At 39.3% G+C, this 139,852-nt stretch overlaps 4 protein-coding genes across 9 annotated transcripts; 1 reads left to right on the top strand and 3 right to left on the bottom strand.

Moving 5' to 3' along the window:
• Positions 1–505: 505 nt before the first annotated feature.
• pum3 (pumilio RNA-binding family member 3) lies at positions 506–16,398 on the top strand. Its single transcript, XM_017700238.2, has 18 exons — positions 506–586; positions 1,001–1,083; positions 3,913–4,092; positions 4,226–4,364; positions 6,218–6,293; positions 6,589–6,682; positions 6,775–6,841; positions 7,927–8,101; positions 8,234–8,337; positions 8,666–8,744; positions 9,125–9,223; positions 10,155–10,208; positions 10,302–10,382; positions 10,659–10,801; positions 11,777–11,999; positions 12,979–13,063; positions 14,711–14,801; positions 15,994–16,398. The coding sequence occupies exons 2-18, from the start codon at positions 1,014–1,016 to the stop codon at positions 16,118–16,120; spliced, it is 1,887 nt and encodes a 628-aa protein (XP_017555727.1). The 5' UTR covers positions 506–586; positions 1,001–1,013; the 3' UTR covers positions 16,121–16,398.
• Positions 16,399–19,900: 3,502 nt separating this feature from the next.
• On the bottom strand, positions 19,901–23,438 carry kcnv2a (potassium channel, subfamily V, member 2a). Its single transcript, XM_017700202.2, has 2 exons — positions 21,967–23,438; positions 19,901–20,568 (listed from the first exon to the last, which is right to left on the bottom strand). The coding sequence occupies exons 1-2, from the start codon at positions 23,281–23,283 to the stop codon at positions 20,284–20,286; spliced, it is 1,602 nt and encodes a 533-aa protein (XP_017555691.1). The 5' UTR covers positions 23,284–23,438; the 3' UTR covers positions 19,901–20,283.
• A 3,399-nt stretch (positions 23,439–26,837) lies between these two features.
• On the bottom strand, positions 26,838–55,718 carry vldlr (very low density lipoprotein receptor). Of its 2 annotated transcripts, XM_017700235.2 has the most exons (20): positions 55,348–55,718; positions 49,253–49,372; positions 46,094–46,216; positions 41,745–41,867; positions 40,819–41,190; positions 39,831–39,953; positions 39,412–39,534; positions 37,876–37,995; positions 37,487–37,612; positions 36,429–36,600; positions 35,943–36,167; positions 34,986–35,104; positions 34,776–34,915; positions 34,186–34,327; positions 33,379–33,528; positions 31,314–31,376; positions 30,759–30,806; positions 29,286–29,363; positions 28,330–28,499; positions 26,838–27,670 (listed from the first exon to the last, which is right to left on the bottom strand). In XM_017700235.2, the coding sequence occupies exons 1-20, from the start codon at positions 55,415–55,417 to the stop codon at positions 27,635–27,637; spliced, it is 2,643 nt and encodes an 880-aa protein (XP_017555724.1). In that variant the 5' UTR covers positions 55,418–55,718; the 3' UTR covers positions 26,838–27,634. The 2 variants fall into 2 exon arrangements, with proteins under 2 accessions (XP_017555724.1, XP_017555725.1); XM_017700236.2 differs by lacking the exons at positions 30,759–30,806; positions 31,314–31,376 and having other exon boundaries at positions 55,348–55,717.
• A 4,384-nt stretch (positions 55,719–60,102) lies between these two features.
• sh3bp2 (SH3-domain binding protein 2) lies at positions 60,103–99,591 on the bottom strand. Of its 5 annotated transcripts, none has more exons than XM_017700233.2 (13): positions 99,438–99,591; positions 73,645–73,784; positions 73,377–73,479; positions 71,786–71,903; positions 70,982–71,049; positions 69,876–69,961; positions 69,001–69,063; positions 68,308–68,908; positions 67,372–67,486; positions 66,936–66,991; positions 66,034–66,109; positions 65,869–65,928; positions 60,103–62,176 (listed from the first exon to the last, which is right to left on the bottom strand). In XM_017700233.2, the coding sequence occupies exons 2-13, from the start codon at positions 73,778–73,780 to the stop codon at positions 62,039–62,041; spliced, it is 1,620 nt and encodes a 539-aa protein (XP_017555722.1). In that variant the 5' UTR covers positions 73,781–73,784; positions 99,438–99,591; the 3' UTR covers positions 60,103–62,038. The 5 variants fall into 5 exon arrangements, with proteins under 5 accessions (XP_017555722.1, XP_017555723.1, XP_017555721.1 ...); XM_017700234.2 differs by lacking the exon at positions 99,438–99,591 and adding an exon at positions 83,762–83,828; XM_017700232.2 differs by lacking the exon at positions 99,438–99,591 and adding an exon at positions 82,035–82,250.
• Positions 99,592–139,852: the final 40,261 nt, after the last annotated feature.

The raw sequence follows: 139,852 nt of genomic DNA on the forward strand, positions 1-139,852 counted from the left end.
TTTCTGTTAAATATGTGTTTTCTGCTTTTTTCCTGATGCAGAAAATTTTATTTTATATATTTATTTTAAAGAAATGAAGTTAAATATCCTGAAATTAAATTAGATTATGATGTGTTTCGACTAATACATGAAGTAATACAATCTGTATCTATGTTTACACACTCATTGGCCACTTCATTAGGGGCATCTACCTTCTATCTTGTCTTCTATCTGGTTTTTATTTTATCAGGTCCAGTTGCCCTAGAGATACAGCACTTTGTAGCTCTACTGTTGCAGATTGCAGTTCATCTATTTAAGTTATGTGGTTAGATAAATGTATATTTAAAAAATGCACACACACACACACACACACACACACACACACACACACACACACACACACATTAATATATATATATATATATATATATATATATATATATATATATATATATATATATATATATAAAGTATGTAAAGAACATAATAAAAGACTACACGACGAAAACTACATGTAAGCCGTAAATCCTCTCAGTGTCGCAGCGCCGTATCTGTTTTACGACAGATGGAACGGTGGGTGCCGTCAAGTGTTTTCCTGCACACATGGGTGAGTGAACGTGTCTCAGTTCTGTAAGAGAAATAGTGAGTAAACTGTGCGTTAAACGGCGTTTAGATCCTCGTCTCTCATCAGTGCTTTACAGTACATATATGTGTCATCTTGGGAAGAAACATCTCAAGCTTTAATTCAGCCGCTTTTGTTAGTGAAGTTGGTAAATGTGTCGCAGAGAGAGAGCAGTTAGCTCCGGAGCTAAAGCGTTAGAGCTCAGTTAAAGAAGTGGAGACTCTTAATACGTCTCCTTTGTTTTACACACATCAGCTAAACTGTTCAGTTAAAAACGTACAGAGACCGCGTTACGTGTCGTCTTGCTGAGAAACAGAAGCTTTAATAACTTTTAAACGCTGCTGTAGAAGCTTAGTAATCTCAGGACGTTTGTCTTGCTTTGCTGGTTCTGTTGTGCAGTACACAGTTCGCCATGGAGGCCAGATCAAGAAAGAAATCATTCTCTGTTAAAGATGGGAAGAAACCTGCATTCAAAGGGAAAGGTAACTGTTTAAAACACTTGTCATAATGCTGAAAGTATACATGCATACATACATATCTACATATATATATATATAGTATAATGTATGTATACGTGTACACACAGATACACACACACACACACACACGTGTGTTTGCGCACTGAAAAGACTGGGTTTGTTTGTTACTTATTCGTTTAAACCTCACAGCTAACTGTAAATGTGTGAATACAAATGGCGTTATTTGTGTGAAGATGGATTTAAACTTTTACGCTCTAAAAAGTGATTTGTTAAATAACAGTTATTTGTATTACCTGATTTAACCCATGTTGTGTCATATTAGTTCTGATTTAATACATTCTGTGTTAAAAATAACTTAAAATGTGTTGTGTTCAACTGAACACACTGGACACTGGTGTAAATGTTTTTTTTTTTTTTATAAACACATCTGTTTTTAGAGTGTAGTATTTTGAGTGTAGTATCTTTTGATAGTTTTTCATGAATACATGTACATTTTATCTTTTTTGGGGGCAAGTAGTGACCAATGAAAGCTATAGTCTAAATGCAGAATAGAATGACAGGGGTGTGATCTTTACTCTAGATGTAAAAGTCGACAATAGGGAGATGTCTTCTTCATCTCACATTTACTCTTTTAAAACATGGATGCCACGTTTTTGCAGGTCGCACTGTCAGTAAAATATTTTCGAGGCTGAACACTGAATCTCAGCTCCAAAACGTGCAGCATAGCGCCAAAACCCTGGTTCTCCCTGACTTAGAAGCAGACTGCAGGTCACATAGCAATGAAGTCTTGCCCTGCCAGTAGCGCTTGGAATGACGAACATTTAGAGACGAATGGACTTATTCACATTTATAAGTGCAGTTAGTTTCCTGGTATGTTAAACGGCAAAGATGAAGTCGCTTCTCTTTCAAATTTTCCCGTTCTACCTTAAATGGTGCTGCAGTTACTTTCAGCGCCTCAGACAGAATCTAAGGTGGAATGGCTGGCGATTGAGAAACGACTTCAGCCTTGTAAATCAGTCAAACGTTGAGAGACGTTTTACAAGAAACATCTAGTTTTCAGATGGAGATGGAAGAAAAACTATAGCTCAGCTAAAGGTTAAAGCAGAGCAAAGTAAGTCTGCGCTTTCATTTATATTTTAGCAGATACTAGAACATCAGCACATACTGAGACATACTGGACATTAAATGTTGTGGCTCCCGAGGTGCTTTGATTTTTGTTAAAAGGACAAAACATCTATTCTTAACATTTGGGTTGTGACTCCTGATCTAACCTGGCTTTTAATGCAGAGGGAGCCGGAGGGATTTCTCATCCATGTGTGTTTTTGTTATGTGCCCCCAGAGTCTGTCCGGGCGCTGCACTTACCCAAGTTCCACCTTTTACGTTCTGTCAACGTTACATTATAAATCAAACATTTAGAAAATCTACTTTTGTCATTTATGGATCGATTCAGAATTGTTCACGTCTGCATCGTGATGCATCTAAGAATAGAGTTTTTCCCACACCCCTAACTTACATTTATGGCATTTAGCAGACGCTCTTATCCAGAGCGACTTACAAAAGTGCTTGTCATTACTTCAGAATATCTCATGTTAATAAAGGTCGACATAATTTTAAAGAGCTTTGCTCTAAATTGCTACCTGAAGTTATCTATGCATTGAGACCTAAAACAAATACAACAAGTAGAAAAATACCTACAACTCAACACAGAGTCTACACAACACTAAACCTGCTGAAAAAAAAAGTTTGTAATAAAATACAGTGAACAATAAAAGAGGTGAAGATCTTTAATAGACAGTGTTAGTGATTAGATAAGTGTAGTGTAAAGAGATGGGTCTTCAGACGTCGTTTAAAGACAGCAAGTGATTCTGCTGTTCGGACACTTAGGGGAAGTTCATTCCACCACCTTGGTGCCAGGACAGAGAACAGTCTGGAACTTAGTATCTTGGGGTCATTATCAACTATAATTTGGTTTGACAAGCAAGGCCAATATACCACAGATTTAAACTAGCGTTACAGATTCCTGAATCTGACTTTTTTGTGTTTAGATAGTAGATTGACAGAGGTGTTAAATAGGGCTGGAAAATAAACCAAAATTTAAAATGATCTTGATAAATTGTCACGATAAGTCACAGTGTATTTCTTTGAGCATATTGTGAATGTAATCCATTCTAAAACACTTTTGAACTGCATGTTTGACTGCAAAGACAGCATCATTTTTACTGTTTAATTGAATTTAGTGCAGTGCAGTATGTGAAATGTTGTACAAATATGTAAAAAATAGTGCAAATTGGTGTATTCATAGATTTTGTAGCATTTGCCTTGTCTTTTCCAACTTCCCAAATGTCAGAAAAAATATTTAATGCCTTATTTTGTATATTTGAAAACGTCTTGGACTTTTAAAAAAGTTTCATGATATTACATTTCTGCCATATCACCCACCTGTAGTGTTGAGCATGGAATGGGCAGTTAAAGTAGCAGGACTCTTAAAAGCAACTGTAACTTTTTTTTTCTTTTTTTTTACAGAATAGTTAAACAATGATTAACAATAGACCTAAATGACAAAACAAAGTGAGTTTCACATAGGTGTCCTCTGCACAACACAGGCTTGGGCAAAACATGTATGTCTTTGTACAAATCATATATATATTTATAGTATTAGATTGTTATAGGGTAAATGCTGCAAAGAATAGCAAATATTTTTTCTTGCCATTAATGCGATAAAGCTTGGATTCCCTTCAGAGCAATTAACTAAAAATGACACATTCCTTACTGTGTATCAGCTGTTCCACTGCTACTATCTAAATTTGCAGTTGTTTGTGTGAAACTTCTAGGCAAGCCTGAGGGAAAGTCTCCTGGTAAACATCCATTCAAGCCTCACAACTCTGACAGAAAGAAGACTTTTGGAAAATCTGGAGGAAGTGGGGGACCACAGAAATTCATGAAACAACTTCCTGCAGATAGAAAGAATGCCAAAAGAAAACTATCTGAAGGGGATATAAAAGAGGTTGAGGGTATGTTTTATTGGTGTTTTATCGCAATGACTTTAATGGTATAGTTTTTAATAGGTTTGTGAAAGTTAGCCCAAACATAATTTTAAACTTTAAAGAATAAACTTAAACTTTATTCTTATTTTGAATCATGCAGAAAGTGAGCCAAAGAAACCGAAGTGGAATGAGTTGAAGCAAAAGAAGAAAGAGCTAAAACAGAACCGACAACAGAATGATAAGAAGGGGACGTACCCCATTGTGATGAGAGCCAAACAAGTGTGGGAGATAGTTAGACGGTAAGTAACTCTGTTTGCTTCATTTAGACAGACATGCATGTATTAAAGGTATCAAATATCTTTACTGATTTTGTGTCAGTAGCAAATCTATGCATTTTTATCAGTGGTAGCAAAGGGATGGCAGGATGGCATGTTTATGCAGCACCTGGTTCTGTTTAGGCCAGATTTGTTTCTTGAACTATCCATAAAGAAGTTCTTAAGAGTGAAATCTAACTGAAGTGTATTCTCCTTTATAATTTGTGTTTTTTAAAGTTCACCTGAACGATTAGGAACATTTAAGTGGTCAGCCATGTCTTCACTGGGGAATATTTAAGATATGAAACACAGACCGGATTCCCTCAGCCATCCATCACTATGAGAAAGACCAATGGGGAAAAAAAAGTGATATATGACAAAAGGATGTTGCTCTGCACAATTCAGGAAATGACTACAAGAAACAATCAACTCAAGCACCTACAGTTTGCCAGATGTTACTGTTTCAGTGGGATCATGTTCTATATTCAAATGAGTCAAAGATAGAGATTTTTGGCAACAAACACCCAGAGGTGGACACAAAGATAGCCATGCAGAAAAGTTTCCCATGCCCACTGTAAAGTATGGTGGTGGATCTCTAATACTGTGGGGCTGTTTTTCTTCCAAAGGCCCTGGATAGTTTATTCAGAAACATGGTATCATAAACTTCAAGTACAAGCAGAAATAACATCAAAACCTGTCTCATCAAGGAAGCTTAAACTAGGCAATGGTTTGAATTTTCCAGCACAACTAAAATGCCTCAAAATCAACACAAAAATGGTTCAAAAATATAATTTAGGTTTTGCCTAAAGGCTTGGTTCTTTGCCCTCTGTTCTCCAGACTCATTAAGCATCACAACAGAAGACTAACAGCTTTAGTTATCTTTACAAAGGAAGGCTGCACAAAGTATTAAATGAAGGGGTGCCAATAATAATTTATTTAATAAAAACATTTTTTTCAGTCATTGTACTTAAGAAAAATCTTAACTTTATTTTAATATTTTGAAAAAGATCAAAAGGATAAGCAAAGTTTTTACAGCCTGTTTTGCTCATGTGTGCTGGGGTGCTGATATGTGTGGAGAGCACCGTATTTAAAAACATTTTTTTCCTAAGATCATTGAATATTTAAGCCTAATCCCTTTTCTTATTTTTACCCCTACCCCTTGTTTTTGACTGTCACCTTGCCCTTTGGAACCTGGCTAAAAGGTGTAGTGGTTAAAATCTTGCCTATGAAATGGGACCCTCAAATAAAAAGAAGATTACTTCATTAATAGGCTACTAGCGCTGCTCTGTAGGCGACCCTTCCAGTCTGCAGCAGTTCAGCAATATCACTGCTGAGCTTTAGTTAAATATAGGGCATCATGTGCCTTCAGAGAGGGCAATTATTTATTATCACCCACCCTTAATTATTCAGTGATATGAAGCTGAAAGCAGCTACTTGCCAGCTTCTTTTTAGGATATTCCTGTTCCACCTGAAATGGTGCAGCAGTTCAGAATGAGAAATTTAGCTAGCTAGCTAAGTAGATATCAGCATACTACAAGCAATGTTTTAATGCTTGTTATGAAGAAAAGGACCACAATAAATTTAAACATTACATTAAAATAGTACAATAGCTATCAGAATTTTTTTAAATGGAGGAAATACATTTGGGGGTTCCGTTGGTTGCTCATGTTTTCTTTTATTTATTATTTTTTCCCCCCTCATAACACACTATTTGGAATGTAGGGCTAAGTGGTAGGGGCGAGAGGTGAAATGGATTTGGACCAAATTATCTGTGCATTTATGTTTGTAGAAACTTGTCTGTAAATTTGTAATCTGTTGTGTGTCTGGTTTTTATACAGGAAGGACTGTGATAAAGAAAAGAGAGCAAAGCTGTTGAAAGAACTCCAAATCCTTGTACGAGGCAAAATTAAAACGGTAAGTTCTCTTGTTACTTTGTTCTATCAGTGGTAGGATCAGAAGTGCTCATCTGTGTACACAGAATGTCAATAAGTACTAGAGTACTTTAAAACCAATAAGACCTTGGTTGACCTTGACCTCCGATATCGGACTTCTGTGTGTAATGTGACAGATGCTTTGTTGGCATTATCCTGAGAATAGTGCATTATATTAAAATTTTAGCTTGCACTGTACAACTAATTTTGAATTAGACTTTGTTTCAAAATTTTGTGTACTTTGGCAATGGCAATAATATTTGATGCTTTCCTTCTAGATTGCGTTTGCCCATGACTCGACTCGAGTACTTCAGTGCTTATTTCAGTTTGGAAATGATAAGCAAAGACAAGAAATCTTTGATGAGCTCAAAGGTTGGCGTTCACTTCATCAGTGTTTTAAGTCTGTATTTGACCATGTATTTGGTTTAAGTTGTTGAATCTAAATGCTGTCATTATTTTCCCAGATCACATGGTGGAAATGAGCAAATCCAAATATGCTAAAAACATTGTAAAGAAATTTTTAATGTATGGGTAAGTCATCTTAATGTTTTTCTGAATGAGTTTTATGTAAAGCTCACTGAAGTTTATTAAAGGGGATTTGTACTTGTTACATCACAGCTGGTACTGTAGTAGTGTATATGTTCTTATATTAGCTTAGAGGATGAGCTTATGGCTAATTCACTAAAGTAGACTGCATGACTTAATCTTTATATACGATAGGAAAACTAATAAAGAAGTATTATCTCTGTAAATTAAAGTGTGCCCAAATGTGCCCTTGTTGCATGATATTGCTTTCTCAAAGCACACAGTGCTCTGTCTATCTCACGTTCCATCTTTCAAATTTCCTTATCGGCTTGATAGGCCTTGGCCCACTGTGCAGTCTTCATTAATCATGAGAGCGTTTGTTAGATAAAGCTGAGTGTTTTTAGTGAATTTACTGTTCACCCACTATAACTCCAGCCTTGCTCTAAACTGTTTTGAGCAGATTAAATCAGTTTTTGAAGCATGATGCATATGGCAGTGGCTTTAAGCGAGAGCTGCCAAGAGTCACAAACCAGAAGTCACATAGCAACAAAATCAGTAAGATGGAAATGGAATGAAATCTTACAGATTTGACGCTTTAATTGGTCAAAATTCAGTCATTTAGAGTGGTTTAATGTGAATTGGTTCATTGTAGAGAAACTTGCAGACTCTTTCTGGACAGTTGTGATGGGAAACAGGCATTTTATTATTGTCTTTAATTTTGTTTTAAATTGATAGGTTCACTTTTCATCATCAATGTTTCTATGTGTGTGTTCTGATAATGGTAAAATGGTCCTAAATCATTGTTTACAGTTGTATGTAGTGCACTTCAACTGTATATTTTAATGCATAGTTACTGTTTATTCGCTGAGTTTTAAGTACTTTCAACATGGACCATTATATTTTATTTTTTTCTGTGCACTAAAACGTGCACTAAACCCTGCAGAAATGCCATGTTTACATGTGTTCTCTGTAGAGGATGTTAACAAACTACTCACATTTTGCATCTTGCCGACTGAATTACGTTGCAGTTTTGAAAAAAAAATCTGTGGAATTGCCTTTTAATTCTATATTACCTCTCTGTGCTCTATCAGGAACAAGCAGCAGGTCGGGGAGGTGATGCTGGCCTTTAAGGGTAATGTCAGACAGATGTTGAGGCATTCAGAGGCTTCATCTGTGGTGGAGTATGCTTACAATGACAAAGCCATCCTCTCACAGAGACTCATGCTTACAGAGGAGCTCTATGGCAACACATTTCAAGTCTGCAAGGTACATAAGCATCTTCCCGTATCTGTTGGCCTTGCATGGTCTGAGTAATTGCTGTTTGCATGCTGTTTTTTCTGCTTTAGTAAAGTTAAATTAACTTAAAGGTAAGACACTAATTGTTGGCTTTGTTTTTAGTCTTCAGTATGTTCTACGTTAGATAAGGTTCTGGAGAGCAATCTAGAGAAACATGAGAGCGTCATGGAAGAAATGCAGCAGATACTCACCCCAATGGCACAGAAGTAAGGTTTACCCAGAGCAGGCTGCAGCTATGTACTTTTACTAGTATTTTAAATAGGGATGTACTAAAACAGAATTTTTTAAATTTTATTTTAATCCTTGGAAGGCAGTTTTGGTGTGTTATTCTTCACTTAACCTTTTTTTTTGTTGTTATTCATTACACAGTTACTTAAAATAATTAATCAGATTACTGGATCGTTAATAGAATTTATAGTAACAGTAAACAGTAGTTCTTTCTAGTTTACCGGCAAATAATGTAAGAAACTTGTGCACTAATAGTTTAAATTTCTGTGTACATTTTCTAAAACATTTCTGTTTTGTCTTTTACAGAGAAGCGGTCATTAAACATTCACTCGTCCACAAAGTGTTCCTAGACTTCTTCCTCTATGCACCAGCCAAACAGAGAACAGTAAGTGACCTGTCTTGTGAAGTCCATGAACATGAAGAGTGGTTTTGTTTGAGCCGCTGCGCTCATGAGATCTGCATGTCGTTAGCGTCCGAAAAAAACATTTCCATTTGTTCTGATTTTTACTTTTCTTCATCATGTGAGTACAGCAGCCGCCCTTTACATTATCTGAAAATTCCATTGTGAATGGACAGTGTTCCAGAATTGCTTGGAATAAAATCTCCTTACTTTGACTTGAATTGAAAGTAAAGAACATTTTTGCCCTCTTCTGTAAAGTTAATATTTTCAAGAGACTTGTATTTCTATTATGCAACACATGAAGAACTGTGTTATATCTGTTTTGCTTGTATTTCCCAATCCTTTCCCTCATTGTGTCCTTGCAGGAGATGATCGAGTCAATAAGGGAATCAGTTGTATACATGGCACACACTCACGATGGAGCTCGTGTAGCCATGCATTGCCTGTGGCACGGCACATCCAAGGTGAACGCGCAAGGCTTTTTGAAATTTCACTTAAGAGACTGATGGGATATTTAAAGGGACATTCCAGCCTAAAACTTTTGTTTTGATGTTGATAAATGTTCTCTCACTACTACGGAGCCCTGCTGGTGACATTCTGTATAAATTAAAATAATTAATGGCCATGACTTGGTAAGGCATGGGAACGAGACACTAATGTGTAGCCATGACTTAGTAAGGCATAAGAATGAGATACTAATGTGTGGCCATGACTTAGTAAGGCATGGGAACAAGATAACAAGATACTAATGCGTGGTCATGACTAAGCCGTGGGAACGAGATACTAATGCGTGGCCGAGACCAAGTAAGGCATGGGAACGAGATACAAATGTGTGGCCACGACTTGGTAAGGCATGGGAATGAGATACTAATGCGTGGCCACAACTTGGTAAGGCATGGGAACGAGACACTAATATGTGGCCACATTAAATACAAAAATGTTAGCGTTAGTGTAACTCTTGCCTCATTTAGAAAATCATATAGAAAACAGGAGCTGTACCTTTATGCAGTACAAATTGCGTGCCAAGGAATTTTTTTAGAAAATGGGGCAAACTGATGTAAGAAATCGAAATAGCCAGATCACCTCGATAATTGTTGTTTTCCGCTTCTTGACGCTTATTGAGTCATTTCTGTCATTCAATTAATCCATTCTTTCCATTGTAATAATTTATTTAAAGACAGTTTCTCTTACTACAGTTGCAATAAGACATGTTTAGCTTCCTAACAGTGATGTAAGCTTTGCGCCATTCTTCTACATTATCCAGCTAATGAGGGGAAAAAACATTTAAAAACTTCATGTCTCCAAAATCCTACACCAAAGCAGGTTTAGTTTCTATTTTGTCTTTAAACCCTTTGTGTGCTTCTAAATACTAAATGTATGCAATCTGTATTTCAGGACAGGAAGGTTATTGTGAAAACACTGAAGACCTACATGGCACAGTTTGCAATGGTAAGCTGCAAATTTTGGGTGGTACTTCTGCGTTTCTACCATAACTTTCTGTTTAGAGTGAGTAGTTCAAGCATATAATAATGTCTTTCACAGGGAGAATATGCACACCTAGTTCTCCTTGCAGCCTTTGACTGCATCGATGACACCAAACTGGTCAAACAAGCCATCATATCAGTAAGTAATTTAATGTTTAAAAAAGCCAGAGGTGTAAGATGGAATGAATGACCATCTTCTCTCTCAGATTGTTTTCAGTCCCGGTCTAATGCACCTGCCTCTGGTATTGAGATGTTATTGATGTTGATTAGAGGGATTAGATATGCTGGATTAAACTGTGAACTGTGCAGGCCTGTTTTAAGACACTATAAGATCAAGTTGGCTTTCAGAGCAGTCTGTCATTTTGTAACATTGTATTGGATTTAAGAAATTCACTACAGAACGTTTAATTCACAGGAGCTGTTGAGTTCACTGTCAGAGATCATCAGCAATAAATATGGCAAGAAGGTGCTGCTCTATCTTCTCAGCCCTCGGGACCCAGCTCACCTATTACCAGAAATCATTCAAGTTCTGGAGAAGGGTGATGGCAATGTTCACAGGTTAGTTCCAGTTACGCACTTTGAATGAATCCATCAACAGTTTACTTAATTGACTGTCTAATCCAGTATTTCTTCTGGTCTTCACAGCATATTTCAAAGTACTGTTTATATACATTGCACTTTCGTAGATGAAATACAACCCAAAATTCAAGACAGCAAGAGAGTATAAATGGTTAGGGTTGGAGTTGTGATGCTATTAAAGATGGAACTACAGCTCCAACCATTCAGTGTGAAACTTAGTGAAGCTGCTTGATATTGTCCAAGGTTTCAGAAACGGTCTGGAGTGAAATGTGTAGAGCAAACTAACAACTTTGAATTAAAGTTGTACAGAATACTGTTAAACATGTGGAAGCTGAAGTCGGCTCTCTATTCGACAGCTTGTTTTGCTGGTTTCCACCTTAACTGGTACCGCGGTTACATTCCAGTACCTGTGTAAGTGTAACATTTAAGGTGGACCGGAACATTGGATTAAAAAGCTGGCGAATAGGAAGTCATCTTCAGCATTGTTTAAAATGAACATTAGCCATGCTCATTGACAGTTTAGTTCCTCAGGAGGGTATGAAAAGTGCCAGCATCCATTCAAAGCTTGGAACGGTACAATTTCTCAAATATTCTGTCATTTCCATTGCTGTTGCTCCATTGTTCTTTTATTCTGATGGGCTAGAATGTGGGCTGGTGTATGTAAATTCTGGAGGTGTAAATATTAATAAGACAGTTATGTAACAGTTCATTTTTTGATTTTGGAATCAGCCCTCTTTTGCAAATGTGAGATTTGTTTTTGAAGGAGGACTGTACTGTTTGAGGTTCAAAGTACATCATGTCACCCTGCTTATTCAATTCAGCAAATATAAATACTGTTTTCTATAACTGCTTTAAACTGAAGCTTTTGGTTTAAGTAAACAATTTGTTTTCAGTTATACATCTGTTAATTATGCATTTTAATGCTTTTACATATGTTGCGTGTGTCCTATGCAGTAAAAAGGATGTGGCTCTGAGGCGGCAGGAGCTGTTGGAGGCGGTGTCCCCTCCATTACTGAAGTACCTGTGTGAGAATGCACGCTCCATGGTGATGGATAAGGCCTGCAGCGTGGTGGTCAGTGACATCCTGGGAGCAGCAGTCGGAGACACCCGACCTGCCATGGAGGCTGTGGCTGAGCTGGCTGCTGAAGACTTTATGGCCGGTGGTGTAGAAGGCCAGGTGAGGACAGTTTTCTCATCAGTGTTTAGATCTCTGTATATTGTTCTACTTTTGCACTTTGCCTTTTGAGACTGCCTCTTGTCTCTTTTAGCAAACAAACTAAATTTTAATAGAGCTCTTTGGGCCAGACTCCTAAAACTACGCCATGTAAAATATATGGCATGGTAAATAAGACTTAAAGTGACTTTCTCACAATTTAAATTACTATGGCAAGCTTTTATGTTCTCTTTTTCTTGATATCAGGAATTCAGTTTGCACATGTTAATTAAAATTCCACTAGTAAATATTATAGTTTTCAGAAATTCAGTGTTTACTTGTAATGTGTAAATTGAATTCCTTTGATGCTAGAACAGGCTGTTCTAAGTACAGTGCCAGTTAGATCTGCCAATCTGAAATTCTGCTCGAGCAAGTCTTCTACTTTTTATAACAGTTAGATTTACTGGGGAAAATTACCAACAGAGCAGTTTAGGTGTTATTTTTTGTGGGATTGGGTTGTGTTAAGAATCACTACTACCATGTTTAAATGACCTGAGTGTGGCTGTGGCTCACATGGCACAAGTTGTAAAACATATCACTGTTCCTTGATTACAAATGAGTTAATATGTTGCCACCATGCTTGTTTCTCTTAACGTCATGGTAAATCTGGTGGCACATTTATAAATCTGTTTCTTTGTGTTTTAACTGAAAAAAAAGCCCACAGTTATTTATTGCAGCCAAGTAAATATTCATGAAACTACAGTTCATTGGCCTGTTGTGGTTTTCACTTGATCAGTTTAGTCCAGTTATTGTGTTTTGGATATGAGCACTCAAGTTGAGGTGCACTGTGAATTGGAAGGTACAACCTGCCACCAGTTCAGAGCCTTTACCTCTTTCAAAACCATGGAAATTATTAACTGTATAATTTGAAATGGAGTGAATGTCTGTTTGTCTTTAAGCTTTGTGGGCATTGTCTTACTTGTTTTTCCTCCTCATGTGCTAGTTGCACATGGCTGAGCACCCTGCTGGACATCTTGTGCTGAAATGGTTGATTGAGCAGGACACCAAGATGAAGGCAGCAGGACAAGGTAAGCACTATACCACTGATCGAGTCCTCTGTTTACAGGTGTGAACACTTTAACTGGCTTTTTTCTTTGTGACAAAGAGAAAAAAAATGCTGTCACAATTTAAATTCTAGATCTTCATCTCTTTTTAAGAAGAATTTTAAGATTTTTCTTTTTCTTCTTTTCTCTTTATATTTGCTAATATGATCTGGAATTATTCCATAAATAATCAAAATCATTGCATTACTGTGTAATGCAGGCCTGATACCGACGTGTCTGCGAGAAAAGAAAAAAAAAGGTTCGCCTAGTGCAGGGGTCGGCAACCTTTTTGACTCAAAGAGCCATAAAAGCAAAATAATTGGAAATGTATTTCAGTGAGAGCCACATATGTTAAAACGACGACGACATCTCACTCTAGCGAACGGGGGGTAGGGGGGGGGTGGGGGTTGACAACGCCGACATGTCAGTCAAGCGAATCGAAACTAAATACCGGACGTTTGTGATATTCCGCCCGAATAAGTCTCAAAAATAATATACGTTAATTAAATTAATTATCTTCAAAAGCTGAGCCGCATCAGAGGGATCAAAGAGCCGCATGCGGGTTGCCAACCCCTGGCCTAGTGATCTGACCATAGGATCCGACACTCCTCTTGATCTGACATGCGCTGACATGCGCAGGTTTCACTGTAACCAACACCAAGGCCGAGCCTACTAGCCATTAAGCCATTCAGAAACAGGCCGGTGCGGGACTTGCTTTGACCAAACAAATGGATAGATTCAGTAGGAAATCCTGGGAAATACACGTGCAAATTTTTTTCCACTGTCAACGCGAAACGTATAAACTCAGCCATGGAACACAACTATATTAAGCCTGGGGAAAACGGAACTGAATAGTAATTTTAGGGCTGTAGTATTATTTATGAGTTTGTTGCACTGTAACTGTTTCAAAATATTTAAAATAAATGGTGCATAGTTTGCTATTATATTTTTAAAAGAAATTAATGTGTCCTTGTTCATGTCATTTAGTCAATGGTTAGGCTACTAATCAATTCCTAGTTTACTTTGGAGTATTGTTATTGCCACCTGCTGACCGTTCTTGGTATGGCTGTAGTATCTGTAGTCTCCTATGCTATAGAAGCAATAAGGTATGTGACTAGTTAAAAACAGGTATGGATTCCTGAACAGGCCTGCTAGTCCCAAGAGTTCTGATAATCTGCACAAGCTTCTGAAATATAGGCTTATATTGGGTTTGTTTATCTCATGTCTGAATGTTGAATGTTGTTCATGTATTTCAACAAAATTCAACACAATCTATCATTGAAGGGACTAATTCAAAAGCAAAAACTCTTTGACAGTAATGAAGATCAGGGTTATACATAGACATATATCTGTGCCCAGGGGCCAACAAGTTATGTGTTAAGTGTGTCGCATACATAGCACCCCCACTCTGCTCACCTCCCGAGCAGAGAAAAAAAGTTCAGGCTCAGGAATTTTTCCCACTATCACCCCTGGTAATGGCCCTAAAATGAAATTCGGGGCACTTTGAAGGACACATTAGTGGAAAAAAGATTTTTTTAAAAGTTGACTCTTCCTTTTGAAATAAAGAATTAGAATTTTTACCCTCTCAGTCTGCAATTGACATCTGTTTATTTGTGCTGTTTGTGTCTACAGAATGTTTCTCCAGAGTTTTACTGGAGAAGGTGGGGTTAGAAAAGCTAAAGACGTGGGCTTCAGTCAACCGTGGGGCCATTGTTCTCTCCTGGTGAGTGAGACTGCTTGTATTGTTTGTATCTTTTAAAATTACTTTTTTTTAAAAAGAATTTCATACATAGTTTACACATCTAAACCTTACATTGTGAACATTACACTCATTGCACAACAACTATCTAGTGGTGAAGAATGTGTGCTAGTGAAATGCTGCTACTAAAATATCCAAGTGCAGAAAGGAATGCTCATTCATGTTCAGCTCAAATGCTGTAATTTATATAAAAAGAACATCTCAAAGACTCTTTCACAGAAGATTTCTTGCTTCTCCATCAAGCGTGCTATTTCACAAAGTGTTTTTATTGTAAAGAGGAATTCCTCTGCTTTCGGCCCTGGTTGTAAGTCTGTCGTACAGCAGCGCTGTCACATTATGCGCTCCTTATGTTGGTATGCTAATAAAGGCCTATACAGTGGCTCCCTTCTCTCATTCATGCTAGGAAGCCCTCCAGTAGGCAGCAGGCTGTGGATTACTCCCCCACCCCTCCGCACCCCCCCCCCCCCCCCTTCCATAACTCTCCCTCATCTGTAGGTCTTTGGTTCGTTCCACTCCCCCTCTCCTCCCCAGTCTTTGTGCCTGACCTCCTCTAATCTCTCTAAGACTTTAAGCAGTGAGAGATTTGTCTGTTTCCCTTCTGTACTCTCAGGCCTGCACAATGCAGTTGTGTTTTCATAGGTCAAAGCTTGTGGAATGTAACATTTGAATTTACTTCATGTTGAAACGTTTTATAGTAAATAAAGTAAGAAATTGAGCTTTTAAAGGGCCCATATCTTAGATGGTTCTAGTTTTAATTTTTTTTTCCTGACATCCACAAATGACATTTGTGTGTGTTTATGACAAGTGTGTGTGATTACATACCAAAGATATTTGTAATTCATTTTTACATCATTTTCTGACCTGTCTCTATGTATTAGAATGAAACAGGCTGTTTTTTCTTGTTCAGAATGTGGTTTGGGCTGAAATGTTCTTGGTTTTATGAAAAACAGTGAATCCAAAATGGGCAGTATTTGCAGCTTATACTGTACATATATACTAGAGAGTATGAAATGTTTACATCTTTAACAATGTTTACACCCCCCCAGTGATAAAGGCCTTTTCACGTGCATATAAAATCGCTGCAGGGTGTCTGAATTAACATAAGATTGCTTGTTAGCATTTGTTTTTATTGATCTACTGTTTGTATGCCCCCCAGCCTCCTTCAGAGTGCAGACGAAGAAGTTGCAGAAGAAGTAAAGAAAGCTTTTCAGCCCATTATTCCTAAACTACAAAAAATAGAGAACTCAAAAGGAGTGGAAGCTCTGCTCGAGAAACTGGCCTAAAAAAAGAAAGAATATTGGTATTGATCAACGGCTCACATTTTCACACTGTATCCTGACAGTGCTGGAGTGCAAGACCAAGGTCGTAACTCATTTAAAGGCAGCCAGGCTTGCTTTTCCCACAGCCTTGTCTTAGTGTAATTTACAGGGGGGGATTCTCAGTTGAAAATCCTGTCTCCTTCTTTAGGACTTGGCTTAAGCAGTCTTTAGTTTGTAATTATGTGAGACAACCCCAGTCGAGTTGTGCAAAGGATTTTCTACTTTCTTTTTCCCTTTTTTTTTTTTTTTTTTAAATTGTTACCTAAAATTTGTATGTATTTAAATACAAAATAAATGACTACACTCGTATGCAAGCTCTTGCGTTTTTCATGCTAGGGAGGGAAAAAAAAATCCATGCTCTGTGCAACTTATGAATTAAACATTTTCAGCTGTCTCTTAATCTTAGCCTCTACATACCACGTCAAATATATTTTTTCCATAAATAGACCTGAAGAGAAATGCTTGCCCATGCAAATAGAAAACCTGAGGCAGTGGAAGTGTAATGTCTGAGTTAAAGGATTGTTTCAGAAAGCGTAGAATCATTTTGACTGCGTCACAATGCAACAAAAGGGTGTTTAAGCACCATTACTCAAAAGAATTTTGACTGCAAAGAGGGGTCCTAAACTCTCAGCCCCGCTAAATTCCAACCCCACGGGCTCATGTTGAAGACGTGTGCTCAATGAAGAAGTGGAAACGTGCACTCTCACTAGAAAATTCTGCTGTCTAGTTCTGCTTCCATCTGTCTACTTGGTGAGATGAGAAGAGGCTTATTCACCACAGCACGGCTTCCTTATGATCTCTAAGAATTAATCCTGTAAGGATGGTCTGTTCTTTAGGAGTTTTAACTACACATATTGCATTGGATCGTTCTGTACACAGAGGTATTGAAGAGTATGTTCAAAAGACTGGAGCAAATGAAGTACTCTTAATACTGATTATATTGTATGAAGCCTGTTGGTGTTTATTAGCTCTAATATATTCACTTGTGGCACATTTATAAAATATCGTATTTAAATAATGTTAAATGGTCTAATAAACTGAAAATTATTTTGTGGATTTATGTAGTGGGTTTTCCAATAGTATCCCTTAGAATAAAAGTGTGTTTTGATATTGTGCCTTTAAGACTGATATACACTATATTGCCAAAAATGTTCACTCACCCATCCACGTAATTGAATGCAGGTGTTCCAATCACTTCCATGGCCACAGGTGTATAAAACCAAGCCCCTAGGCATGCAGACTGCTTCTACAAACATTCGTGAAAGGAAGTGTCCCTCTCAGCTCAGTGAATTCCAGCATGGTACCGTGATAGGACGCCACCTGTACAACAAGTCCAGTCGTGAAATTTCCTTGCTACTAAATATTCCACAGTCAACTGTCAGTGGTGTTATAACAAAGTGGAAGCAATTGGGAACGACAGCAACTCAGCCACAAAGTGGTCGGCCACATAAAATGACAGAGCGGGGTCAGTGGATGCTTTAGATCAAAATGCGCAGAGGTTGCCAACTTTCTGCAGAGTCAATCACTACAGACCTACAAACTTGATGTAGCCTTCAGATCAGCTCAAGAACTGCGAGTTAGAGAGCTTCATGTAATGGGTTTCCATGGCCGAGCAGTTGCATCCAAGCCTTTCATCACCAAGTTCAATGCAAAGCATCGAATGTAGTGATGTAAAGTGCCGACACTGGACTCTAGAGTAGTGGAGACGTGTTCTCTGGAGTGACGAATCGCGCTTCTCTGTCTGGCAATCCGATGGACAAGTCTGGGTTTGGCGCTTGCCAAGTGTAAGGTTTGGTGGAGGGGGGATTATGGTGTGGGGTTGTTTTTTCAGGAGTTGGCCTTGGCCACTTAATTTCAGTGAAAGAACTCTTAATGCTTCAGCAGACCAAGAGATTTTGGACAATTTCATGCTCCTGACTTTGTGGGAACGCTTTGGGGATGGCCCCTTCCTGTTCCAACATGACTGTGCATCAAGGCACAAAGCAAGGTCCATAAAGACATGGATGAGCAAGTTTGGTGCGGAAGAACTTGACTGGCTTGAGTCCTGACCACAACCCAGTAGAACACCTTTGGGATGTATTAGAGCAGAGACTACTTTTGGCAATACAGTGTGACGTCTGTTCTGATTTGGCTGCACTGTACTATGTCTAGTACACTCCTCACAACTTCAAGGGCAAATGGCTGGCGCTAAACTGCTTTAGGCTGAATAGGTGGACTTAGTTTTCATTTATGGACCACAAGGACTGAGGAGTGAACATGCATTTTGAAACTTGTTTACATACATCAACCTTTTATTTTAAAAAGTGAGAAATTCAGTTTAATATGATATGTGATATGGGACCTTTAACATGTGCACTCCTTATTTTTGCTTAATTAAAAAAAATGTATAAATTTGAGACGCCACCGAATCAAATCAAGTCAAATTTATAAACGTTGTGAATCATTACGCCCTTACTGTTCTGGTCTGAACAGACTTTGAAAATTAAATGCTTTTTAGTTGGTCTGCATCTGGACTCTAGTTAGGGGCAAATGAGGCAGGTTCTTGTGTTTGAATAAACTGCACACACTATTAAGACCTTTAGGTTTCTGAGTTTGAGATCAGTTTGTATTACTTTTTTTAGTAGTAGGGGATTCAGGGCCTCTTCTAATCTGTCCGGCACAGAAACCTTGTAGCTTGAGGAAAGCTGTTATGTGAACTGTAAATCGGCTTTTGCGGACTGAATCTTACACAGATGTCTATAAAAGGGCAGGGAAAAGTATTGAACTATTCATGGCCAGATGTTAGACCTTGAACTCATTATTTCAATCCCTTTACTATTTCTGCCCTGGATTAGTTCTTTGTGCTCTAATGTTACGTTAGACTTTGCCGTCTCAATTGAAAAGCTCTTTAGAGTTTTTTTTTTAAAACCTGTTTTACAACATATATTTAGACAGTAAAAGACAGTGACTGCCTTTCTTCTCATTCGTTTGAAATATGATCTTTGCTGATGTCAAAATTTGGGTGTCCACAAACCTTTGGACATACAGCGCATGTGTATATATATTTTTTTATTTGTGAATTCCGCTGCATTAAGGTGCACTCACGCTCTGGGTCAGCCACACACGAGCCCAAGGTCACCATGTCCACTGCCAAGTGTAGGTTAGAGGTGTATGAAACCCCCCAGTACTGAGCTGTGGAGCAGTGGAACTGTTGGAGAAGGAATCAATACCTTTGGGATGAGCTGGAATGGTGTTTGTGATCCAGAATCAATACCTGATCTCACTGGTGCTCCTGCTGCTGAATGCAATCAAATCCTCACAGCAAGTTTCAACATTTAGCACATATATAACTTACAAAGCCTTCCCCAAATGAGTAGTCAGTTACTGCAGCACGTGGAGGAAAAAGTCCTTTTTAATACTCTTGATTTTGGAAGAAATAAACATTTGCAAACCAGGGAACACACTTCTGCACATTTTAATGCACAATTGCTGTTTATTTGCTGAACTGCTGAACATATTGGTTAAAAAATAAAATAAAATAAAAAAATCTGTCATGTACAAATGTAACATATTAAATGTGTCAACATTTGTTTCCTAAATATGTAAAATTCAACAAGTAAATAGATATTGTGCACTAAAAATAGCCATATTTGTTTGTTTACTGTAGAAGATTTAACCTTTCACATGGACAATCAACATTTCTTTTGATCAGGTATCCATACAGATTACATTTTTTTTATATAAAAAACATTGCATACAAAAGCGTTTTACAAAAATACAGATTTTATTGAAAATATCTCAGTCTAGCAAAATTGCCCAAGTGTACAAATAGGTGCATTAGAAGCATATGTTAGAAAACAGCCTTAGTCTGAAGCATTCTAAAGAAATAAAAGAGCTGTTGAATACTAAAAAAGTAGTTTCAAAGCAAATTCTAATATGTAGGACCTGCAAGTGACAGAGTGAAATAAGGAATTATAAAGGAGTTCCTGCATCTTTTGAGTTACCATTTAGCCACTTTCAGATCATGCCCTTTCAATATTTTATTCACCTCCCTGTGGGATCAATGCTTTTCATCTTTCCAAAAGTATAGGTTTATGTGGGGTTGACGTTTTAGGAGAAGACCTCCAGTACATATCACAGGTCAAACATTATTCACAGTGGAGGGGTTCTGGAACGGTAGTGTATGGCTTCTCGCAGCACTCTGCAAGCTTCTTGGCAGCTCTTTTGGCAAACCTCACTTTGCCACGAGCCTTCAAGCTGGAGGTGTACTCATGGGATTTCAGCTTGGAATAATAGTCGGAGAACTTGTTGTATAAGATGGAGATGGGCATGCCGTTCAGAATGATCCCAAATGAGATGCAGGCGAATGCAAAAATCCTGCCCAAGTGAGTCTCTGGGAACATGTCCCCATAACCCACAGTGGAGATACTCACCTGTAGAAGAAAGAAATAAACAACATTTCAACTGACTTGCACACATTTATATGATCATTTTAAGGCGCTCGTTGGCCATTTAAGGAAAGAGTATACTGGGGTTTTTTTGGATGGAAAAACCTGACTTGCAGCCAAGTGGGTGCACTTGTGAAAATGTCAGTGGGGGATTACATTAGAAAAAGGAACGTGATGCATAGATGGTAAAGGCTATATTTGCACTCCACCTTAATACCCTCAAGAAGGCCATGTTTAATAGCATTACAGTATAAAGTCCCTGCGTGGGCACAGTTCAGCTGTAAGGTACGGTTCCAAGTTGGCACAGCCACTACTGTAAATTTCAAAGATGCTGATGCCAGGGAAGCCTTATTTGTAAACTACATCTAATTAAACTAGTAATTTAACTACACCTCACAGTAGCTGGTAGTAACTACATTTATATGTCCCTAGTCATTCCTTGCACTTTTCTGGTTTTGTACTATGGCCTGTAAAAAAAGTGGGTACTTTTTGCAATAGTGACATTTTTTTTTGTGACTTTTTTAAAATTATTTATATATTTTTGTTCTAATTTCATATCACATTTTTTTTACAAAGTAGTTTGAACCATTTAAGTAGCTAACCAAACTAAAATTCTTCCTACACACATAAAATTGGTTTCTCAAGAATTCTTTAATAAAAAAATTGTTCTATATAGAACCATGAACATTCAAAGAACCCATTGCATGATTGAAGGGTTCTTTGCATCATGAAGGGATTCTTCATACTGATGGGAAATGTGCTGTAAATGGACAATATAGAACCTATTTGCAAAGGTTTTTTTCTGTTGTTACAAGCTTGACATCACAGTAGAAGAACTCTTTTTCAGTGATACATGTAACCATCTACAACACAATATCAATCTGAAAAACGCTTTCACCATGCAAAGAACCTTTTAATCATACACAGGGTTCTTTGAGTCTTCATGGTTATATGCAGAACCGTTTTCATTACTAAAGAAGGTTCTATATTTCAAAAAGGTTCTATATAAAACCATCTACAGCACATTCTCCATCAATCTGAAGAACCCTTTCACCATGCAAAAGACCCTTTAATTATACAAAGGGTTCTTTTTTTATACTAAAGAACCCTTAAAGAGCTAGCTTTAAAAATGTATGCTTTCAAAGTAGTAAGTTGCATTATTTGCATCCTAACAATGTAACAGTGGTTCAGCCTTCATTAGCTGTGTATATTACTGCAAATTTAGAACAAGCCAAAGCATTTGTATCCTGGATAGGGGGGGCAGTTGCAGGAGCACCATCTTAGACTACTAGAGGGGCTGAGAGGTTGCAAGGACCTCTCTGGGTATCCTGAATATGCTTAGTTGTTCCTTTAAATGGACAGGAATACAGAAAAACTACTCACAGCTGCCCACCACCACGCGTGAGGTATGCTGGTGAAGTTAGTTTTTTGGACATCATGCTCTACTGTGTAAACCATAGCAGAAAAGGTGAAAATTCCCATTGCAATGAAGAGGAAAAGGCATCCAACTTGCTGGTAGCACTGGCGGAGCGTGAAGCCGAAGGCTCGCAGTCCTGTGGAGTGCCGGGCCAGCTTCAGGATGCGGAAGATCCTCATTAGACGCATGATCCGCAGCACCTGTCCCACTTTGCCCACCCTTCCCACCGTCTCAATGTCGCTGTGGTGCCTCTGATAGTCCTCATCCTCAAAGCACTCCAAAATCATTTGCAGGTAGAGGGGGAGGATAGCGATCAAGTCCACTCCGTTCAGCACGCTCCTCCCAAAGCTCTTGAGGTCCGGTGTGGACACAAGCCGAAGCAGGTACTCCATGGTAAAGAACGCAATGCAGAAGGTCTCCACATGCTCTGCATAGGTCTTTCCACTAAGCTGTCCGGTAGGAGTTTTGTACTGCATCTCCTCTACTGTGTTGAGTGTCATGGCCACCAGTGAGACCAGCACAAAGAGGCTGGAAGCCACAGCCATGAGTTTGGCTGTAATTGAGGAGAAAGGTTTCTCCATGAGGTTCCAGATCTTGCGCCGGATATATCCAAAAGCCATCCCTCTGAAGAGCTCCTCATTTTCCTCCACCTCAATCTCGGCCTGCAGCTCTCGCTGAACCTTAAGCTGCTCATTCAGCTCATCCTGCCGCTCCTCAAAGGAGATACGGCAGCACCGGTGGGTGTTCTTAATTCGGACGCCCCAGTAGTTGATCTCCTCCAAGAAGTTGCGAGGACACAGCTCGTCTTTTATCCAGAGAACCCCGGTCCGGTAGAAATTGAAGATGTTGTGGAAGATGTCTGGATCCCGGTCAAAGAAGAACTCGTTGTTCTGGACAATGTAGTCGTCGCAGAGGTCAAGCTTTCTGTTGTGGTCCGTGTATGTCGCAAGACGGCCTATTCTAGTCTTGGGGTATTTCGCTGCCACCCTGTAAGAGATTTGGTAAACTTTGCCGCCCACATTAATATTCAACATGTAGTTCTTAAGCGGAGACAAAAGCTTTTGCGGTGTGGACATCATTCGGTCATCTTCGTCATTTTCGTATTCTTCGTAGATGTCATAGATGTCCCTGCTGAGTTCCTGCATGGAATTCCAAGGCTTCAGCCAGTTTTGCTGGGCGAAAGGAAGCTCATCCTCCACTATAGGATCACTGGCACAGAGGTTTGTGCCCCCAAGTTTGTAATTTGGGAAGAGGCTTCGCCTCCTTCCCTTAAACTTGAACATTCTGGCAGTGTCCTCTCAGCCAAGTCCGCTCACAGTTTACTGAGGGTGCGAGAGTGATACATGTCTCTAATAACTCTGTATGAGGTGCTTCATAGCACACCAGCAGGAAGCAGCACTGACCGCCCAATGTTGCTGACCGAGAGGATCTGCGTGCTTAACGGTTTAAACACTATTATCCTCTCTTCCAGACTCCCTCTCCCCGCCCTAATGTCTTTCATTTGCCTTACATTCACAAATCTCTTCTACAACAGACCTTGGGTTTTATCCTATATGCTATGCAGAAACTCTAATGGGGGCTTTCCTGTTCCTAAATTATACATTGTGACAAATCCTTTTCATCAAATGAATTTCTGGATTACAAATCACATTTTCATAGTTAAGAAGCAGAGGAAGCAGCAGTAGACAACTGGCCATCTGCTTTACACAACTGTAGTCTATCTGACCTATACAGGACCTTGTAATAGATAGACTGCCCTAACAGCGTTTTGGATGCAATAAGATGGGTGGGGAACTGAAGGCCAAAGTCCAGCACAGTTGGTGATCTCTCTGCTCTAGCACACCATCTAAACTTGCTAAATAGCTATTAAGTTGAATCAACTTGGGTTGTTAAGTTGAAAGTCTGCTTGAGAAGGTAAATCATCAAACTGTAGTAATCTGGCTCTCGAGGACCAGAGTAGCTCACCCCTGCAATAAAGGGTGCAACTAGGCCCTTTGCATCGTCTGCCAAATCTGGAATACAAAATCTGGGTGTAACTTCAGCTGCTTTGTTGTGCCTTGCACATCAATGATAATGTCTTTTAGCACATAAATATTATATCTTAGTTTGGGCCTTTTCCATCAAAAAATGATGTCTATGCATTTGATACCATCAGAATGGATGACACTAAATACATATTTTAAAACGGATAGTTACAGTCCTAAAACCTCACTGGCTAAACTGTGTTTGAAGCTGTGGTAAAAGCCACAATATATCCTCCTGAGACCCAGACAAATTAAAGGTTGGGAATTTCAGTACTTTTAAGATGAAATAAATGTAGTGTCAAAGTGACTTTTTTCACTTAATGGTGGACAACAGGATGTTGCAGAGTATTTATACTGAGGTTGTGCATTGTTCATCAGACCAAAACCCTGATGCAACATCAGCAACAACTTCAAAAACCTTAAAATCAATGTACTGCTCAGAATAACTTGCATGCATTCAGTGGGAAGAGAATTAATTTATTTTGAATGTTTTCATTTTTACATGTACAACCGTGTAAAAGGAGATTTTCTAATAAATTAGGAGATTAAATAAGGTTCAGATCCTGAGCTTAAATGTGTGCACACACTCATCCTGGCTGTCTATTTACTAGTAAGAGCAAAATTAAAAATACTAGAAGTACAAAATAGGAGGAGCAAAAAGAATAAAAAAAACAGTAATATTACAGTGATGTATTTAACTGCTAAGCTTACATGCTGTTGCTTCTAACCCAAACTGGACCACAAGAGCTTTGATCATCCTTTAATTTCCTCTGTTTCAATTTCCTGGCATCTAGGACACCATGAATAGCATAACGGATTTAGTAAGATCCAATGTCCACCATCCAAAAAAAAAAAAAAAAAAAAAAAAAAAAAAAAAAAAAAAATGGTCTACTGTTAAACTTTTATGGACATCAACTACATGCTTCTAAAGCCTAAGTAATGCATATTTTTCAACCTTTTATCTCTCTTCCTCCAATAAAATGTGGTTGCTGAGCAGCCATCTTGAAAAGGCAAAACGCCTGTTACAAAAGACACCCCCCAACAAATGATATACCACTGGAAAGGCCCGGGTGTCCTCTACATGGCACACCAGGTTTCAGCATTGCAGCTTAAACAGTTTTTGAAATATCCTTTGGGAACTCCTGTCCCCCAATGAGGACAAAAATTAGAGTCTTATGAGGATAAGCACACATATGACTGCCTGACAACAGCTGAATTCTGTTCTACTGAAAAAAAGAAGAAAAACCCTTGTGCTGTTAATAGAACAATCTTTGACTCCCACACTGCTTGCGTGGGCCACCGAGTGAACTGATAAAGTAAGAACTTGTTTTTGTTTAAACTTAGGGGCTGGCGTCTAATTTTCCTAACTATAACTAAGCTGGTTAGTTAGCTAACAGCCTAAACAATGCTATTATTAATATTGCAGGCTTGAATGAAAGTACTCATGATTAAAACAGCGGTGTAAAAGTCTGAAGAATGTCAAATACCTTAAAAGCTTCAAATGTCCATGCACTACGTAGGGAGCAAGGATTCACCCCAGCAAGGGAAGAGGGGCACCACTGGATTGGTGCTAAATTAAACTCGTGCCAGAAACTTGCTGACCAAAAAGCACTTACATAGACAAATGTTTTGCATTACCATGCTGCGTTATATGTTCAGTTATACAACAGAAACTTTAAAAGATCATGAAATGACCGCAATACACAGTGATGGGTGACCGAATGTTCTCTTCCATCAGCGATCCATGGTTGGTCAATGATGCCACACTCTAAAAGGAACTACCTTCTTGGTGGAATGCTTTTTATTAATAATAAATTACTTTCTGAAAAATTGTGTATATCATTTTATACTGGCCGCCACATGATAAACTCAATAAGCCATTTGAGACTGTCTGTTACTGCGATTTTATCACAGGGGTGTTCTCCATGATAAAAATCACAGTAATGCACAGCATCTGGAGGCTTACTGCTTTAACAAAATGGATCTAAAACTCAGTGCACGAACCTTTGTAAAAGAACTACTGGTTACCTCTAGCCACACTTAAGAATTTAAAAATTTTACTTTAAAATATCTGCTTGTATTTAAGGCTCCAAGTAGCTTTTTCAAACATTCTTCTTCTGCAGTTATTGGCCTTCTGCAAATAACCACATTAAGCAATACAATAAGTGGAGATGGGTCTCATTTTTTAAGTGTGCAACTTAACACAACCCTTTATTAGACATACAGTGAAAATCTTTTTAATTTACTTTTAAAGTTATACCTCTTTCTGTATTGTTTTAATTTTATACATAACATCTTCATTAACTCCACCCCCCACCCCCTAAGTGGATCAATAAATTCTCTTTAATGTCCGAACAGGCCCACAATGGATCAGCAATAGCTAGCGAAATGGACAGGGTTCTGGTAAGACTCAGCCCTCACTGTTAAGTAAACGTAGGTAATTACTTACGCTGGCGGGGGACGACTTGGATTAAAAAAAAAAGCAGCATTAGATTGAATAGTTTTCCGCATTAATCCTGGTTGAAGCAAACGAGCAGGGATGTAAATTCCATTATTCTAACCTGCAGGCCCAATTAACCTGAGCCTTTTACACAATCTCGTCATCTGCACCTCCCAGCAGACCATGTGGATTACACTCCACTTGTTTTCTCTGTGTTTGTGAAACGCGTCAGTCCCCTGCTGATATTGACCACACTTTTCAAAAGGCCAGAAAACATTCCACCAATCTTCAATTTACAAATAATTTCATATCAGCCATTTACCAAGAACACTTTACTCTTGCTTTTCTGGGAAATTGATTACTTTCAGAGTGATCCGATTTAACTGACCATTTCATTTTATTTTAAGTCTTCGCAAATGTTTCTTTTTAACAATACAGAGCATTTAGTCCCCCTGTACAATGCTATAAAAAGGTCACAGGAACAGCACACAAACATACAAAATAGTTTAACAAACTTTTTTCGCAATACATTTTCTACCCTGGTACTATGACCCACCATAGCAAAACTGATTCAGTCAAATGTATACAATCTTATTTACACAGGACCATTTGATCAAAGTGCGTGAAGAATCCTGATTATGTTTAAAGACAGGGTTATGTACAGTGTTTTACAAATGTTCCAACAGCACTCCTCTTAAAGAACTTGGAGTTTTTCACCCCTGGACAGACACGAGAAGCTTCATAAGAATGTGCTTCTGGATGTAAATGCTCCTAAGCTTAAACCAAATAGGAAACTTGCATCTTAAAGACATCACTGCCTAAAAATATGCATTTCAATTTTAAATATTCTCTCACTCACACACAAAAAAGTCTGGAGTCTCCGAATTCTAGACTCTCAATGCCTCAGAGCCAAGAGCTGTTTGATGCTGAATCAATTTAAGAGGGCAAGAGAAGGGCAGAATCAGTGAAGGGCCATATCCTTGATTCTGTAACGCTTTAGGCAGAGGAAGTAATCCATCATATTCCCACACAAGAGCACGCACACCACCCCCAAGAAATACAACTGCAAAATGCATGTCGGAAGGCATCTGTCAGTCTGCTGCAAAAGCAGCGGTTGGCAAGAAGGTCCCAAGTGGACAGTTCATGAACGGGAGAGGTGTACAGGCCTGGTTATGACAAGTCATCCTCAGTATTTACCACAGAAATCTGGGGGGGGGGGGAGAAAAAAAAAAAAAAACCCTCAGTTTAGTAATGCAACAGGTAATCAGTCAAAAATAAATACTCCGTTACCAATTACTCATTACTTCTCTCAAACTGTAATAAGATCATTTTCTGGAGAATGCAGTCTCATATCCCATTACTTGCCTGAACTGTTACTTTGTAAAACCCAAAACTCTGTGCTTAACTAAAAAATAAATAAATTAAAAAAAATTAGATCAGTGGTTTGATCAGCAAGAGTGTCACTGTATGGGACTGTATTAGTGGACTGTTTCCACATCTGAGGGCACCATTAATGTTAAAATATATATACACATTTTGGAGCATCATATTCTGCCTTTTAGTCTGTTATATATATATATATATATATATATATATATATATATATATATATATATATATATATATATATATATATATATATATATATATATATGGTTGTGCAGCTGAAGACTTGGATAAGGACAGATGGTCAAAATATTTACTCTTGAAAGTGAAATCAACTGACGTCTTCAGCCACCAGATGATTTAATGTTGTTCAAAGGAAAGGTGATGTTTACCACTTTTACATGTCCCAATGTTCTGAATGTGTTGTACGCATCAAAATGGAATAATTAAATTGAGGTCAAATAAATGCATTAACTTACAGCAGGATACGTGTGACCAACAGACGCAGAATGTCTGCTGATGTCAATGTTCAGATCCTCTTCTGTAGTTTTCAGATACACTGGATTGTCAAAGTTCATGCTCTTTTTGTTCTTCAGCTGCCAGTTCCGCCACATTAAATATCCTCCTGTTGCAGCCATGGCCAGGAGCACTAAAGGACCAGAGAACATTGACCTTATCTTCAAATCAGCCCTGAAGTATAGTATCCATTCCAAAGTAGTTGCAGTTTCTCAAAAGCTCCTTCCACCCTACCTTCAGGATACATCAGAATGAGTTTTTCCTAGACTTAAAACCAAAAAACCTCCCTGTAGAGATTGTGACCTCTGTAGAAGGCCAGTAGGCATGGTTATAAAACATTTAGTGATTTTTCATATTGCTTTAAAATGTGTCCCTCCCCCCCAATAACCATCTTTTCTGGCAAGTGTTTTGTGTGATCACATGGAAATTTTGGGAAAACAGCTCATTTATTTGGTGTGCCATTTTTTAGAAACACGTCACCTTGATTTAGCCATCTTAACGTGCATCAGGGAGAACATCCTCTGAGGCATATGCTATAACCTGGCAAGTCCTCATCCAAATACACCGCTTTGTGTTTAGAGGCTCATACAAAACACTTCTGAAATCTAAAATTAACATTTAGGATGAACAACGCACGCACAATAACATTAAGTATACTGCCAGAATTTTAAAAAAAAAAAGAAAAAAGAAAAAGGGTTGATTAGTGTAGTGGTTAACACCTCTGCTTTCTACACTGTAGACTGGGGTTCAATCCCCACCTGGGCAAACACCCTACACTACACCAATAAGAGTCCTTGGGCAAGACTCCTAACACCACCTTCGCCTCCCTGTGTAAAATGATCAAATTGTAAGTCGCTCTGGATAAGAGTGTCAGCCAAATGCCATAAATGTAAATGGACAGAACAGAAAAGCTACTCACACACAGGCAAAATCGCCCAGGCAGCAGCTGATCCTTTGGCCGATTTCACCTCATGTATGGAGGTACTGATATTTCCTTCTATAAGGACATGGAGGAAAATAAAGTATTAGCCTGAATAAAGAGCTCATTGGAATAAATAAATAAAAGGTCATACAGGACAGTGAGGGTTCACTTAGGTAAGGACATTCTATAGTTGTATGAAGAACTTTAGATACCCTTGATCAAATTTTGTTTCGTTGATTTTTCTGCATGTGAAAATGAATTAACACCTACTATCCAGCAAAGGTTCCCCCAACCCTGGTCCTGGAGTACCCTCTATCCTATGCGTCTGTGTTTCTGTATTAATGCACACTCACTCCAATTCTTAGTATCCTGTAAATCGAAGCACCAAGATACGCAGGGCAGGGAGTACACTCTTGGACTAGGATTGGAAACCACTGCTATACAGAACATGTCTAAAACTGATCAAATACATAGGAATTGCAGAGAAAAATGCCACATTTAATATTACTCCCCATAGTGGATATGTTAGGGTAGAATTCCACCAATCTCTCAAAATGTCTGAATTACATGGTAAAGATGTAAAAGTTAGACACAATATTCAGTGATTTGATGTGAAATGCTCCATTTTAGAGAAATTTACCAAGCCAAAATTGCTCAGATGTCTGAAGGAGTTTGTCTCAAAGTTCCTCACAGAATGTTATAACATGAAATGGTTATGAATATGCTGCCTGATGTCTGAAGTTGAGGTTTTCACCTAAAACATTTTTAAAGTACATTTAAGATGGAGAGGTATGTGCAGGGCATTGTGAGGTAAACCAGACAAAGAAAACATTTCATATTTATTACCATTTTACAAAACATTGCCTCTTATAACTAACAAGACGCGCAAAATGGCTATATTTGCGTTGTACACATCACAACCCCTGGCTCCTCATCACCACCACTCAAGAAACGGGTTTAAGTCTACAATGAAACATTTCACATGTAAACACCCTGAATGACTTTACAGCTCAACCACTATATTATGCACACATTGAGAAGTGGGGGGTTCCCATTTTTCTTCCATTCACTGGGGGGGGGGGGGGTTAATAAACAAAAAACATTACATAAGGGGTGCTCAAACTTTTGCTCAACCATATGCAGGATGTCCAGCAAAACCTAGAGTTGTAAAGGAAAGTAAACTGACATTGTAAAAAAATTAAAACTAAAATGGACACTAAAAAGATGATCAAATGCACAGAGATGGGATGAGCAGTATGAGAAAAAAAAAAAAAAAAAAATTAAAGCAGCACATGAGTGTCTGACAGGCAGCCAGTTGTCCTTTTACCAAACCACAAATATTGCAACACTTGGTAGTAAAACTAACACCAGCTTTTTTTGAGGCTGAAAAGTCCGATGAAGCACATGGTGCCCTAATAAGTGGTGTTAGGAGTGTTTAGAGTTGGCATTGAGCAATGTGGTGAGGCTTACCAATGGGCTTTGTCTGTGGGGCAACCTTGGGTTTTGGAGAAGCTTTGACTGGAAAAATAATTCATTTGAGACACATCATCCAATTTGTCAGACAAGTCATCATGCTAAAAATAAGTAGCTACACAGTATATTAGCTGGCAGTTGCTTCAATGTTTCTTCACAGCCCGAGTGAACACTGCACCTGATGAACTAGGTTATAGTCCAGTTGCTCTAGATCTCCAACAGGTCTATTTTCTGCAAAGTGACCACTACTGTCCCTTCATTAATCAGGACATTAAACAGATGGTAGCAATAAGGCGAGTTAGGCCATTTCTAGCTAAAGTGATGCAACATTAGAACCTACACACCACAGGTACTTACTGACACTACAACTCTCAAACTTCTATGTCATAGCAAGGTCAACGAACATACAGTAGCTTCTTAAATGGCAGCTGGACTGACTAGTCTACAGTTTGTTGAAAAGCAAATGCCTACACTACAGACTATGAAGCCAGCTATGAGGCATGGTTTCCATGCACATGCAGTCTAGAGGCTTGCAGAGGGAGACTGCATTACCTTGAGGATGTGTGGTGTGTATGAGCACCCGCCCTTCATCTTGTGGGGTGTCTGTAGGAGCCACTGTTACAAGAGAGCACAGTGATAACACTATGGCCAAAACTATCTGCACTGCTACATACTTTGAAGAGGAAAAAAAAGGCAGCCCTGTTTTAAATGTATAAATCTAGTGTGTTAGTAGAAATAAAAGTAGCAAATAGAAAGGCAGGGGACAAATGAGATGCAATACAGGTTCACACAGAAAGCAGCAAGCAGTCTGAGGATGTTCAGTTAGAATGCAGCCACAAGTCTGAACAGCTAACATTCTGATGGCCTTGTTCTGATTAGTTGTACTCCTTTTGGAGATCAAGCAGTAATGTCAAAATTTGAGCTAGTTTCTATGCCACTCTGTGCCAAGTCTTTAATGAGATATGAAATGGCTGCAGTCAGAACAATGGCTCATGTGGATGGGATTTAAAAAAAAAAAAAAAAAAAAAAAAAAAAAACACACAAAACAGCCAAGTTTCCATCCATGTATTTGTATGTATATATCAAATGAAAATGGCAAAATTTTAATGAAATCAAACAAATTGCATAAAAAGTGAGGAATGCTTTTTTGGGAAGTTACAAAGGAAAAAAACTGCTGAATAAATTATATGAATAGAATAAATGCATATGACTGCTCATATGCTACTATTCTTGAGCCTGGATGAAGCTACAAAAAAAAAAGTGATGTGGTATTACACAAACAAGGGGTGTTCTGTCTGTTTGCTCATACAACGTAAAATATAGTACTGTAGGAGCAAAACAGAAAATGCAATTTAACATTAACAACAAGACGTTTCTCAACATTAAAGGCTTTCTGGAAACTACTTCATTTTATTTATTTATTTTTTTAAAAGAGAAGTTTTAGTCTCTCGCACCAGGCCATGGAGACAGAGCCCAATTTACCAACTTTTTTTTTTTTTAATATAAGTTTACTTCAACAGCTGGAAGGAAATCTGATTAATAAAGAAAACAAGTGGCCAGTCAATAAAAACACTTATTTATCTGGAGATATTCACTGTAGTTTGAACTTAACTTACCTGATAACCACTGCTCACACCTCAAGCATATAGACATTTGCACCTCATCTTTACCAAACACAGTAATCTGAAGGTTATTCATAACTTTGGTATTTCTACTTTCTTCTATGCCACTGCTTGCTTGGGTTTAAATATGCCCATGGAATAAGCGTTCTTTACCAAAAAAAAGGGGGGGGGGGGGCAACCCAAAACACAAGTAAAAACATGCAAGTAATTTCAGTTTTAGTCTGATCATGGCTGTGAACAAAAGGCCCTGGACCATTCAGACATAATGGAGTTTGGGTTCTTTATCTTCATCTACAGAAGGCATCCATGTCTTAGAGAACCCTTTACTGCTCTTGCATTCTTCATGGAGGTAATTAGAGTGCTCTCCTGCTGCCTCCCCATTGCCATCAATGTGTGGCATAGTAAAGAAAACCCTTTTGTTTAAGAGCCATAACAGTATTCAAACGGCGCAGACAGTCCCAAAAACGCCCCCCCCCCCCAAAGTTCCGAGCTCCCTTTAGTGTTGTGCTCGTGCTTTTGCTTTTCAATGGGAAGTACCATCTGTATATTACTCAACATGGCATGCTCTCTGTGTGAAAGAAGCATTGAGAGCAAGACAGCTTAAAAGAGATGGTGGTTGGGGGTGGAGGGCATGCAGATGGACAGGCAGAAAAGGTGAAAACAATGACGGAGAGCCAGAACAGAAACATTGGGCTTGTATGTACAAGCTGCCCCACACAAAGAGGATAAAAATGTTAGAATGCTACTGCAAAATGAGTATTCTGATTAAAGCATGTTGGAATTTTTAACCAATTTTGTGTCATTCGAAACTCATGGGTGGGGTTACAATTTGAGTTTAACGAAAAACTTTGCTCTTCTGACCTTTCTGTTCAGATGTAATGTAAATACAAATGTACAAAGTCATAGAGAATATAGGCAAATATGTATGACTACCAATTAAAAAAAAATAAAATAAAATAAACAAAGCACATTGTGTCAAACTTCCAGATACTTACCTGGTCTACACCGCAGGCCGTCTGAGGAAAGCTCCTGACCTTCTGGACACACACACGTGTACTTTGGGGAGTGCTTGTTGATCTGAGGTGCTGGCAGGCACATGTATGAGCAGCCACCATTGAGTATCTTCTCATTGCACCAGTTAGTCCCTGCAGAGAGGCACAAACAGCCTTCAGCCACTGCTTCAGCTCAACTCTATTCTGCCTGCACAATGCACCACTTATTAAACCATTACTGTGATAATGACCTATAATACCAACATCACACAAGGCTGAAATATGCAAGCAAGCTCTCTGAACAATATTTATTTACTGTGCAGAGTGAGCATTTTGACCATAGTTCCAGATGTGTCCAAAATAACAGCCCATTCTTGACACTTCAACCAATACATTTAAATATATCCATCCGTTTTCTAAGCCGCTTCTCCGTCAGGGTCGCAGGGGGGATGCTGGACCCTATCCCAGCAGTCATCGGGCGGAAGGCAGGATACACCCTGGACAGGTCGCCAGTCCATCGCAGGGCAGACAGACAGACACAGACAGTCACTCACACACTCACACCTAGGGGCAATGTAACATGTCCAATTGACCGGAGTACCCGGAGGAAACCCACACAGACATGGGGAGAACACATTTAAATATAGTACATGGTTATTCTTTAGCTATATTTGTAATGCCAGTATTCTGAACATTCAGTTACAATAGCTTGTATCTGCAGCTTTAGACAGAAGGGGCACTAGATTTCTCACGGCATGCAACTCTCCTGACTTAATAATGAAACAGTGTCCACAGTGCTACTGCACATACCTGACAGCTGGATGAGCTCATGGTAGACAATAATGTCCTGTGGTTCATTCAGGTTGTTGGCCAGCATAGTCACATCTGATCCTGTGAACTTGTTTGCCCCATAGATAGCCTCGCTCTCACCATCTGTCCAGAACACTCGATCCTGTCAAAGACAAACAGAAGGTGGATGTTAAAAAGATACTACTCACTAAAATCTCAGCTGTGTTTGGACAACTGAGGCTCTTAGACACCCTTTTACACAGTTCATCTGCTTGAGTTATAACCTGGGGCACATTGCTAAGACTTGTAATTTTTCCACTAAATTTGTGACTCAAGTCCGAAGGGTGAATTGCGTTTTATAGAACTAATAATGAAAGACTTAACACAGTTAGGAGAAGGAGGAGGAGGAGAAGGAGAAGAAGGAGAAACCACAAACACCACTGTGACCTTTTAAACTTGTGAGAAACAGATGAGGGATGCCCTGACTACTGTAAAAGGCTGAAAGAAAAATATAATCTAGGATATTCAAGGCACTGCCATGTGACATAGCAGTAAAGGTCTGCTCCAACTGTATTACAGAACATGCTGAAATATATAGCAGCATATTTTACCTCAAAAACAGTGAGGGCAAATGGGTGGGCCAGGTAATCCTGGGACTGCAGCACTTTTCGTCGGTTATCTCCATTGAAGTCGACACTGCAAAGCGTGTGCAGCTTGGAGTCCACCCAGTAGAGTCTGCTTTTGATCAGGTCTGTCAAAAGACGGCAAATGTCAACATTTCCACTCCAAATACCAAAGGCGGCGTTCTACTGGTAACTCACCAAGGGTGATTCCATTCGGCCACTGAATGTCTGTCTCAACCAGGACCTGCCTGTCTATCCCATTCATGCCAGACTTCTCAATCTTGGCAGGCTCTCCCCAGTCAGACCAGTAAAGGAACCTACAGAGGCAAGAAAGTCTGTCAGGTCAGCTTCTCATGTCTGTGTTTATTTAAAAAACAAAAAAAAACAAAAAAAAAAAACCCAATGTTGTGCTTGGTTTTAATGTAACTTTATTCTTTCATGAGTTATTTACAAGTTTCTGACCACTTATAAAAATGTGTTGAGTGCTGCCCATGGTGTTGGATTGGGAGAAGAGGTAGCAACACCGCAGAAGAAATGCTAGCACAGGCTTCCAGTATCCGTAGTTTCAGGTGCTGCACATCTCGTATCTTCACAGCATAGACAACTGCCTTCAGATGAGACCTTGGGGGCCATTCAACTGGCCCATGACGACCAATCCACTTTGGCAGCTGGCACGTTCCCCGAGTTTTTCCAGCAAGATTGTGCACCACCACATTATGGGCGTCAGGTCCGAGCATTCCTAGATGAACAGTTTCCCGGAAAGTGGATTGGTTGTCGTGTGCCAGTTGCATGGCCCCCAAAGTCTCCCGATCCGAAGCCTGTGGTAGCACACCATTGTTTTTCTTGTGAAATTCTCAATAAGTTTGATGCGTCACTCGACCCTTTTCCCATTGAAAAAACTAAAGTTGGATCCAAAGTGGCCGACTTCAAAATGGCCACCACCCATCTTGAAAAGTTTTCCCCCCCCTCCCATATACTAATGTGCCACAAACAGGAAGTTAATATCACCAGCCATTCCCATTTTATTTGGGTGTATCCATATAAATGGCCCACCCTGTACACACACACACACACACACACACACACACACACACACACACACACACACACACTCCAATTTGATTCCAAATTCAAAAAACAGAATGTAGAAAATACCCAGAGAGAGGATCAACTGCTATGGAAGCTGGCTCTTTCAAGTCACCGGCAAACAGCACTTTCCGCTTTGTGCCGTTGAAATTGGCCACTGCTATCGTCTTACTGCCCAAGTCTGACCAGTAGATGTTCTTGTAGATCCAGTCCACTGCTATCCCCACAGGCATTTGAACATTATCAATCACTTTAGTGTAGGTGCCTATATCATCACGTTTGTCCAGGACTGTGCTGTGGAAACCAAATCAATAAGCAAATCCAAGACACAGATCAACTCCATGATTCATTACAATTCGGTAATTAGTGCTGTAAATTGGATTTGGCGTATTTGAAGACATTCGCAATATCAAGGTTATATTTTTGCCATATCGTTAACCTTTCATTTCAATCTGTCAAAACTCACCTCAAACACAATCACAGCCTGTGAGACTAATTTATATATTACCCTAAAACAGTTGACAGGTTAAAGCATGTCAGAAAGCCACATTTTACCTGAAGATGGCTTTCTGTCCCAAATCTGCCCAGAAGATTCTCTGCTGGGTGAAGTCTGCATCCAGGGCCACCGTGTTGCGTAACTGTTCCACTATCTGTGTGTACTCACGGCGCTCGAGCCCCAACTTCCTAATGTCCCTCCGGTTAGTAAAGATCAGACATGGTTCTTTACCTAGAGTACAAGTGACCGGGAGAGCAATGATGGAAGGTTTGGCATGATCGCATAAGCTCCTATGGCTTAACAATGTACATAACATCAATTTTTATTATTCAGGGTGTCCACTTGCCTTTATTTCACCTATTTATTTCAGGAGACTTGCCTTTGAGTTTTCAAAGAAATCTGCAGAGGGAATTTTTTCCACACCTCTGAAGTTCAGTCTTAGAAGTTGGGTGCATTTTCTGCTTCTCATGATTCTCAAAATAATCCCAAACACATTCAAATGATATGGTCTGGACTCTAGTGTGGTCAATTTATTTTTCGTAGAACACCAGCAGCATTTCCATGTCCTCTCTGTTTTACTTTAAACAAAAACTATAGCTTTGATAGGCATTTATTAGCAATGTTGGCCTAGCATCTCCCACTAAACTAGAGAAGCAGATGCCAGCCAAAAAAAAAAAAAAAAAAAAAAAAAAAAAAACCCCAACATGTTAATTTGACAGCCGAACTATTTCGTCAAGTGCTGTTTATCTGATGGGGACAGTTTAGGTGGTCTACCGGGTATTTAAATGGTTGTTAGGAGTCCCATTCAGTCCCAATTTAGTAATATTGTTGCTCAAGACATGCACAAGCACAGATAAGCAATTAGTTACTAGGTTTAGTAAAATAGTAGGAAAATCATTAAACTTCATAGGACCTCATGACTCAATCCCTCCAGGACTGAAATTGGACAACCCTGCTTTACACAACTGACTACAGCAAATGAATAAGCACTGCTGATACACTGGCTCAAATCCAAGGCCTTCAGGCATGCCAAGCCAAGGGAACTCCCACACACTATTCAGAGCGACCTTGAGAATTCAGTTTAACAATGACTCAACTCTGTTACATTCACACCTACCTACTGCCTTACATACTCCTGTGGTGGGATCCATCTGATAGCCGCTGTGACACTCGCACTTGTAGCCTCCTTTGAGATTGATACAAATCTGACTGCAGATGCCAGGGTTTAAACACTCATTGATATCTGCAGGGGAGATATCAAAAGTACAGCAATGGCATTAACGGCCTTTTAATAGAAAATCTTAGGTTTAAAAGTCACACAGGAACTTTATTTCATGCAAGAGAAACCAGTGCAAAGTTTTTAAATGAGAAAAAGTACTGTAGCATAACTATGAGACACAAAAACTCCTCCAAACCCATTTTCAGCTCCACTGGGAAAAAAATAATCACAGCTAAATCTGTTCTCTCAATCATTAGTCCGAATAACTTCTATGGCCTAGCACACACCTCCACAGGTTTTCCGATCAATAAGCTGGAGCCCTGGGGTGCAGCCGCACTCGTAGCCAATCACCATGTCGCGACAGAGATGCGAGCAGCCGCCGTTATTGAGCAGGCACTCATTCAAATCTGAAATGAAAAGCAGACAGGTGTCTCACGTGAGCAGAATATCAATACTAGCACCTGGCAGGAGGTGGACCAAGCCACAGAACAGGAAACACACACAGATCGATATTCTAGAGGTGTGGGTGATGAGAGAAACAGGCCAACTGGAGGAACGCTAGTATGTCCTTGAACTGGTCAACAAAAATGAGTCATACGGCAAGTCAATATATTTTCACAGCTCACTCGTGCAGCCACGATGTCAGGATGACTAATGCAACAGATTAATTCTTAAAGTAGGGTCTGTTCCTGGAGAGCCAGTGTCCAGCACAGGTTGAGATTCTCACTCAAACACTTTCCAAACCTGGCAATTAACAGAGAATTTTAACACTGTCTCCTCCGAGCAGGCAAACAGGCACATTGAGCTGGACGCCAGCCCTCCAGGGCCAGAATCAAAACAGCCATGTCCTAAAACGACAGTCATCAAGATAGTAAAAAAATGCAGTCCTCAGAAAGAGGGAATCAGCTTGTCAGTGACTGAACACAAGAATAATTATAATTAGGGCTGTCAGACAATTACAATCAATTCTGATTATTTTTAAAGCATTCATTTGTCTTATTTGACCCTTTAAGATTTTTTTCTATTTGAGAGGCAGCACATAATGTTTATAGCTATCTCAGTGGATAAAAAAATAAGCCCTGAATGTAATGGTCAAACTGGGAACATCTGATGCTAGTCAATCACCACATTAACGTTGCCACCCCCAACAAGAAAACATTTTCCGGGGGAAGGTGAAAATCATTGTATTCATTAAATTTTAAAATCAGCACAAAATAGGGCTGCACGACAGAAAACGACCAAGACAGCAACCTGCAGATTTTTGCATAAAACGTGCTGTTGGCAATCTCCTAATTTTTTAAATTCTGTTTTTCGCCGATGTGTTGCAATGATTACATTAATAACTTGAGGCAAATAAGTGCATTTGTACTGCATGTGTGATGCTACCTCTGCACCAAAATGACAAAGCATAATTAAAACACGACTCACCGTCCTAAATATCCAGTTGTCTCTCTCAATACTGCACTTTATTTCACTGATGTCGTTTAAATATGCTGAAAAATGATTTTTCTAAATGCTAGACTGGCCCTTTCAAGAGCAAATGAAAGTTATTTACAGTGTGACTTTGCCTAATAGAAAGTTCTGGAAATGTGCTAGTGTTTCACTCATGTTCTCATTTAAAAAAAAAAAAAAAAAAAGAAAATCGGCCAATGGGCAATTTGGCTGTAAAGAAATCTGAAGCCTTCATAAAAATTCATAATTAGTTTATCACTAGTATGCAATGCCTCAGAATGCTTATCTAGGATTAGCTTTATGCTTGCTCAGAGTTCCCCTCATTTCTCCGTTATCACAGTCCTGCAAAGCAGTAACCCAGTAACACTCACTGCATTCTTTGATGGGTTCATCGCTCCAGTCAGGACAATCCCGGGCCTTGTTGCACACTTTGCTCATTTCGATACACTCTCCACTCCGACACTTGAACTTATCAGGGCCGTTACACTGAGTCACTGCACAAATTGAAAAGAGAAAATGAAAAATTCCATGACATCATACATAAAGAATGATCATATGATTATGCCGAGCCTACTGAAAGCTTTTAGGCATTTGAAAAATTCTCATTAGTGAGGGTCTGAAATAACCTGGGTGAAGTGTTGATTCTAGGTTTGACCCAGTTCCCCCACCAAGACAGATTTCACAGAGATTTGGCCTCATTCAATTCAAAATTTCCTGCCATACTAACTGCTATAAAAAGCTTCAGGAAGAGCATTTAAAGAGGAGATGATTTGTGGTTCAGTAGGCTCACAGTTTTTGCAGTTGACTTCATCTGTGCCGTCGGCGCAGTCTCGGATGCCGTTGCACTGCCGGCTGCCATGGATACAGCTGCCGTCGTCACACTTGAACTGGTCAGGCCGGCAGGCGCGAGCAGCTGGAGAGGGAATGGAAAAATAAAGACCTAAGAATGACCTTACAGGCCAAACACAGAGGAGAGCTGACCTCTAACAGCAGGCCCCACACACACGGCGAGCCACAATCAAGCCACTATCTTGGCATCTAGTCAAACTGCTACTAAAAAGGCCAATTTGTAGTTTTGCCTTGTAGTAGAAGCTCATATGCACATACCTCTACACATACAGGCCCAGCTTTTATTTGCCAGTTTCTTAAAGATTACTTTCTTAAAGACGCTGAGTTAGAGGTTTTTAGTCACTTTACTGTTGGATGTGCATTCAGAGAATGCTAACATGGCCAGTTGAACGAATGAACCAACGATATACAGACCACACACAGACAGACACATAGACTGCTAGCGCAATATCCTTGCTAGCTATGCTTTATGACTCAACTATGTAGGTGGGAAACCTCACATCTGTCTGATGATTGATAAGGATACTGCTTATGTACACATGACCCAGGATTAGGACTGCAAAGTTTAGACTGAAAGAGATTATTCATTTATTTATTTCTCATTTACACTTGGGCCCCCATTCACACCAGGCATTAAGATGCACTGAAGGTGATTTAACCACAACAACTTAGTATTGGTCTTGAGTGGTCTGTACTAAGTATGAACAAGGCCTCATTGCAGTGGCTATATAGCCATAAGAACATGAAGCAGCTAGATCCTCTAGAGTTTTAATTATTCTCACTCAAATTTACCTATAAAGTGAACTAGCTTTAACATGTCAATTTATCAATACTTGGGATTGGCCACTATAAGGGTCAAGTTGTTAGTGCTTATTATTTGCCTATAAACATTTCACCATACATGTGCATTCCACACACAAGCCACTCACGGCAGTTCTTCTCGTCGCTGCCATCTTTGCAGTCAGCATCTCCGTCACATCGCCACTTGCGATGAATACACTCTCCAGATGCGCACTGGATCTCGCTGGATGAACACTTAGCAGGTGGTGTGGGGTTCCGCCCACAGCGCTGCGGTGACTCATCCGATTGGTCCTGGCAGTCCACATCGTCATCGCACACCCAGCCTCCAGGAATACATGTGGCATTGCCACACTGGAACTCAGTTGGGCCACAGGAAGAGGGAGCACAGTCCTGTTCGTCACTGCCATCACCACAGTCATCTTCACTGTTGCACACAAAGTTCCGCGATATGCAGCGACCACTGGAGCATGTGAATTCCAAAGGAGCACAGGTGATATTACCTAAATGGAAAGCAGGGAAACAAGGGTGAGACTCTCCACAGACCAAGGCCAAGCCCAGGCAAAGCCTTAGCTTCGACAGAAATTAGCTGATCTTGTAGCCAGGCAAGCTTGCTGGTAACCTAATATTAGCTTTTGCTGAAAGTTGTTTTAATAAAATTACATGAAGCTGGATAATTTCCTTTGGTGACCATTAACAGAGATGGAGCTCCTATATTTTAAAAGAGGCACTTTATGCATTGACTATGCAGAGGTCATACATCCGATATAGTCAGCCAGCAGGGCTGCAACTGGATACTACTGGAGATTCCCAGGCTACATAAGTGGCATGCATTATCCCACTTTCACAGAAAGATTTGACCCATATACAGAATGAAGAAACTTCCTAAAAGCTGTGGAACGTTCACAATCTGCTTCTAGGATCCTTGGCCTTGGGTGACTCATTGGCATCACATGACAAACACCCTGAGGCTACCAGTGCAAGCAGAAATGTCCTCGAAACAATTATGGGAAGTTCATTCATCGCAAGTGTCATGCAAAGTCAGGCTCTGACTCACCACAGTTGATTTCGTCCTCTCCATTGTCACAGTCCTTCTCGCCATCGCACTTCCAGAAGACAGGAATACACTGTGTGGAACCCACACCACAGCTGAACTCATTCATACGACAAGTTCGGGTGTCTGAAGAAAAAAAAAACAGGATGTTAAGACAAGATTTTATTTCTTTCTTTCTTTAAAATACCTTAGGTTTAAAACAAAAAATAAAGTTTGAGAACTCCATTCAATTACTGAAAAATGTAAATCACTAACAAATAAAATCTCAAATTTAATGAATTGCCATTTTTCTAGAAAAAGCCAGAACAAAGAACAAGTTATAAAAGCTGAATGAACACTTCAACAAGAACACAAAGCGCAATGCCCATCAGTTCAAGAAGAATCCGTGCTCAGCCTAAAGCAAACGTTCTACAGCATACCCAATAAACTACTTCTGCAGCAATGTAAATCACTGTTTCTGACCACAATTCAGTAGCTGCATTGTCTAAATTCAAGTCCATTTTTCAACACATATCAAAGTGGAACAGAGGCACATGAGCAAGCAGGTGCACAAGGTACAGTGTCACTTATTATTGAGTAACTTTCCAACAGCTGGTCAAACAAGAACTGATATGGAGGCCTGCCACACGGAGCTGCACATACAGCATATAAAAATACTCCACTGACATTGTCAGGCTGTGTGAAACACGTCCCCTCAGTCTAACGCAAACGGACCATGACACGAACTCAAAGAGTAAATTTTACAGAACATCTAGTAGCATTCATGCTGAAGTTCTTAAAAGCTAGCTTAATGTATGTTGATCATACCCCAAAATTTATACTCCCTTATATTCTACCAAAATGTACCACAGAAAGTCATCCTTACCTGTGGCCATCAAACTAAATCCTCCCTCAACGTGTGATATGGCTCATCTGTGCAAAACTCAATACCAAATTATACAGTTCATATGTACAATAAATAAAAAATAAAAATAAATAAATAATAATAATAATAATAATAATAATAATAATAACAACAATAACAATAATAATTATTATTATTATGTGCAATAACTCAGGTGCAATAATTGAACTGCTTTATACAGTATGTTTCATATCACAGCCACTTCACTGTCTTTATTCTTTACATAAAATGGTTGCAACTGTAATAACTGCAGTTTCCCACTGGGATCAAAAGTATTTTGATCCTGATCTTAAATGTACTAAAGCAGTCAAGGAATTTTTAGTGTGAAATTTGCTTCTTTAGTATTGTAACAGAACTATGAGGCCAAGTAATAGAAACTTAACCTTTAGCACTGCCTCGCCTCAAGCCACAATGAGGTGTTAAGTAATCTCAATGACTTGGTAATGTGGTTTGACACTGTGACGCACTAGAGTAGCAAAAGTAAGTGCTTTAATGTGCCAAAGACATAACTCAGAAGCCTGTAGTAGTGGAGAGGGACACAGGAAGGCGTTAAGTTAAGGGTGCTGAAATCTTAAGCAGGAAAAAAAAAAAAAAAAAAAAAAAAAAAAAAAAACCCACACCCCACACCAAACCCAGGCTTGGAGCTCAGAACTAGCCCACAACCATGTAAACTTTCTACCTTTGCACCTCAATCTGTGCGACACAAATACAAGCAGCCAGCTGTACAGTTCACTGTAATGAAGATAGGGCGTTTACATGAACATTGCATGAATACTTAAGATTTTGAAAATGACCACATGGATCTTAACTTAAGTTCTAAAGTGTAGTAAAGCATGCTTTATGAATATTATAAACAGTGGGAATCCTGAAACCAAGGTGTTGCAGCACACAGCACCCCTAGTTCCTGCGTCCCTGGTAGCGTGGCTACAATAACTATGACCGCTGTAATTACAAAAATCTCTCCCTTTTCTTTACTGTTCTACTGAATTGGTTTAATAAAAGCAAGTGTAAAGTCTTGTTCATCTTTCATTTCAATAAATGACAAATGTTACAGCAATTCTTAAACTACAAAATTTGTTTCCATAGTGCAAGGCCTCTCTTCAGTCTAGCTAAGCAACATTTGTCTAGAACATTAAACAGGCAAAGTTTCATACTTTCATACTAATCTTAAGATTAGCCGTGTATCAGCTATAACATTAAAACCACATTGTTTCTTGCCTCATTGTCCACAGGTCTGCTTACCATACAGGAGCACTTTGTAGTTCTACATATTGCTCAACATACTTGGTTAGCCGTCTTTCGACCCTGTACTTCAATTGTCAGGAACTGCACACAACCACAGTGCAAGTATAGCTTGGGATCACTCAGCATTTTAGTGACACTGAAGTGATGGTGGCATTAGTGTGTTGCGCTGGTAGGAGTGGATCAGTCAGCAGTGCTGCTGGAGTTTTTAAAAACACTGTCCACTTTATTAGATACTCCTGCCTTGTTGGTCCACCTTGTAGATGTCAAGTCAGAGACAATGGCTAAGCTGTTGCTGTATAGATTGTGTGACTCATATCCTCCAGTTCTTCATCATTCATCACAGAACACTGCTGGCTAGACATTTTTGCTTGGTGGACTTCAGTCCTGCAGTGACCCTGAGGTGTTTAAAAACTCCAGGTCCACGACCCAAATACCACATGCCCTGTGGTGGCCCTTGGGGATTCCTGACTATTGACAAATGGGGTAAAAAGGGGGCTAACAAAGTATGGACAGCAGTATGTAGAACTACAAAGTTGTCTTGAATCAGAGCTGATAAGGACAAGTGTAGAAACAGAGAATGTTATTGCTGATTGGTGTATGAGAGATGCACATGAGCAAACATGCTCATGAGAGTTTAAGCTTATGGCATCAACAATGGGCAGTGGGCCTCTCATCCTAGTACTCTCCATGCCTTACAAAAAAAAAGGCTCCTGGCATTTCTAAGTAGGCACGCATCGAGTGGCTTGCAGAGTGGGTCTAAAGGACGATATGCACAGGGGGCTCCAGAAAGGAGCTGAAAGTAACTGTACCTGATGTACTGATTGATCTGCAGACATCTCCATAAATGACACAACTGCCACATTTGAAGGGACATCTGCACCATGACGCATTTGGAAGTGGTAGCCATCAAATGTACTGACAGCAGATGAGTGACTCAAGGGAGACAGAGCTATGCAAAAACATGCACTGTTCTACACAGCCTACATGCCACATTTGTCCTGATTTTTTTTTTACCCCTCTCTCTCATACATTAAAAAAAAAAAAAAAAAGATTTATATATATATATATATATATATATATATATATATATATATATATATACACACATATACACACACACACACACACACACACACACACACACAGTAATTAAGGCATAAAACGGAAGTTTCCCTGTTATACACTAACCTGCTGGCTTTGACAGCATCTATACCACAGGATAGCGAGTAAAATGGCTGCAGTGGCCATGAGCAAGTCAACTGGGACAACACTGAAATGTAACTCTACGGCAAACAACGATATATGAAGATGAGCTGGAACAGACAAAATGCACCAGCCCACTAACATTCATCAACACCACAACAGCCAATATCTAATCAGATGCTTGTTACTATGCACCTTCTTTAGATACCAGGGATACATCGATACTGGAGTTGGGTTGATGCAAATAGCGCCACTCTTTTGATGTGCTGGTGCAGATACCGATGAAGGGCCATAAATACACTATATAGACAAGTGTACTGGGACAACTCTTACTGAATTTAGGTGCTTTTGGGCCCATTGCCCAAAAGGGCTAATGCTATGGGGTTGGTTTTCAGGGGCTGGCCTAGACCCCTTAGTTCCAGTGAAGAGAAATCTTAACGCTTCAGCAACACGTCAGATTTTGGACAAATTGTATGCTTTTATCTTTGTGGCAACAGCTTTGGGAAGGTCCTTTCTGTTCCAGTGTGACCATTCATCTTCATATTAATCCCAATGGATTTAGAGTAGGAAGGCTAAAGCACCCGTAGGTGTAATGTGTAGATGTCCCAATACTTGTTAAAAGGGGCCAAATTCAGCTGAATCAGCATTTGAGAAATGTTTCTGTAGAGCTGCAAAGGAAATTTTTAGTGGAGCAGCCCAGCGTTAGCTCAGTAGTCTCCTCTTCCAGAATACAATATCAATTTAAATTAAATTAACATCGTTAATAGTTAACAGCTTTTATTGCTTCATGGCACCGTGTGTCCTTATTTAATTATACATGTAGTGGTTCAGTGTTTTCGAAGCACTGATAACAATAGCATATTGTGGCATAATTCATCACAAAAATAAAATATTGCCCACAACCAGCAGAAATATATATTGAAACTACATGGTATTTTTTTAAATGAATAAATGAATTGAAGAAGTGAGAAAAAAAAAAAAAAGGAATACTTTTACTTACGGCACACCTCCGTGCTCTCGTCCGAGCCGTCTTCACAGTCTGGCTCCCCATCACAATGCCATCTCTTGGGGATGCACTGGCCATTGCGGCACACAAAGTCTGCCTCTGCACACGTCTTCCTCACTGCAATAGCAACATTCAGTTAAGGTAGGTTACGGAGGGGCGAGACCATAAGTCTCAAGAGAATCTACCCTCGAGCCAGTCCCCCCCCCCCCATTTTTCTGGGAGTGGGGGGGTGGAGGGGAGAGGAAAAAAAAACCAAAAAAAAAAACCACCCCCCCCCAGATGTCCCAGAATGTGTCCTCAGCACCGACCTCTACACTGCCCTAAAAGACTTAAAGTGAAGGCTGTTTGGAACTTCGAATTCTCGTCTCTTTTTTTATGACACATTTAAACAGACATACAGCAGCCCAACTTCATCACCTTTATGCTTTTCTACTTTAAGTAAAGAATCTCAAATGAAGTGGCCAATACAAATGGTGCTGGGAAGTAGGTTGAATATATACATACACCCCCACCCCACACACAGTGGCTACTGACATGTTTTGATCATAGTCGTCCCCCCCCCCCCCCCCCCCCTTCTTTCCCCCCACACACCATTGAAACTTCTCAATATTGTGCAGCTCTAATACAGAACTGCTCTGTGAGTACTTCTACACAACAAAGCAGTTAAAAATAAGTTTTTGTATTCAAGCCTTAAATGCATACTTTAACCACTTACCCACCCTTTATCTTTGGAGGCCAACAGAATGCCCGTCCACAAAAAAAAAAAAAAAAAAAAAAAAAAAAAAACCCACACAAAATCCTATTGTAAATGCATAAATTGTAGAATTGTTCAACTCATTTTAGCAGTTGTATAAAACGGAACAAAATTAGTCAAAAAATTACCCAGGAAATGTCGTCATGATAATTGTTTAATATGTCCCATTACAAAGATAAACAGTAGGCAATGTGTCCTGCAGAAACAAGTTAGGAAGTAAAGTGTACCCCTCAACACTGAGCCAAGCCCAGCCCTATTTTCAGTCACTTCATGTCCACTCAGTGTACAAGTGCATACTCCAGGGCAATAGCCTCCTGCGGCTGGAATGGCAAGAAGTGGCAGGAGGGCTCCTAACTAATAACGTATATTAGCATTCTCCCCACAGGACAAAGTTTACACTCGCTCAGTTCACTCAGACTGCGGAGGAGAGCGTACTTGAAATGGAAGCGCACACACAGCGGACACTGCAAGGAAGAACACAGCTGAAAGCTGGGCTGGAATCTCCATGACTTCAATGTAACAGTTACACTAACAAATCACAGCTGCCGTTTCATATCTGTGCCAACTCCTCCCTCTCTCTCTTCCTTTTCCCTACATGACTATGACCCAGTTACCATAGATACAAGGGGGAGTTGGATCATTCAAAAGGGGATCTGATGTAGTCATGTTGATCTTCTCTTGATCCCTCATACAGTAGTATGCAGACACAGCTTTAACAAATCAGCGGTCAATTTGGTCAATAATTCTTAAGTAACCGCAGCGCAGTGCAATCTGTCAATATGGTGTAAAGTCGAACGTTTTGTGCAACGTACGCACATCATGGCCGAGCCTCTGGAGAACTGCATCTAAGCTTTAAACTAGCATGAGACTCAAGAAACTGCATTCCAAGCCTTACATTTGCACCAGCAGGATTAAATGCAGGGCCACTGTTCCAGGGCCTTGGCAGCGTTGTCGTAGAAAACTAGGAAAAACGCACCCATGCATAGGATGAGAAGGTTACTGACAGTTAACCTCGGGAATAAAAATTCTTGGTTGAAAACCAACTAAAAATATTCAGGACACAGGACTGAGAAACAAAATTCATTTTTTTTTAAACACAGTGAAAAGGTACTAATATTTTAACAGGCTACAGTATGCATCACAAACAATATCTTCAAAAGCAGTGAATGATCCAAAGCAATGAACTCCATTTTTGAGTTATACTATGGCAATATCTATGGTTTAAAAATATTTGTAATTTCAAAAACAGTGGCTATAGACTGCATCTGTGTGCTTGCAGGAACTTTCAATGTTTGTTCCAAGTGGAATCAAACCAGTCATGAATGTTTTTGGGCGTTTCCTTGTTTTTCTTCAACAACCAGTGATTACAAATCTCTTGTCCAAGTTGTGTGAATTAGTGTCACATGAATAATGTTGTTCTGCTACCGCTTAAACAGTTTGAAAGCATCAGCAGTGACGGGTACATGAAAGCACGAAAGCAAAGAAGTGCTTTTATTCACTGTCATTTTCATCAACATAAAAATTACAAAGATTTTTTTTTAGCAAATGTTAGTGTATCTAATTGCCGGTTACCATTGGGTTTTCTGCGTCATGCTATTTCAAAAACTGAATAAGTGATCATGGCTGTAACAGAGTACTCTTATTTGGGAAACTGTGTGGGAAAACTACAGCAAATGGTAAAACCAGATTTGGCTGTACTTTTTCCTTAACTTCACCATTTTTCTTATTTAACTTTCCAACAGTCCTTCACACTGAAGTAGATACAGGAGAAAATCAAAGATACAATAAGAGAAGCCCTATTCTTTATTAAATAAAAGATAGAAGCACATTTTATATTGTAATCTTTAGTTTAGCCACAAAACTAATTTACTATGAAAGAATGGAACCGCGACACAACCTGACTGTCTAAAACGACACAACTCTCCTGATAAACAAGAGCTGAAACATTCATATGCGCTTTTCCTGAGCTTTTCAGTTTGAAACCTGCCGTTGTGGTGTGAGGATGTCCTAAAATGTACACTGCACCATTGAGGCATCAATTTGTACAGGCATGATGTTAGGTACAATAAATGCCATTAATGTAGGATATCAATACATTTAAAGAATCAGTTACGTTTACATACGGGATCACTGCTGCCTTGCTGTGATTTGCATGAAATCAATAAAGAAACTATCATATTGGCAGTGAATACGTTTTTACCATCACTGTTGAACATCAATGGACCAAGGCCTATTATGTAGTATATAGGATAAGAGGTTAAGTGATTACATTGTGTATTTATACCTTTTATGTTAAACGTTTAAAACAAGCATTTCAACAATACAGAAACATGCTGGGCACTGACTAGTACATTTTCTTAGTACATTCTCTGTCTTTTCCTGCTCATAAAAAGACTCACCGCAAGTGCTCTCGTCACTCCCGTCTGAACAGTCCTCATCCCCGTCGCACTGCCACACAGACGGGATGCAGCGGCCATTCCCACACTGGAACTGAGAAGGTTCACATTCCGTCCGCGAGCCTGAGATGACAAGGGTGAAAGGAGCAGAGATGATACACTGACATTACTGTTACTTACCGTGAAGGGGCAAAATACACTGCTCAAAAAAATAAAAGGGAACACTTAAACAACACAATATAACTCCAAGTAAATCAAACTTCTGTGAAATCAAACTGTCCACTTAGGAAGCAACACTGATTGACAATTTCACATGCTGTTGTGCAAATGGAACAGACAACAGGTGGAAATTATTGGCAATTAGCAAGACACACTCAAAGGAGTGGTTCTGCAGGTGGGGACCACAGACCACTTCAGTACCTTTCTGGCTCATGTTGGTCACTTTTGAATGTTGGTGGTGCTTTCACACTCGTGGTAGCATGAGACAGACTCTACAACCCACACAAGTGGCTCAGGTAGTGCAGCTCATCCAGGATGGCACATCAATGCGAGCTGTGGCAAGAAGGTTTGCCGTGTCTGTCAGCGTAGCGTCCATAGGCTGGAGGCGCTACCAGGAGACGGGCCAGTACACCAGGAGATGTGGAGGAGGGCAACAACCCAGCAGCAGGACCACTACCTCTGCCTTTGTGCAAGGAGGAAGAGGAGGAGCACTGCCAGAGCCCTGCACAATGACCTCCAGCAGGCCACAAATGTGCATGTGTCTGCACAAACGGCTAGAAACTGACTCCATGAGGATGGTATGAGGGCCCGACATCCACAGACGGCGGTTGTGCTCACAGCTGAACACCGTGCAGGACACTTGGCATTTGCCAGAGAACACCAGGATCGGCAAATTTGCCACCGGCGCCCTCTGCCCTTTACAGATGAAAGCAGGTTCACACTGAGCACATGTGACAGAGTCTGGAGACGCCGTGGAGAGCGATCTGCTGCCTGCAACATCCTTCAGCATGACCGGTTTGGCAGTGGGTCAGTAATGGTGTGGGGTGGTATTTCTTTGGAGGGCCGCACAGCCCTCCATGTGCTCGCCAGAGGTAGCCTGACTGCCATTAGGTACCGAGAGGAGATCCTCAGACCCCTTGTGAGACCATATGCTGGTGCGGTTGGCACTGGGTTCCTCCTAATGCAGGACAATGCTAGACCTCATGTGGCTGGAGTGTGTCAGCAGTTCCTTCAAGATGAAGGCATTGCAGCTATGGACTGGCGCGCCTGTTCCCCAGACCTGAATCCGATTAAGCACATCTGCGACATCATGTCTCGCTCCATCCACCAACGCCACATTGCACCACAGACTGTCCAGGAGTTGGCAGATGCTGTAGTCCAGGTCTGGGAGGAGATCCCTCAGGAGACCATCCGCCACCTCACCAGGAGCATGCCCAGGCGTTGTAGGGAGGTCATAAAGGCATGTGGAGGCCACACACACACACACACACACACACACACACACACACACACACACACAATACTGAGCCTCATTTTGACTTGTTTTAAGGACATCAAAGTTGGATCAGTCTGTAGAGTGTTTTTCCATTTTAGTTGTCTGTGACTCCAAATCGAGGCCTCCACTGGTTAATAAATTTGATTTCCATTGATTGTGATTTTGTTGTCAGCACATTGAACTTTGTACAGAACATTGTACAGTATTCAATGAGTGTATTTCATTCATTCAGATCTAGGATGTGTTAGTGTTCCCTTTATTTTTTTGAGCAGTGTAGTTGCATGTGTAGCATTCCTCTTCTAAAGGGTCTAATGTTTTAAAATTCCAAAACTGTACACAACTTAGTCCCCTGGTAACAGACATCCTGCACAATAAATTTTGTTTACTTGGTGTGACATGCCACATTTATGCAGTCACAGTAAACTAAGGAAGCAGGGGTCAAGAGATGATTTAAAGCAGGGACACCCAACCCTGCTACTGAAGGCCTACCGAAACAACCCTTTTTGCCAAATAGGTCTGCAACGATTAGTTGAGTTAATTTGTTGCTGACAATGTCAATTGTGGAAAAAGCTGACAAGGCATTTAAATAAAAGTCAGTGTTCAAATAACTTTATTCTGCACTTTACAACTTGAACGGCATTCACTGTTTCACACACCTAAAAATACTGCCACTAGTGTCACTAGCAACGTTCCGATTCAAAAGACTTAAGGGGGAGTGGTGGTGGTTGATAAGCTATGGAAATGTAATAAGAAAATGTAATAATTTTTCATATCAGTAGGTAATGGAGAAGTAATGAAAGCCAAAGCATACACACATTGCATACATTAAAAAAGATGTGCAATCAATTTACAGGAATAATTGTTAACTGCAGCCGTGATCTTAGAACCCACAACCCTGAACCAAGTGTTCATATTGAGTCAGTTTGGATCTCCAAGAGTATGGCAACCAGGGCTGCAACAGATTTTCAATAATATTTAATAAATTCAATAGTAAAATATTTGAAAACTGAACAGCCAGTCAAATAACTGATATGTTTACCACTCTTATGAGCCGTGGCACTTTGTGGAAGGAGCTTTCAAGTCACATAGTAAATTCTCACCAACAGGACACAGTCACAAGCCCTGCACCAGACTCAATGCAGACTCCTTAAGATTCAGCATAGCTTGTGAGAATCTTGCAATTTTTGGCTACAGCAAGTTAACAGGTGAAGTTCAAATAAGCTTTCTGCTTCCCTGGACTCCTAACAAGGTAGCACACTCTCAGGTGCATTTGTTACTGAGAATAAGTAATAACTTTCCGGCTAGCTAACCACTCAGAGCTGTAAGAAAATTATTTAGAAGCATGGGCCGCTACAGCCGAACAGTCGGAGTTCAACCACAACTTACTGCTGTTTAGATTCAGACAAGGGTTGCCAAACGGAGCAGAATCAGCATGAAACAATTAAATATGAAATAATTACTTAAGTCATGTTTATTTCCACATCCTTGAAGTACCTTCAATTTTATAAAAAGATAAATAAAATGGTGACATAATAAATTAAGCCTTCTATTCAGTTTTTGGAATCAACCAAGTCTTTTCATATCATCACAGAATGAGACAATATTTGATTGCGGACTTAACAGCAAGCAGCACTAATTGAAAAATGCCCTGGAGCTTAGCAGCACCCAAGGTGTATTCCTGAGAAGATCCATCAAGACCCCTGATTAAAGGGAGCCAATAGTGCACTTGGATAAGACAGGAAGAGGGCGTTGCTCAGGTGACAAGCATATTAACAGGGTCATGTTTCAGTCACTCAGACTGACTCACCGATTCTCCTAATTATCTACAGACCATTACACCTCTACTAACATTTGTGACATTTACTTATGTCAGGTCAAAAGCAAATTCTAGGATAAGACTGTCACCACTAGTTGTCACACGCCACCCGCAAGGTCAAGTTATCTGGGATTGAACACATGTTCAAGAAAAAGTCTAAAGTATGAAAACATGACAAGTGAAAATAAAAACCAAGACAAATCCAGAACGAAGAGGCCAAAAAAAAACATGATTGAGTTTCATTTAGAATGTGCAGTCCCAACCCAAATTATTCAGAGTATTAAAAAAAAAAACAAAAACAAAAAAACAAAACAAAAAAAACAAAACAAAACAGAAGTCCACAGCTGGCCAGACAACATGGCCTGCATTCATCTGCACTCGTGACCCTGCGTCCGCTCTTTCGGAACAATGCAGTCCCTGCGCGAGCGCCCACTTCAGAAGCACTCCTTATGACATGTGATGTGCTGTTCAGGCCAATCAGGCTGTGCAGAGGGCAACGCAAGATCACACTCCGGTAGAGAGCTGCCGCTGCCACTGCCAATCAAAGCCAACCCTCTCATGCACCCCTTCCAAAAGACAGACAGAAGGTACAGATTGTCTACTGTAAAACTAGAGTGTGTAGGATTTACTTTGGGAATGAGGGGTGTGTACAGTGTTTGAAAATGAGTGCATTTAAGGAAGTCTTGCAGACATTCTAAAATCATATCAAAGCTTTCTGTTGCATTTCTTTAGTAGTAGATTCATGTTAAAATAATTAAGATTAAAAAGCAAATGCCCACAGGAATGTTGTACAATTGCAGGTTCTTAGTCATGATCCATAGGGAGGGAGTTCACCACAGAGTGTAAATTATAAGGGCTTACAAGTTTGATGTAGTATGAAAAGTTTCAAATTTACTGTTTAAACCACAACACTGAGCCAATAAAAAGAGGTAATTTACATACATCAGTCTTTTGTACATAGATCACAAATGTCTCACACGGACGTAATATAAAAATGCAAGGACAACATAGGATATGGGCCCTTTAAAGCTTTCCCCCAGAAAACAGCAGCGGAAACATTGCCTATACGTAGCCAAACATACACAAGAAATACAGCACCCAAGGTCTCCTGACATCCTCTTTATAGTGAAACAAAGTATTCCCAGTACTGAGACATCACCAGTACACATCTCAGTACCTTCCTTATTCCAAACACACTTGCTGCAACATAGCAAGTGTTTGATAATTAGCCGATAACTGGAACCAGATGTTGGGAGCAGTGCAACTCCTGGGAGAGAACACCACTCAAAGCACACAAAAGCAGTTTGACTCAACCTTCTATTATGATACCACAATATCAAACAGTTTAATGGCTTTAAGAACCTACTGAACAGTATAGCAGCAGAACAGGGATGAACCAAAACATTTGTGTACAAATTAGGTCAGCTGTGCTGCAACTAACTTGCATAACGCACTCTCGTGTTAAATATGAACAATTCTAATATGGATCAGCACAAAAGCAAGTTGCTCACCATCAGTAATGCATTTTCAAAGGCAGATTCACAGTTCTAGTTAAGAGGCATGGGGCTCTAGGTAGGGGTGGCAAATATGACAATACTAATCATCATAAAGACATGCTTTTCTGAGCAATATACTAGAGGAAGAATAAGGGGCAATATGGACACTTATGGAATTATGAAAGAATCACTTAATCACCAACTGCATTAAAAAAGGTAGCATAATCAAGTCTACTGAACTGGATTTTTTCAATGCCATGAGTTTCATTCATTGGCTCTCAAACTCTGTTTTTGATAGCATTTTTAAAAGTGATGCTTTGTCTGTTCCAGTGTAACAAACATTAGAAAAATGAAATGCGATGCATATACTGCGTAGTGATGTTAGCATCCTCCCTTATTCAGCACACCTGATTCAGCTTAGCAGCTCACTCCCAAAAGGCCCATCATGAGCTGAACTAGGTGTGTTAGAGGGGTAAACACAAACCCCTAACGGCCTGTGCCCCCCTAGGACCTGAATGGGACCACCCTTTGCTAAAACCTGCAACTGAAAGCACCTGAAATCACACTCCACACCCATCCTCAGGCACAGGGCTGCACTGTTGCATAGCGCAATGACCATCTCTAAGAACAAATGCATCAACAAGCAGCCAGCCTGACCAGTACACGCATACAATGACGTTTGACCGCATCACTCAAAATAACCAAATAAAATCAATGAGGACAAAACCACACACACACACACAATACAGCAAATCCTTCAGGATGTATATAAATAAGATGGATGCAAAACAGAACTGCACGTCTTAATGCACGCTACTACCAACCCCCCCCCCCCCCCCCCCCCCCGGCAGACCTAGCAAAGGCCTACGCTTTAACTAACGCCTTATACACGGCGCAATAAAGGAGGCAGTCAGTTACACACGCTGTAGCACAGGTCACATCTACGGTTTAAAGGTACAGAATACAAATAGCAGCAGCGTTTCATCAGACTGCAACGCAAACACGATACGAAAGCAATGAATCAACGCCATTTAAATCACAAAGCTAAAGTCTGCTTCCTATTCACCACCAGCTTCTTGTTCGAATTTCCCGTTCCACCTTAAATGGTGCAGGAGTTCCATTCTAGCGCCTGGGGGGTTAAAATAAGGTGCTGCACCATTTAAGGTGGAACGGGAAAATCGAACAAGAAGCAATTTAAATCGGCGCCAGCAGCTCCCGTGCCAAACGCCGTGCAGCTCCACAGACGGAGCCTAGCGTCTGTAGCGCCTCCGCCGCCTTCGCCTCCACCCACCTCCCGCAAAGCTGCCCTGCTGGAGCCAAACGGGGAGGAGAAGAAGAAGCCTCAGCACGGACGGGAGCATGGCTCGCTCTTTCAGCACGCTTCTCTGCTCTGCTCTGTGGCCTCGCTCGTCCTCCTCCTCGCCGCTAAAGCAGGACGGTCCGCTTGGTGGACAAACAGAAAGCAGAAGCGTTTGGGTGTCTCCTTTTAATACTCTAATTCACACCCGGTCGGTGGCGAGCGCCTCGCGGAACTGCCGCCCATGTCCTCGTTCCTGTCGCTCGTCTTCTTTCTTTTCTTTTTTAATACTGAAGGATGGCGCGAACGAGCGAACGTGCAGCTAATCACCGCGCCAGCCGTGCGCGCGCGCCTGCGTGTGCGTGTGCGCGCGTGTTTTCTCTCTCGCTCTCTCCTTCAACATGTCATTTACGCGGTGTTAACCCTTTGTCCGCCACAGCGTTCGCTTCGTGCTGAATGCGTGCAGCCAGCTTTGTTATAGAAACTTGGTTGTTAAAGCAGCTTAAATATACACTCATTATAAGGAACGCCTTGTTTCTACACTCCTTGTCCATTTTATCAGCTCCACTCACCATATAGGTGCATTTTGTAGTCCTACAATTACAGACTGTAGTCCATCTGTTTCTCTGCTTTTTTTTTTTTTACCCCGACCTTTACCCTGTTCTTCAATGGTCAGCACCCCGACAGAGCAGGTATTATTCGGCTTTCTCAGCACTGCAGTGACACTGATGCGATGGTGGTGCATTAGTGTGTGTTGTACTGGTACGAATGCATCAGACACAGCAATGCTGCCGGGGTTTTTAGACAGTGTCCGGTCCCTGTCCACTCTGTTACTGAGCTTTTAGAATGGGGTGGCCAGATAAGACCCAGAGGTTTTATTAGGGTGGCACACTGCTAAGAAAATAATGTTAGTGTGTTAAATTTGCATATAAACTGATGTTATGTACTGAGAAAAGGCAACACTAGATCTGTCCGTTGTTGCCACATGAATAAAATATTACGTCAGCACAACTATTGCCAAAAGGAAACTGAAAGACAAAACCAGGGTGATGTAACAAGTTTTCAGTCATTCATGAGGAACTGATGTGTTTCAAGTAAATTGAGTGCATCACTTTTTTCAGCACAAGTTAACATTAAGAAAACATTTCCTAAAGAACAGGCCATAGAAGTTATTCACTCAGGCTATATTCACTACAAATTATAGAGTCTAAACAAAGTCTATAATTAGAAATCTAGCCAGACAGCACTGTACAAGGGAACCTACAACACAAGCATGCATTCTGTAAAAAAGTGATTAGCTAGCATGAGAAGCAATTATAACTGATTGGTATTTGATAGTTAATACATCTTACCATCAAATAGCCTACTTCATGTACTTCATGTACTTCATTTAAGCAGATGAGACCCAGTGCACATCCACTCACCTGTTTACTGACTAAATTAGCCTATCACAGCAAGCAAGATATGCTAATTAATAAATGCAGCATCAGACTCTCGTGACTGATTGGTAATTATCTTGATGGCAGAGTTTCACCATAAAGTGTTTTTGATGCATTATTGATGATGGTTGATTGATGATGAATGACTCACTTTCCGAAACTGGGGTTGCTGTGCTTTATTTCAGGATGGCACTGGCCACCCCTGGCCACTTCTTCGCTACGCCTCTGCTTTATTAGATGCTCCTGCCTTGTTGGCCCTCCTTGTAGATGCAAAGTCAAAGACAATAACTCGCATGTTACTGCACAATTTGTGTAGCTCACCCTCTAGTCTTTCATCAGTGGCCGCAGGACATTTTTGGTTGTTGGAATATTCTCCACCAGCACTGCTGTGTCTCATCCACTCGAACCAGCGTAACACACACTAACACACCACCACGCCAGTGTCACTGCAGTACTGAGAATGATCCACCACCCAAATAATCCCTGCAATGTAGTGTTCCTGTGGGTTCCTGATCTTGGAAGAACAGGGTGAAATAATTTTCTAAAAGAATTCCTGCATAATTCATTGGTTAAAATGTTAACCATTCAGAGTTACTTGATGTGAAATGCCCAGTTCTAGAGTAATGTACTTAATCAGAATTGTTCCCAGTGGAAGCATCAAGTACATGTTGAGATTAAACTAGCTAGCTTACTTCTTTTTAAGTTTACAATTATTTTGTTTCTATATAATCATTGTGGTTCATTCAGTAGGCTGTTGTTAGGCTGTGGTTCATTCAGTAGGCTGTTGTTAGGCTGTGGTTCATTCAGTAGGCTGTCAACTTATCAGGCTAAATGCTGTATCCCAGCTAGCAGGGAATGTTCCCATAACTTTGGCTAACGTTACCTACAAGTTCTAAAGATATTTTCAAGAAAACATTTTATTCTAACGTTCAAAGAATGTTCCTATAAGGTTAAATGTTTCTCAACTTTGGTCCTGGAGGCCCACTGTCCTTGAAGTTTTAGTGTTTTCCTTGTTTCAGTACACCCACCGGGACTCTTTAAGGGTTTATGAGCTGATTAGGTGTGTTGGGAGCAGGGAAAAGTCTAAAATGTTCAGGGTGGAGGGCCTCCAGGGTCAGGGTTAAGAAACACTAAAATAACACATAACATTTGTAACATTCAGAGGAACTGCAACATTCAGAGGATGTTTTGAGGACTTTGTTAGGGTCACAAATTTTGCTATATGATAATGTTTTTAGACAATGTTCCCAGATGGACACAAAAAAAATAAAAATAAAATAATAATAACTACCCACTGAAAACATTAATAGGACATGTGGTTCAACAAAATCCAAATAATCCCATCCCAAAAAATCAATTACAGACTGCCTGCAGTAACAACACTGCATCACTTTAGCATAAACAGATGGGCTTAATTGCTATAGGCTGAATGGGGGGGTCATGTGTCAATGTGGTTATAAATATGACATCAGAACCAAAATGCTAACATTTTTGCAGCTTAGATTCTACATGGATATGACCTAATGATACATTTTGAAAGTTTAGCAATGTTTACATACTACATCAAACTTTCTAAATCATAAAATTGGAAATAATCAACAACTACTAAACAGTGACTATCAACTTGAAGAGGGAAGAGCACTGACATAACTAGTCAGTGGGGCTAGTGCTCAGGGGCCTCTGCCTGCAAGGCCAAAGCTGGCTTTAAGATTGGGGAACAGTCCATAGTGCATATAAATAAATACATCTGCTGTACGTCAGACTGTGTGGGCCTCCAAAGCCGGTTGTGCCCAAGAGCCCTGAGAGACCAGGGACCATCCCTGCACAGCACACAAAAATGGCATGTTGACCTCCAGTACGTCGTGGTGCCGATAGGACGCAGCCCCATGGGTCCTTTGCTGAGAAAACAGCTGAGATTAACAGAGGTTATGTCAAGTAATCATCACAAATTTGCTCCTAACCAGGGACTCAATAAATGACTGATTGAATAAATGGATGGTTAGATGGATGGAGGCTCATCTGTTTCAAAATCATTTCATTAGTAAGATAATGAACGGGACATCCATAAACAACCAAACGTAAATTTGGTGCAGTATGAGGCCTAGGTGAGTAATTATTGTAACCAAAATATCAGAAAGAAACAGATTTAAATGACCTACACTTAATCTGTCATTCATTCTCTATGGTACTAGATGATTTTGTTTATTGATTTTTTTCCTCATCTGTAAAACAAATTCTTAGTTGTTCTTGAATGCCTTCTAAAAGGCTGAATGTGATTGGGAGGCTGTTGGCAGTTAAGCCTGCAGACACCCAGTATGCTCTGTTAATTAATTCACAAGTCTGGTGTCTCTCTCATATAGTCTCATCTGCAATACTTCATATTTACCATCTCAGATTTGATTAAGGCTTTGAAGAGCTCCACACTAATATCCTGTGCACCTAATATTATGATAGAAGTACGATAGCAAAGGCGTTAACCAGAACGCAAATATTGCGATAAAAGGCCGGATATTTTTGGATCCTTTTCAGGGCCTTGGGAGGATGTTACATCGTATATAGCTGATTTTCCCTCACTCAACAACATGTCCAATCCCTGAATGATGAAAGATGTTACACAGTGTATGGCAGATTTTCCCTCACTCAACGACATGTCCAAGCCCAGAATATTTATGAACCTCCATTATAATGACTTATTTAGTAGCCAAGCTCTACCAGACTTAATCTGCTGCATGGGTTTTGTTCAAACCTTGATGCAAAGAGGCTGTGACAGTGAGATCAGGGGAGTGATTTTATCTCAAAATAGCCATAGGAGGTTGCAACAAAAACTGCTGTTTTGGATACGTAAGCTTATGTGTCCCTGATTCAGTTGTTCATTAATGTACACTGAACACTTTCAAGGAGGCTATAATGTCGAGGGAATTTTATGATCAAATCTACATTGTGAATAATTTGATATTTAATCACCATTGGATTTCCACTGTGTATAGATATCACTGTCGTTGGCTAAGAACCGCTCAAAAGCATGTGATGTTTCTCCCAGGAGTTTTGGTTAAGCAGTTATAAATAAGATGACCCCTCTGCTGAGGTCCCAGGAAGGTCCACACAATCACATTTCCCCAGTCATTTATAGTATTTAGTGAGCTGATATTGTATAAAACATAAACACTGGATTTTATATGTGTTGAGAACAAACACATTTCTAGTGTTTAGCAAACATCTCCTCCAGGATAAACATCTAACTGGTTTTTGCAGCATACAGTAAAGTCCTTTACAGCACTTTTACTCTTTCAGAATAAAAGCATCATTCAGCTACAATACAAAGAGAGGTTTTATTTACATTTGTGCATTTTCACCATTAAGGCTTTAAAAAAAGGTACAAACCAATATATAGTTATAAAATGCAAAATTGTACTAAATTAACAGAATGTTTACAGTATTTACATAGAATATGATCCAATGATTGACTATGTAACAAATGTACAACGTTGCTGACAGCTTTTGGAGTTTGTGTTTTATAAGAATGGTCTTGTTTGGATTTCATGATATAATCTTAAAGTAGGAAATGTGCAAACTAATTCTGATTTAAAATATAATAGTCCACAGGAAAAACTTTAAATCCATACAAAGTGTACACTGTGTAACATTGACACTACTGTCAAAAGTTTGGAATCACTGTTTTCAATAATATAAAGCCAACTTTGTTGAAGCAATGTGATTCTGATATGATACTACAACTCTACAGTTTTATAGGTTACAACTACCTTGTAGAACAATTCATATACTTTAGATCCTGTACATGTTTCTAGAATAACTGAGAGACAATGAAAACGAAGTTTTAATAAAACGAATGCCTTCAGTGTGAAAATGCAGAAATCTTAGGTGCAAAAGGTGCAAAAACAAAACAAAAAAAGACTATAAATAGATAATTCAAGTATATTATTTACAATTAAATACATTTTGATGTTCATGCCAAACAGCAAGAAGGGCCTGGGTTTGATTCCCTGGCCAGGCAACCAGGGTCCTTTCTGAATGGAGTTTGCATATTCTATCCGTGTCTGTGTGTCGTGCAGTCAGGCAAACTGGAGATGCTAAACTGCCCCTAGGTATGAGTGTTTATGTATATGTCTACCCTGTGATGGACTGGCGACCTCTCCAGGGTGTTTCCTGCCTTCCGCCCAATGAGCCCTGGCTACACCAATCCCTGTGACCCAGGAGGATAAGTGGCTTAGAACGTGCGTGCATGTGTGTGTTTGTGTTCCAAAACACTTTTCTTTGACTGTATTAAATAAAACATCCTAAAATACTGTATACTAAAATACTATAATAAAAAAGTCTGTACTTCAAACTACAATCTATAAGTTTTTATTAAATAAAATGACAGCAACTTTAATGTGATTCCAAACTTTTGTACAGCAATGTAGTTCAAACATGTTCTCAGATGAGACCTATACGGACCTCCTTAAGACATTATATGGGAAATGTTACAGTGTTTTACCCTGAACTATGAGTGAGCAAAATAGCAATGAAATCATGATACTTGATCCAGTGCACCACTAGTGCAAAATATTATTAAAAGCAAAACTGTTCCAATATTTCACAAACAGCAAACGCTACATCACATTAAGCAGGGCTTCTTAATCTGGACTCCCAGCATCATTAGCATTTAAACTTGCAATCTTCATAGCATTAAACAGCTGCACCTCTTGGGAGCCTCTTCCAAACTTCTCTGCACACTTGGATGTAACTTTTTCATGATGACAACATGATATTGTCATACCCTGAACAATATCTCACCACATGTTTATTTTATTAAGATGAATGATAAATATTCCTGACCATTTATTCCCTTATTAAAGTGGTGTGTTTCAGCAGGAACGACAGCAGGTTTGTCTCTGTGCAAAAGATGGAATGGTTACCTAACCGTTAGCAACCAGGCTCTAGCTGCTGAATTCAGATCTCCACCAAGTTCACTTTGAAGGAAGTTCAGACTGATCTCTGTAGCTGCTATGTTTCTTCTTTACGCCTATGAAAACTTCTTTTTGTCTGAGAGGTGCTCACATAAATCCATATGCGTCCATCTGTATTCCCAAGCTCATTGGCAAATCTAGTTTGTCCATAGAACTGAAGCACTGTAATTGTAGTGAGATGCTGCAGCCAGCAGGGGGAGCAGTTGTGTCTGCACTGCAGGGCTGAAGCCATAGAGCTGTGGATAAAGAGTCCATGATGCTGGCGGATGGAGGATGCTGTCACCTGGGCGGCGTGTAACCATAAGGCTGCTGTAAGCACAGGGAACCGTGGTTGGGCAGGGGGTGGCTGTAATAGTGCTCCACCAAAGCTGCCAAAGATGGGAATGTCATGTCTGCCTCCAGGAACACTGTTGAGTCCTGTAGATTGGGGCGAGAGAGAGAGAGAGAGAGAGAGAGAGAGAGAGAGAGAGAGAAAAATCCATGAGTGTGGAAAATTACATGGCTGAGTCTGAAGTCTGTTTGGGTTTATAAAGGAACTGTGTCATTTCTCTTTCTTCTGTTCTTTTTTCCTTTTCTTTTCTTTTCTTTTCTTTTCGGTATTTACAAGCATTCTGCACATATTTCTTAACACTAACACTAGCATTGAATTTGTTCAAATTATTATTACACCAACGAACAGATAAATTACAGAAATTACTTGGAGAGAAAAACAACTTTTACATGACCGTACATAAGTAGCTTTCAAAAAGACCTACTTTAAGCAGCTCTGTCCTCTATGTATCTTGCATTCCACTTTATTTTAAAAGAACACAGTAATTTTCATGGATGATGTGCAAGGTATTTGTTAAAGGGCCTATGTCAGTTTTCTTGTATGTTACTTTTACGCTTGAGGTCCAAATGGGCTCTTTTTGTATTACAGTTTCTGTATATAGACTGTAGGGACTGCCTAGTGACAAGGTTCACATATTACTTTACACCACATTATTTAAAAAAATGCAAGAGAAATTCTATTTAACCTATGGGCCTTATAATTTATTTTTTAGTTTGCTTGTTTTTCAGATTTTCACACTATTTTCTTCTGAGTTTTGTTGTGGCCAATTCTCACCCAATAAAAGCTTTTGTAGGATTTAATTGCATGTGTTTGTCTTAACTGTCTGAGCTGGGACCTTAAATCGGTCTTAAAGTCAATGTGAATCAGAAATCAGAACACATTTTTCTTCCTCAATGATGAATTTTCCGAGAGGAACAGGCTACTCAAGCAGGAAATAATTGTGGGCAGGACATAATTGTTAAAGCACACAATTGGACCTTTCTGGATCGGGGCCTTGTCATGGTGGAAGGGCTTTTGTAGTCTAGGGATCTTCAGAGCTAAGTCGTGATGAGCAATATGCTCCTGGTCGGGTCTCCCAGGGCGAACAGGTCTGGAGTGAAGACCCAGACTAACGCGATCCAAAACCCCACCATGCACAACACACAAAAAATCGTGTACCCTGCCCAGGAGAGGGTCACTGGGATCTACCCTTGGAACCAGGTCTGGGAGTAGTGTTCCTCGGTGAGTGCCTGGTGGCCGGGCAGCCCACGTAACATGACCTAGAGAGGCATGATTGGGAAGAATGGCCTGCCCGATCTAAACCTGAATGGTGAATTGTTATTGGACTTCTGTGCCAGGCATGGACTGTCCATAATGAACACCAAGTTCGAACACAAGGATGTTCATAAGTGTACATGGTACCAGAGCTCCTTGGGTCAAAGGTTAATGATCGACTTTGTTATCGTTTCATCTGACTTGGGACCATATGTTCTGGACACTCGGGTGAAGAGAGTATTCGGCAAGGGTGTAGAAACTCTGACTTCAAATGAGGATATTGTTGGTCGGTGGAAGGAGCACTGTGAGGAACTCCTTAATCCAGGAGACGTGCCTCCCTCATGGGAGTCAGGGCCAGAGGCTTCTTGTGTGTCAAGTTCCATTTCCCTGGTGGAAGGAACTATTCACTGAGGTAGTTGGTAAGATCCTCAGTGGCAAAGCACCAGGGGTGGATGAGATTTGTCCAGAGATGCTTATGGCTCTGGATATTGTGGGGCTGTCGTGGCTAACACGCCTCTGCAATATTGCATGGACCTGGGGAACAGTACCCTTGGACTGGCAGAACGGGATGGTGGTCCCTATTTTTAAAAAGGGGGATCAGAGAGTGTGTGCCAACTATCAGGGCATCACACTGCTCAGCCTACCTTGGAAATTCTATGCCAAGGTGCTGGAAAAGAGACTCCGACCGATAGTTGAAGCTTAGATTGAGGAGGAACATTGTGGATTCCGTCCCGGCCGTGGAACAATGGACCAGCTTTTCACCCTGTCACAGATTGTTGAGGGGGCATGGGAGTTGGCCAGCCCAGTCTACATGTGTTTTGTGGACTTGGAGAAGGCTTATGACCGTGTTCCTCGAGATATTTTGTGGGAGGTATGGGGTGCCTGGGGCTACTACTCCAGGCCATCCAATCTCTGTACTCCCGGAGTGAGAGCTGTGTTCATATACTCGGCATTAAGTCAGACTCTTTCAGTGTTAGCGTTGAACTCCGCCAGTGTTGTGCCCTGTCTCTACTCCTGTCTGTGATAGTCCATGGTCTTAGCTTGGAAAAGGATGGAACTACCCCAGGTGGAGGAGTTTAAGTATCTTAGGGTCTTGTTCACGAGTGATGGGAAGAGGGATTGTGAGATCGGTTGCAGGCTGGGACAGGCTGCAGCAGTAATGCAGTCACTGTACCGTACTGTATTGGTGAAGAGGGAGCTGAGCCAAAAGGCGAAGGTCTCTGTTTACCAGTCAGTCTACATCCCGACCCTCACCTATGGTCATGAGCTGTGGGTAATGACCGAAAGGACGAGATCGCGAATACAAGCGGCGGAAATTAGCTTTCTTCGTAGGGTGGCGGGCTACACTCTATTTAATAGAGTGAGGAGCTTGGTAATCCGGGAGGAGCTCAGAGTAGAGCCTCTACTCCTCCGCATTGAGAGGAGCCAGTTGAGGTGGTTCAGGCATCTGATTCGGATGCCCCCTGGACACTTCCCGGTGGGGGTGTACCAGGCATGGCCTGTCGGGACAAGTCCCGGGGTTGTCCTAGGACCCACTGGAGGTATTATATCTCCAAGTTGGCCTGGGAGCGGCTTGGCGTCCCCGGGAATGAGCTGGAGGAAGTTGCGGGGGACAGGGTCATCTGGGATTCTCTGCACTCTCACCTGCTACCGCGACCCTATCTGGACTAGCGGTTAACGATGATGATGATGATAATGATGATGACGACGACACAATTGTGTTCTTCATGATTTAAAGGACTGTGAAAAATGTGCATGCCGGAACGAACACAGAATCACCGACTGTCCGATTGTCAGTAGGATCCAACTGTTTTCCAGAAAAGCAAGAAAAATAATACATAAAATAACCTGATTTTGTCAGCAAATTAAGTACTTCAATATTTACTTCTGTAGTTTTTGAAACACAATTAATTAGTTGTTGAAACCTTGATTTTATTGTGTCTTTTTTATTTTATTTTCTAAGACACAGACGAGGCAAACCTGAGATTAGCATCCGTCTTGTACCCATTTGCTTTCTGACAGCCAGGAGCAGCATGACATTTGATTGTTTTCCCACAATTTCCACTACAATAACTGCAGACTGTCTGCAGTAACAACACTCCACTTCACCATAAATAGACAGGGTCAATTGCTAAAGCCTAAACGTATTAATTGTATTAAAAGTTATGACATCACATCCATGATAAATTTAAAATAAGCTGTTTTTGCTTCTTCGTTTCAGTGTAAGGTTTTAGTAAGAATGACCCAACTGGGGAGAGGAGTGAGTTCTGAAAGTAACAATTTATATGAACAATGAAACAGAGAGTAAAGCGAGAAGAAGAAAGGAGGTCATGCCAACACAATGTTCATAAAGCACAGAACAGAGTTGCTGAAGGTGTTTTCATTCCTAGGTTAGAGAAGTGTGTAATAAATCTTTGGGCTCTGGCCATTTAAAGGGATAATGTGACCAAAGACACAAATTAGCATGGTAAAAAAGTCAGTTTTGATTTCAGGTTCACTTAACACATATATCCATGACAGTTACCTCCTCAAAGACTCTGTAGTTTCTGGCCTTGTTCAGACTCACGTCCCATACCACGAGCACCTTCAGCAGAACAAAATGAGCAAAGTTAAAACACACACATGAATTTGCTCATTTCAAACTGCATAACATCCTGCTTATCTGTATATACATCACGCTGTGCTGTACCTTTGATGTCTTTGTTCCTGAGTTTCGGATGCAGTAGAGGCCGTCCTGTGGGGAGCTGGCTGCCTCTTTAAATAATCTGAAGTGAAAGAAAAAAGAAAGGATTAATGAGGGGGAGAGAGAGAGAACGGGAGAGAAAGATTTGAAGGGGAACTCCACCAGTATTTCAAATTTTCTGCATAATTAAATGGTTAATGTGTCAACAAGTCATTAAGAGTGGTTTCCCGTAAGATTCCTAAATCCCGAAAAAGTTATTTGTTCATAGTGGTGGTAATAGGAACCAGATATCTGAAGAGTTTAACACCTCACAAGTTACCTCAAAGAAAGTTAGTACATGGAATGGTTATGAATACACTGTCTGATGTCTAGCTTTGTGATCAAATTAGTTCTAAAACATATTTTAATAAGTTTATTTTAATCAATGTATGGTGGAATGATAAAAGAATTGTGTTGTAAGGCAAAACAGTCCCCAAAGTAACCGTATTAAACTTTCACATCAGGACATCTGGTTCCTATCATCACTACTGTAAACAAATCGAAGTTTCTCCAGAAATGAATTATTACACATCCTCACATCAAACATTTCAATGTTTATATTTCAACCAGAAATTTTGGTTGAAAATTTACAGTGGAATTCCCCTTCAACTGTACACACTTTACTACATAATTGCGGCCGTATTCCACTAGAGGGGGGTATTGAATAACTTTAGTGTTGTTAGACTTTGAAGAAGAGTCCGAATTGAGCTTGGACGTCACTGTGATGTAAACTACACTAGACTCGGTTAAGACTTGACAGTTAATTATTTTTGTTTTTACAGTGTACATATATGATGCTTAATGTGGATTTTACTATCACATACAGCAATCAGAAATAATAATAATAAGCCATGAAAAACAAGTCTTACTTTTCAACCATGGTGGTCTCTGTTGTGTCCACAAAGACAGAGTCAGGCAACTGCACCTGAAAATGTCAGACAGACAATGATCATGAATGAGTTATTCATGCTTATTCATTTAAACTTATTACATATGTCTCTGTGTCCACTGTGTCTTTGTTTATACTGAAGAATCCTAACATCTTCCTCACTTAAGTTACTGCCTAATGTTGGAAAAATGAGTAACTGAGCTTCAGGGCAGCAAAAAACAAACTAAAAAAGATTAATGAGTTCATGCAGCAACAGCAAACCATAACATAAGACAGCTATAAAGAGAGCATGATGTAAATCCTACAAAAAACTGAATCTATTTTTGGCGCAAGTTTTAAGGAAGTGACTCAAGGCCCAGCCTTATTGTAATGCTTGTCTCCATAAGCAGTGGGTGGTGTGCATAAAGTTCACTCACATTTTCATAGTCATCGTCATCAGAGTCTTCATTGCCGTTCTGTAATTTGACTCTCCTTTTCAAGGGGTTCTCCTCCACGGAGGATCGAAAACTTTGGCCATCAGGGGATGATCTTCTGAGAGGAAAGTGATGTGAAAATGTACACCTTCATGTGTTTGCTTACAAACGTCTAAAGCTTCATTAGCTTCTGCTATTCTGCTATTGGCTCTCTCAATTAACCAATTACTCATCATTTTCACAAACAGTGAAAGAGATAAAGCAGCATAATAAAGTATTCAATCTACTAATAAATCTTCTTACCACAGTATTGACAATGTAAGAACAAAGCATCTATGACAATGCTCAAGATATAAAGTCAATATTTTGGATTTATCTTGCTTGTTATTTTTTTCCAAGCACCTTATGTGTGTGTGCTTTTATCAGAAGAGTCATAGTTCATTTGGACATTACTATTTTCCAACTTCTGTTTGTCTGGAATCAAACAGGTTGTTTTATTATTGTGCCTTTAAAGCTAATATCTGTAAATGATCTGTTAAAATTGGCAGCCGGACAAACATACAAACTGTACCATTTGCTTCCTGACAGCCAGGAACAGTATGACATTTGATTGTGTTCCAACAAATTCCACTACAATAACTACAGACTATCTGCATTAACAACACTCCACTTCAGCATGAATAGACATTTGCTAAAAGCCTGAATGTGTGCTCATATGTAAATGTATTCAAAGTTATGACATCACAACCATGATAAAATTAAAATAAGCTTTTTTTTGCTGCTTCATTTCAATGTACAGTTTGAGTGAGAATGACCCAACTGGGGAGAGGAGTGAGTTTTGAAAGTAACAATTTATACATAACACAACCTTTCATCTAAAAACAGCAAGGAAAAATCTTCTAGCTCAAACTAAAAAGATGAATGGAAGAGGACACCTACTGGAGAGATGGCCGAATGGATTTGGGCTTGATCCCTGGTGGAGGAGGTTTGGGTATCATGAGAGGAGACTTATTGGCTGTCGTTGTGGAAGAGTTGGGCTTTCTTTCCTCTGCTGACTTGCTCCCTTGGGAGAGGTTGTGCATGCTGAGCAGCCTTGGTTTTTCTCCAGTGTTCAAAACTACTTTCTTTTCCAGGTCATGACAGATGGGAAGAGTAGACGGAACTTTGATGACCACAGAGGAAGCAGGTTTCTTGTCACATGCGGGAAGGGTTGATATGGACTTTTTGAGGATTGCAGGTGGGGGTGCTGGCAGAGAGGGATTCAGTGAGCCTCCTGTGGCCCTGTTCAGGAATTGTTTGGGAGAGTGGGATGGATTTGGTGGCAGTGGGGGTGGGCCTTTGTTTATAGAGTCTAAGTGCATAGAAGGGCCTGGCACTATGACTGGGAATTTCTTGGGGTATGGGCATGGGGGGGTCTTGTTGGGTGGAGGGGGCAGTGGAGGTGGAGGTCCTTTACGGTGGGAGTTGGGAGTGCAGACATCTCTATCCTGGTGTGGGACAGGCGGCGGAGGGTAAGATGGAGGTGGTACTGTCGACCGGCCTGGAAAAGCCAGATTAATTACATTTAGTAATTTAATGTGAGGATAACCATACATAAAGAGGGTATTGGCATAGGTAATATACAACTGCTACCTGGTGAGCCATCAGGTTTAAGATAATCCTCATCATCACTGTCTTCATCTTGTGATATTTCATCTAAAAGGTAAAAACATAAGTTCAGGTATTAATACAAGATCCATAGAGGTCATTGCCATTAAAGGATGACAACTTTAGGCTGCAATTTCGAACTTTCTACCAAGTACAGTACTGTCAGAGACTTTTGTTTATTCGAAATATGATTTCACCACCCTTTCTCTTTATAATATCTTCTATTCTTTTCAGGAGATTTGCTGGGTATATTTACAGGGATATTTTTCCACTCCTCTAAAGTTCAGCTTTAGAAGCTGGCTGTACTTTCTGCCTCTCAAGATCCAAATAATCCCAAACACATTGAACAATGTTGAGATCTGGACTCTGGGGTGGTTCTTTGTTTGATTTGCACATTTTCCTCTTTTTGGCTATTTCCTTTTCTCAGTAAGGGCTTCTTGATAGCTACACTTCCTTCCAGACTCATAGTGTTGAGTTTCTCCTCACAGTGGAAGGATGGACAGAAATAACTGTGAATTTTTTCATATCGGAAGTAAGAGTGGAGTATGTTTTTTCTGATGGTGACAATGTTGGTGATCCAACAGGTCTTGCATGGTTGTTAAGAATCCCATTTTCTCTGTATTTTTAATTCATCTTTTAAACTCCAGTTTTAGAAAGTCCAGTGTTTTCACTTATTTTTCTCTTCTTTATACAAGTGGATTACCTCATATCTTAACCTCTTGAACAATGAATAACTTGTACTTAACTACGGCCATTTTTACTGTAAAACTAAGTAAATACATGGTGGCCTCTGGCCATTGCACAGTACTGTGTAATTTTATGCATCTAATGGGAAATGGCAGCTGTAAGACACACCCTACCGTCTTCATGGTGATCTGGGACACTGGTGACTTCCAGAGGGCTCTCAATTGGTCCATAGAAACTCTCAGCATCAGACTCAGATTCACTAGAATTAAAAAGAATTTTGTATTAATCTATTGATTACTATTTCCACTCTATTTCCACTTCCACTCAATCAAAACCACCATGGAACATAGACAGACTGGGAATGGCTCAGTAACATGCTCAAGGCCTGTTTATCTGAAAAGGGAAGTGGTCACAGCTGATGGTATGAGAAACTCCAAGAAAAAAGAGAATACATCTCTACTTCTGTAAAAAGAGTAATTAAAAGCAAGCTTGACATTTTCTTTTTATAAATGTAGAGCTACAACTAAGAAAGTCCCAGGATTTACAAAACCCAACAAGATGTATTGCAACACTGTACACTGAAGAAAATGAACCAATGCACTGAAGATAGTTGAAATTACATGCTTCAAATATGGGTCCGCACAAATAAAATGTTACATTAACTTAAATGAATTAAGGACGTACACAGTAATCATGCTAATATTACATACATTTAAAAGTACATTTAAAGCAACCGTCGAATAACCTTTTTTCAGTGGGGGTTGTTTGACTTACTGAAAATATGCTGACATTAAATAAATTAACTGTGTTGTCTTTAAGTAGCTGGTTTGTGTAAATTAAACAGAAGTTAATGAAGGTGCACTTGAATGATTGAAAGAAAATAGCAAATGTTGATCTAAAGAGAATTCCATTCCAATAAGATCCAAATAAATTGTGATTAAATATTTCAATTTTGCTCATTTTGGGTGAATTCAGAGTCATTCAGAGTGACCAAAACTAAAGCCATGCAATTGATTTCACATTAAAAGAGAGCAGCAATTTTTTATTCAAATAAAAAAGTAACAGAAAATGAATGTAAAATGTGTTTTATGTCAAGCACAAACAGGTTAAAAGCCTAGATCAATCTAATATCTGAAAGTCTTTCTTAACAGTTCAGGTCTTAATCGTAGTCAATATCTTGCTTTTGCTCACATGACCAGTCACGTGATTAGGTGTATTATACATGAAAGTAAAACAGCAGAAGCTCTAATCCACCCTTTAAAGAAGGAAGAAGAGTTACCTGGCATCAAGGTAGTCTTTCTTGTCATTATAGTGGTCAATCTCTTTCCTCAGATGACGCATCCATTTCTGTTGAAGGTGAGAGATGCAGGTTTTTGTACACTTATGGGACATGCAAATACAACATACAGTCATATGCAAATGTTTGAACACCCTGGGTCAAATCATATGTTTTGATTTTGATTTTCTAAGTGGAAGTATATTAACACCCTCCACAGGGAACAAACTTAAATATGACATTTTTCCACAAAAACATAAAATACACATGCCTGTGCAACAGTTATGACATATTTTACATATTATATGTTAATATTTTCCCATATTTAAATGTCACAAACACCAAATGGGCAATAAATCCCTGTAGAGGATGTGTATTAATTTTCACTTAGAAAATCAACCAAACCAACATTATGCAAACATTTGACCAAATGTTACTGTTCATGCAAAGAAGCTCATTTATGACTTTCTTAAAGGAGCCCAAAAAATTGAGTATAGCAATTTTTCTATACAATTATCCGTCACTGTCATATTAAAACCTTCTAATTCCATTTTTTCTACAATTATTTATTTTTAACAGAAGTCACTCTTTACGATGTTGACATTTCATGCCAAATAGATGGATTAAAATGCTTTTTTTCCTCCTATAAAGTCACCATTTCGTCAATATGCGGTTCTGCGATACAACAATATGGACAACAATATGTAACATTACTGTCAACATGTGTTCCATGACAGATCTACCAGAAAGTCCTCCTCCTGTCTAGACAGCCCTGATGATGTGTGTAATATTTAGTAAGAGTTTCACCCTTCTCTCGTCCTCGCTGGCTGCTGAGAAATACCACGTGCGGTGTCTCTTACTGAAGTGCACAATCTTGAATGGGAATACGTTGCTGGACGTGGTCTCCTCTGCTGCCCGCATCACCCTATCAACCAAACATGACATTATTGAAAAGCTGCATGAAGTGGCTGTAACTGCATGAAGTTTATCTGCAACTGTATCAGTCAAAATGTCCACTGAGTGCAAATTACTTTTCAGTGTCAAAAAACAAACAAATAAAAAAAAGAAAACATACATTTAACAAAAAAATCTGATAAAAGCCACTTTCAATCTTTTTGGGTCTTCTTTCAGTTTTTAAAATAAATTGTCAGGGATATTCCTCCACATGTCCAAAGTTCAGTCTTAGAAGTTGGCTGCATTTTCTGCCTCTGTATCCAGCATAATGCCAAACACATTCAGTGATGTTGAGATCAGGACTCTGGGGTGATCCGTACATTGCACTATTGCTTGATTAACAAATTTCCTTCTTTTTTTTATTTATTTTCATTTTCTCAGTAAGAGTTTCTTGACATCTACACATCCTTTCAGACCCATAGTGCTGAGTTCTCTCAGTGGAAGAATGGACAGAAAAAACAGATCTGAAGTAAGAGTGGAGACTGATTATCTCCTCTCTCTCAAAGATGAAAGCTTTAAATGCTGCTTATCTGATGGGGACAGTGTTGGTGGTCTACCAGCGCTCACATCACTTAGGAAGTTGTTATCTAAACTCTTCAGAAAAAAATGCATACATTGTACTTCTTGGCCATTTTGACTGGAAATTAAACAAATGAAGAGTGGACCGTGTTGCACAGTACTGTACTATGCTGAATTATCATAACTGATCATAATGCAATGCATTCAACGTATAGGCACTTCTAAAAAAAAATCTCCACAGTGCTCCTTGCAATTTTACATTACTAACAACATCAACTATTCAAATTTTATAGAGTACCAACAATAACCCCAGTTTACACCCACTCTTTGCAATGCTGGACCTTGCGGGGCTCTCTGTACCGATGCTCTGTATACAGAGCCAGCTGAGAGGAGATCAGTGCCTGCATGCAGCTGCATTAAAGGACTATTTTTACCATTTCACAGCAGAGTCTGGTCACTACACACAGTAATTATACACACACTGCCTACGCCACGTCAGGCCCACACAGGGAGGAACTGAGAGGATTACTGCGGGCTTCTCTGGGTCTCAGCCTTGTGTAAAAGCTAGCCTGAACATGGAAAATCGAAGAGAACATTTGAGACGTATGCAACGTCTCCACTGACCTGACATTCATGAGAAGCCAGGTTTCTGTGCGCTTGTGGGCAGAATTGAAACCCTTGTTACCTTTTGAGACTTGCATTCAAGGGGCTCAATTGGGGACAGGATGTGGCTCACTAGCATGAAACATAACTACATCGATTGTCCATTTTGAGCTCTATATGAGCTGCATTCCTCTAGCAGGGTAACTTCTGAAATTCTAATTTTATATACCATCCTATAAGCAAACACAGTGTCTTCACCAGCTAAGCAGACACAGCATTTCATAGCATCAGATGTCTAAGTAAGCAGTGGAAATGAACTTGCCTGTTGTAGCCATTAAGGGAGAATGCCCCTTGGGGTGCAGCAGAAGTACTTGTCTTGAAATAGTAGATGCAGCCTTTGTGGATTATAATGTAGCGTAGAGGCCCTGTGGGATTGGCATTGAAATCAAATATATTTCAGGATTTTCAAAACCAAGCTGTCAATCATAGCTAAAAACAGGTTCCAGAACTGCCAGCACTACTTTACATTCTTTTTGGTGGTGCCAAAAAAACAGATGTATGGTGATAGCTTTCATTTTCATGGTACTCACATTTCATTAAGCTGAATTGGCTGCCCCCCTTCTTGTGTAGGTACCCAGACATGGAGACCCCTCCAGGCATGGTCAGAAGATTCTGAGCTCCAATAGCCCTCATGGGGACGGGCCAGGAGATCTGTGCAGTGGCCATATTTCTACAACAGAGAAGAAAGATTTCTCATCAACACAAAATGTCGAAAAGACAAATGCATTCCACGGCCTCTTTCCGCAGTCCCCCTAGCAGCCGTTCCACCAACTGAATGAAAAAAGACTTGGATGCTTTGAATTAATGCAGTCAAATAAAAATGAAATCAGATTAACTAGGACAAAGTTGGCTCTCTCTGTGTGAGAAGCTGTTGAGCTGCTAGCGAGAAATTAGGGTTTAAGGGGAGACATGAGAACCTCCTGCTGTAAAAACTCACATCCCTCACATCTGTTGTATCTTGGCACAGATGGCCGTGCGAAGATGCAACAGATGATAACAGAGCTGCGACTTTCTTTATACCTAAGGTTGTGTACTGTCCTATGAAAATTTGAGTTGCTTGATCACTTATGATGATGCATCTATTGAAATATAATCCATCAACATTACTGAAAAAAATGCATAGGTGCAAACTGCATAATAACACCTATAGCAAAGGGAAAATGCACTTAACGGCTACTGTGAAAAGGGACTAACTGAAAAATATTAAGAGTTCAAAGCTAACTATGCAACGCCCCAGAAAGAAACACACAAAGAGTCGTTTACAGAACATGGGGCAGGAAACAGCAAGAACAAAGAAAAAAAAACATATTGAAAGGCCTACTTTATCTTTCAGAAGTGCACTAGTTGGAAAAATACAGTTTAGAAAGCTCAACTTCAGTTTTGGCCTGAAACTTCACACCATCTCCACTCAACTCCACAGCAAGTTCAGTCGTTACTCTAGTGAGAAAAGATTGCATCTCCAAAACAGCAGCAGAAAGAAGAAAGTAGAAGAAAGAAAACTTTTAACTTGAACATTTTATTGCAAGTAATTATAGACCATTGAATATGAAATGTCCACATTTTTAAAATGACAAACAAGGTTCTGATAGGAAAAAAATCAAGCAACAACTCTTGGATGGAATCAAAACTCAAGGTCCATGTAGTAGACTCCTCCAATGCTCTCCTTTAACTCTCACCACTCATCTCTCTAAAAATTAGTCCTCTCTCTCTCTCTCTCTCTCTCTCTCTCTCTCTCTCTCTCTCTCAGGCTGCGCTTACCTCTTACTCATCCGCCTTCTTATGGTTTTTACTGCCATGCTCTCACTGAACATGCTGGCAGCGGAGCTTAGAGCTGGGAGGAGATCCATACAAGACTGAGGAGCTTCTCACCTCAGCCCTAATAAAGCCAGCCTGACTAGCCCAAACCCTTCAGCCAAACCTTCACCCTGGACCGGACAAAGCCAAGACAGGAAAAGCAGGAAACAGCACGTTTCCCGTGGAATGTGCGATCCCCTCCTGAGCTCTTGATCGTGCTACGGGTCACAGATTTCCAGCAGAGTTTGCTGTTTCAAGCTCACTGTGTGACAGCTGGTGCCCGAGAGCCAGGCTGTAGATGCACACCAAGACTTATGAAGTAGTGAAACATGGGGAAAAAATAAAAAGGTCTGTCTGATGTCTGAATCTGATTTCTCCTAAATTGCTCTGAAAACTTGCTGGGTGGAGCTGAAAGATTATCTAGTGCCATGGGACAGCTGAAACTGAGGGCTCAGCCCAAAGAATGGAGAATGGAAATGTAGCATGAAAGATACACAACATTACCCAAAGGTCAGGAGGTAATCTGACAAATGGGCCAAAAGAGGGAATGTCCTCAAGAATGCGGGAATGTTGACTGAATCGTAGAGATGCCAGAGAAGACTTTTTGCTCCAGCTCGCACAGCACAATCTGATGCTATCTTTAGATGCTAAAATTGGTGTGGTATGGTGTGGTTCTGACACGTCAACAGGTCTTTTACTGACCCTCTGATGGCCTTCACTTCAAGGCACTTGAAAGGACAAACAAGAGGCCTTTATCTCTGAGGCTTCTTTTGAACTTGTTTTAGTTTCCACTAGGGAGCACTAACCCGAGCGGAAAACACGCTCTCAGCCTCAATATTTGCATCAGAGGCTGTCTTCCTTTCCCCAAGAATGTTGCGTAGGTGAAAAAAGGTTAAAATAAGACAGCACACCTACGAAATGACAGTGAGGTGTTGAGGTGTGAAATGCGAGATTAGCTACAAGAGCTGGAAATCATAACAAAATATTCAGTTCAATTAATTTTTTTACTTAATATATACACAATGAATCTCAAGCAACTGCAGTATCTTGCACAGTGGACACAAAACCAACCGGCTTTTGAAATCAACCAGCTTACCTGACGGTACAAATTGCTAAGTGGGTTCATATTCTGCATGCTTACATATTTATGCACCAAAATAGTAATAATACATTTGACATGCCCATTTTACAACCTCTATGTGTCCCAGAATTAAGCAAGCTGCTTTTAATACTGTGCCTTTAAAAATGATGTATGTAAATAAACTCTGTTGGCTATTAACTATCCTGTATTATGCTTCATTCAAAAATCAGAAATACATCTTATTACTTCAGTTTGACTGAGTTTAGTTAAACTGTTATAGATGGAGGAGAAGACTATATTAAAATGTGTTTTAATGACATCACAAACCATGAATTCAAAATGAGCTTATGCAGCTTAGCTTCTATATTTACACTCTGAAACTTTGTGAGAAAGTGTTTGTTTTTGTTTATCTGTTTTTGTTACTTTTAATGCTGATATACGCAAAAGAGCTCTTTTCTGATTGTCTGTCTCATCTGAAAAAGCAGTCCAGGCAAAAATGCTCCTAATAACTTCAGCCTGAATAGGCAGGGCTAACCTGCTGCAGGGAGATTTAAGCAAATACTATGGATTCTGTGACATCACAAAAATCAATGCGGATTATCTCCCATATACGGACAGGAAAGTGAATTATGTATTGAATTTTTTAACCCCTTAAATGGCCAGGGCCCACCAGTGGGCACAAATATTTATTACACACTTCTATAACCTAAGAATATCTCAGCCAGCGCTATTAAGGTGTTAATAGTGTTTTCCAGTTTGGTTTAATAGCAGTAGCTCACCATTCACTTTTTTTGCACCTGAGCCAGTTTTTACAAAACCACAGTTCATGTATCATTTAGTTCACTGCAACTGGTGAAGTAGATTATTTAACATGTAGAACGCAGATGAAATTAGTTAAACAGCGGTTAGACAAACAACATAATCTGAACCTCAGATCTCTCTGTGTGCTGAAGCTGAGATATTAACCAGGGGAAGAGGGTTCACAGAAACCGGTTTAAACAGGGAGGCTGGCAAGCATGCCAGTTTCATTCAGCAAACTTCCTGATGTGGCTTTCCTCAAGATAACCCAGGGGTTTGGTTAACATAGGCCAACTCTCTGAGGTCCTCAACAGGACGCAAACAAAAAGTGTTGTGAATGGCCCAGACTGCACCAAGACCTAAAGGAAGGTGTCACTGATCAAAATCTCTTTCCAGGCTGATTTATGCAGCATGACATTTCATAGAATTATAGACGTCATACTTTTACAGCCACAGTTTCCCCAAGACTAACAGTATATCACAGCTCACTGGCAGTTCAGGGCTTACCACAAAGAGAAAAACGTTTGCACACATACCAAAGGCAGTGACCAATGTTCTAACTGTCCTTGCAAGGACACTCTGGCCAAAATGAAAAATGTATCCATTGCTGCATTTGTTGTAAACAAACCTATTTGCCTCATATCCATGCCAAATGTGAGATTTCCTGACATTTAAAGACAGGAAAACCCCTTTATGACAATGTCTCGAAGGTGGAAGCAAATTTTAAAAGACTACAAGTGCTCTGGGGTGGATACTTTTGGGCAGGCTCTTTTATTTTGCTAGATCAGTAGCTATCAGTCAGGATTCGTTGAGAGCCGTATGCCATATCTCTGTAACACATGCTGCACTTCAGAATACTACATAACATAACATAACATAACATAACATAACATAACATAACATAACATAAAACAACATAACATAAAACATAACATATTAAGTGCCAGTTATTTTAATAATTAATTTAATTTATTTATTTAATAATGAATCATAATATGTTAATTACCTATGTCAAGCATGTAAATTGAGCTGTTAAAACCTTCGTTATTAGGATTTTATGTAAGTTTACATTTACATTATAGGCCTCATTGCTCAATTCCTATTTTTTTTTGGCTCAGATCCAATCTATCTAACCTGATGGTTCACATTAGTGAAGGTAAGTGATTTAAAGCCATTATTAATGAATGTAATGAATACGCATCCTGATCACAGTGCAGATCCTGATCAACGACATTGCATGAATGAATAACAAAATAACCAGCAGAACAGGCCCTTCTTGCGAAGATATTGTGCCGCAAAAGGCTCTCAGCTGTTCGTTCTTAGAGTAAGACAAAAGCAAAAAATGGTCTGATGTTTTTGCAGTGTTTATTGGCTCTAACTTCAGGTTAGATGCTGCTGCCACAATAACACTGAATGGTAAAAAAAACATGAATTCTGATTTGTTTATTCATATCAAGTTCCCATAGCCACAAATTAACCAAGGACCACATATGAAAGTGGCTCAGATCTGGTATGCAAAGATCAGATTTGTGTGCCCACACAGCTCAGAAAACATCCAATTGGTGCCACTTCAGCCTGGTAATGTAAATGAAGCCTAAAAGACCATGTGGTTTGAATACTTAGTACTTACATTCTAAGAGCCTGGACCAGTCACACAGACTTTTTGATCCATTTCTAGTTCCAGGCACCCAGTGTTTCAGAGTCACCATAGCCCAGCACCACTACTGGGTCTAAACAGACCAAAACAACAGTCCAGATCCAGTAAGACTTAAACACTAACAGAACAACAGACAGTTCCTCTATTAGACCGTACTCTACTTTTTATTGTTGCACAACCTAACGAAATGAAGCTTCATGGGAGTGACCAGGCAGATGATGTTATCAAGCCACACTGTTTGTGGTTTCATCAGAGGTCTAACACGTTTTTCTCTCACAGTAATGCTGTAGTTTAGTTTACGAAAAAAAAACAGTAGTAACCAAGGAACTCTGTGATGCCTGCTGACAAAAGTTTGCATAAGAAAGACGTATGAAGTTATGATCACGAGCCACCTTATAATCTCTTTGAACACTGTACTAGCATCATTGACCACCTTCATCATTTTTCAATTTCTGACCACAGTATTGCTGTTGCTAAATTATTCTTTGGGCGACAGACTTGTCACCACAGCAGTTTTATAATAGCTCATGTACAATTCTATCTGGCGCAAATGGTGAGCTACAGCGGTTAAAGGGCAAATACTACAATCAAATTTCTGAAAGCTTGACATTGTGCGTACACTTACTGCTCACTACTCAGTCCATATGTGACAACTAACCTTCAAAACCAGCTTTATAATGATTGTGACATCACAACCATGACCATTTACACAGGACTACCAATTTAGCCTATAGCAACTGAGCCCGTCCATTCACGCCAAAGTGTTCGGCACTGTTACTGTATGCATTGCTATTTTCAGTCCATATAGTCCATTAATTGAAACAAACTCAAAAAAATCATACAATTTAAGTAGCATTTTTTGTGATGTCACAAAATCCAGTGTGCTGTGTAAAATTCGTCAACCATCATTTATTTATTCAATTTCCATTCAAAAACGGCACAAATAATTTATCAGGAGACATTCTAAGGAGATTAGATTTAAGATAAACCATCTGCAAAATGCAAGACAAAGTCAAAAAGACAACTAATGAAAAAAGTTTTCAAATGTGGAAAAAAATGAAAGGCTCTGATAAAATGTGCCTACTAACAACCACAAAACACTTGCTAGACCACTGCCATTAGTTACCATGAGATAAATTAGAGCATATTTCAGTTTATAGAACAGAGAACACTGGGGTGGGATGGCAGCACAGCGTAGACTGTAAAATGTCAACATAAAAGCAAACTCAAAACTCTGACATTTTAGGTAATCTTAGCCCGGCACATTTTTTAAGTCCTATGAAAAGAATGTGTCTTAGGAAAAGATGACATACGATCACATCCCAGATAAACAGCACTTAAACCTTTCATCTCTGAGAGAGAGAGGAGAAAATAAAGCTTTAAATCTGAAAAAATCCACAGCTGTTTCTGTCCATCCTTCCACTGTGAGAAGACAGTTTAACACTATGGGCCTGAAAGGATGTACAGCTGTCAATGAGCCGCTACTGAGAAAATGAAAAACATACAAAAAAAGTAGAAATCTGAAAGTGGGCATCTGAGATGCGGACTGACGTTCAATAGATCCATATGTAGGGTTTGACTTGGAAGCAGAAAATGTAGCCAAAATCTAAGACTGAACTTGGCTGTTTTGACTGAAAATGAATTCAATTAAAGGTGGTCTCTGACTTTTGCATAGCACTGTACATGTATCAGACTACAGCAGTTTAGCTCATCTACTAATCAGCAAATCAGCAGAACACTACAACTCTTCACTTGACTCTAGTCTAGGCTTTGAAGAAAGCAACAGTATCCAAAAGACAGAGTGATACCTGCTGCAGCTGGCTGATAACAGTTTGCATCAGATATACAGACCAAAGCTATGATAACTTGGGTCACCATATAAGCTCTTTGAACACTGTACTAGTGGCGGCGCTGGGATTTGTTTTACACACTAAACTGAGAGTGGTGCACCACCCAAACATATCTAGCTAAAAGTGGCTACGTGGTCACAAAATGACCACTGAAGAAGGGCTACTGGAAGGCAAACACAAACTGTACACAGATGACCTACGAGGATACACCAGCAAGGTGGACCTATAGCACTGTCCAGAAATTTGAGACCACCCCTCATTTACTATCCATTCAAAACAGCCTTTAAGCACAAGTTCTGCAGAAACTTACACTGAAGCCTCTACAACTAAATATAATATATACATATATTTCAGTATTTAGTGTGTGCACTCTTTACCTTTATTACAGCTTTCATTCATTTCTCCTTCATTCTCATTTTCTCCTTGTCATAATCCAACTAATCCCAAATACAATCAAGTCTGGACTCTGAGGTGGTCAGTCTATTTTTCTATTACTTTTCTATTTTTCTTTTCTAAGCAAGAGCGTCTTGAAGGCTACACATCCTTGTAGACTCATAATGCTGAGCTGACTTCTCACAGTGGGAGGATAGACAGAAACACCTGTTTTTCCTTTGTTCAGACCTGAAGTAAGAGTGGACCTTGACTTTCTCCTTTCTCTCAAAGATGAAAGCTTCAAGTACTGTTCAACTGATGGGGCATTTTTGTTGGTCTACCAGGTCTTGCACGATTGGTAGTATCTTATTTTCTCTGTGGCTTTTAATACTGTTTTGGCTGCTTTGACAGATAAATACATGACAGGTGGTCTCTGACTTTTGCACACTACTGTACAAGTTAGGGGTTTCTAATACTGTGGTTGCTGAGTGCAGGATTTTTTTGTTCCCTTTTGAAACAGAAAGACATTTCCATGTTCTAATTCTGTAAGAACATAAAGCTTAAAGTATAGCACTGATAACCAAGAAGTCTCCATGGATTTCCCCCTCATCATTTCCTGTGTCCAAATATGGGCACGCTGCTCATAGCAGGAAACTATTCTCACAACTCCAGAAAAGTGCAGGAGGAACATGCAAGATTCTCTAAATGACACAAACCAACAGTACATCTGGCTGCAACAAGAGTAAATGAGTCAGTGTGAGAAAAGTGACTTAACAGACAACTGTCTTGGCAAACCCATCTGTTGAGATTGTGTGGGCTGCTGTTTCGCATGCTGTGGGGAGCTCACCCACTTCTTCACAACCACATAAACACGCCATCACTATCTGCATGCAGCTCTGAATCAATTGTTCATTATTTGTTATCAGATATCAGATGTCTCGGCAAGACCACATCAAGGACCCTGCAGTCTTGAGTTGAGTTTGCCGTTCGAGAATTTGGACTAGTGAGGTGTTAAAGGCTTTAACACACTAGACGTTTACATGTCAAGTCTACGCATTACATGACAATACATAAAGTAGGCAATTATCACATATGTGGGACTTCTGGGTAATAAAAACAAAGCGGCAACAGTTCAAGGCAGCGGTTTGCAAAGTAAAGTAACCACTTGTGAATATTCAGTTTCACTTTTATCTGCTGTCCAAGTAATAGCAAAGAACATCATCTAATTGCTGTACGTGCTCACTGTTACATCTTCGCAAGTGTGTCAGCTCACATACAGTTTTAATATGTGACACATTAATGGCTTTATGTGTTGTCAGACTATAAGTGAAGTAAGACCCAGGAAGCAAAGAAGCAAATCGTACTTACACAATATTCAGATTTGTCAGACACATTTTCACAGACTGATGCGGATATACAGATGGCCTCTTCTTCTTCACCGATAGAGCCATGGAAACAGGACTGCCACCATGTTATCTGGTTGAAGCTGAGCGCATAATCGTGAAGGAGACAGCTGACAGCAAGTTTCAGGGACTGATAGAGAGAGTAGCTAGATGGAGGCAGTCTATAACCTATAACTTGCATATAGTGACAAGTCACTTCCTCCCCATGGCCACAACGCGAACACGGACCGTCTGTGTCAGAGTGCGACTTCCTGTTGGCTGGCGTTGCTAAGCTGATTGGCTGGGTCTCACACTCAGAGACTAAGCTTATGGGTGAGGAGAGGGACTTTCCACCCCACTGCCACTAGCTTTTACAGTAGATCCAGGCAGTCACGTAACCAATGTCCAGACGTGCACCATTGCAAAACCAAAGCTTTCTAGGCCAATGATGGAAAAGACATCTCAGACTTGTTCTCATGTTGTTTCTGTCATTGAGACAAAACCTCATATCTCCAAAATGGTGGCTTTACAGGAGAAGGAAAAATAATCTTAACTTGTAATGACAGTTAGCTACCTAGATTTTTTTCCAAATGATTATGGAGCAGTTTTGTTGGTCTGTCAATCACCAAAGTTAACACAACGCAAAGGATAACTGGAGTTTCCAAATTATGCCAAAAAACACAAAATTCAAAGAAATATATAAGGTTTGTGTGTCACAGCAACAATAAATATCTTATGTGCATTTAGTTGTGTTCTTTAAAGTCATAAATAGGTATCGGTGGGTCCTTGTAAAGCCACATACTGCTTACAAATTCAACAACAAAAAATGTCATAATTTCCCCTTACCTCAAACTTAGGCCATGTTAAATTACTTAGGTCTACTTCTTTGATTTTGCAGTGGAGCTCAGAGGCTAAAACAAAAAAGGAGTCTCTCACCCAAAAAAAGGCTACTTAACTTTAGTAGCCTCCATTGAAGCAAACTTCAAACATCAAATACATTTTGGCCAATCGACTACCTTCGAAATAAATGGAAAATTCTGTACCTTTTTAGGGAACCTTTCCTAAACCTATGAGCACAAATTTTTACAGCTGCAATATCAGCACTAGCCCAAATATGGCACTTTCCAATCCAAGAGGGTTTTCCCCTGCAATCCAAAGCTGACCGAATAGCTCATCTCACTTCTCATTCCATAAGTGGCAGTGAAGCTGACTAGGTAGTAAAGCTCAATCTCAGTGAACTGCAAGACTCAGAGTATGAGGAAAGCAAGGCCCAGGTAAAAGATATTTCCTATAATCAACACCACCTTTAACTCTGTGAACTTGACAAACAGACATTTTTTTAAAAACATCCAAGCGCTAAAAGAATACTGAAGACCTGGTTGAATACATGGCAATGGTGATCCAACAGTGCTTGGTTAATGCCCACATTTTCAAGTTCCTGTTGGCAAAAAAGAGAATTCTGACATCCCTTAAAATTCCACATCCCTTAAAATCCCTGGATGGAAAGTACCAGCCCTGCATACTTTCTCTTTTGGGTTTTATACTTGGCACAAGCACAAAGAAATGGCAGAACCCTTTGAGTTTAAACAGACATAAGCCACTACCATAACCTAATCTCCAACAGAACTGGCCAACAGGCCTCAGGAATAGTAGGCTGCAAACTTATCTAATACATTTAGAAAAAAAAGAGAAAAAAAATAAACAAGGGCTTACCCATTGAGACCATCTGAAGTACCATCTGAGCTTGCACTCAAAAACTGAGCTGAGTGGTTTGCAGTGAATAAGTCCACTTCCTCTCTGGTTCACTTGAATGTGCTATTTTTGAGATCCTCCCATTTACACTGCTGTCTGTATCTGCTCTCTCTTGTAGAAGATGGCCAAAGGTGATTCTCTAAAAAGTGCACTGACTACTAAAAATACTAACACCACAGCAGAGTAGCTGTACATGCTGATGTGCAGGGAAGTTCTGCAACTAGTCCTATTTTAAGATTTCTTATCTACATTATAGTTTTAGTTTACAAACAGAATTTGTGCAATAATATACAGCACTAAGCAAAAGTCAGAGACTACCCTACATTTATTTAATTTCCAGTCAAAACATTAAGCAACATTTACTTAAGCCATTAAGTACAAGTTACTCATTTGTTGTCAGGATATTTCTGAGGAGAGATATAAGATAATACAATGTATAATGAAGGAGAAAGTCAAAGTCACAATTAGTGAAAAAACAGGAGATTATTGCTCTGGTTCAAAAAGACTGGACTGGAGTTTGCAAATCAAACAAAAAAGCTCACAACAATGGACTGACCACATTGGATTGTGAAAGGCAGAACATGCAACCAACTTCTAAGACTAAACATTGGAAAAATAGATTTTTTTGAAAATAATAAATTAATAATAATAATAATAATAATAAATTAGAAAGCAATTTTCTGTTTAATATCTATTGCTGACATTTGAAGCATGCTGTACATTATGCCACATAGTAAATCTACCATCATTTATCTTTAAACTCTGGTATACTACGACTTCATGACACTGAACAATATTGCTAGATCTGTCATGTTACAAAATGTAAACGCCCTGAAAATCTCTAGTGCTAAATGAACTTCTGCAGGGTTCATCAGAGCCCACGCTTCCCAAAAAGAGCTCTGAAGAAGCAGAAGCCGTTTTAGCACTGATGATTCAACAGTACTCCTAACACCTACTGGAAGGGTCCTTTGTCTTCTTGCAGAGTCTCAGACTCTACATTACGCTGAAGCAGAAAAAGAACACTCAACTAACAGAGGAAGTCTGAGAGAGGCTGTGGTTGCATGACGTCCAGAAAGCCGCATGTAAATAAAACTGAGATAAGCTGACTGGTGGGGGGTCTTCACACAATCCTGTCCTTGCCACTGTCGCTCGCCCACTTTGGAATGTTCAAGAAGGTAGCTATGATAGTCAGACTGTGTGAAAAATACTGAAAGAGAGCAAGGAATCGAAACTGAGACATAGGAAACTTTACAACGCAGCACACAAACATTCTCTTTTTCCATCTCAGAAATAAAGCGCTTTCTATTTGGTTTGCAACTACTTAATGAATGTGGCCCACAAAGCCTGCTTCACTAGGCGAATGCAGAAGTGCGAAACGAAAGCACTATAAAGACAAGATTACACGTTAATATGAATGATTTACTCTACTTGATATCAAGGCCATTTTCTGGAAACTGCCTTTCTAGAACAAGGAAGAGGCTAATTTTTCCAAAACAAACCCTGAAAGACAGTAAATCAGCAAGAGTGAATCAGCAGTAATGACATCATTTTCCTTTCACAAGAATAAACACTACATGCATGTAAAGGCAAGTATACTCATACAAAATAGAGCTGTTTTGCTCCAATTCTCTAACAGGAAGAGCTATTCTTAAATATGAGTATTTCATATTTACTGCACTCCGCCTATAACAATAAATTGCCAGAGAATATAACATGGCCACTTTAATAAAAGCCCCTCCATATTGCTGGTGTACTTGTCTGTTTATATATATGGACCTTATAGCATGTCCAATAAGTGATATAAGGTACACTGTTCTGTGCCAGTGTGTTATGCTCATCAACATACAAAAATGTAAATGCGCTCTCAAAGGTACAGCAGTGTTTTTAAGGTCCAATTGTGTACCTCAAATATTTTTTCCCCCAGAGAAAAACTGCATATTTGTATATTTTAATAATCTTCCTTTTTAAAACAGAACCAACAAATAAAAAACAGGAGTCACAACAGGGTGTGCGGAGTTGATACCACTTAATATAACTGCAAATGAATATGATACAGTTATGTTCCCTGAGTAAAGACACTAAGATGTAACAAGAGGGTTGCTGCTCCAGTGACAGTTTAGTATAATTTTTCAGAGAATGCAGAGCTTAGATGTCAACACTTCTGCATTTCCATGCAAATGTTAGTCTCTTTCTCTGTTCTGGACTATTTACAAACTGGAAAAAACTATTCAGTTTACACAGTATGTGAAATGCAAAAAACAGAAAGCGCTAATGTGTGAATCCATTTTGTTCTGAATTTAAATGAAAGCACCACAAAGACAAAATAATGTTTGACCTTATCAACTTCATTGGTTTTTTGTAAATGTACATTCGTTTGGAAGTTGAAAACTGTTCCAAAAAATGTCAGGACTGTGATAACATGGACTAAGAACATTCAGAAACATCCTAAACTAATGATGCAGTCATGCTGAGGTTTAAAAGGAGCATCCAGGAAAGGCTTGGTCCTGTGAGAGCAAGAATGGGTTGAGGCTTGCCACTTTCCCCAACAATGCATTAGTGAATGCATTAGTTTAAGAACAGAGGTCATTTTCAGGGAATCAATGGGAATTTGATGATAACCCCACATGGACTCGGTGACATTTTGACACACTGTTGTCAATAAACATGTCAACAAATCATCACTGTCCAAGCACCTTCAAATGTTAAGGAAAAATGTTAACTGTACAAGAGAAGGCAAAACTTTCTTTACTTAGAGGTGTAACTCTTTTTGTCTCAGTGTTTTTGACACTGTTGTATGAATATTATGTAATTAACTTATTTCTAGACAGTTTTTACAACCAGACGTTGTAATTTCACATTTGTAATATTTTGAGAAAAAAGTCGTACTATTTTGAGAAAGAAAAGTTATAATGGTTTGAGAAAAAATTCATAATATTTTGAGATAAGTCATAATATTTTGAGAATAAAGTTATGTTTAGAGAAAAAAGTTGTAATATTTTGAGAATAAACTACTATTTTGAGAAAAAGTAATATTTTGAGAAAAAAATTATAATATTTTGAGAAAAAAGTTGTAATATTTTGAGATAAAAGTCATAATAATATTTTGAGAAAAAATTTGTAGTATTTTGAGGAAAAAAGGAATATTTCAAGGAAAAGCCATAATACTACGAGGATAAACATAGTTTCCTGCTCAGCCATTTCCTATACTAATAACTAAATAAAGTCTGGTGCTGATGTGTCAGTAGAGACAGAGAGACTGAGTATTTCTTTATGGGTGAAATCTATATGAAATTATAACTCCACTAACTCTGACTTTTTTTCTCTAAATATCCAAAATATAACGACTTTTTTCTCTAAATAGTATGGCTTTTTTCTTGAAGTATTACAACTTTTTTTTTATCAAAATATTATCACTTTTTTCTCTAAATATTACTTTTTTCTTGAAAGAGTACAACTTTTTTCTCTAAGTATTACAACTTTTTTCTCAAAATATTATGACTTTATTCTGTCTACTTCTTATAAAGAAGTAATAATGAACATAATCCCATAAAATTTTGTAATGTAATTAGTAGGTAATTAGTAACTTGTAATGGATTTTGGCTTTTTTTTGAATACTTATGATATAATGCCTGAGCTATACCTGAGCTCTCTCTACAAACATCAAAATAGCATTTTGTGTGGTCTGCTGAGCCTGTGCATCACTCTGTCCTGACTTTAAAAACAAAGTTAGATTTAAAGGTAGACAAACTTTTCCTTTCGTCCATATCTTGGATAACTTCATTTGATTTTACCTTCTGAACACCTTGAACCACTTACTCTCTACAATGTCGATTAACGCTAAATTGAATTCTCCTTACTAGCCTGTCTATACACAGTTGCATCATCATGTAACAAGATGGAATAGTCCATTGTAACTAAAACAGCCCCCAGGGGCTGCACTGAAACTGCTAAAATGAATCACTACAATTGTGATCGCACTAGTACAATCACTACTGATGCTGCCAATAGCTCTGAGCTTAAGCTCACCTGATGTGGACAGATAAACAGGGGAAACATGTATTGTGGTCTGAGAAGTCAACCTTTCAAATAATGGATGTTGCGATGACTGAGCCAAATAAGTAAAGGACCATCCAGATTGTTACCAGTGTGAAGCTCAAAAGCCAAAGTCTGTCATGGTAAGGTGGTGTAGTGTCATGGGTAACTTAATGGTATCATTAACGTTAAAAGATATATACACACATCTTGGAACAACATATCGCTGCTGTCAGAACAAAACCCCATATCTCCAAAATGGTAACTTTACAGGAGAAGGAAAAAAAACATACTTTACTTTTAATGTAAGTCAACAGAACCAGAATTTTTCCAAGTTATTTTAGTCCATCCTTCATGAAATTCACACACAGTATAAAAGGCCAACATGCATTTTCAAATTATGTCAAATTGAGAATCAACAATAATGGTGATACGATGTTTTGTACCGACAGCAGCGATATGCTGCTTTCTAGATGACGTCTTTTTGAGGGACATCCATGCTTATTTAGAGATGATGATGCCAAGCTACATTCTGCACATGTAACAACAGCATGGCAACATAAACAGAGCGCAAGCTAGAATGGCCTGCATGCAGTCCAGACCTGTCCTCTGATGAAAACATATGCCACATTATAAAGTGCAATATACAACAATGAAGACCTTGTATGGTTGTACAGCTGTTGTGTAACAGACGAATGGTAAAAAAACACTTTGCGTTTTAGTGCCAAAATGTTTATTAAGTGTTGTTTAATGGCAAGATGTTGTAACACAGGTGTAAACTGTGCTCCCGACCCAATTTTTTGGAAGGTGCCGCAGACATCAAACTTGATTGAGCTCATATTTACAAAAAACGAGAAAAACAGAAAATATAATTTTTTATAGTGTTTTGAATTTAATATAGGTGAAACAGAATTTACAAATTATTGCTTTCTGTTTTTACTAGCATTTTGCAATATGTTCCAACATTTTTATAACGTAATTGAGGTTTCTAGATGGAAACTTCTATTCTATTTGTTCCAACATGACTTGTTTTACTTAAGGTCATGAACGGTTAAGGCCTTCATCACTGCTGGTAATAATCTCCACCCACGCTACTAACTGATTCAGCAGTTTTTCCTCTGCATGTAAAAGGTGGGAAGTAACTAAAATGTAAGTACTGCATAGGCTGAAGACAAAAATTAAGCTTGCAATATCTTGTCATGTGTCACTTAGTTTGCACACATTGAGAGTAAGAGGGACCTGCATTAAGTTAGGGTTAGGGTCAAATTTTAACAAGAATCCACACACTGCCATTTCTGTCATGATGCAATACAAATATTAATGCTGTCTAGTCTGTAATGTCTGAGGACTTCTGAAAGCTATGAACTCCTTCACTAATGCTATATTGGAAAAGAAAACATGTTTAATATAGTAAAGATGTGTCAATACAGTGGTGCTTGAAAGTTTGTGAACCCTTTAGAATAGTCTATATTTCTGCATAAATATGACCTAAAACATCATCAAATTTGCACACAAATCCTAAAAGTAGATAAAGAGAACCCAGTTAAACAAATGACACAAAAATATTATACTTGGTCATGTGTTTATTGAGGAAAATGATCCAATATAACATATTTGTGAGTGGCAAAAGTATGTGAACCTTTGCTTTCAGTATCTGGTGTGATAAAATTCTCTGATAGAATTCAGAATTCATTGTTCCATCAATGAGGGCAAGTTGTCCTGGCCCAGATGCAGCAAAACAGGCCCAAACCATGATACTACCACCACCATGTTTCACAGATGGGATAAGGTTCTTATGCAGGAATGCAGTATTTTCCTTTCGACAAATATAACGCTTTTCATTTAAACCAAAAAGTTCTATTTTGGTCTCATCTGTCCATAAATCATTCTTCCAACAGCCTTCTGGCTTGTCCACATGATCTTTAGCAAACTGCAGAGGAGCAGCAATGTTCTTTTTGGAGAGCAGTGGCTTTCTCCTTGCAACCCTACCATGCACACCATTGTTGTTCAGTGTTCTCCTGATGGTGGACTCATGAACATTAACATTAGCCAATGTGAGAGAGGCCTTCAGTGACTTAAAAGTTACCCTGGGGTCCTTTGTGACCTCACCGACTATTACATGCCTTGCTCTTGGAGTGATCTTTGTTGGTTCCCTCATGGGGAGGGAATCAATGGTCCTGAATTTCCTCATTTGTACACAATCTGTCTGACTGTGGATTGGTGGAGTCCAAACTCTTTAGAGATGGTTTTGTAACCTATTCCAGCCTGATGAGCATCAACAACTCTTTTTCTGAGGTCCTCAGAAATCTCCTTTGTTCGGGCCATGATACACTTCAATAAAATGTGTTGTGAAGAGCAGACTTTGATAGATCCCTGTTCTTTAAATAAAACACCCACTCACACCTGATTGTCATCCCATTGATTGAAAACACCTCTAATTTCACCTTCAAATTAACTGCTAATCCTAGAGGTTCACATACTTTTGCCACTCACAAATATGTAATATTGGATCTTTTCTCAAACAAATGACCAAGTATAATATTTTTGTGTCATTTGTTTAACTGGGTTCTCTTTATCTACATTTAGGACTTGTGTGAAAATCTGATGATGTTTTAGGTCACATTTATGCACAAATAATGAAAATTCACAAACTTTCAAGAACCACTGTACTATTTCGGGCCATTCATATGCAGAATATACAGTATATATTGGTGCAGAATACAGTGTAAATTATAATATGGTGCATTATGCAGTATACTCTGTATACTACTGCAACATACAGTAGACAGTACACAGTATGCAGATTCATGTCCTTCATTTTATAAGCAGCCTAAGTAACATTGCTGTAATGTGATTTTATTGGAATTTCATTGAAAATGGAATTTGTCATGTTAACATCTAGCTAATGATGGTCACTTCCCATACAAGGTTTAATTTTGCTTAGGGCAGCTCTGCTTAAACACCAACATCTGAAGCATTTGAATACGTTTAATACAATTATGTTTTCTCCTCTGAATGCTTTGTCTGTGCATCTATTAGGGCGGTGTTTCATATAATTGTGTTCATTATCCTGCAAAGTGTGAGCTTTGTGTGGCCAATAAGCTGATAAGCTAGTAAGGCCCCTAAGATATTACAAATAGGACCTAAAATGAAAAATGAAGAAAAAAAAAAAAAACTTCCATAGTCTCCACAGTCAGTACACCTTTGACTAACATATGGAAGAAGTTTTGGAAGAAGTGGAGACGATGTTTCAGGGTTAATTATATCATAAACTGCTCTGAAGGACTCAATCAAACAACAAACATGTTCCCTTATATAGACTGGGACCCACCCCTCCCCACCTGAATGGCAATTTGTGTAGGTGGGGGCAAGACTTTCCATTGTGACAGGATGGGACACATTTACCGTATGTGCATATCATTAAGAAAATGAAGTGATGATATCTCTTTAATATATATTTGATTATAATGAGTGAACTTAATAGTTTAATCCCTTGGGCACTATTTCTCTTTCATTATGTCAATGAGTGAGTAAAGTTTCATTCAACAGGAAACGCCCTAAAAACCACCAAGAAAAATGTCAGAGAACAAACTATCAAGAATAAGATCTATTTCAATCAAATTACTCATCCATTGCTCCTCTGCCTGGAGATGCCTGTGTAACTTGCTCCATTATCATCTCTTTAACTGTCAGCTGCTCCAAGACTAGTTATAATAAATCTGCAAATTCAAGTTGACTTACGAAAGTTGATTTGCAGTTCTACAGACCATCTATCATTTCATTTCCAGTTATAACAAACATTAACTACAATTTATTCCTTTTTCAGGAGATAATTACAAGCAGATTAGATATAAGATTGCACTTGCTAAAGGAGACAGGGAATCAAACATAAATACAGGTAAAAAGGAACTATAGAGAAAAATGGACCGCCATGTCACTGAATGTGATTGGAATTACATGGAAAAACAAAATCCAACCAACATTTAAGGCTGAACTTTGCAGGTGTGGAACAATTTCCCTGCAGACTTACTTGAAAGACTGAAAGCAAGTGTTCTGAAAAGATTGAAAGATGTAATAAAGTTAAAAATTGAACAAACTAAATAATGAAAAATGTAAAGATGTATTTAGTTGTTGAGGCTGAGGTAATTTTCTGTTTTGTTCCTGGCATTAAAAATTTAATAGTGCGACCATTTGACTGGAAATGAAACACATACATGTCAGGACAGGACATTTATGCATTGAAATGCTTATGGTGAGGCTCAGATAATCACTCTACAGAAAGTAAATAAGTAAAATATTCGAAACAAATTGAAATATATTAAATATACACAAACTTAAGAGAAATATACACAAAATATAGAGACAATATACACAAGATAGAGACAGTATACATTTTAAAGTGACTTAAGTGACTTTGTGTTATTGTTCTTTAAAGTGGCTTAGTGTTAGGGTGTTATTGTCCACATCAGTGATATAATAATAATAATAATAATAATAATAATAATAATAACACTGACAGAGTGACTGAGTGAAATGGTAGTTGGGGAAGGACCCACAGCTTCACAGCTTGTTCAGAAGCCTGAGAGCCTGTGAGTAGAAACTGTTCATTAGCCGGGTTGTTCTAGCCTGTATGCTGTGAAATCTCCTGCTTGATGGAAAGACGGTGAACAGGCAGTGTACTAGGTGACTGGTGTCTGATTGGATCTTTTTGATCTTCATGTGGCAGCGGGACTGGTAGATGTCCTGTATGGCTGGTGGTTTCTTGCCTATGATGGCTTCTGCCATCCTCACCCCTTTTTAAAGGCCTTGCGGTCACAGGCGGAGCAGCTGCTATACCAGAATGTGATGCAGCCCGTGAGGATGCTCGCTATGGTGCATCTGTAGAAGTTGGTGAGGATCTGAGGAGGCAGAACAAACTTCCTGAGCCTATGCAGGAAGAAGAGACGCTGATGGGCAGATCTCACAATAGTGTTGGTGTGGAGGGACCAGGTGAGGTCATCAGTGAGGTGTATGCCGAGGAGCTTCACACTGCTGACTCTCTCCACTTCGGCTCCATCAATGAATAGGGAGAATGACCACCCCCTGCTGCTTCCTGTAGTCCACAATCATCTCCTTTGTTTTGCTGATGTTGAGACAGAGATTGTTGTCATGGTAACACTCTGACAGAGTGCTGACCTCGTCTCTGTAGGCTGTTTCATCTCCATCAGTGATGAGGCCTAGGATGGTAGTGTTAATGGCGTCATCTGTGGATCTGTTGGAGTGGTATGCAAATTGGTGAGGGTCCATGGTGGCTAGAAGTGTTGAGCTGATGTGAGCTTTGGCCAGTTGCTCAAAGCACTTCATAACTGTAGATGTCAGCGCAACAGGGCTGTAGTCATTCAGGCAGGTGACAGACGATTTCTTGGGGACTGGAACAATTATGATTTCCTTAAAGTGCTTGGGAATCACTGACAGTCTTAAGGAGAGGTTAAAGATGTCAGTGAAAACCTCTGCCAGCTGGTTGGCACACGCTTTAAGTACACAGCTGTGGATGCCATCGGGACTGGGTGCCTTGCGTGGGTTAACTACCCTGATGGATCTCACCACCTTGGACATTGGAATGGCTAGAGCGCAGCTCTTCTCATCTACTGGAAGTTTCTCAGCAGGTGAGGTGTAAGTTCCCTCAAAATGTTCATCTGCAAGTGAGGAGAAAGAGCCCCCATCACAGATCACACCTTCTTTGTAGTCAGTGATGGTGTGCAGGCCACTCCACATACATCTGAGATCAGAGCCAAGATAGTTGCATTCCACACTGTCCCTGTAGCTCATTTTGGCCAGCCTGATGGTCCTTTGAAGGTCATATCTGGCCTCCTTGTAGCTAGCTGGATCACCAGATTTATATGCAGCAGCCCGAGCTCTTAGTTTGGCTCGAACCTCATCACTGATCCAGGGTGTCTGGTTGGGAAATGATCTGACATTGATTTTTGGTACAATGTCTTCAGTGCATTTATTGATGTAGCTTGTGATGGAATCAGTGTATTCATTGATGTCTGTGACTGGTATGAGTTAAATGTCTGGAGAGCAGTGACTGGCAAGAATCACTACATCTGTTCCCCATTGAGAGTTCACCATACACATACCCCACCGCCTCTACCTTTACAGACCCCAGAGTTGTGTCCTGGCAGTAGATGGTGAAGCCGGCCGGCATGATGCCGTTATTTGGTATTGCTACGGAAAGCTGAGTGCTAAAACGCAGCAGCTCTCGATGTCACGCGGAACCCTGATCCGTGTGTACAGCTCGTCTACAAACCGGATTCCAAAAAAGTTGGGACACTAAACAAATTGTGAATAAAAACTGAATGCAATGATGTGGAGATGGCAAATGTCAATATTTTATTCGTAATAGAACATAGGTGAAAGATCAAAAGTTTAATCTGAGTAAATGTAACATTTTAAAGGAAAAATATGTTGAATCAAAATTTCACAGTGTCAACAAATCCCAAAAAAGTTGGGACAAGTAGCAATAAGTGGCTGGAAAAAGAAAATTGAGCATATAACGAACAGCTGGAAGACCAATTAACACTAATTAGCTCAATTGACAAAATGATTGGGTATAAAAAGAGCTTCTCAGAGTGTCAGTGTGTCTCAGAAGCCAAGATGGTAAGAGGATCACCAATTCCACCATTGTTGCCCAGAAAGATAGTGCAGCAATACCAGAATGGTGTTACCCAGCGTAAAATAGCAAAGACTTTTACGTTATCATCATCAACCGTGCATAACATCATCAAAAGATTCAGAGAATCTGGAACAATCGCTGTGCGTAAGGGTCAAGGCCGTAAAACTCTACTGGATGCTTATGATCTCCGGGCCCTTAAACGTCACTGCACCTCAAACAGGAATGCCACTGTCAAGGAAATAACAGAATGGGCTCAGGAATACTTCCAGAAAGCATTGTCAGTGAACACAACCCACCGTGCCATCCGCCATTGCCAGCTGAAACTCTACAGTGCAAAGAGGAAGCCATTTCTAAGCAAGCTCCACAAGCTCAGACGTTTGCACTGGGCCAGGGGTTATTTAAAATGGAGTGTGGCAAAATGGAAGACTGTTCTGTGGTCAGATGAGTCACGATTTGAAGTTCTTTATGGAACACTGGGACGCCATGTCATCCGGACCAGAGAGGACAAGGATAACCCAAGTTGTTATCAACGCTCCGTTCAGAATCCTGCGTCACTGATGGTAATGGGGTTGCATGAGTGCTTGTGGCATGGGCAGCTTGCATGTCTGGAAAGGCACCATTAATGCAGAGAACTATGTTCAGGTTCTAGAACAAAATATGCTCCCATCTAGACGTCATCTCTTTCAGGGAAGACCCTGCATTTTTCAACAAGATAATGCCAGACCACATTCTGCAGCAATCCCAACATCATGGCTATGTAGGAGAAGGATCTGGGTACTGAAATGGCCAGCCTGCAGTCCAGATCTTTCACCTATAGAGAACATTTGGCGCATCATAAAGAGGAAGGTGCGATAAAGAAGGCCCAAGTCGATTGAACAGTTAGAGGCCTGTATTAGACTTGAATGGGACTGCATTCCTATTTCTAAACTTGAGAAACTGGTCTCCTCTGTCCCCAGACGTCTGTTGAGTGTTGTAAGAAGAAGGCGGGATGCCACACAGTGGTGAAAATGGCCTTGTCCCAACTTTTTTGGGATTTGTTGATGCCATGAAATTTTGAAACAACATATTTTTCCCTTAAATTGATACATTCTCTCAGTTTAAACTTTTGATCTGTGATTTGTGTTTTATTCTGAATAAAATAGACATTTGCCATCTCCACATCATTGCATTCCGTTTTTATTCACAATTTGTTGTGTCCCAACTTTTTTGGAATCCGGTTTGTACTTTGTTCTTCAGCGACTGAACATTTGCGAGCAGAATACTTGGAAGCAGCGCGTTGAAGCACCTTCTCCTTGTCCTGCATAATACCCTGGCGCATCTGCCCCTCTTGCACTTCCTCCTGTTCCGCAGGCGCATGCGTGTTGGTAAACAAAGAGGCCGAGAAGTTGCAAAAGGATATCCAAGCATGTGTTTGTGTTAAAGTCTGCCTTGAGCGATGATCCCAAAAGTAGAATGTGCAAAATCACAAAGAAACAGCGCAACAAAACACAAAAAAACTGTAGAGTTTACCCAGAGCTCTCACCAGTGCGCCTCTGCTCTACGGCGCACTGCAACCTTATAAATTAATCTGAGTATAATTTGATTGTGCTAGGTGATCAAATGGTCTGGTGCCCAAATAAATACCAAAGCTGACAGTCTATTTTTTTTATCCTTAAGGCATAGGACTAGTCTTGGTTTCAGAAGGGAGTCAGTGCTCTATGAAGTTTTACTAGCTGAACAATGGGCTTTTAAAAGTCATAGCTTTGAATGTTTTCTGTAGAAGAGCAAGCCTGTTTTTATTTTGTCGTTTACAATGATGAGATCTGTTTTCTGTGTTTGTTGGCAACTGCTATTGCCTTATACTGCTTTCCAGCAGTTTTGCCTGTGATGGCACTCTACTGTGGCTCCTAGCTGTGAGTACTCAAAATGTTTCCTTTTGTATCCGTCACTGCTCTCTAACTAAAGGCTAATCCTGAAGATAGCCATCACTCATAGACTGCCTTCCTTTTATTTTACTTTGCCTTTTTTCATGATCCTACTGTAGAGTTGATTTCCTAAAAGTTTCATACACTTTCACACTATTATTTTCAAGGCCTGAATTCTCTCCTTTCAGTACTTCCTCAAGTTAGCATCTTTGGTAACTGATTAGCTTAGAATTAACTACATTTTTTGTTTTAATCATTCTACTGAATCAGGTCAATGTCACAGTGCAAAAAAACTTCTAACTTTAAATTTGATTTGAACTTTAAAATCCTTTCGCTTGAATGACACTGTAACATACCTTTTTGATTAATACAACTGACTGAACATTCTATTTTGTCACTATGAAACAAGAGCACTACCTAACCTTTACCAAATGTTTAGGTACCAAATGCATGTTACCAAATGTTTTGGTACTGACTGTTTCAGTAGTGACAATTCTTAATGTTATACATTGATGCTGATGATGGAAAAGGATTGATATTTAAAATGAAATTAAATAAAGTCACGATAAATCTAAATCTTCCACAAATCTTAACTAATTTAGTCACTCATTTTGTCATCATCTCTACCTTTCACTATCATTGTTTTGTGTGTTTAGGAGTTCATATTTTTGCTGCCTCTCTCTCTCTCTCTCTCTCTCTCTCTCATGGTATAAACCCAGAGCACTTAAAGGTAAATCCCCATTCTTTTGGAATGAATGGGTTCAAAGAGTGACTCACTAGTCATTTGACGGTCTTAAATAACAGTTTAATCTACCTCACAACCAATTCTGGAGATATTGTTAGATAAGACAATCTATTGAAGCAAGCCTCTGGCTCCTTGACAGTATGTCCCACTAAGGCAGTTGTTTCTGACTAAATCCTGGAACACTTTGGTAAAGGCCATGAGGCTGCTATATATTATACCATTCTTAACTCACTCCTTAACAGTAAAGAATCCTCTCTTAAGACAATCTGGGAAACAGATCTGAATGCTTCTTTTACTCAAACAGAGTGGGATCGGATTCTGAGGCTCCCAAAGCAAATGTTCAGAGAGCTAAAGACACGACTCATTCAGTTTAAAATCATAAACACAGCATATTGGACTCCGTCTACACTATATAGAAATGGCCTACTAGATAGATAGAAGATCCACTTGTTGGTGTTGTGGAGCCGAGCCAGGCACGCTAATGCACATGATGTGGGAATGCCCGAATATACAGGTTTTCTGGTTTGACATCCAATACTATGTTGAGGTTGTGCTGGGTTGTGTATCTTGATGGAGCCCAAGACACTTTGTGTTTTCTTTTCTTTTTTTCTACATAACTGTCAAACTGTACTCTGTGCCTCCACCCTTTCTTTCCTTCCTATATTATAACGGTTTCAAAATTTAAACTTAATAAAGCAAATCTCAAAAACATAAAAAGGCACCACTAACAGGCTAAGTCAAGTGAATGTCGACTGAATTTCATGATGACAGGTAGGAAAAAAAAACACGGGTAGCTCTACACGCCACTGTGCATGTCAGTCTGGGCCAGTCCAAACTTTATTAATGTTTGCAGGACACTTAGTGCTTCAGTGAGTTTGACTAAAAGACCAGTTTGCAATGCCTCACTATTACAGCCAGACATAGTGGGTCTGGATCATGCATTTAGCTGAACAACAAGGAAAGCTGACGCGTCAAAAATACAACCCCAATTCCAGTGAAGTTGGGACGTTGTGTAAAACATAAATAAAACCAGAATATACGATGATTTGCAAATCCTTTTGTGTACATAGAAAGTCTTGGATCTTTGAGTTCAGCTCATGAAAAACGAGAGCAAAAACAAAAGTATTGCGTTTATATTTTTGTTCAGTGTAATTCCCACTGCTGTGTCCACCTGTTGGCGAGAGGTTAGTCTAATTTTGTAGTTTTTATATTCTATTTTGTGTTCTTTAATCGTACCATTCTGAAAGAGCAAGCTAAAATCCCTTATGATATGGAAATAAAATAAAATAAATAGTGTGTTTCTGGAGTTGTGGTTTGTGGCCAGCTAACATTTACTGCGCGAGATCCCATCAATGCTCAGTGGGAACAATAGTGGGAACATGTGAATTTGATTAAATATTACATTTCGGATTCATACATGTTTTATCAAGTGCCTCCAGCACCGACTTCAACATTTCAATGACATCTTATTTGGGACAGGGTACATTCTTTAAAAAAGGTGGTTCTTTACTTAATTTAGAACCATTTGCATTTCACCATGCTTAAATGGTTCTTTGCGTGGTGTTATATGGTTCTATATGGAACATTTGTGAAAAGGGCTCTTCTATGGTCACAAGCTTGACACTGTAACAGTACAAGAATAATTTCTGGAACTATATGGAACCAACACACTCTCCGTTCATCTGAAGAACCATTTTACAGTGCAAAGAACCATGTAAGGATGCAAATGGTTCTATATAGAACTGATTGTGTCAGGGTCTAGTCTTCGTGGGCAAAACACTGCTGACCTCACTAAACACACCTGATTCTGCTCATTAGCAAGGCCTTCATGACCTGAATTCAGAGCGTTGGATGAGGGTAAACAGAACCACTGCCTTTACTGAAGAACCCTTGAAGAACCAACTGTTTTAAGAGCGTTACGGTCCAGCCTGGGTAGCTAAACGTGAGCGAGCGAGCGGTGAGTGAGTGAATGGGTGACTAACAGGCGGGTTTCTGAGGCGTTTCGCGTCTTTAAACATCAGTTAATGGGTTCATTCATTATTTACAGGAGAGGAAGCGAAAGCTTTCTGCCCCCTTAAAAACCCACCAACGCATTTCTAGTCGTCTCTCACTGACGCAGCTCTCACTCTCCCCCGCTTCTGGGAGCACATAAACATGAAAATGTCACAGTTCAGTATAAGATCCCCTTCCTACACAACTGCGACACTTTCGAAACCGCGCCGCTCCTCTGCTTCCGAAAACACATCTGTGTTCAGTCCTGAAAATAACGACTGGTTCCGGTTCTTTCGCGTTTTCTCTCACCTCTTCACTCAGGTCTCTTTCTCTTTCTCCTCTCCTGGCGTCTCCCTCCCATCCATGTGCGGCTCGCTGTGCTCAGGCTTGTCTGACAGCGCTTTGAGCAGTGAATGAAGGCAGCTCGCTGAGGCAGCTCGCTCACAGAGATGAGGCGGCGAAAAGCGCAGCGATATGTCAGCAAATTCAGACATCAACGTCAGACCAACACTGCCACCCGCTGGCGAGAGAGGCGCACTGCAGCGCTGCTTTTCAAAAGCTCAGATGGGTGAGCTTGTATAAGGTTGTATAAGGCTTTCTTTCTTTCTTTCTTTCTTTCTTTCTTTCTTTCTTTCTTTCTTTCTTTCTTTCTTTTCTTTTGTTATATTTGAGTATCTTACTCTCTCATCCATTTTCACCCTTTTCTTGTTGCTATGCCAGTTACACAAACAAATATAATTGACAAATTCAATAAATAAATAAAAATCAAAGATATTTTTCCAGGGATGGATTATTCTATTCTATTCTATTCTATTCTATTCTATTCTATTCTATTCTATTCTATTCTATTCCAAGGGTCTTGGGAGGCCTCAGACTGCCAGGGGGTTTTTGACCACAAGGTCTAAGGGGACTTTAACACTTACAGACACACACAACTGGTCAACAAGTAGCCATATGATATAGAAAACGACCAATTAAACTATGAAATTTTATCTGTTGTCATGTCTCCTCGCATTTTAGATGATAACTGACTGGAATTTTGTTGTTTACATTCAAATTGGTGTGATTGTTTTTGGCCAGTGTGTGATAGCAGTGTCAGCTTTCACTTTGTCTATTTTTAAAACATGAAAGAATCTAATGTCAGGTCTTATTTATTTATTTATGTTGTTTGTTGTGAATTCCAAGTCAGTCGAAGGCTAATATCCCAATATCCGAAAAGTCTAAGCCACCGTTTGCTCCTAAAAGGGGGGGGTTTTACTAGTTTGGATTTTTAAACCAAAATCAAGAATGTAGAAGGAAAAGTAGTTCCTATCTTACACACTTATTAGCCGCAATCATCAGTATTGATGTTTTCAATTGAGGATTTTATTACTTAAACATCATAAAGTACTGGTGGTCATGCTTATGAAACATCGCTGAGGTGTTGGTTTATGATCAATTGGAGTCTTTCGTCATTATTTATAGTCAGCTTGAAATTAAAATGGACATTTCAACCTCATTAGCTAATGTCACATAAGCATAGTGCATTGTCTCTCTTGAAGGCCAAACTTCTTGTTTTTCCATGTCTAAAACATCTTCTGCGTTTTAATGACATCATTGTCCACCAGTGGGCAGGGAACAATAACATTAACTTATAATATCATGTTTCTCCTCCCCCTCCGACCGCCCCCATCTGTCACCCAGAGTAAAGCATCTATTAGCTGAAAGAACCTGGGAAATGAACTATGATTTCTGACTCACACTGACTTTAATTCAGCTGAAAAGGCTAACTGAAGCTCAGCTTTGCTCTCTCTTTGATACCCTTTATAACAGGGCTGACCAAATTGTGAAACATTGGCCGAAGTTGACCTGTGAGTACGTTTGAGCAGATCAGAGAGGTACCCTAACCCCACCTCCTATATATACATATATACATATATATAGGGTGGCACGGTGGCGTGGTGGGTAACACTGTCGCCTCACAGCGAGGAGGGCCTGGGTTCGATTCCCCAGGTGGGTGATCAGGGTCCTCTCTGTGTGGAGTTTGCATGTTCTCCCCGTGTCTGCGTGGCTTTCCTCCCGCAGTCCAAAGACATGCAGTCATGCCAATTGGACATGCTAAATTACCCGAGGGTGTGAGTGACTGTCTGTGTCTGTCTGTCTGCCCTGTGATGGGCTGGCGACCTGTCCAGGGTGTATCCTGCCTTCTGCCCGAAGACTGCTGGGATAGGCTCCAGCACCCCCCTCGACCCTGACGGAGAAGTGGCTTAGAAGATGGATGGATATGTTTTTACAAACTAAATTCTTTAATGCCTTCTTTATCTTCTTTATACTGTTTTGTCTTTGTGGACCTTTGTGGCCCTTTGTGGTCCTGTGGTCCTGCTTTTTCCACACAGGCCCTGATTTGTCTGTCAGAAGAATGGTAATTTAAACCTAGTGACAGACATCTCAGCTTTAAGGTTGAAAAACTCCTCCCATACACTTGCTTGGCAGAATATGTCTTCTGAATATGAGCCACACAAAACAGGATTCAATTCAATTAACCTGTATTTCTACAGTGCTTTTCAACTGGTTGTCACAAAGCAGCTTTACAGAAAGCCCCAGGAGCAAGAGGAAGAAGCCTAGAGAGGAACCAAGACTCAAAAGGGGAACGCATCGTGCTCTGATCAGCACCGGATATCAAAACAACATAATAAGAAGAGCAAAAAATGAAAAAATGAATAATGAATATATAATAATAAACCTGAAAAAAAATAGACAAACTCTGTAGGTGTAGGTGTAGAATGCCTAAGAGTGATTTTTAAGCCATTTTCATGCTGGATTGGTTTTGCCATAGGAGGCTTTGAAATGTTTAAGGAGGCCCTGAAATGTGTAATATGGAAATATGTAAGGCTATTTTCGAACACATCGAGTGAGACTCTTGGGAAATGTACTCTGTACACAGTCAGCAGCTTTCATGTTTCTGTACTGTAGCAAAGTATCCCAGCTCCACTTTTCTAATGTTCAAGATTGTATGTTTATAAGTGAGGTAAACTAAGTAGGCTATGTGTGATAATGTAAGATACCGTGAGTTTATTATCTGCTGCAGACTGTAGCTCCAGGTTGTATAAGGCTTAAATTATAGTCCATGTAGGGTAAGGTGACCAGATTTCTGAAATGAAAACCAGGACAGTTCCAGTTTGGTGGTCTATATATTATTTAAATAGCTGACATTTTTTCTATGAAATGACCATCATAACTGTTGTGCTGTAATAAACTATGGTGAAGGCTGACTGAAAAAACTGGGTACTAAATAAGCATGGCCATGATTACAATAGTCCTAAGATATATATTTATTGCTTGTTGCTTTTTACAAATAAATTCGATAAGTTAAGAGGATCTCAAAAATCACTAAGGCAAAGGGCTTAGACAAGGATACATCAGGGCTACATTTACCACAATAGATTCAGCAATTGCAGTGTACAAAAATCTGGTGTGTGGAGGGGTCCCATGTTGGCTGGGTACTCCAGCACTGGCTAATTCACTCACCATAGTGGCGCTGTTGCTAGCCTCAGTGGCAACGAAATGTTTTGTTTAACAATTCTTCTTCTGGAAATGTTTCTAGTTTGGTAATGCAGTATTCCACACGCCAACTCCTCTTCTGTTTTCACTTTGGGAAATGAGTAACGATTGACTTCACTCTCTTGGAAAATTGGGCAAGTTTTCAGATTTACAAACATGCTACACCATTGCTTACACTACATTACTATTGTAAAATTTGCAGAGGTGTCCTGGGCATAGTTACAATTGTTAGGCTATGAAGGACCAACTGATTGAACTAATCAGCATGATCCTGAGGCAGTCTAGTGCTGCATTTCTAGTTAGTAAGAATACTCGTTGGCTGTGGGTGAAGCAGCCCAACAAAGACTTTTCCCTGAATTTGTGTTTGAGCATTTGTTTGTCCCTAATGGAGAGCCTTATGATCAAAATCAGTTTATTATCAGGAATCCCTGCAGAACTCTGCTCTTGAGACACCCAGGGGCTTCAATAGCTTTACTAATAGGGTCCCAGGACCCCCTCTGTATTTCACACCTTGAGTGGTTGTATGAGTATATTTGTATCAAATATTTTGGCAGTAAAAAGACCCATGGTTATAGAAAAAAACCTGTAGCTATAGCCACAATATAGCCCAATAGTCAGACTCTAAGCACACCACTGTATATATATATATATATATATATATATATATATATATATATATATATATATATATATACATATATAATGCCATATTTGGAGGTCTGAAAAAATGTATGCAATTAAGAAAAATAGCATGGCAGTTACATTGGAGTAGATTGTATGTCTATACAAATTAGCCTACCTCTCCCCTGCTTCCCTAGGTTACCATGTGTCTTGAAAATATGTTTGTGGTGATGTTGTGGACTCACCAGACACTTCCTGTTGGCCAAAACAAGCACAATGTGAGACATCTGCTCCTCTGCTCTGCTGCCAGGTCTTTCTTAGGACTTTCTGGTGTGATAAATTCACAGTCAAAATGAGGACATTTCTGGTAACAGCCTGAGCCAGAAATAAGCCAAAAACCAAAAATGGGGGCTGTCTCCAGAAAACAGGATGTCTTGTCACACTAGTGTGTGGGTCAGGTGATGCATGCAGATGACACAGATGATGGACTGTTCATTACAGACTCTATGACATCCAGGTGTGGGATACAGTCTTAGCAGGGGGATGAAAACTAGTGCAGTTAGCAGGCAGGAATGTCCTGTTCTGCTTATACAATTTTCACATTTGATTAATCACACACAGTCCCATATACTCTTTGTTTCTCTGTTGCCTGTTGTTACTGGACCATCTTCGCTTTTTTCCTGACCAGACATGACATGCTTTGTTTTTGTAATGGGGGAAATGTGATAAAAGTGGCATGGTGTGAACTCATCTGCTGATGCATCAAATTGTTATTCCACTGACATCAGCAACAGTAAACCTTTGCTCTTATTTCCTCAGAAAGGCATGCTTTATCCAGCTGCAGGAGATCAACTGAAAAGAAAAGAGTTTGAACTTGTCTTGATTAAAGGCCAAACCAAAACTACCTACGATATTTATATGATGGCTACAAGGCCCCCTTCTTTGCTGCCTAACCTTGAAATCTGTGCCACTGAATCTTGCGATTGTGCTGTAATTTTACAGTCTACTACAAATCAAGCTAGAAAATAATACAGCTAAAGTGTAGGTGGGTGATCACAAGATTATACAAGATGAGAAACTATAAAGAAAGGCCATGAAGTAAGAGCCTTCTATATTCTGTACAAGAGGAGAAGCAAATGATCTGAAACATAGACAATTGGTTCACATTAAATACTATGCCGTTCCAGCTCTTCTGTGGTTCCCACCCGAACACTTGTAAAGTCACCGAAACAGACGTTTTACGGGCTTCGTTACTCTAACAGGAAATGGAAAAAAAGCATGTCAGAATTCCCTTCCAATGGTTGTCTCTTAAAATAGTCAGTACTTGAAATAAGTATAGCATCAAATAAAAGATAGAAACTTATTAAAAAGCCAAAGAAGGGCCGGAGATTCCTATATTTAAACTGTAATAGCCCACATTTTCAGTTTTACTGCAGCGAGACTGTGCCAACTAGCATTTGGGAATTTAGCAGAAGATTGTCATACACATGCAACCTTGGTTTATACAGTATTGCTAACAGAAAAACTATTTATATGGGCTTAAAAGTGTATATCATGCTTTGTTAAAAGGCATTGCAGAGAGTGAGTCATGACAGACAAATGCAACTAATGGCAGAAATACATTTTATATAACAAGGGTGTCAAATCAAATGCCTGGAAGGTCATACTGGACAGTTGTTGGTTGCTCTGAATACCTGACACAGCGAATGATAGGCTTGATAATTACCTGGGGAGCTGAAGTAGGTGTTTTATTGTGAGGAAAACTCAAAACTGTGCACTGCAGTTACTCAACAGGAGTAGCACTGACTAACACTAGCCTAAACAGGTCTACTTTGGTCCACCAGGGCTGACGTTTGACACTAAAGTTAATAGCATCCACAGCAGGGATGCTAACCCAGGTTCTGGTGAGTTACCCACCAGCCAGAAAGGTTAGTTCTAATCCTAATCTGTCACAGCACAGTTAATCATCTAAATACTTTATCCAGGTATGTTAGAATAGGGTCAGAAACAAATTACAGAGCAGTAGGTCTAAAAATTAGAGCTCGATATTACTAGCATATAGACACTGATCTCAGTCTGTGGACATTGACTGCGAAAAATGGTTGGGTTCCTACCTTGACAATTTACCTCAGGCTATACACAACTATGCAAAAATTTCACATCAGTGTTTCAAATACTTTTTAAGTTATGAAGTTTTCAAATCTAACTGCTTACAGAATGACTGAACTTGTGTAAAAATACAACACAGAGAGTAATATTTTACTTCTGGCTTACTGTTAATATGTACATACATTTTTAAGGATGGATTTTGGGTGCATCTGCAAAAGATTCTCAGAAATGATGGTTCTTAATTGGGTTCTTAATTTAAAAAAATTCAGGGTGAAAAAGGCTTGAATATTTTTTTTGTAAAGCCAATTTAAACCTATGGAATAGCTTAAAATATATCACGATTGGCTCCTCCCACTCCATGTGCCTTTTTGTTTTGGTTTGTCCATGTGCTTTTGTTTTGGTTTAAGTCCTGCCCCCTGTTTCATTACTCCGCCCCTGATTGTTTTCACCTGACCCTCGTTATCCCTGTGTATTTAAGCCCTGTGTTTGCCTCTTGTGTTTGCTGGTCTTTGTTCGATGTATCGTTCTGTTCGTTGGCTTTGTTTGAATCTCTGTATTGTTCATTGTATTCTGGTCTGTCATGTCTGAACCCCGTTTTCTCCATGTTGGCTCCTTGACCCTGGACCGTTTTGACTATGACCCTTGATTTGTCCATAATAAATCTCGCTTATCTCAGCGTGTGCGTCCGCCTCCTTGCTCCCCCTTACAAAATATTGCAAAGATAGTAAAGTAATAATTGAAAGTAATAATTGCTCTAATTCCTAATAATTCCTCAAATCTACAATTTGCAAAACTAATTTTGAAACATCACATTTCAAATATGCAATTGTCCTGGAACAAGTAGATTTAAAGTAAAATGTTATTCATAATATTGTTTTTTTATACCCAAGTAATATTTCAGCTCAGGTTAGTCAATCTGTAAGCAGTTAAACTCTATATTTTACTTTAAATGTGGAAAATTAGAAACTCATAACTAATGAATTAATAGGAGCACAGCTTTGAAATGTATGGTTGCACAAATTGCAAGAGTGGAGTTTGAGAACTGTGCTGTAGACATCATGCTCCTATAATAACTCTTTAATGTGGTTGGCATAATTAAAAAGAACATTTGGATAGGCTTCACTTCACAGAATCAATAGTGCCTGAATCAAATAACTTCATTGGATAATTACAGGGCCTGGCTCAAACAAGTGCCTGCTCACATGAATTTTGTAAACATTATGTTTGTGCAAGGTTTACAAAGTGTCGGTCTGGCAGTTGAAATATTGGTCATGTGGAGCTCCTGAACCATATTTAAAAGATCAACAGCACCCAAATTTAGCAGTGGTCGCAAAGAACATGTTTGAATTATGGCAGAGATTACATGTGGAACTGTTATTCGTATTTCAGTATAGACATCAGTCTTGTCTTATTGACTGCATAAAGGCTGATAGGCGATTGCGAAGACATTACAATGGCGTACAACAGTCAGCTTCAAGAGAATTGAGCTCCAGTGCACAAAAATAGACTAAATCATAGACAGCCCACAGTGGACTTCACCAGACTTCCTGTGTCTTGCTTACAAATTCTCCTAACATCTGGCTGTGAGCTGAGAGTCCAGGTTTGGCTCAGTTCCCCAGGCTTGGACAGGTCACACTACCATGGGCGTCACCCAGATGATGACCATGTAAGTCTGCTTCCTCCTGGGGAGAAGGCAGAGCTGATGCCTATCACTATGCCTTTTCCTTTACTCTGTAATTACCTCTGTGGAGGCCCAGTCATGAAGCCCAGCGTTGGCGGTGACAAACCAATGCCACATCTAGCTTCCAGGAACTTCCTGCAGCAGTTTAACCCACTTGCCCAGTTTGGACTTACAGAAGAGTGTGGTCCACCCTTTGAAGACAGGATGTGAGTGCGGCGGGATGCTGGAAAGACAGTCATATTCGCGAACCTATAGAACCTATGTATGTGGCCCACACCATTGCCACAATATGAAATTCTTTCTATGAAAGAATAGACTTATTCATGCCCAGCCAACAGATGCATTTTTGTAGGGAATTTTAGCAAAAGAACAGAAAAGAATCAGCAAAAATTACATTCAACCAAATGAGAAACTATAGCACACATTGCTAAGCAGTTCTAGCACATTCTGAAATCTGAGGTTTAACAATATAAACGAATGAGGATTTTTTTTGGCAAAAACAGGTCACTGTTGCCCTTTTGATTTATGTATTGTAAATACTTATTAATGATTTTAAGATCCATAAGACACAATCAATAACATTCAATAACTATAAACTCATTAAACAACATTAAACCATTTATGAACCCTTTATAAGGTTAGTTTTATTTTAAAGTGGTACCCAAGTTTTCTTATTATTTTGCCATGTAAAATCCTGCATGTATCTCTTCCCATAAATGGATTCAAAAAATGTTATGATAGCAAAGTTATCATAAAACAATGTCTCAGGCATCAGTCGGCATATTCATAACAATGTCATGCAGGGAGCTTTTAGAGACTTCCATTAGAGGTTCCTATCCTCACCACTGTGAACAATTCTGACTCAGTAGGTTTAATATAGAATGAATTTCACATCATACCACTCATCATATCTTAACAAAATAATTATACAGAATTTTGGAAAAATCAATGGAATTGCCCTTAGCAAACACACTGAGTTGTGGGGCTGTATGTGATTTTTTTCCAACATTCTAAAATGAGAAAAAGTAGTGGAAAAAGTTTGATTTGTGGACAAAACATGGAGAGCATGGAGAGTACTAGATTCACTGTTAGAGACAATTGAAAACACTGTTGGTACATATCAAATTAATGTCATGTCACAAAATCAACCCCAATACCCTGTGTGATTACCATTGTATGAACCATATTCTTCCAGTGGACTGGTCAAACATTTTGAATGAAAGAAAAAAGAAAGCAGAAAGGATTGCTGAGAAACAATTAAATTGGATGGCCACATTCTCCAACAAACTTAAACCCACCATTATTGACATTTCAATGGCTTGTTCTGAGGGCAGACATCATCTATCAATACAAGTCTAAGTATAGCAACTGTTTGTTGTGAAATTTTTTTAAGATCTAATTACCCAACCAAATAACCTTTATATTAGCCTGAAACACAATTATATTTACTTCTGTACCCAGAAATAGGGCACATAGTTCAATTTTGATATTGAACTTATGCTTACAGATGTAAACAAAATCCTTCTGAGTGGTTTGAAGTGAAATGCTCCGTTCTAGTGAAATGTGCTGACTCAGAATTCTTTACAGTGATAGGAAGCAGACATCTAAAGACATCTGGTTGTATAAAAAAGATTTTGGCTTAAAATATATCGCTACTGTTGGAGGAAAACTTCCATTTTTGTCATTTGACAGCTTTTGACATCATTTGAAAATACTTGTATATTTTATTGATATTTTATTTCCAACTGCATTAATTGCAGAGAGCTAAGTGCAGGCGTTATATGGCAAAATAGTCCTCAAAATGTATTTGTATTGAATTCCCACTATTTCACTATTGTCAACATTACACACTGACACTGTCCAAAGAAAGTATCTCCAAAGTAATAACTTTACAGGAGAAGCCAGAAACTTTCTTTTCTTTTAGCCTCAGTTAATATATAGAGATTTGATTCTGTAGCACTTCTGTTGGTCCACTCATCATGAACAATATACAGATCAGCTGCTGAGCTCAAACAAAAAATCACAACACATGGACATAGTTTTTTTTGGACAGCAACGACATACAAGCTCAGAACACTGAGCAGTATCACTAATTTTGATAGTTAATAAAATGACTATGTGGTGTGGAGTTGGTAATTTTCTTCACAGTGAACCATTTCACATCAAACCACTCTCAATGACTTTATTTACATCTCAGTGGCAGGATTATACACAAATTATTACAAAATCTGTGGAATTCCCCTTTATTTCGCCTTTTTAGTTGAAGTTGAAGGTGTGAAAAGAATGAGTCAAATGAAAACTACCAAAGAAAAGTTTAACCCTTAAACACACAAAACTTTTCGGCATCTCATTTCGACTGATATACATACCTGAAGTGCTTTTCATGAGCATGGAAAATGGAGGCTGTTTTCTCAAGAAAAGTGAGAACAGTCAAGTCAACGTCTCTGATGCAGTTTGTGGGAAATACAAGTAGCTTACAGAGGCGGACGAGTTAGGTAAACACCTCACAGACACTAATCAGACTTCCTTTAGTGGTATAATTTGGTTATCCAGTAGTTCCATATTCTCTCTCTCACTCTGGCCTTCTAGACAGACAACTTTGTCGCAAATAAACATGCAGCAAAATCACCAGTTTTAACTCTCAAAGTGCCATTAGAGCTTAAGATTTAAACCTGATGGTTTTGCTTTCTAATAGGAATTGGTTTAATTGTTTCATTAGAGACCACAAGTTTTCTCCAGGACACCTTCAGAGCCCCATGAGGAAACCATCACATCTGGAATCAGAACAACTGTTAAACCACTACAGTCCTTTACACTGTGATATCAACCCATCAGAAAAATAGAATACAACTGGTGATTATTAAACACCACCAGAAACCAACAAAAAGATTGAATGGATTCTACAGTTTTTTTCAGCAGGTATGTTGTAATAGGTCAAACACTGATCAACACAGAAATGTGCTCTACACAGTTTGATCCAAACTGTCATTCCACCTGTAATAATGTAATAATGATTCAACCTGTAATAACGTAATAATGACTTGCACTGGGACACTGCGATATAGTAGTGGGCTGTAAACTGGTTGAAATTCTACTTTCGTGCACGTTTTCAAGACAGTGGGGATAGCCAGTTGTTTGGGGTTAGCTTTAGCCTAATATCAGCAGGTCAATTGCTGTGCTTCCTCTCACGCCACTGGAGGATCTACCTGACTCATTCAGCTGGATCAGATAATGCTGTGGGCAGGGCCTTCCCTACTAGAAAAAACAGCATATTTCATGTTATAGATGGCTGTTATGCTGGTCAGTAGCAATGGAAGCTGATATGCTGATCACCACTAAAACCAGCGTATGTTGCGTTTTGATGCTGGTATTCTGGTCAACTAGCACGACCATGCTAGGGTGACCAGCTAAACCAGAACCAGGTCAGCACTAGACCAGCATAAACCAGCCCAAACCAATTTTTTTTCACTCAGCAGGATTGTGCGCAAAACAAGCTGTGGACTGATTACTTAACTGCAGCATAATTGTATAGACACAGGTATTTAGGACGCATAAGTGACACAAATGACTTGAGGAATTCAATAAAGCTGAAGTTGGCTTTTTAACTGAATTTCCTGTTCCACCTTAAATCCAGTTGACTGTACCTGTGCCAGATTGTAGCAGATACTCATTTTTAGGAGGAACAGAAAATTAGACCCAAACCTGCCAAATAAGAAGCCAACTTCAGCTTTGTGGAAATTAAGATATGAAACAACATTTAGCACAGATTTTGCTGGGCCTGTGTTAACATTAGAAATTAACATCAACACATGTTAATCCATGTATTGTTTAGTATTGTTTGTCTATTTTGCATGATAAAAATATTTCAGATATATTTTGTTTGTTAAAAAGGGTAATTATTAAAAGTGAAGGGACATCTCAGAATGATAAGCCACTGTCACTCTACAACAATAGGTTTACTAAAGCATCTAAAATGACTTTAGATATAAATATATGCATATTGTGATGTATAATGATCGAAATTTTAACTGTACTATGATATACAGGTTGGTCATGCTGCCCATTACTATTATATTCATTACAGTTGCTTCATAATGTTGAGACTGTAGTTTAAAATGCAATGCAAAAATGCTACACTAGCTCACTAGTGGCTTATCGAAACTAGTCAGACAGAAAACTATAGCGCTGAATTTGCCATGATGCTAATGTTAACTGACATTAACCTAATCTATCCCAACAGCGTGACCATTCACATAGATACAAAACAAATATTATTTGGAATTAAGAAACCAAATATGGCTATTCTGACAAAGTTTTGTGCTACAGTTTCTGGGAATTTTTCTAATATTCTGTAAAGCTAGTCTAACTCACACAACAGTTCCTACAAAAGTACCCTTTTGTATTTGGAACATGAACAGGTCAGCAGACTGTTGAGAATGGGATTGTTGAAAGACTAATCACTTCAGCTGACATAAACAAAATATAAAACCACAAAAAAGAGGGTTAAAAATAAGCTTGTCCCAAGCAAGGAGGTCAGAGCAGCCCTTGAGACTGATGTGTATGTGTTGTGGGGTTAGGGTAGCTAGTCTTGTTGGCTTTTACTGCAGACCGCGACTGCCTTCACTTGATGAACACTCTTCTCCCACACACTGCTTTGGCTTCTGGCCTTCTGTCTCCAGCCCTCCAGCCCACAGCCCAGATGACCATGTTCTTCACACACCTACATGCTTGCACATATGCACGCATGCCTCGTGCATGTTCACAGTGCTGTCTACCTCAGCTCCACTAGAAAGCACGACACAGACAGAACACAGTGTTTCAAATGAACTACTTTTATTGTTCAACATTCACCAGTACTGTCAATTATTTATATAATTTCCTGTCAAAACAGCTATTAAGAAGAAGCAATTAATTTTTCAGCAACAAAAATATTACATATAACAGATGATTACACGGATGCCCATTCCAAGTAGTATCTAAGTTTAAGTATCTCAAGGTCTTGTTCACCCTATCAAGTACACTCTACTTGATAGGGTGAGGAGCTCGGGCATCCAGGAGGAGTTCAGAATAGAGACGCTACTCCTCCACATTGAGAGCAGCCAGTTGAGGTGATTCAGACATCTGATCCAAATGCTCCCTGGATGCCTCCCGGGGGGGTGAACCAGGCACAGCCTACTGGGATGAGACCCTGGGGTCGTCCTAGGACCTGCTGGAGGGATTATTTCTCCAAGTTGGCCTGGGACTGGCTTGGTGACCCCTAGAATGAACTGGAGGAAGTTGCATGGGACAGGATTGTCTGAGATTCTCTGGTCTCCAAACTGCTACCGCGACCTTATCTGGATTAAGCGCTCAATGATAATGAATGAGTGAATGATTAAACAGATGCCTCAGCAACTGAATATAATATCAGCATTTTCACTATTTAGTTACTTTGCCTTTATTATTAGCTTTCATACACTTCAGAAGACCTCCATTCAGTTCTTCAAAGAAATCTGCTGGGATATTTAACACAGCTCCAAATTTCTGTCTTAGAAGTTGGTTGCGTTTTCTGCTTCTCTCAAAACAAGTAATCACAATTTAAAATTTTTGACTAATTTGTACATTTTTCCTCGCCTTTCTTTGTTTCTTTTTTCAGTGAGAGCTTCTTGACAGCTACACATCCTTCCAGACTCATCACGTTGAGTTGTTTTCTCACAGTGGAAGGATAGACAGAAACACCTGTGGGTTGTTCAGATTGAAAACAAGAGCTTGATTTTTAAGTATTGCTTGATCATAACTACTTTTTATCTGGTGGGGACAGTTTTGATGGTCAGGTACCAGGTATTGCGTGGTTGTTAGGAGTCAGATTTCCTCTGTACATCTTGTATGTAGCAGTTTTGCAGTAACTCTTTCAGTAAAGTTCTCTGACACAGAGCCGCCACAGATTTCCATTTCTAACAGCTGATTGAAACTACTACACTACTACCACCCCAATCAGTGATGTATTTAAGACTTCCAGAAGACCCACAGTGACTTTTGATCTTCATCAAAATGGTTCCACTCATTGAAAATCAAAACATTCTTGCTTGATTCCACTCTTATTTCCCAATTATGTTGTTGATTAATCTATCACGTAAGGCCTTCAGCGCATCTACTGAAGTCCCGACCCAGGGGTTGGCAACCCAAATGTTAAAAAGAGCAATTTTGTCCTTTCAATGAAAATCAAACCACTTTGGGAATCAAAACATTTTATGTCCATTTCACCATCTTGGCTGTAAATATGTCTTAATATGTGCTAACGTACTAGTATAGGCTAAAAACATGATATAAAAATGAAAATGCAGACTTACTTTGCTCTGCATTAAGCTTTAGCTCAGCTATATCTGCTTTTCTCGCAGCTCCAGCAAGAAACCTTTGACGAAAATAGAATGTTTCTTGTGAAATGTCTCTCAGTGTTTGATTTTTTAAAAACTTCTTAAATCTTCTCATTTACTAGTTTCTTATCCCTAGTTTTCCTGTTTCACCTTAGATGGTGTCTGAGTTGTCAGAATGTCACTGCTGAACCTTTTAATGTGAAACAGGAAAATTAGAACAAGATGCTAGCAATACACTGGCTTCAGCTTCGTGAATTTTTAACGTTTGACAGTTTCTCATTGCAGATTAAATGTATCAGGAGCGGATACAGTTGGAGTGCTTACAAATACAAAGAAATAATGAATGTTCACCTTAATTCTTTCACTTTGCGTTTTTATTAGCTACTAGCTAGGCGAGATTGTTGTCTGCATTGCTGTGGTGACCAGCAGTCTGTGCCAATCTTCAGGGTTAAAGGGTAAATTAGCAGTTATGTGTCCAGCATTTAAGTTGTTTGAATGATCAGCAGAGCTTTATTTCACTGCAAAGAAGGATTATTTTATTTTTACCTAAAAATCTAACTAATCTAATCCCTGTCCTAACCAATTGGAAAACTTGCTTGGTTGTATCTACCTAGATACCACAGACAAAAACATCTTGATTGGATTGTTTTCAACTGGGTATTTTCCAGAATTTCACCCTTTTACTTCCATAAAAAACTTAACAATTCAATTAGAATATTACTGTCATACATACTGTAGTTTCAATGTGACAAGCATGATGATCATGTTGAATAAAAATGACCTAAAAAAACACCCGGAGTGTCCCTCACTATCACAAAATGCAGGGAATGGCACCTGAATCTTTCCTAGGCAGACAGAAAATTCAGCCTAACAGAGAAGAGAAAAACAGAAAAAGAGAGCACATACATGAAGACACGCCAACACATAGCATTTGTGTATATCCAAAGCATAACTAAACAAATGTCTGAAAGTTTCACGAAAGTTTAACCGCTCTTAACCTTGCACTATGAAGTGTGTGGGGGAATTCCGCTGCTGTGGCGGTATCAGGGCTACCCAGATGCTGGGAAGGCTGATCAGACAGACTGCTGTTACCAGGAAAACTATTCAAAGCCTGCACATATTCATACATTTTCCATTTGGGAAGTCTGTGGTAGCATGAAAGGTCAACACTTTCAGTGAGGTGAAATTTCTGTCCTTTTACATCTCTCAATAAACGTTTACATTCTCAATTTAAATCCACCGCCGCTCTCCTTCCAGACAGAGTTTTATACAGTACTGTACTGTAAATGAACGGACAGAATCCAGTTTTAGTGGATGTGGTTCATATCAGGGCATGCAGTAAAAAACCAATTAAACAAAACTATAAAACTTCAGTTTTTACAAGAGGAAAATGATTATCATTGAAAATACTGGCTAATGAACTTGCCACCAAGTAAAATACTGAGAATAGAAGCCATAATATGGTTGGCTATTAGCAGCCAATGGAACAGTTGAGAAATGTTAATAGGAAATACCTAAGGCCTCAGAAAAGAAAAAAAACTTTATGAAATGAAGTTATGGCCTCTTAGTGAACACACACAGAAAGTGGGAGAAAGTTTAGTGATGTATTTTATGCACACAGTTACTTTACAGTTTTAATTGGGGACTGGATGAACAGGATACTGGTACATAATGATCCTATCAAAGTCAATGCACAATACATATTTCCATTACTGAGTGGTGCATTATGCATAAATGCTAGGTTGAGAGAATCTGACTGATGTATAATTGCAAAACAGTTTTTTGTTATACTTTAAAGGACCTTTATCATAGAAAACTGAGCACCTGTAGATTTTTGAGCATAAAAAAATTTTGTGTAGTTTGGTAACACAGGTTCAAATTGTACAGTATCTCACAAGAGTGAGTACACTCCTCACTTTTCTGCAAATATTTTATTATATCTTTTCATGGAACAACACTATAGAAATGAAACTTGGATATAACTTAAAGTAGTCAGTGTACATCTTGTATGGCAGTATAGATTTACTGTCCTCTGAAAATAACTCAATGCACAGCCATTAATGTCTAAATAGCTGGTAGCACAAGTGAGTACACCTCATAGTCAACATGTCCAAATTGTGCCCAATTGTGTCATTGTCCCTCCCTGATGTCATGTGACTCAGAGTTACAAGGTTCCAGGTGTGAATGGGGAGCAGGGCTGTTAAATTTAGTGTTTTGGGTATAATTCGCTCATACTGGCCACTGGATACTCAACATGGCACCTCATTGCAAAGAACTCTCTGAGGATGTGAGAAATAGAATTATTGTTCTCCACAAAGATGGCCTATGTTATAAGAGGATTGCTAACACCCTGAAACTGAGCTATAGCACAGTGGCCAAGGTCTTACAACGGTTTTCCAGGACAGGTTCCACTCAAACAGGCCTTGCCAGGGTTGACCAAAGAAGTTGAGTCCACATGTTCAGCATCATATCCAGAGGTTGGCTTCAAAAAATAGATGCATGAGTGCTGCCAGCATTGCTGCAGAGGTTGAAGAAGTGGGAGGTCAACCTGTTAGTGCTCAGACCATATGCTGCACAATGCATCAACTTGGTCTTCATGGCCATCATCCCAGAAGGAAGCTTCTTCTGAAGCTGACACACAAGAAGTTTGCTGAAGACAAGCAGGCCAAGAACATGGATTACTGGTACCATGTCCTGTGGTCTGACGAGACAAAGATAAACTTGTTTGGCTTAGATGGTGTCCAGCACGTGTGGTGGCACCCTGAGGAAAACATAAATTCCAACATGTACTGTGACATTCTGAAGCAGAGCATGATCCCCTCCCTTCAGATACTCCGCCGCATGGCAGTTTTCCAACACAATAACGACACCAAACACACCTCCAAGATGACAACTGCTTTGCTGAAAGTAAGGGTGAACGACTGGCTAAGTATGTCTCCAGACCTAAACCCAATTGAGCACCTGTGGGGCATCCTCAAGTGGAAGGAGGAAGAGCGCATGTTGTCTAACATCATGGAATGTCATGTCATCATGGAAGAGTGGAAAAGGATTCCAGTAGCAACCTGTACAGCTCAGGTGAATTCCATGCCCATGATGGTTAAGGCAGTGCTAGATAGCAATGATGGTCACACAAAATATTGATACTTTGAGCACAATCTGGACATGTTCACCGTGAGGTGTACTCAATTGTGTTGCCAGTTACTTAGACAATAATGGCTGTGTGTTGAGTTATTTTCAGAAGACAGTAAATCTATACTGCTATACAAGCTGTACACTGGCTAAGTTATTTCCAAGTTTCATTTCTATAGTGTTGTCCCATAAAAAGATATAATAAAGTATCTGCAGAAATGTTAGAGGTGTACTCACTTTTGTGTAATACTGTACCATTGGTGTAAAAGCTGTGCATAAGCATTAACTGCCATGTGATTCTCTTGCACCAGACAAACAGAGTGCTCCTTTTAGGTACGTTTAAACTGAAATCGGTACTTTTTTGTCTTGTTTGATTTGTAGGAACATCAATTTACCGTGCACAATGATGCACGCCTTCTGCCCAGTGACTGCTGGAATAGACTCCAGCTCCCCCCGCGAGCCAGTAGGAAAAGCACCTTAGATAGGGTGTGTGTGATAATGCATTTCAAATTGCATTATCAAAGAGAACATGTAGGATAACCTTTAACATTTATTATTAGTTTTACTAGGAATGTGCACAGGTACTCAGTACTCAGTAAACTGTTCCGGGGGCCAGTATTCAAATATTGAGATCACTACTTGGGCATTCGTTAAGCTGCATCATGGAAAGCTTCAGAGAAAACATACAGACCAAGAATTCTGTGAAACCCTGGTAAGGTTTTAACTGCTCATATTCAAGATATATTATAGAAGTAAGTAGATTATCATATTCTTGGTTACTATGTACTTTGATGTGAAAACACTGCCACCGATTTAGATGGGAAAGGTGGTGCGGCTAGCGCATTCTAACAAGGGTACTCTACTATGTTGAAAAGATGACAACGCACCACTAGGAAAGAATGAAGCAGGTGTCAATTCTTTAGAAACTATTGGCTCTGCATCTTCCTTGGAAAATTTATGATTATGAATCCAGGAAAAAGTGATGTTAGTGACTATGTGAAATATTGCTCTGCTTTTGTTATATTTTCCTCATATATGAAGGTTATTGGCTACACTGTAAAAAAGGGTTTTTACTGTAAAATTCTGTAGTCAATATCTGTTTTTTGAGAAAAGAAAAAAAAACAACCAAACCACATATACTGTATTTTAACACTCCAGTTAGAAATATAATTTAAATTTATAACACAAATGATAACCTCTATTTCACACATATTTGGATTCATTTTAACAGTTGTTCCTGTTTTGATTAGAGTAAATATTGTACTAGTTAAACCATTGAATTACAGTAAAAGGCAGCATTCCTAATAAATTAAAAGAGTGTAATTTTACAGATCTTTACTGTAACAGAGAAGACATACTTTTACTGTTAATTAATAGCTTTTGTTTGGTGCCCATGTTGCTGGACATGTTGCAAAGAACATTATGAGATCATTAAACAACCTGAGGGCATTCCTCTAAGACGTCACTGAGTGGTCACTAATCTTTTAAATCATTGTTGGCAAACTTGATTACAGTATATGTTTCATTGTTTTAAGGCAAATGGCCTTTATGCTAGTTCTACTGCATCATTAAACTGCCCAAGCAGCTTACTGCCATATGTGCTGCCTATGCCTTTATAATAGAGCTTCTGATGATGTGCCATTACGTATATAATGTTCTATTAAAAATTACAGCATACAGTAATTACGCTATACTGTAATAAACAGCCTACATGGTGGAGTGCAGCCATCTTGCAGAGTCAGCAAGCTCAAGGCGTTTGTGTGGGTGGGCACACTTAAAGGTTGCACCGCCTGAAAGTAAACTCAGTTTGCTCTTTCCGTGTCACTCATTAACACACTTTCTAAAGGGGAAAACAGATGTGCGTGGGTTGCTGCAGCCATAAGTTACATGAAATTGCGCCACCACCGAAAATATCCGTAGAATACCTCTTTAATAGTGTTCTGTTTTGGAAACTGTGTACGGCTCCTTGATTCCAGGAACATATTTCAGATAGTCGGATGTTCTCCTCTCGTAAAATGTATTTTCAAGCAATGTTTTTCTGTCACAAGAACCTCAGAACAAATTAGTGCATTTATAAAAGTGCACTTATGACGGCTTTGTGGAAATATTCTCCTATTTAATTTTTTTTTTCAAGGAATGTGACAAAAGATGTAAACAAGTTTAAGGTCCACCCACGCAGTTCTTGGTTTATGATGGTAAACAGAAGTTAGACATGCTGTCTCGTCCATCTGCTTCCTTTTATGCCTGACCAGGAGGGGGATCTTTCTTTAAAAGCACCAGTAATATGTGCACATGGTACCACATTAGTTTATCAAAAAGTGAAGCTATAATTAGACTATCTTGATTCAATGCTTTAAATTATATATGCTCAGTCACCAATATCATCCCATTAGAGCCTATATCTAGTACATCTATAAAATAGTAACCAAACTATGGACAGCCTGCCTTCTACTTGCTATGATAATATTTGTTAATCAGTTTTCAACCTTAACATGAAGTTTAAATAAATACCATGAATAATAAAGCTAAAAAAATATTATTTTCTGAAAGTAGTACAAAGTAGTACAAAAAAATACACAACAACAGTAAAAGTCTAGTTTCAGTTTTCATTCATTTTTAAAGTAAAACAGGTATTGAGGTTTTATTATTCTGGATTATTCCAGTTTTTGAGGTAATGTTTAACAGACTACTTGAAAGTAACTTGTTATATTCCAAATAAAATATACTACTTTGACACAAGTATTGCCAAAAATCAAGTAAACTGAAAGTAAACTTTCTTCAGAGTGCTACAGATTTATCCTGCACAGCTCTGTTGTGTCTCTGGCAATTTGAACAGTCCAAAAACTAATGTACTTAAAAAACTGATTAGCTTTTGGTGACGAGTGTCATCAAACAAAAGTTAATGTTGTGTATACTCAGAGGTGGACGAAGTACACAAATCATGCACTTGAGTTAAAGTAGAGATACACAAGGTAAAATATTACTCCAGTAAATGTAGAAGTCCTTAGTCTAGACCTCAACTTGAGTAAAAGTACAAAAGTATTTGCCTTCAAATGTACTTAAGTATCAAAAGGAAAAGTACTAAAAGAGTAAGTCTGGCTCTGATGTCCTGTTATCATTTTTATAATGATAATATTTTATACTTCATGAACTCATTTTAGGTGAAAATCCTCCAGTGTCTCTCTTGGTAAACTTTGGTCTTTTAATAGAACGTCATTAATTAGTGACTTCATTTGCATTGAATCAGAAAATCAAAGACAATTAATAGAAGAAAAAAAACAGTTTCCCAAATTGGAGTTTAAAAAATGATTGAAAGCTACAGAGAAAATGAAACTCCTAACAACCACCTGCAAGACCTGGTAGACCACCAACATTATTCAGCACTTAAATGTTTCATCTTTGAGAGTGTCCATCCTTCCACTGTGAGAAGACTCACGCAATGAGCCTGAAAGGATGTGTAACTGTCAAGAAACTCTTACTGAGAAAAGGAAATAGACAAAAAAAGAACATTTACAAAAACAAATAAAGAAGCTGCTGGTGTTCTCAAAACAGTAGACTGAATGGTGACTACTATGAACATGATAAGCAGAAAATGCAACCGACTTCTAAGACAGAACTTTGGAAGTGTGGAAAACTATCACTGCAGATTTCTTTGAAAAACTGAAAGAAAGCCTTCTGAAAAGAACATGAGCTGTAATAAAGATGAATCGAGATCAAGCATTCAGGCCTGTACTGTTCTCTTGGTGTACGCCACACATGTACCTGCCCACTTCTGGAGAACATAAGGAACGATGACTCATCTAACCATTTTACCTTTTTCCACATCTCTGTAGATCGGTGATGATATTTTTTTACACCACTCAACTCTCAAATGGCCATTCATCTTTGTTTTGGGTGGTTTATGCACTGCAGTTCCTTAATAATACTCCCTCTATGTAGTTCTGAATTAACTGCTTTCACTGACTGTTTGAGCACATCCTGCACTAATGTTCTCAGTAACCTGAATGAACCCTATTTACTGATGACTTTCCCACAGATCTAACTGCAGATGTCACCTTAGTTACTTTTAAAGTTGAAACACTAGTCGGTTGAGCAGTCATTGTGACTGAAGCACCTGCCAACCGTGTCTGAATAACGAGCCCTCTTTCACATAGACCTTTTTTTCCTTTTGCCATCTTTATCAAAAACTGTGACAACTGGACCTGCTCAGCCTTTTTTACATAGCACAGAGAACAGCAGGATGTTAGCTGCTTATTTCTGTAGTGCCATACGCCTCTCTGGGAGCATCTGCACTCATTATCTTTCTCCACTCATTTGTTAGTATTTTCCTCTGATTCATTGTTGATCTTCAGTTAGCAACCGTAATGTTTTGCAATTCTTAAAAGGTCAAGACATTTTCCATATCCACGCATGAGCCTGCTGCACTGCTAATGACAGAATAATGCAATTCTCTTTCCATAAGCTCTTACAGTAAGACTGAAATAATCTTTTGAATCTGCTGGTGAAGTCAACATTATGATGAAGTCTCAAAGCCAGGCAATTCAGACATACCCAGAGAGACAGCTTTGAATTAGGCGTGTAGATCTGCATCTACTGCACTTAACCTTAGCTCATACACTGCGTGTTGCCCTTGGCAGGGTTTTTTATTAGACATCATAATGACTGTGCTGAAACATATATGTTTGAATTCCCCAAATGATATTTTAGGCTTGAAGCAATGTTACACTTAATGCTCACTCTCCAACTACAGACCACCTATGAGAAAAGGAGCCTTTATTTAATATGTTGGGATAGAATGCCTGGAAGCTGTCTAAGGAGGGCTTGGAGATCTGGGGTGGCAGAGAGGTGGGCAATGTGATAATCTATCATTATCATAATAAATTATGTACCAATGTACTTTTTATGGGCTTACTGCAAGTATAATGAAAACTGAAGAAACATTGATCACCTGCATATTTCATTGCAAAGTGATGTAACAGGGGTTCCCAGAGGGTGTAGCTATGGTTTAGAGTAATTTGCCTTTTAAATGTTTTACTGGTATCTTTTGTCCATTCCAACCTTTGAGATCAAGTTACACTATATTTCCAAAAGTATTCACTGACCCATCCAAATTGTTGAATTCAAGTGTTCCAATTACTTCCATGGCCACAGTTGTATAAAACCAAACACCTAGACATGCAGACTGCTTCTACAAAAATTTATGAAAGAATGGGCTCAGTGAATTCAAGCATGGTACCGTGATAAGACCTGTGTAACAAGCCTAGTCGCGAAATTTCCTCGCTACTAAATATTCCACAGTGAACTGTCAGTGGTGTTATAACAAAGTGGAAGCGATTGGGAATGACAACAACTCAGCCACAAAGTTGTAGGCCACGTAAAATGACAGAGTGGTGTCAGCAGATGCTGAGGCGAGATTAGCTCAAGAACAGCATAGAGAGCTTCATGGAATGAGTTTCCAAGGCTGAGCAGCTGCATCCAAGTCTTATATCACCAAGCTCAATGCAAAGCATCAAATGCAGTGGTGTAAAGTACCACCACTGGGCTCTAGAGCAGTGGAGGTGTGTTTTCTGCAGTGACAAATCATGCTTCTCCATCTGGCAATGGACGAGTCTGAGTTTAGTGGTTGCAAGGAGAACGGTACTTGTCTGACTGCATTGTGCCAAGTGTAAAGTTTGGTTGATGGGGGATTATGGCGTGATGTTTTTTCATGAGTTGGGCTCAGCCCCTTAGTTCCAGTGAAAGGAACTCTTAATGCTTCAGCAGATCAAGAGATTTTGGACAATTTCATGCTCCCAACTTTGCGGGAACGCTTTGGGGATGGCTCCTTCCTGTTCCAACATGACTGTGCAGCAGTGCACAAAGCAAGGTCCATAAAGACATGAATGAGCATGTTTGGTGTGGAAGAACTTGACTGGCCTGCACAGAGTCCTGACCTCAACCTGATAGAACACCTTTGGAATGAATCAGAGCAGAGACTGTGAGCCAGGCCTTCTCATCCAACTTCAGTGTCTGACCTCACAAATGCGCTTCTGGAAGAATGGTCAAAAATTCCCATAAACACACTCCTAAACCTTGTGGAAAGCCTTCCCAGAAGAGTTGAAGCTGCAAAGGGTGGGCCGACATCATATTAAACCCTATGGATTAAAAATGGGATGTCACTCAAGTTCATATGCATTTGAAGTCAGACGAGCGAATACTTTTGGCAATATAGTGTATGTCTTTTTGCCACATGAGTCTATATTTTGATCATAAAGCCTTTTAAGGGCCACCTCATTTATCTATTACCAGTGAAGTACTTTGGAATCTGTGAAAGGGTATTTTAAAGCTGTTGTTATCAATTAATCATCATAATAATCTAGATTGCTTAAATACTCCTAAAATCCCTTAACCTAAACAGTCAGTGACTTTCCATATGCACTGGCTTGTGCAGATTTCTATAAACATACCATTTTGAGACTAAGTTGGTATTGCATAACTCCATATGCTCTGACCAAAGTGGAGGTCTTAGTTGACCAAAGAAAACTTAAATAAACTTCCCCCAGATGAAGAACAGTAGGAATGATATTTGGTGGAGCTGGTCCTGAGAACTCCACATCTACACCAGGACAGACACAGAGCAAAAACAGCATTACATAATGAGTGAAAATGTTTATGTCCACAAGTCAAAACCAGAATTGTTTTAATACCACCCTTAAACTCTGAGCCTCAATTTACAGTCTCTGTTCAAGAGAAAAAATGTCAGAGTGAATTTTATGGCATCTTTTAACAGAAAGCTTGTTAAAGTGATATTGTGGAACCCCTCCATATCACACCCATTAAAGCCCAATACAGAAAAGTGCTTTTCCTTTCTTCTGTCAACCCTTTTTTCAGTTTAGAAACTGTTGACATGTATGTTCCAGTGTTTTATACATATGCAAGCAAATATACACATGCAGGAAGATCCATGTCTGCGCTATAATATTTACAACCCCAATTCCAATGAAGTTGGGACGTTGTGTAAAACATAAATAAAAACAGAATATGATGATTTGCAAATCCTTTTCAACCTATTCAATTGAATACACTACAAAAACAAGATATTTAATGTTCAAACAGATAAACTTTACTGTTTTATGCAAATATTCAAATCATTTTGAATTTGATGTCTGCAACACGTTCCAAAGAAGTTGGGACAGGGGCAACAAAAAACTGGGAAAGTTGTGGAATGCTAAAAAAACACCTGTTTGGAACATTCCACAGGTGAACAGGTTAATTGGAAACAGGTGAGTGTCATGATTGGGTATAAAGGGAGCATCACTGAAAGGCTCAGTTGTTCACAAGCAAGGATGGGGTGAGGTTCACCACTTTGTGAAAAACTGTGTGAGCAAATAGTCCAACAGTTTAAGAATAACGTTTCGCAACGTTAAGGAATTTAGGGATTTCATCATCTACAGTCCATAATATCATCAAAAGATTCAGAGAATCTGGAGAAATCGCTGCAAGTAAGCGGCAAGGCAGAAAACCAACATTGAATGCCCGTGACCTTCGATCAATCAGGCAGCACTGCCTTAAAAACCAACATCATTCTGTAACAGATATTACCACATGGGCTCAGGAACACTTCAGAAAACCATTGTCAGTGAACACAGTTCGTCGCTCCATCTACAAGTACAAGTTAAAACTCTGCCATGCAAAGCGAAAGCCATACATCAACAACACCCAGAAACACAGCCGGCTTCTCTGGGCCCGAGCTCATCTGAGATGGACTGACGCAAAGTGGAAAAGTGTCCTGTTTTCTGACATACGGAGTCCACATTTCAAATTGTTTTTGGAAATCATGGACGTCATGTCCTCCGGGCCAAAGAGGAAAAGGACTGTCCGGATTGTTATCAGCGCAAAGTTCAAAAGCCAGCATCTCTGATGGTATGGGGGTGTGTTAGTGCCCATGGCATGGGGAATTGCACATCTGTGAAGGCACCATTAATGCTGAGAGGTACATACAGGTTTTGGAGCAACATATGCTGCCATCCAAGCAGCGTCTTTTTCAGGGATGTCCTGCTTATTTCAGCAGGACAATGCCAAGCCACATTCTGCACGTGTTACAACAGCGTGGCTTCGTAGTAAAAGAGTGCGGGTACTATACTGGCCTACCTGCAGTCCAGACCTGTCTCCCAATGAAAATGTGTGGCACATTATGAAGCGCAAAATACGACAACGGAGACCCCGGACTGTTGAGCAACTGAAGTTCTACATCAAGCAAGAATAGGAAAGAATTCCACCTACAAAGCTTCAACAATTAGTGTCCTCAGTTCCCAAACGCTTATTGAGTGTTGTTAAAAGGAAAGGTGATGTAACACAGTGGTAAACATGCCCTTCTCCCAACTTCTTTGGAATGTGCTGCAGGCATCAAATTCAAAATGAGTGAATATTTGCAAAAAAACAATAAAGTTTATCTGTTTGAACATTTGCCCTGCGATGGACTGGCGACCTGTCCAGGGTGTATCCTGCCTTCCACCTGAAGACTGCTGGGATAGGCTCCAGCACCCCCCCACGACCCTGACGGAGAAGCGGCTTAGAAAATGGATGGATGGATGGATGTTTGAACATTAAATATCTTGTCTTTGTAGTGTATTCAATTGAATATAGGTTGAAAAGGATTTGCAAATCATCATATTCTGTTTTTATTTATGTTTTACACAATGTCCCAACTTCATTGGAATTGGGGTTGTATAAAGAAGGCACAAATTGATGCAGAAATTTACTTTTGTCAACTTCATATAGAGTCTATCAGCCCTTTTGGCAAGGTTTCAGATAGCAGACTGCTGATCCTTAAGAACATATAGCCTTAAAAATGAAGAGGGCTCTTTGGAGAGATGCCATAGAAGAACACCCTTTGGTTCCTTGAAGAACCATTCAATAGATGGTTGTTTAAAGACCTATTTCTGTAAATGAGATGGGAAGTGAATGGAAAGAGCCGTTTTTAAAGCTGTAAAGAACCTCCGCATAATGTTGAGCGATCTTGACCATTCTTGGAGGATTAACTTGTCCAAAAAAAACATGGGGTTTGGAGCAGTGGTGCAAAGTAAAAATAAGGTCAGACATTATCTACTAAGAACACACCGAAACATGTCGTTGTTCTGCAAAAATCTATTTATTTGCTGAGTTTAACACATCGGATAAAGCACAACACAGAACGTGCCTCAACTTTCACACATGCTATTTTTTTTCTTCCCTTAATATGCTACATTGTGCAGACATATGTTCTTCTTGTGCAGCTGTATTTTCACATATAATTTGACGAAGGTGCCCAAACTTTTGCATATCACTGTTGTCATGATTGGCCCCCCGAGTTCTCCATGTGGTTTTGTTTTGCTTCCTTGTTTTGTTGCTTCCTGGTCCTGCTCACTTGTTTCTAGACTCCGCCCTTGATTGTTTTCACCTGTGTCTTGTAATCCCTTTTGTTAACCAGCTGTGTCTTGTTACCTGTTCCTGTATTTAAGCCCTCTGTTTTCCCCTGTTAGGTTGCTGGTCATTGTATTGTATTGTATCGCTTGATGTTTGTTCTGCTTGCCTCCGTTGTTTGTTTAGCCTGTTTTCCTTTTTTGTAATGTCTGTCCTTCGTTCTATCCGTGTTGGCTCTCTGACCCTGGATTGTCTAGACCCTGAGGATGGATTTGCCCCTGATAAATCTCGCTTCTCTCAGCACATGCGTCCGCCTCATCATCGCTCCACGGTGTTACAACTGTACAGTATATGCCCTGTACATTTGACCAGGCTTGTTTGTGTATACTGTCTCCTAATGATGAGCAGTGTATTCCCACTTATGAATGTATTTCAAGTCATGTTTTAAGTGCAAGTTTCAGGAAGCACAATTGAAATGATCTATTTAACATGGATATTAATAAAAATGTTGATTTGTGCATTTTCGTGCATTTCTACAGATGCAACCACTGTTCAAGCCTTCAAACAGCTGTCAGTCACAGATATCCTGATATGATTTCAGATAAAAATAGACAGAGTGGGATTAAAACCAGAATTCCATGCTGGTCTGGTGGTTTAGCTGGCTGAGCAGCATGTCAGCATCCAAAATACAACTAATGCAGGTTTTGATGGTGATCAGCTATGCTGTTCTATGTCTTTACTATCAGAGATAAACAAAGCATTTATAGTAGCAAGAAGCATTTGTGTCAACTAAGATGATCTTCAGGTCATTTTCAGAGTGTGACATGCAAGTGGAGCATACAAGTAGCACAACACGTAAATCAGTGGGGAAGGATAGCATTTGAGTGGGCTGTTTAACTACTACTCTTGTAAAAGACAGACTGTTGCTTCAAAAGAGGGCTAAAAAAGAATCTACCGGTAAGGTAATTTGATAGCCTTAATCACCTTATCAGAAAATGCTACCAGTGTTAAAACCATAGGTGGGATATTTTGATGACTTGAATCTAAGAGGTAAATAATAACATTATTATGAGGTACAACAACACAATTCAACATTAAACTAAGTTATTATTTGATACTAATTGTTTGCGCATGTGGAGCAGGACCACTCAATGGATTAGAACACAGATTATTTATAGTGTACCCACTTTCTTTCTTGGGATTTCACTACTAGTTGGGACCCAACAATGTTTCTTAAAAGCTATATATGATGAAGTCATTTCAGTGCTGCTTCACTTCTTGCATGTTGTTTGTCATTAATGCACAAGTCATTTGTAGGGTGCATAGCTAGCTGACAGATTTAGCCACAAATAAAGCAGTTCCACCTAGTGGTGAAGTTGTATAATGGCTTTCTACTAGGCCCCCTGTTTTTTCTGTGACTACGAAAAACATAGATTCATACGTTGAACCGCACAGCCTAGTGAAGAAACATTTAGAAACTTTTAGTTTTAAGAGTGTATAAAAAATTCAGGAACTATTTGAATGATTACATGTATTTTTTTGGTGAAATAACTGTAACATTGATGCCTGAAAAAATGAACATCTTTTGTTTATGGCTCATTCTCCCACAGAGGAAGAAGGTACTATCTCACCTTGTGAATGAGTCATGCAGTGCTTCCAGACACAGGAACCATAAGGATGAGGATGCAGAACAATTAAAGTTCCCAGTATTCGTTTCAATAAAGTTCCCTGCTTCAGGATTTTCTGAAAACTGTGTAAAACTGTTTCTCATTTAGATGATGTTAATCAATGCCACATCTAATTACTTTTTTAACTGGTCCATAGAAAGTCAATTTTGTGGTTAAACTAATGAGTTTGTTTTTAATTATGGTGTTGACTTAATGCTGGCTGAAACAGGACTTGGTCTCAGGCTGACTTTGGTCTAATACCCTGCATTTCACAGCTCACTAAAGAAAAAGATTGGGCTCAGAGGTGGCAGAGAAAGTAAACAGATTCAGCTCCTCTGAGAACTGATCTTAAACAGGCCTCCTCATTAAGTCCCAATGAGAACCAATTAAAAGCCGTTCACAGTTGTACAGGGAGAGGCAATTCAGTGATATGTTCAGAGTGCAGGCTGGAAGTAAAAGAACGTTGGCAATTCTTGTTATTTAAGGTCTTCAACACAATGGATTTGATTAGAACTGATGAATATGAGAATTCGCCAGGCTGAAAATGAAACCATTACGCTGTCGAGGTAAAGTCTCTAGAGTGAAGTAAACCAAATGATGTTTCACTCAAGTAGTTATAGACCACACTGTGTATAAGGTACGGAGCCCTGCTGGTGACAACCTGTATAAATAAAAATAATGCGTGGCCACACCTTATTAACACATGGGAACGAAATCCTAATGCGTGGCTTATGCTACGACTTAGTAACGTGTGGGAATGAGAAGAATAAATTGTGGCCATGGTTTAGTAAGGAGCTTTACTACGTCGTGACCACGACTTAATCGTCTCATTCCCACACCTTACTAAGTTGTGGCCATGCATTATTTTTATTTATACAGGATGTCACCAGCAGGGCTCCATAGTAAGGTGATGATTCATTAATGTACTATCACTGTAGTATCATACATAGTTACTCACCATCATTATTCATGATAATGAAAGTGTTGGTCAGGGGTGAGCAGGCAATGCTTTTCTCTCACTGCCATAACTTACATTGCAAGGCCTCTACAGTAAATCATTGATGTAGTGAGCAATACAAAACTGCATTAACTGTTAAAATGTTTGGAGCTTAGTTTTCACTGCATGCTCTGGCTGGACCCAAGTGTAAAATCATGGCTCAGAAACAAAATGAAAATTCAATTGCATTTCTCCAAGTGGAGCCACAGTTTCATTTCTTGTATACAAAACCTAACATAACATTTCTAGACTGGTTTATTCTGCTCCTTTTACATAATATTGCCAAAAAAAAATATATATCTTTACAGGTGAAGGCAAAAACCTTCTTTACTGTAAGTTAATGTAAAGATATTTTATTCCAAGCAGTTTTTTATGGATGAAATTTTCACACAAGGTAAGAGTCAGCTTTTGCACTGATGTAGAAAACTGAAATAAAAGAAATGGAGATGCCTAATTTTTTTGCTCTTTGTAGAGAATGTGTTATCTTATTTTTACCTAGAAAATGTCATTTGACCAGAGGTCAAACTTTTGCATATAACTCTATATTCCCTCAATATTAATGAAGAAAAAAGTTCAAACGAGGGGCCTCCAAAACAGGCAGAAATGGCATTACATGGCTACTGGGAAAACGTTCAAATCGGCATTGGTAATGGTGACCAAAGTTTCATTGGTTTTGGTCCTTATTTTAATGAGATCAGAATAGATCTCTGTGTTGACCAACAAAAGACACAAAGGCATGAGGCAGGCACAGGCAAAAAGAACTTACCTTAACACACAGGCCATATACGAAAATATATACTAAACACCTTCTCTTGAACTTAACCCTCTGAAGGCCTGATGAGGAGCATGAAGTTTATTCAGAGCAGTGACTCAGAAGAGAATGAACACTTTGCTAAGAGACAGGAAGCATGGTGGTCCAGTCATGGAGGAAAGTGGGGGTGGAAACCAAAAATACAGCAGACTGCATTATAGCAGGGTGTGTACACATACGCACACAACCTGTGTGAGGACAAGAAAAAACAATGACCTAGGAAGTGTCTCTGGAGCAAAGAAAACATAAATTTATGGTACCTGGATGATTTTCCAAAAAACATGCCTTTAGATTGCAGTTATGTTGCTGTAGTTTATAACATGGTTGGGCATAGCCGCAGTTTTGTTGCCTCAGCATTTAGCACTTGGTAGCTTTTGGTCTATCCATGCAACCACAACATGATTTAAACCCCAATCAGGAAATGTTGCAATTGGCAGGCCAACAACTGAGGCTTTCAAAGAACAACACCAATTACAATACATGTAGTACAATATGTATTTAACTGTCTCTCTTAGTAACATCAACCATGGCACCATTTCTATTGCTTCAGATTGGAGCTTCAAATACAGCACATTAAGCAAGCTGTTTGGTGGTTGTTTGCCATTTTGGGGAAATCATAAATATTTGCGGCTATTCTCTCAACCAAACACAATTTTGTGTCCCGCTACAAAGCATTAATATCCTTTTTTCCAAACAAACAGCTTTCGCTTCCAGTGTGCCTCTCATTAATTCTCATGAATTGCTGTTCAAAAGTCTGGCCTGTTTTTTGTAGTAGAATGGAGCAAAATAGTTTTCTTGAAGGCTGAACAGTTCATTCTGTTTTAAGAGGTTTCCACAAGATTAATTTTATTATTCTTATTGTGTTGCTGTCAGACTTGGACAATAAAAGCTGTAGGGTGTTTTGTTCACACTTAAACTAACAAGGGAACATATAACACAAACAAGCCATGTGTCAAGCCATAATGACGTTTCTTTTGTTTGTGCCAAAGATGTTTACATAATCTTGTTAGCAATGGACTAAAATAAACAGAGAAGTCTATTTAAATGTATTACATTTATTTAGTTACCTTTTGTATATGTAGTGCATTAACTATCACTTTGAGAAACAAGTTGCTTTACTTTTAGAATGATGTAATTTTCAGTAACAATTTAATTTGGATAGACCACTGTAGATTATTTCAGGAGATTATCTTATAAAAATGACATTCAATGTTTTGGCTGACCAACCTGATTGTCTTTCACCTTTGGCCAGCCCTCTACAAAGACAGAAACCACTGTTGGATGTATGTGACCTTAGAGCCCTCAGACGGGACTGCATGAGAAGCTGTCATGTTATTGTGTTAAACAGAGCCACACGGGGTTGGCAGTACTTCAGAAAAACGTTGTCACTTAACACAGACCACCTCTGCATAAAAAAATGCAACTTGAAACTGTATTACATGAGTTTCCATGCAGAAACGCTGCCAAGTTCTCTGGGCGCAAGCTCATCTCAGATAGTCCAAAAGACAGTGAAAATGTGTGCTGTGGTCAGATGAGTCCATGTTCCAGCTTGTTTTTTGGAAAAACGGATGTTGAGTTCTCCATGCCAAAGACAAAACGATATATCCCATTTTATCAACAGGTGCAAAAGCCAACATCTATCATGGTATTGGGTGCATCAGTGCCAGTGGCATAAGTGACTTGCATATGTGTGAAGGTTCTGTTCCTGTGGAGGTGTATACTGGTAGTTTAGAGAGACATATTCCACCATCAAGATTTTTCTATATTTTCTATATTCATATTTCTGGGAAGTTCATGGTTATTTCCGCAGGACAATTTCAGGCCTTATTCTGCATTTGCTACAACAGCATGGCTTCACAGACACAAAATGCATGTGCTTGACTGGCCTGCCTGCAGTCCAGATCTGTCTTATAGGAAAAATGTATGGCACATCATGAAGAGGAGAATCAGATGACCACAAACTGTTGAGCTGCTAAAGTCTTATATCAAACAAGAATGTGCAACATTTCCACCTGCAGAACTGCAACAATTGAAGTCTCCAGTTCCGAAATGAATATATAACATTTTTTGAGTGTGTTTCAAGAATCAAATTCTAATTTAGTTTATGTTTATAAAATGCAATGAAGTTGGTTGGTAAAAACATTGGAGATCATTTCTTTGTACTTTTGTCACTTAAATAAAGATTAAAGAGAAGTAACAAATCACAATTTCTTGGTTTTACTGTATTTCATAAAATGTCCCAAGTTTTCATACATACATACATTCATATGTACAATATTAATGAATATTAATTTGATTCTCATGACTATTTAAAAAAATCTGTTTTTGTCACTCTGCCTTTAAACTGATATACACTAGATTGCACAAAAGTTTTCACTCACCCATCCAAATAATTGAATTCAGGAGTTTCAATCACTTCCATGGCCACACGTGTATAAAACCAACCCCTAGGCCTGCAGACTGCTTCTACAGACATTTGTGAAAGAATGGGTCGCTCTCAGGAGCTCAGTGAATTCCAGCGTGGTACCGTGATAGGATGGCACCTGTGCAACAAGTCCAGTCATGAAATTTCCTCGCTACTAAATATTCCACAGTCAACTGTCAGTGACATTATAACAAAGTGGAAGCAATTGGGAACGACAGTAACTCAGCCATGAAGTGGTAGGCCATGTAAAATGACAGCGGCGTCAGCGGATGCTGAGGCGTAAAGTGCGCAGAGGTCGCCAACTTTCTGCAGAGTCACTCGCTACAGTGCTCCAAACTTCATTTGGCCTTCAGATTAGCTCAAGAACAGCACAGAGGGCTTCATGGAATGGGCTTCCATGGAGGAGCAGCTGGACTCTAGAGCAGTGGAGATGTGTTCTCTGGAGTGACCAATCACACTTCTCCATCTGATGGACGAGTCTGGGTTTGGCAGTTGCCAGGAGAACGGTACTTGTCTGACTGCATTGTGCCAAGTCTAAAGTTTGGTGGAGGGGGGATTATGGTGTGAGGCTGTTTTTCAGGAGTTTTGCTCAGCCCCTTAGTTGCAGTGAAAGGAACTCTTAATGCTTCAGCAAAACTAAGAGATTTTGGACAATTTCACACTCAGAACTTTGCGGGAACACTTCCTGGCTCCTTCCTGTTCCAACATGACTGTGCAGCAGTGCACAAAGCAAGTTCATAAAAACATGGATGAGCAAGTTTGGTGTGGAAGGCCTTCACTGGCCTGCTCAGAGTCCTGACCTCAACCCAATAGAACACCTTTGGGATTAATTAGTGCGGAGACTGTGAGCCAGGCCTTCTCATACAACATCAGTGTCTGACGTCACAAAAGCGCTTCTGGAAGAATGGTCAAAAATTCCATAAACACACTCCTAAACCTTGTTTAAAGCCTTCCCAGAAGAGTTGAAGCTGTTATAACTGCAAAGGGTGGGCCGACATCATATTAAAGCCTATGGATTAAGAATAGGTCGTCACTCAAGTTCATATGCATTTGAAGTCAGATGAGCGAATACCTTTGGAAATATAGTGTATGTTTGTCAATAATCTCTGATCTGTTTGGCTGGACTGATTGGCTGGTCCTAATCTTAACAGTAATCTTAAACTCAGCCAAAAACCTACAACAAACCCTCAGCCTAGAACTGCTGAGAAGCAGCTGACTTTTTCTAAATATTTTTTTAACAATTTAAACATTAAATGATAATCTACAAGAGGCTGTAAGTGGGACCTATTTATCTTCCCATCCAATACCATTTAGCATGACTAGTGATGTAATCTTCAGAAAGTCATTTACAATTAAAAAGAAATCTGTTTTTTTAATGAAGAAAGTCCTTTAGAGTACTTTGATATGAACCATGTTCTTCTAGAGAAACTTACTTCAGAACTGTCAGAACTGTTCACAGTTGTGGTGATAGGAACCAGGCGTCTGAAGTGTTAAATGTTTCTAAAAGCCATTTTATAAAATGCTATTCAATAAAATACCTATGAATACTTTGCCTGATGTCGTAGACACTGTTTTTTGCTTGTTTTAAAAAAGGTTTAGCCTAAAATACTTTTTTTTCATTTATAGTGGAGAGGCAAAAGAAAACTTATTTTTCAAGATGTTACAATGTTTTACTATTAATATATGCATAAATAAATATAACATTTGCATAAAAAGACACTTTAAGGTTCATTGTTCATTTTGAGTAATGAACAAAATAGCCGTATTTGTGTTGTAGACATCGCTGTTTCTGATTCCTGTCAGCATTGTAAAGAAGCTGTGATGCAGTTTCTCTATAATGCACCATTTCACAACAAACTGCTCTGAATGACTTTGCTTACATCTTGATGACTGAATTAGGCATTTGGTAGAAAAAAAAACAGTGGAATTCCCCTTACAGGTATCAACATGATACAGTTAAATTATGTAGTCTCTTGCATTTCACTAAAAAAAGAGAGAGTTAAGAAAACAGCTTCCAATACAAAACTTTAGGGCATTTTCAGATACGCTTGTATATCTCATTGGGTTCACATAGATCTGTGACACATTTAAAGGGTTCTATATTGCCTGGGAGGAAGCTCAACAGTACATCACATCTAAATAGTAGAACCGACCACTTAAGCACTCACATGAAAGTGCCAGAGCCTTTGCGAACATACTTTGTGGTTGACATTTGATACCTGTATTTTACAACACTTACACAGGCAGACACACATCCATGCACACGTAAAGTCTACATACAGTAAATGGCTATATGAGAGAAAATTGAAGTGTGTGGGTGAAATCCGTTCATGGTGCATTCCCCTCTTTCCCACATTCAGTTGCTTGTATAGAGTTATTTCATTGTTTAATGTAATGCAACACTCAACCATCTGTAGGCCCCAACAAGTTTTCCCTTGTATTAAAATGGACTAATCTAGACCACATCTGATCTTTCCCACCATTTATTAATACTCTCATATACTGTTTAATGATTCAGAAGCTGATGGTTCTGTTCAATGATCCTTTAAAAAGGATGTCTGGCTTAGCGTAAGCCATGTATGCACAGTGCTCCTACATAATATTTCCAAACAAATTGACCACAGAGATTGATGGCCTGAGTTGCATTTAATGGCACAGGAGTTGTAGCAATGGGTTTCAGTCTTGTAAAGGGTGACATCAGCTTCATAAACCAATGCTGTGGAGCAGAGCGCAATTGAAGCCATGTGTCCTTTTTTCTCCATTTTTCCCAACAGTCAAACCACAGCATAGGAGCACATGATCAGGCAGACAAGAGAGACGTTCTTCAGTGGCTTCATAAAGAGCATCTCTACTAGAATTGCAGACACTGCGGAGAGAAGAAGGACCACCAAACAAGGTCCCTGCGGTCCACTGATGACATGGCCATGCTGGGCAAAATGTCACTGGAAGGTTACAGTTTGCTCTCATGAACAAAATTTTCTACAGGATTAATTTAAGACACTTGTATTTTAGACAAATCATATAGTTCACTACAGGGTATTACAGAATCAGTATATATTCAGCTGAGTAATATGATGATTTTTCTTTATTGTGGTGAATTACATCACATTTTGTCACAATGTGCTTTTCTGAGAATATATTCTGAGAATATTGTGGATATTGTTATGACTTGGAACACTGAACAACTGTCTCATTACGAATAGAGTATAATTAGTCCTGATTAATTGGATTTAGTGCAGTGCAGCAAGTGAAACGTGGAATAAAAATCACAGTACTTAGGCGCAACTGTCTAAGCATTGGTCTTATGACTGCGAAACCATCCGTAACCCGGAGTCCAAGACAGCATAATTGGGCTTGCTCTTTCTGGGTGGCTAGGATAGCCTTCCATTCCCCATCACTCAACACAATGCAAGTCAGCTCAGGCATTTGTTAGCTGATGTAACAGAATTGACAGTTAGCACTCTCCTCTTCTGAAGAGGCCTAATGATTTCTGGAAACTGAAAATCTCTCATTTTTATTCAACAGAATCATGCTTGTATTTAGACTCAGCAAGTATTACGGCACCACTGTTGTTTCATTGTTAAATTTTAGATGGAAACATAAGAGTTAAATTATTAAAACACAGGGTTGTTTTCTCTGTGGTACAGTGCCCTCCATAATTATTGGCACCCCTGGTTAAGATGTGTTCTTTAGCTTCTAATAAATTGAGGGTTTTTTTTTTTTTAAATAATATAGGACCACGATGGAAAAAAGAGCAAAATCCAACCTTTATCTCAAGTGCATTTATTCAGTAGGAAAAAAATCCCACATTAAGAAATAATTGTTTAAAAAACTTCTATTTATTACCAAGCAAAAATATTACGAATCCGGGAATAAGCCTAGTCATCTATTAGCGTATCAACTGAAAAAGCTCCAGAGTGACAGAACTATAAAGGCGACCCGGACATCATCTGGTATTGTTACTCATGATCCCTGCTTGATAAATAACTCATTCCGTGATTTTTACAAAATACTTTACTCTTCCGAGTACTCGGACTCAGAGGATGAAATAAAATTCTATTTAGATAAAATCTCACTCCCTAGTGTGTCAGAGTCAGACAGAGATTCTTTGGGTGCCCCATTTGCTCCGGAGGAAGTGTGGGAAGCTATCCAGTCCATGCCTTCTGGAAAATCACCAGGTCAGGATGGTTATCCCTTGGAATTTTACAAATCATTTTGGCCTGAGATAAATCCCATTCTTATGCCTGTTCTTGATGAGATGCTGGAAAAAAACATAATACCTGAGACATGGAGCCTGGCTACCATCAGCCTGTTGCTAAAAACAGACAAAGATCCGCTAGAATGTTCATCATATCGGCCAATTAGCTTACTTAATGTAGACTTTAAGATTATTGCAAAAGTATTGGCACGTAGACTGGAATCTCTGCTCCCAAAGCTAATTTTTCCAGACCAGACCGGATTTGTCAAAATGAGATATGGACCAGATAATGTACGGCGATTATTAAATATTATTGATCACATAAATAAAAACAAAATTCCTGCAATGATTGTATCGCTAGATGCCGAAAAAGCATTCGACAGGGTGGAATGGGGGTTTTTATTTACAGTTTTAGAAAAGTTCAACCTTGGCTCTAATTTTATTACATTTATTAAACTTCTATATTCAAATCCCATGGCTTCAGTCAATACAAATAATTTGCTATCTGACAAGTTTCCAATTTACAGAGGTTGTCGTCAAGGGTGCCCTCTCTCCCCTTTATTATTTACATTAGCGATAGAACCTCTGGCCCAGTTAATTAGATCAAGGGTTGACATATCAGGCATCACAATAGACAAAGTAGACCATCGCATATCCTTGTATGCAGACGATGTATTATTATATCTATCTGATCCACAGACCTCAATGTCAGCAATCTTTAATACAATATCTCAATATAGTAAGTTTTCAGGATACAGAATTAATTTCAACAAATCCATGGCAATGTGCTTCAATATCTCACCTACAACTATGCTAAATTACTCACTTCAGGTAGTAAAATCCTTTAAATATTTAGGAATCATTATCACATCTAAGCTTCAGCAACTATTTGAAAGAAATTATCCTCCATTAATTACAAGAATTGAACAAGATTTGGCCAACTGGTCTACACTACCTATTTCTCTTTTTGGGAGAATCAATGCTATCAAAATGACTTTACTTCCCAGACTGAATTACCTATTCCAGAACCTTCCGTGTTATTTGCCCTCTGTTTTTTTTAAGAGAATCAACAATTTATTCTCAAGGTATGTTTGGAATAATAAAAAGCCACGAATTAAATTATTGACACTTTTCAAACCCAAAGAACTGGGAGGGGCATCGTTACCTAATTTGCAACATTACTATTGGTCTGCCCAACTAAAACATATGATGAGCTGGTTTATGGACAGAAGCGACTCACGCTGGCTAGCTACAGAATACTATTCGTGCCGACCAAGACAACTTAGCTCATTACCATTTATTTACAATTTTCATAAGTTCCAACTTGCCATAGATAATTATTCAGTTCTTAATACGCTTATGGCCTGGAAAGACATTAGAAAACACTTAAACATCCCATCTGATGTATCTCTATGGTCCCCATTAGCCCTTAATCCTGATCTTCCTCCACAGATTAGAAACATTGGCTCCTTGAGTTGGAGATCAAGAGGAATAATAAACTTCTCTCAACTAGTCACAAAAGACATATTTAAACCATTTGAAGAAATAAAAAAACATTTTGAAATACCGAATAAAGAGTTTTATAAATTTTTACAATTAAGACATTTCTTTGAGTCTCTGAAAAAAGAGGGTAAAATACGAATGGAGCTTACAGGCTTAGAGGAACTGTTACTGTCTTCTAATAGCCTTAAAGGCAAGATTTCAGCCTTTTATAGACTGTTGTCAAGTACGAGCGTCTCATCCTATAACGCATTGAGGACCTTATGGGAACGTGACCTTACCGTATCTTTTAGTGATGACGAATGGTGTCGGGTATGTAAGCAGACATTTCCTAAATGCACTTCTGTAGCTCAACATGAGCAAAATTTCAAATTTATTCATCGTTTTTATTTAACACCTGTTCGTTTACATAGGATGTTTCCCAGCTTGTCCAATCTATGTTTTAAATGTAAAAGTGAAGTTGGCTCGGTTATGCATATGTTTTGGAACTGTGACAGAGTTTTTAGCTATTGGAAGGAAGTTCACTCTGTCATACAGAAGGTGTTCGAACTAGATTTTGAATTGTCACCTTGTATCTACCTGTTGAACTTATTCCCTGATAGCTTGAACACTAATATTGTTTATGTATTGAACATGCTTCTGTACTTGGCTAAAAAATGCATTCTATTGCTGTGGTCTAATTCCGAGATACCCTCAGTTAGGATGTGGTTTACACAGATAACTAAGTTTTTACCTTTGGAGAAACTGACATTTGATCTGCACCATAACTCAGGAAAATTTTGGAAGATATGGTCTCCTTTGTACGTATATTTGGAAATCTAAGCATACTCATTCCATGACTTATTTACTTGTCTCTATGTTCCCATGTTTGTAATTCTATATGCCCTGCTCAGTTGCCTTATATGTCGTAAACTGTATGGAGTGTGGCCTGATATGTATTATTTATTTTTATTGTTATTTATTTATTATTATTATTATTATTATTATTATTTTTTTTTTTTTTCTTTTCATTTTTCCTTCTTATTCTATTTTATACATGCATCCCTGGAAAAATCCAATAAAAAGATAATAAAAAAAAAAAAAGAAATAATTGTTTAACATCAAATAATGTGTGCCACAATTATTAGCACCCCTGATGTTAATACTTTGTACAACCCCCCTTTGCCAACAAAACAGCACCTAATCTTCTCCTATAATGTTTCACAAGATGGGAGAACACAGAAAGAGGTATGTTTGACCATTCCTCTTTGCACAATCTCTCTAAATCATCCAGCGACCTGGGTCCTCTCCTCTGCACTCTCCTCTTCAGCTCACCCCACAGGTTTTCAATGGGGTTAAGGTCTGGGGACTGAGATGGCCATGGGAGGAGCTTGATTCTGTGTGTGGTCAACCATTTCTGTGTAGATCTTGCCATATGTTTAGGGTCATTATCTTGCTGAAAGACCCAGTGACGACCCATCTTCAGCTTTCGGGCAGAAGCCACCAGATTTTGTTTTAAAATGTCCTGGTATTTCAAAGCATTCATGATGCCATGCACCCTAACAAGGTTCCCTGGGCCTTTGGAAGAAAAGCAGGCCCACAGCATCACTGATCCTCCCCCGTATTTCACAGTGGGCATGAGGTGCTTTTCTGCATACTCAGCTCTTGTGTTACGCCAGACCCACTTACAGCATTTGTTGCCAAAAAGCTCTATCTTTGTTTCATCTGACCAAAGCACACGGTCCCAGTTGAAGTCCCAGTACTGCTTAGCAAACTCCAAACGTTTACGTTTATGATTGTGAGTGAGAAAAGGTTTTTTCCGTGCATGCCTCCCAAACAGCTTGTTGGCGTGTAGATAGCGTCTGATGGTTGTTTTGGAGACTTCGTGACCCCAAGATGCTACCATTTGTTGCAGTTCCGTAACAGTGAGCTTTGGAGAACTTTTTATTTCTCTTATCATCCTCCTCACTGTGCGTGGTGGCAAAATAAACTTGCGTCCTCGTCCAGACTTGTTTACCACTGTTCCAGTTGTTTTAAACTTCTTAATAATTCCTCTGACAGTAGATACGGACAGGTGTAGGTGAGTGGCTATTTTCTTGTAGCCATTGCCTGACCTGTGAAGGTCAACACACATCTGCCTTACTTGAATGCTATGTTCCTTTGTCTTTCCCATGTTGAAGAGAAATGGCCTCTGTGTCACGTCATAATTATACCCCAGGGAAACAGGAAGTTGTGAATTGCTAATTAAATGTTCCTACATACTTTGATTAACTTCGTAAACTACTGTAGAAGTGACAGAAATTCTTTAATTACATTTATTTCCTAAGAATTGT

This window comes from Pygocentrus nattereri, chromosome 18, assembly GCF_015220715.1.
Source record: "Pygocentrus nattereri isolate fPygNat1 chromosome 18, fPygNat1.pri, whole genome shotgun sequence".
Lineage (NCBI taxonomy): Eukaryota > Metazoa > Chordata > Actinopteri > Characiformes > Serrasalmidae > Pygocentrus > Pygocentrus nattereri.

Coding starts and splice junctions, on each gene's coding strand:
- pum3 (XM_017700238.2), top strand. CDS start 1,014: ATGGAGGCCAGATCAAGAAAGAAATCATTCTCTGTTAAAGATGGGAAG. Junction 9,224..10,154: donor TGTGGCACGGCACATCCAAG/GTGAACGCGCAA, acceptor TCTGTATTTCAG/GACAGGAAGGTTATTGTGAA. Junction 10,209..10,301: donor ACATGGCACAGTTTGCAATG/GTAAGCTGCAAA, acceptor TGTCTTTCACAG/GGAGAATATGCACACCTAGT.
- kcnv2a (XM_017700202.2), bottom strand. CDS start 23,283: ATGTTCAAGTTTAAGGGAAGGAGGCGAAGCCTCTTCCCAAATTACAAA. Junction 20,569..21,966: donor ACGCGTGGTGGTGGGCAGCT/GTGAGTAGTTTT, acceptor TTTCTTCTACAG/GTGAGTATCTCCACTGTGGG.
- vldlr (XM_017700235.2), bottom strand. CDS start 55,417: ATGCTCCCGTCCGTGCTGAGGCTTCTTCTTCTCCTCCCCGTTTGGCTC. Junction 46,217..49,252: donor GAGTGACGAGAGCACTTGCG/GTGAGTCTTTTT, acceptor TTGCTATTGCAG/TGAGGAAGACGTGTGCAGAG. Junction 30,807..31,313: donor ACACACCACACATCCTCAAG/GTAATGCAGTCT, acceptor TTATTTTTCCAG/TCAAAGCTTCTCCAAAACCC.
- sh3bp2 (XM_017700230.2), bottom strand. CDS start 74,961: ATGGATCTCCTCCCAGCTCTAAGCTCCGCTGCCAGCATGTTCAGTGAG. Junction 71,904..73,376: donor TCCCTTAATGGCTACAACAG/GCAAGTTCATTT, acceptor TTTGGTTGATAG/GGTGATGCGGGCAGCAGAGG. Junction 71,050..71,785: donor CCAGCGAGGACGAGAGAAGG/GTGAAACTCTTA, acceptor CACCTTCAACAG/AAATGGATGCGTCATCTGAG.